This window comes from Salmo salar, chromosome 04 (genome assembly GCF_965601325.2).
Source record: "Salmo salar chromosome 04, fSalSal1, whole genome shotgun sequence".
NCBI lineage: Eukaryota > Metazoa > Chordata > Actinopteri > Salmoniformes > Salmonidae > Salmo > Salmo salar.
Window position 1 is genome coordinate 27546715 of NC_138294.1, and position 115173 is coordinate 27661887.

Here is a 115173-nt window from a genome sequence, read left to right on the forward strand (position 1 = left end):
TACAAACATTTAACCCAGTTACACTGCTAATATCAGAGACTAAAAAGTGTCATCCCACCTTACCTCTGTGATTGGTGTTTCAACTCTTCCCGGTTGTTTTTCGATTGTGTCTCTCCTTAGAACTGAGCTTGGTACAACTACAGGCTAAATCAAATATTTGACAACACACCTGTGTTGCATATCACACTGACAACCTCTGTAGCTACAGCCAAGGACCAAATACCATGCAGATATCCTAATCAGTGTGACAGAAACCACTCCTACCATCTGATTGATGTGGATTTATAGGTATTGATACTGTAGGCCTACTTGTTAAACACAGAGCTGGTTGGTGGTACTACATGCTAGCCAAAAATAATATAGTATGTTCTTGATATGCTCAAAGAAATATTAGTAATTTATCAAATAGTATACAAGGCTTACTAAAGAGACCAAAATGTGTATGCAAAGGTTAATGTAGTGTTATTTTCTATGGTAGAGTAGGTCAGGGCGTGACTGGGGGTGTTTTGTGTTTTTCTATATCTATGTTTAGTTCTAGTTTTCTATTTCTATGTTGTTGTTTTTTTGGGATGATCTCCAATTAGAGGCAGCTGGTCCTCGTTGTCTCTAATTGGAGATCATACTTAAGTAGGGTTTTTTTTCCACCTGTGTTTGTGGGTAGTTGTCTTCTGTTTAGTCTATGTACCTGACAGAACTGTGAGCTGATCGTTTTCGCTTTTGTTATTTTCTTTAGTGTTCTGTGTTAAAATGAATTTCATCATGAGCACTCAACACGCTGCGCTTTGGTCCCCTCTCTACGACAGCCGTTACAGATATGATCAATTTGATTCAATACAATTTCACCTTTGAGGAATACAACACAGAACCACTCATCCTCACCCACACACCTCAGTGCTCCCGTCTGTAAACTGATGCTGCCCATCCCCTCACTTGATGGACCACACCTGACATGCAAATGTAATCCATTGTTTATGACAACACTTTAGTATGATTGAAGAGAATATGGTGTGTTGTGTGGAACGTGTTATGGATGGATATGGCCCTGAGTTATTCCTGACCAGGTCAGAGCAAATGTGTCACTTATAATAATGATGCAGGTATTATTATCTATCAAGACTGACAAACGTGTGTACTCAGCTTCAGCCTTTATTGGAAATAAGAAAATGGATGAAAATCTACAAAGTAATTATTCAAATAATAGCTTTGTCATAAAAAAATACCAAAAAGAGATGTTAGTATTAATTATTAAAAAGTAATTATACCACAAGTTTATCTGAAAATCTAGCAAACAGTGTTTCCAAAGTAAAAACTGAAAATGCAATTTGTCCATGATGTACTAGAACTACATCCAAACAAATGAACACATTTCCTTTCTTAGATGCCTCAATTATATGAAATAGTAGACAATTATTTTTGGGAGTTTCCTGGTCAACATTTATAAACAGATTATAATCTAAGAGCAGTTTTAAAGGATTTGGAGATCTAGAATTAACAGTGATAGTGGTTATAAAGACCCACAGAGTTGGTCAACCTCCTCCTGCTTACAGAAATCATATGAAGTCAAAGAAAATATCTTGTCAATGCCATGCTTGACAGCAGTGACATCTAACAGAGCACTCACACCTGCAGCTACCTTGTTGCCAAAACCTCCCCTCAGCGGTTTATCTTCTGAACAGCATGTAAAACAACATGTTGGTTGTTAGCATATCCAGCGTAGTGTCAAAGCTAGTTAACGAGACTATCACTGCTCCAATTGGCTATCGTATGGTCATATTGATGATAAGTTGCATAAAGTTGGAAACTTTCTCAACTTTGGATGCCAACTCTCTAGTGGTCAAATGTTCAATTGCTGAATGTCTCCTTTTTTTAAATGACAGATTTCTGGTAGCTTGGTTGCTAGAAGTGGTGAGCAGTAAGAGTGCCCCATATAAGGAAGTCACGTCTTCCTCAGAGATCTCTGATACAGGGCAGTTTCCCAGCCCTGTGGAGGTAGAGGGGCTGCACAAACCCACAGATCACACTGATGGAGAAACAAATGGATAGAGACAAATAGAACACAACGCGATCGAGGACATTGTACAAAGACCTAATTACAATCATAGTGAGGTAGTTCCCCATAATAGACAGAAGAATAATCCTAATGATTTTAAAAGCCTTCATCTTCATGTTATTGTCCCCTCTCTCTCCCCTTCCCCCGGACCAGGACGTTTCAGAGCCCTGAGAACTGAGAGGCAGCAGAATGACATCACAAACATCTGGATGAGGTCCTGAACCAAGAAAGCGTAGTAGTATATTGATTTTGGAATCAGAAGCATACAGAACAAGCAGGACCCAAGCACCATCAACCACACAACACCCCAGCCTGTATCTCAGGGTTTTGGACTTCAGGTAGACCACAGGGTGGACCACTGCCAGGTAGCGCTCCACACAAACATGGGCCGGCCTGTGTTCAAGAAACCAATAAAACATGTAAGAATGTGTATATAGACAAGAATAAGACAGAAGACAGACAGAAGAGAATGTCAGACACAGTCAGGTTGAGAGAACTCTGAGGCCATAGTCCCTCCAGCTCCTGTCTCTATCAGCCAGAGGATGTAGACATTGGTGTGGAGATCCAGGATGAGTTTGATTGTGTAAGAAGTAGTGGAGATAGGTGTGAGTTGTGCATAGAGGACAGTTACTGAAGAGCTGTTTGTCTCTGAGATGTTGACCTCTTCTCCTTCTGGACGGATGTGTGAGCTTCAATATTCTAGGATTTGTTCTGTTGTAATGGCACATTAAAACATTAATCAATTAATCATGAATCAATCAAAGGAACATACTAGGTTAGGTTCAATTCCATTTCAACTCTGTCAAATCAGGTAATTAATTAATATCAGCACAAAAGGACATACCTACTCAATGTATTGTTTAACATATCTAATGAAATTATCGAATTGAACAAATCGTTAAAAAAAACATGAAATGAAATTAACAAAATTAACATTTGAAACTGCAAATTTCACATGTGAAACTGCAATTCACATGGGAGGTAAACACATGTTATTCTGCTCACAAGTGAAAATGCAGTGTTAACATGTGAACTCTAAATTAAATACATTTGAACATACGGTTTCAAATGTGAAATTTAAGATCAACATGTGAAAACAGTTATTTGACATGCAGTTTTTTTGTAAGGGCTGCGAACTAATATGACACCATTTATGTTACGTATATGTCCACAAGAGATTAGGTCAGGTCAAATGTTTAACTTATTTAAATGATGCGTCAATTATCATTTAACAAGACAGACAAACGCGTGTACTTTAACTTGAGCCTACATTGGAGAAGAGAAAACGGAGGAAAATTATACAGAGTAATAATTCCTCACACATCACAGTTTAGAACACAGTGAATAACATTAGTAGTATTAATTATGAAAAAGTCATTATACCACAAGATTTTCTGCAAATCAGTCAAACAGTCGGTTTTCCGAATGCAAAAACCCCCGAAAAAAACATCAGTTTGTCCATGATATACTAGAACTACATCAAACAAATGGGTATGTTTTCATTCTTAGAAGCCTCAATTATATGAAATAGTTGACAATTATTCTCTGGTCTTTCCACTGTTGGATAAACCCTGTAGGGTTCGCATTTACAAACAGTGAAACAAATATAATATCAGTTTTAAATAGATTTTGAGATCTACATTTAAAAGTGATCTACAAGAGATCCACACAGTTGCTCAGCCTCCTCCTGCTTACAGAAAACAACTCTGATGTCAATTCTAAGATTGTTTCTGCTCTACAAAAAGAAAAAGACCGGTTCAACATAAGCATGTATTGAATATGAAGATTCAAAAAAGAAAAGATAAATGTGGCTCTTATCATCCCATCCCACTGTTAAATACAGACGCAAAGATGTAATGTGAAAGACTAGCACAAAGATTGATCGGTATACTTCAGAGAAAGAGAATGAATCAAACCTAGGGCCAAAATTCTGGATTTCCTGGTTATTCCCTCCTGATTACAGGAATCTTCTGACCAGTATTTCTGAAGGACATTTTTGGTCAAGTTACCGGAAAATTGCAACCCTAATCAAAGCACATACATACTGTTTGCCAGCACATCTACCAACCTCTTTACAAGCTATCACCTAACAGTTGTAAACAAACAGGTTAAAATTGGCCCTCTGTATCAGATGAAACTGGGAGTATCAACTCTCCCTCAGAGACCTTTGATACAGGGAAGTTTCTCTGCTCTGTGGAGGTAGAGGAGTGGCTGCACAAACCCACTGACCACACCGACGAGGATAAAAATGTTTGGCATAAACAAACTGCCCCAAATCTAAGATTCCATTAAAAGGTATAACCACTACCCATGGGAGGTAGTTTGCAATTCATAGACACCATAATAATCAAAATTATTTTAAATGCCCTCATCTTCATGTTATTTGTCCCGTCTCTCTCCCCTTCCCCTGGCCCAGGCTGTTTCAGAGCCCTGTGAACTGAGAGGCGGCAGAATAACAAATGAAATTATGACCAGAATTTATAACAAAGACACATAATTTATGACATTTGGCTGCTTTTTAAGCATAAAGTAAAACAGAACCCAACACGACCAGCCAAACCAATCCGGAACACCCCTCCTTGTATCTCAGGGACCTGTACAGATAGACCACAGGGTTCACCACTGCGAGGTTGCACTCAAAACCTATTCAGCACTGGACCAGGCAGCGGCCGGGGAGAATAAAACCATCAAAGAATGCTGCTAGAGCTAGGAGAGGGGGAATAGGGAGGTGTATGTAGACAAAGACAAAGACAGCACACAGGCAGTAGAGGATCTCAGATGCAGCCAAGTTGAGAGCGAAGAATTCTGAGGCCATCGTTCCTCCGGCTCCAGTCAGTATCAGCCACAGGACGTAGCCATTGGTGGATAGACTCAGGATGAGGTTGACTGCATAGCAGTGTGAGGCAACAGTGAAATCAAGCTCCAGATAGCCAGAGAGGACAGAGGAATGATTGGAGGATTTTTTTTTTTACCAACTTCAGTTTGGAAGTACCTTCTTTAATGTTCCAATGATCACTGGAGAGAGATAGAGAGAGAACATGTGGAGAGAGAGAGGAGAGAGAGAGAGAGAGAGAGAGAGAGCAAGCGAGCGAGCGAGAGCAAGATGACGATAGCCACTACAATGTTAACTCTTCATATGAAAGGAACATCAGAAAAACATGATTCAGGATATCAGTCAATGTCCACATTTTCCGATGAAAATAACATTCATTGAATTGAAAGTAATTTAAATACAGTGCCTTGCAAAAGTATCCATCCCCCTTGGCATAATTTAAATAGATTTTTATTTGGATATCATGTAATAAACATACAAAATAGGCCAAATTTGTTAAGTAAAATGGAAAAAAATACCTTGTTTCATAAAATTCAACAAAAGAAAACGCCCGGAAAAGTGGTACGTGCATATGTATTCACCCCTTTGCTATGAAGCCCCTAAATAAGATCTGGTGCAAACAATTACCTTCAGAAGTCACATAATTAGTTAAATAAAGTCCACTTCTGTGCAATCTAAGTGTCAAATGATCTCAGTATATACACACTTGTTGTGAACGGCCCCAGAGTCCGCAACACCACTAAGCAAGCGGCACCATGAAGATCAAGGAGCTCTTCAAACAGATCAGGGACAAAGTTGTGGAGAAGTACAGATCAGGGTTGGGTTATAAGTAAATATCTGAAACTTTGAACATCCCACAGAGCAACATTAAATCCATTATTAAAAAAATGGAAAGAATATGGCACCACAACAAACCTGCCAAGAAAGGGCCGCCCACCAAAACTCACAGACCAGGCAAGGAGGTCATTAATCAGAAAGGCAACAAAGAGACTGTCACGTAGAGTAGGCCAGAAGGCTAAACTGAAAAGCCTAACCTCTATCAAATAAAAAGATGGCAGACCCGCAAAAGTACTTCTGTGCAAGGGTGCTTATTTACATAGTGAATCATGAAGAAAAACAACTGTACTGAGATCCAAAGAATACATTATGGGGACAGCTTAAAATCAATTCTGCCCCATCAACAGCTCAATCCAAAATGGTCCCCCCCTTGAACTGAAAGAGAGGCTCCTTTTGTAGGGGAAGCCCCCCAGAACATACCCAGCACTAATTAATTAAGCAATTACCTTCATCAAGCCTACATTTTACACTCAGCTAAACATAATGAATTATATACATTGCAACACGTTTCTCATGATACAATATACCAATATAACACATTTACAAAATCCCATCCCTATTGACATGGAGTCTTCCAATATGCCCATTCACATGAACAAGCCATTCGGGACAGGCACTACAAAGCCAGCCCGATTACCGTAGCTCTGGTCCTTATCCCAGCATACCCGGAAGCTACGGAGATGGAGAGAGAGGAACAGAACCGAACAAACAACGCACACATCCATAACATTGATAGTACAATAAAAGTTGCTTAAATTAAACATGAACGCTTGTCTGTATATTATTTATACCATAAACTGTTACTGACGGGAGGTAAGAATAAAGTGTGAAATTAATGTACTAAGAATGTGTGTCGACCCACATTGTTAACGTAGCTGATAACGGAGCAAGGAGGCATGATGAATGTGTGTGTGTTAGTGTACCAAACACTGCCCACGGCAAAGAGACCAAAGATAACCCTGAAGGAGCTGCAAAGCTCCACAGCGGAGATTGGAGTATCTGTCCATAGGACCACTTTAAGCCGTACACTCCACAGAGTTTGGCTTTACGGAAGAGTGGCCATGAAAAAGTAATTGCTTAATTAACCTCTTTGGCGCAGGCGTGCCGATAGCAACCCACCTCAACAACATCAAGTGAAAATGCAAAGCGCCAAATTCAAATTACAGAAATAGTCATAATAAGCATTCATGTAAATACAAGTGTTATACATCGGTTAAAAGATCAACTTCTTGTTAATCCAGCCTCTTTGTCAGATTTCAAAAAGGCTTTCCAGCGAAAGCATACCATGCGATTATCTGAGGACAGCACCCCGCATACAAACATTTTCCAACCAAGTAGAGGAGTCATGAAAGTCAAAAATAGCGATAGAATTAATCACTTACCTTTGAAGATCTTCTTCTGCTTGCAATCAGAAGGGTCCCAGTTACACAATAAATGGTTGTTTTGTTTGATAAAGTCCCTCTTTATATCCCAAAAACTCTGTTTTGTTGGCGCGTTTTGTTCAGTAATCCACTGGCTCAAAGGCGGTCAAAACATGCAGACGAATACATCCTAATAGTACCAGTAAAGTTAGTCAAAACATGTCAAACAATGTTTATAATTCATCTTCAGGTTGTCAATTATCTAAATAGTCGATAATATTTCTACCGGAGAATAGCGTATTCAATAGAAAGGAAAAAGAACGAAGGGCTTGCAAACCAGTACTGCGTGATTGTCCAGTCCCATGACAGAAAGGTCTCATTCTTCTTCATTTTTCAGAAAACAAGCCTGAAACAATGTCTAAAGACTGTTGATATCTAGTGGAAGCCATAAGAACTGCAATCTGGGTCCTAACCCATTAGATACTCAATAGGCATTCAATTGAAAACCGACCACATCAAAAAAATCCCACTTCCTGGATGGATTTTCCTCAGGTTTTCGCCTGCCATATCAGTTCTGTTATACTCACAGACATTATTTTAACAGTATTGGACACTTTAGAGTGTTTTCTACCAATTATATTCATATCCTAGCTTCTGGGCCTGAGTAGGCAGTTTACATTTGGCACCTCATTCATCCAAACTTCCAAATACTGCCCCCTATCCTAAAAAAGTGAAAGAAAACAATTTCCAAACACGTTTGGTGTTCGCCGAAAGGCATGTGGGAGACTCCCCAAACATATGGAAGAAGGTACTCTGGTCAGATGAGACTAAAATTTAGCTTTTTGGCCATCAAGGAAAACGTTCTGTCTGGCGCAAATCCAACATCTCACATCACCCCGAGAACACCATCCCCCCAGTGAAGCATGGTGGTGGCAGCATCATGATGTGGGGATGTTTTTCGGCGGCAGGGACTGGGAAACTGGTCACAATTTAAGGAATGATGGATGGCGCTAAATACAGGGAAATTCTTGAGGGAAACCTATTTCACTCTTCCAGAGATTTGAGACTGGGGCGGAGATTCACCTTCCAGCAGGACAATGACCCGAAGCATACTGCTAAAACTACACTCGAGTGGTTTAAGGGGAAACATTTAAATGTCTTGGAATGGCTTAGTCAAAGTCCAGAACTCAATTAAATTGAGAATCTGTGGTATGACTTAAAGATTGCTGTACACCAGCGGAACCGATCCAACTTGAAGGAGCTGGAGTAGTTTTGCCTTGAAGAATGGGCAAAAATCCCAGTGGCTAGATGTACCAAGCTTATAGAGACATACCCCAAGAAACTTGCAGCTGTAATTGCTGCAAAAGGTGGCTCTACAAAGTATTGACTTTGGGGGGTGAATACTTATGCACGCTCAAGTTTTCAGTTTTTTTTTGTTATTGGCCCTCCAATTGGCTATCGTATGGTCATATTGATGATAAGTTGCATAAAGTTGGAAACTTTCTCAACTTTGGATGCCAACTCTCTAGTGGTCAAATGTTCAATTGCTGAATGTCTCCTTTTTTTAAATGACAGATTTCTGGTAGCTTGGTTGCTAGAAGTGGTGAGCAGTAAGAGTGCCCCATATAAGGAAGTCACGTCTTCCTCAGAGATCTCTGATACAGGGCAGTTTCACAGCCCTGTGGAGGTAGAGGAGGGGCTGCACAAACCCACTCACCCCAGCAAAGATGAGAAACACAGTTAAAGACTTGTGTAATCTGGATCCCAAGAGCCTGTAAAGAGCTGCTACCAGCAACATTGGGAGGTAGTTTATCACTATAGCTATTAGAATGATAAAAATTATCTTAAATGCCTTCATCTTCATGTTGTTTGTCCCCTCCCTCTCCCCTTCCCCCGGCCCGGGTCGTTTCAGAGCCCAGAGAACTGAGAGGCAGCAGAATGACATCACAAATAAAATCACGATGTAAGCGCTCATGGTCAGTCTAAAGTAGGGAGCAAGAAAACCCATGAAAAATATGTCCAAACAGAACCAGATCACAACCAACCAGACTAAACCGGTGATTCCGACCCTGTATCTGAAGGGTCTGTACTTTAGGTAGACCACAGGGTGGACCACCGCCAGGTAGCGCTCCACACAGACACAGCACTGGAACAGGGGCCGAGCACCTATCAAGAAACCTGAGAAAAATTGCACAGCAGACCAAAGAGAAACATCTATGAAGTAGTAACTCACCAAAGATGTCACAGGCAGACAATCATTTCAGACACGGTCAGGTTGAGAGCAAAGAACTCTGAGGCCATTGTTCCTCCGGCTCCAGTCACTATCAGACTATGGACTGTGACGAGACACACACACACAAAGGCACACACTCACCCATACTCAAACTCTACACACATGTATATTTTAATGTTTTTGTATGGTGATATTGTACATTTTGTCGATATATAGTGGTGCATTGATGTTATGTGATGTACTGTTTTATTTGGTTTTTGCTTGTTTATTTTGGAATGTGCCTGTAAGTGCCAGACCCCAGGAAGAGTAGCTGCTGCCTTAGCAACAGCTAATGGGGATACATGATAAATACAACTGGTAAAAGGTGATTGTGATATGATTAAGGGGAAATAAAATACCTATTATGGTGTGGTTCCTTGTGTTTTTTTCACAAGCTACTGTACATACTGTATATACATGTTTGGTTTCAATTCAAATTTTAACATTTTAAAATAACCTGTATTGATGCAGTATCCCTGTCCCCTTTGGTGTGGTGTGGTTGTGCCTGTCACAGACACTGGACCTGATCCAATCTCTGCTCTAACCGAACCGTCTCTGTGTCGTGACGTGACTATCATTAATGACATCACAAAATAATAAACAATATAATAGGATTATTCTTTAGATCCCCACCGACCATTCTTAACATTTGGATGTCAGGAATAATGTTCCAATGTTTCCCTTTTATAGACATAAAAGTTTTGGCGGCAAAGAGTCTCTGGAACAAAGAGGTTTCAGTATTCCCATACTAGAGAGCCAGAGGGAGTGTTTCTGCAAACTATTAACCTGTTATGGCTAGGGGGCAGTATTTTCACGGCTGGATAAAAAACGTACCCGATTTAATCTGGTTACTACTCCTGCCCAGTAACTAGAATATGCATATAATTATTGGCTTTGGATAGAAAACACTCCAAAGTTTCTAAAACTGTTTGAATGGTGTTTGTGAGTATAACAGAACTCATATGGCAGGCAAAAACCTGAGAATATTTCATGCAGGAAGTGGCCTGTCTGACAAGGTGTCGTTCTTCTTGTCTCTGTTTATTGAAGAGTGAGGATCTTAGCTGTCCCGTGACACTTCCTACGGCTGCCATAGGTTCTCAGAAGGCGGTAAAAAGCTGAATCGTGGCTTTGCAGGCTCTGGCTGAAAAAAAGTAGCGCGTTTGGGTAGTGGCTGGTTACAGTACTGTGAGACTCAGGCTCGTGCCCGCGTCGACCGAAAGCTTTGTTTACTTTCCTCTGTTTAGCTAAATGGACATTCCCGGTCGGAATATTATCGCTTTTTTACGAGAAAAATGGCATAAAAATGGATTTTAAACAGCGGTTGACATGCTTCGAAGTACGGTAATGGAATATTTAGATTTTTTTTGTCACGAATTGCGCCATGCGCACGACCCTTATTTAGCCTTTCAGATAGTGTCTGGAACGCACGAACAAAACGCCGCAATTTGGATATAACGATGGATTATTTTGGACCAAACCAACATTTGTTATTGAAGTAGCAGTCCTGGGAGTGCATTCTGACGAAGACAACAAAAGGTAATCAAACTTTTATAATAGTAAATCTGATATTGGTGAGTGCTAAACTTGCCGGGTGTCTAAATAGCTAGCCCTGTGATGCCGGGCTATGTACTTAGAATATTGCAAAATGTGCTTTCACCAAAAAGCTATTTTAAAATCGGACATATCGAGTGCATAGAGGAGTTCTGTATCTATAATTCTTAAAATAATTGTTATGCTTTTTGTGAACGTTTATCTTGAGTAATTTAGTAAATTGTTAGCAAATTCCCCCTGCCTGCCTATGCTAGTTCTGAACGTCACATGCTAATGTAAAAAGCTGTTTTTTGATATAAATATGAACTTGATTGAACAAAACATGCATGTATTGTATAACATAATGTCCTAGGTGTGTCATCTGATGAAGATCATCAAAGGTTAGTGCTGCATTTAGCTGTCTTCTGGGTTTTTGTGACATTATATGCTAGCTTGAAAAATGGGTGTCTGATTATTTCTGGCTTGGTACTCTGCTGACATAATCTAATGTTTTGATTTCGCTGTAAAGCCTTTTTGAAATCGGACAGTGTGGTTAGATAAAGGAGAGTCTTGTCTTTAAAATGCTGTGAAATAGTCATATGTTTGAAAAATTGAAGTTTTTGTGTTTTTGAGGAATTTGTAATTCGCGCCACGCCTATCATTGGATATTGGAGCAGGTGTTCCGCTAGCGGAACGTCTAGATGTAAGAGGTCGTTCAGAACTAGCATACCCCCCGCAAACTTCCGGGGAATTTGCTAACAATTTACTAAATTCCTCTCGATAAACGTTCACAAAAAGCATAACAATTATTTTAAGAATTATATATACATAACTCCTCTATTCACTCGATATGTCCAATTTTAAAATAGCTTTTTGATGAAAGCACATTTTGCAATATTCTAAGTACATAGCCCAGGCATCACAGGGCTAGCTATTTAGACACCCGGCAAGTTTAGCACTCACCAATATCAGATTTACTATTATAAAAGTTTGATTACCTTTTGTTGTCTTCGTCAGAATGCACTCCCAGGACTGCTACTTCAATAACAAATGTTGGTTTGGTCCAAAATAATCCATCGTTATATCCGAATAGCGGCGTTTTGTTCGTGCGTCCCAGACACTCTCCGAATGGTAAAGAAGGGTCGTGCGCATGCCGCAATTCGTGATAAAAAAAATCTAAATATTCCATTACCGTACTTCGAAGCATGTCAACCGCTGTTTAAAATCCATTTTTATGCCATTTTTCTCGTAAAAAAGCGATAATATTCCAACCGGGAATGTCCATTTAGCTAAACAGAGGAATGAAAACAAACCTTTCGGTCGACGTGGGCACGAGCCTGAGTCTCACAGTACTGTAACCAGCCACTACCCAAACGCGCTACTTTGTTTCAGCCAGAGCCTGCAAAGCCACGATTCCGCTTTTTGCCGCCTTCTGAGAACCTATGGCAGCCGTAGGAAGTGTCACGGGACAGCTAAGATCCTCACTCTTCAATAAACAGAGACAAGAAGAACGACACCTTGTCAGACAGGCCACTTCCTGAATGAAACCTTCTCAGATTTTGGCCTGCCATATGAGTTCTGTTATACTCACAGACACCATTCAAACAGTTTTAGAAACTTTAGGGTGTTTTCTATCCAAAGCCAATAATTATATGCATATTCTAGTTACTGGGCAGGAGTAGTAACCAGATTAAATCGGGTACGTTTTTTATCCAGCCGTGAAAATACTGCCCCCTAGCCATAACAGGTTAAGGATCGGCTGTTAAGTCTTGTGGGAGAGAGGGGGGTCTGTCTATCTGTCAGCAATTGCCAAGCTGATCTGACACCTTTGATCCTCAGTAAGGAGAGAGTAATGACACCTGCCCCACCTGTGTGTTACATCACACTGATGATTTCATCAAGGTGCATCCAAAATGTTACCCCATTCTCTACATAGTGAACTTCTTTTGACCATAGTCCTTTATAGGGTGAGATTTCAAATGTAGACCAGAGCAAAGACAAGAGGGGCGTATGCCCCCCTGCTTGCCTGCACTCGAGTGAAATAGGCAGGCAGGGGGGCATAGACAGGCAGGCGGGCATTTATCTTTAACCCCTTATTTTTACCGGTGGACATTAAGACGAGTCTTGTGAGGTCTGAAGGCATGCCAGAGCAAACGATTTTCGGGATGTCTCATGGTCAGATAAAAACCACTCTAGCTCTGTCATACTTCCCCGCAGATGTGGATGTGTGATAATGGCAGATGGGGTGGATTGAGACACATCCAATGCAAAGAAAAAAAAGATATCTCTATCTTAAACAGAGATTATGGGGATTTTTCTATTATGCTAATTAGATTTCTGAGTTAGCACGGACATCAAACTCAGGGGGTTAATATTTGAAACTGCAAATTTCACATGTCAAACTGCAATTCACATGGGAGGTTAACACATGTTATTCTGCTCACAATTGAAAAGGTGGTGTTAACATGTGAACTCAGTTACTTCACATCTGAAAATATACATTTGGCATGTGGTTTTTTGTCAGAGCTGCAAGCTGGAACAATTAATACAATACCCTTTATGTTAAGTAGTATGTCCACGAGAGATTAGGTCAGGTCAAATGTTTAACTAATTTAAATGATACATCTATTATTATTTAACAAGACAGACAAACACGTGTACTTTAACTTGAGCCTTTATTAGAGAAGAGAAAATGGAGGAAAATTATACAGAGTAATAATTCCTCACACATCATTCTAGTTTAGAACACAGTGAATAACATTAGTAGTATTAATTATGAAAAAGTCATTATACCACAAGATTTTCTACAAATCAGTCAAACAGTCGGTTTTCCAAAGTAAAAACAAAAAAATGAAATTTGTCCGTGATATACTAGATCTACAATCAAAGAAACGGGTACATTGTCTTAGAAGCCTCAATTATGTGAAATAATAAAGATGTATTTTCTGATCTTTCCACTGTTGGATAACCCTGTTGGGTTAGCATTTACAAACAGTGAAACAAATATAATATCAGTTTTAAATTGATTTTGACATCTACATTTAAAAGTGATGGTGGTCTATAAGATTTACATAGTTGCTCAGCCTCCTCCTGCTTACAGAAAACTCTGACATCAGTTATAAAGTCTATGGACATTAGTCATTCCTAAGAGAGTCATATAACATCACAATCGGTTACTTAATCATTTCAAAATAACTGCATTTAAAGGTCAACAGGACTAACTTATTGATTAACTTGATTATTTTCATTATCTACTACTTATCTACTTTTTTTACATTATTCGTATGTTATCTATCACACAAGTATATCCTTTTCCACTTTCACAAGTTTTGATATTGAAAATGATGTATGACAGAAATCAAATTAAGTCAAACTAAATATCTTATCGATGCCATACTTCATAGCAGTGACATCTAGCAGGACACTCACACCATTCACTACCTTCAGCTACCTTGTTGACAAAACCTCCCCTCAGGGGTGTATCTTCTGAACTGCATGTAAAACAACATGTTGGTTGTTAGCCTATCCAGCACAGTGTCTAGCGAGACCCTCCCTCCTCTAATTGGCTATCAAGCGGTTGCATCACTTGCATGAAGTTAGAAACTTCCTTAACTTTGGTCATATCTCTCTAGTCGCCAACTGTTAAATTGCTGAATGTGTCCTCCCATTGGATATGACTGATTTCTAGTAGCTTAGTTACTGAAAGTAGTGAGTAGTATGATTACCCCGTAATAGGAAGTAATGTCTTCCTCAGACACCTCTGATACAGGGCAGTTTCCCAGTCCTGTGGAGGTAGAGGAGGGGCTGCATAAACCCAGTCACCACAGCAACGATGAGAGACACAATCAAAGCCTGATGTAATCTGGATCCCAAGTGCTCATAAAGAGCTGCTACCAGCAGCATTGGGAGGTAGTTCATCACTAAAGCTATTAGATTGATTAAAATGATCTTAAATGCCCTCATCTTCATGTTGTTTGTCACCTCCTTCTCACCTTCCCCCGGCCTGGGGCGTTTCAGAGCCCAGAGGACTGAGAGGCAGCAGAATGACATCACTAATAAAATCACGATGTAAGCGCTCATGGCCAGTCTAAAGTAGGGAGCAAACAAACTCATGAAAAATGTGGCCAAACAGAACCAGATCACAACCAACCAGACTAAACCAGTGATTCCGACCCTGTATCTGAGGGGTTTGTACTTCAGGTAGACCACAGGGTGGACCACCGCCAGGTAGCGCTCCACACAGACACAGCACTGGAACAGGGGCCGAGCACCTATCAAGAAACCTGAGAAAAATTGCACAGCAGACCAAAGAGAAACTTTTGGGAAGTAAAAATTAATCAAAGAAAGGACATCAAACAGGATGACAAACATTTCAGACATGGTCAGGTTGAGAGCGAAGAACTCTGAGGCCATCGTTCCTCCGGCTCCGGTCACTATCAGCCACAGGACGTAGACATTGGTGGGGAAACTCAGGATGAGGTTGATTGAATGGGACACAACGAATAAGGTCTCTTGTTGAGATGTAAGGCCGGTGTTGTTGACCACAGAGGAGAAATAAGAATCCCCCTCTTCAGAAGTGTTCATCTCCTCTCTGGAAGCTGCTTGTGTGGGTACAGATGGAGGAGTGAATGGTTGAGTCCTGGAATGGATCTCAAATGGCACCCTTTTCCCTACATAGTGCACTACTTTTGACCAGAGTCCTGTGCGCTATATAGGGAATAGGTGTGCCATTTGGGACACAACCCTGGTGTGGGAGAAGTGAGACACATTCAGATCAGAAACACACAAATGCATCAAGAGAAGATGATCATCAAGTTGTCACTTGAAACACCTCCTTTACTCCAACTATATTATCAAAGACACGACAGACAAATACATGTATATAATGTCATACTGTAGTCAACATCTGAATATTCCAATATTCAGATTTAAGGCTGAAATTACAATTTTGCATCTTCCTATCAATTTTGAGATTTGTTGGTATTTTGGTCCATTAATATTAGTATTTAAAAAAAGTAAATATACAAATGTCAAAATCTTGATAAAAATGTATATTTTCTTTAGTTTATCATACTACCTTCATCAAAATGTCATGAATTTTAACTCCTTTAAAATGGACATACATCCATAATTTCAAGCTCACTAAATTAAACTACACATAATCTAAAATGTAATCTGTGTAATACCCAAAAGTAATTATTTATCATGAGATGACCATCTATGACAAACAGAAAGTGTTTTTTATTTAAAATATATGAAGTATTCAATCAATTTCTGAATGTGCTATAGTGATGAAACCACTCTCGTCCCGAAAGGCATGTGCTTTGCCAGTGGCTGTAGGGTTCAGCCAGGAGTTGATGGACAGTCGGAAATCAAATTAAATGGAAGGTGGGACATCCCAGCTTCAAGTGGTTTCAGATTTCACATCTTATGTCACACAGGTGCAAAAATATACTACTTTGTCTCTGGGAGCAAGGGCTATCGCTCAATTTAAGCCATTTCGATCTACGGTGTCCACCAATTGATTTAGAAGCAAAAATGTCGATTGGAACCGGTACCAAACCATGCAGGTTCCCTAAACAGGGGAATTTACATGTAAGCAGGTTTAAAAGCCCATTTCATAGAGAATGTAACAAAATGGATGAACAATTTTAATTGAAAAAATTATAATATTTGTGTCTAGATTCAACCGGTAAAAGTTGATTGTGATATGATTAAGGGGAAATAAAATCCCTATTATGGAGTGGTGCCTGGCCTTAAAATAATACCTTTCTACATCTTATTGTTTTATTCACAAACATATATATTGGATATTAATTGGGGTTTGAATTCAAATTTTTACATTTAAAAATAAAAAACAAACATTTGTCTAACCTGTATAGATGCAGCGTCCCTGTCCTCTGAGATGTGATGTGGTTGTGCCTGTCACAGACGCTGGACCTTATCCAAATCGCTGCTCTACCCAAACTTTCCTGCCCCACCTGTGTGTTTCGTCACCTTTTTTATTTCAACCTGCATCCAAAATGACACCCTATTCCCTTTATAGTGCACTTCTTTTGACCAGAGCCCTTTATAGGGTACTATTTTGGATGCAGACCTGAGCATCAACAAGAGGAGAGTCTGCCCCCCTTCCTGCATTCGTGTGGAGTATATCATTTTTCCCTTGACCTGACATGCAAATAGCCTGTTTACTCTGACTGGACTCAAACCCATCTAAGAGACGTATGCAAAGACCGCTAATAGTTTTAAAACGTTTTCTGACTTAATGATTGTTTCCACTCTGCAAAAAGTAAAAGACATGAGTAATTCAACATAAGCATTTATTGAATATGAAGGATTCAAAAAAGAAAAAGAAAAACATGCCAAAAAAATCTGAATTTAAAACCATTGAAAAAATGTTGGTCTTATCATCCCATCTCTCTATTAAATTTAGACACAAAGATGCAATGTGAAGCACATGCAAGAAGATTGTCAAACCTACTCCATCTCCCCCGCTCTGGTGCTCGACGTCGCCAGTCTACTAACCAACGGCCCTAGCAACCATCATTACGCATCATTACACACTACATTATTTTCATTATTACTCTTCCTTTATTTAGCTCTCAGTAGCCAAACGGAAGCACAGCCGAGAGCTGCCCATTGACACGAGCCTACCAGACGAGCTAAATTACTTCTATGCTCGCTTCGAGGCCAGTACCACTGAAACATGCATGAGAGCATCAGCTGTTCCGGACGAGTGTGTGATCACGCTCTCCGCAGCCGATGTGAGTAAGACCTTTAAAGAGGTCAACATTCACAAGGCCGCAGGGCCAGACGGATTACCAGGACGTGTACTCCAGCATGCGCTGACCAACTGGAAAGCGTCTTCACTGACATTTTCAACCTCTCCCTGTCTGTCTGTAATACCAACATGTTTCAAGTAGACCACCATAGTCCCTGTGCCCAAGAACACTATGGTAACCTGCCTAAATGACCACCGACCCGTAGCACTCACGTATGTAGCCATGAAGTGCTTTGAAAGGCTGGTCATAGCTCACATCAACACCATAATCCCTGAAACCTTAGACCCACTCCAATTTGCATACCGCCGCAACAGATCCACAGATGATTCAATCTCTATTGCACTCCACACTGCCCTTTCCCACCTGGACAAAAGCAACACCAATGTGAGAATGCTACAGCTCAGCGTTCAACACCATAGCGCCCTCAAAGCTCATCACTAAGCTAAGGACCCTGGCACTAAACACCTTCCTCTGCAACTGGATCCTGGACTTCCTGACGGGCCACCCCTAGGTGGTAAGGGAAGACCCCCATGAAATGGACAAAATGGCTACTTATTGCCATCTGGCGAACCATATACAAAATTGCAAATACCACTCAATTGGGTGGCAGTTGGTCAAAAACATATTGCAAGTGGAACATGTCAAATGCCGGGTGCCAACACTTTCGGTGTTGATTTCAGCCTGTCAATTTGGTGATGGTTTATCACTGTTTAAACCTATTAGAAATGGACAATGTCAGCCATCAAGTCTTCCATCCATCAGTCAATAAGATATCCTACTGACACCAAAATGATACACACTGACACCAAACCCACTTTGTCCAACTCATTTAGAAGGCAACTATCACATATTTCAGAGCAGGCCAAATTCACAGCGCCTTCTGTTAAAACCATAAAAAAATGTATAACACGTAGTTACGTTCTAGCTGCGGGTCCAGTTCTGACATTATGTGTAGGCCGAGCTGAGGCGACCCCGAATCCCGAGATTTGGCTTGATAGGTAATTCGGAGCCCGAACAGAGACCTTAATTAGTGCTGAAAATTATATTTTTTTCCAGCGTTACTACGGGGTCCCTGAAGGAGCTATCGGACAGAAACGTGTAGGGTCCGTCTATGGGCAGAGGCGGTTTCAATGCACCAATGTCTTGTGACTATGGAACTTTTCTAAATGTCGTAATTTTCGTGCCATTAAAAATTAATTGAAGATAATGCAAATGTCCGAGGCTGTTTCTCGGCCTGAGAACCTTCTAGAGCCACATAACTCACAGTGCACTACTGATTTAAGCTCTAGAACAGGTTTATTTAGTATCAGAGCTCTAGGTCTGATGGTTCTTTGATGGTTTGAACGCCAACTATTGCAGGCTCTGTGTGTCTGTAAGCCCCACACTGTGTCACTCCATATTGGCTGTGTGTGTGTGTGTGTGTGTGTGTGTGTGTGTGTGTGTGTGTGAGTACAGAAAATCACAGAAATCACATAGAGCTCCGAAACCCACCTTAACGGATTTGACTTAACACACCTCAACTGGATCTATAACTTTTTTGAGAAAAAAAAACACATTTGTGAAAGCATAATTAAATGGACGTTGTACGATTTCTTGTAAACTACGATAGATAAATGGCTGGTTCTATTTTTCCTTACACTGTAGGTTTATGCACTTTGACGTGAAGCGGTCAAATTAGCGCTGTATTACCATTTTCAACCTTTAATCCCACAAAATGTGCATTAACTCAAAGAGCGTTGTGGCCTCAGCGCAATCTTGTTTCTGGGCTAAAAGTACATTTGGCCACCCCTGTGCTCACTGCGTTTCTTCTTTGAAGTCTATTCCATTTACAAGAAAAGACCATGTCCATTTGCCATATAGAGTCAGTCGCCATCTTGTGGAATATTCCGGTACAGCCAAAAAAGGAAAAATAATAATAATTATATCTCGGAAAGTGTCCTGGTAACTTTCTTTTTTGACTTCCCGGAAGACCAGGCCTTAGGGGGCGACCTGAGGCCGTTGTCCTATTTTAATAGCACATGCGAACATCTAGTAAGGGACCGTCCATTTGCCCTATGAAAATCCTCATTGATCATAAGGGAGCTGCCACATGCGTCCCTTATGTAGGTGTCACGTCCTGGCCAGTATAAGGGTTAATTGTTATTGTAGTTTGGTCAGGACGTGGCAGAGGGTATTTGTTTTATGTGGTTCGGGGTGGTGTTTTGGTAAAAGGGTGTTTGATTTAGTATTTCCGGGTTTTTGGTTTATGATCTATGTTTATGTAATTCTATGTTTAGTCTAGGTAGTCTGTTTCTATGTAGAGTTAATTGGGGTGGACTTCCAATTGAAGGCAGCTGTGTGGTGTTGCCTTTGATTGGAAGTCCTATATTAGTTGGGTGTGTTTGTCCGTTTAGTGTAGTTGGAGGTGTTTTCTCCATACTATGTATTTTATGAGAAGATGGATTGAATATTTTAGTAAACACGTTTTGGTTTACCTTCATCCCTGTGTCCTGCGCTTGACTCCTCCACTTCTCTAAGAAGATCCGTTACAGTAGGTAACAACACGCACACCCTCAAGTGTGCGTGCTACATCCCCTCCTGTACTCCCTGTTCACTCATGACTGCATGGCCAGGCACAACTCCAACACAATCATTAAGTTTGCCGATGACACAACAGTTGTAGGCCTGATCCCCGACAATGACAAGACAGCCTATAGGGAGGAGGTCAGAGACCTGACCGTGTGGTGCAAGGACAACAACCTCTCCCTCAACGTGATCAAGACAAAGGAGATGATTGTGGACTACAGGAAAAGGAGGCCCGCGCATGCCGCCATTCTCATCGACGGGGCTGTATTGGAGCAGGTTGAGAACTTCAAGTTCCTTGGCATCCACATCACCAACAAACTAACATGGTCCAAGTACACCAAGACAGTCGTGAAAAGGACAAAACCTATTCCCTCTCAGGAGACTGAAAAGATTTGGCATGGGTCCTCAGATCCTCAAAAGGTTCTACAGCTGCACCATCGAGAGCATCCTGACTGTTTGCATCACTGCCTGGTATGGCAACTGCTCAGCCTCCGACCGCAAGGCACTACAGAGGGTAGCGCGTATGGCCCAGTACATCACCGGGGCCAAGCTTCCTGCCATCCAGGACCTCTATACCAGGCGGTGTCAGAGGAAGACCCTAAAAATCGTCAAAGACTCCAGCCACCGTAGTCATAGACTGTTCTCACTGCTACCAAACGGCAAGCGGTACCGGAGCGCCAAGTCTAGGTCCAAGAGGCTTCTAAACAGCTTCTACCCCCAAGCCGTAAGACTCCTGAACAGCCAATCAAATCAAATTTAATTTGACACATGCGCCAAAATACAACATTTTACCTCAATTATCTCGACTAACCGGTGCACCCGGAAATTGACTCTGTACCGGTACATTCTGTATATAGCCTCGCTATTGTTATTCTACTGTTGCTCTTTAATTATTTGTTACTTTTATTTCTTACTTTTTTAAGGTATTTTTCTTAAAGCTGCATTGTTGGTTAAGGGTGTGTTAGTAAGCATTTCACTGTTGTATTCAGCGGATGTGACAAAATACATTTGATTTGATTAGTCACTAGGTAGTATTGTTTTTGATTCACGTTCTATACGCTTCTTATGTTTTGTTTATCGACATTTATCATTATTAAACTCACCTTCTGCACCTGTTTCCTTACTCCCGGCATATATACGCTACAGAATACTAACTATACATATGGAAGTAGCAGAAGATAAAACCATCTTCCAGATGGTCAACAAACAGGGTCATCTACTCCACCAACACCACGCCCAGCTGGCGCAACTGGGTACGGCCATGGAGGAGGTCCTCCGCATTCTCCACCGCCTCGACACGACCAGAGAAGATATTCGTACCATTATCAGATGGCCTCCTATCACGAGTTATCACAGTGAGCCAGTCCCCCAGCTTACCCAGCAGTTCGCCCAGGTCAGCAATGCCCGACTGTCCCTTACGGAGTATGATGGTACTGCATCGAAATGCTGTGGCTTCCTACTCCAATACTCCCTTTATTTCGCCCATCAGACGGGAGCCCCCACCACCGAGAGGTCCAAGGTTGAAACGGTCATGTACCTGCTGACCGCGCGGGAGTTGGAGTGGGCTACCGCTGTCTGGGAGAGAGGAGAGGTTCTGTTCAGGGTGGTCTTCGACCATCCTCCAGAGGGCAGAGAGGGAGGTGAGCAACTTCTCCAACTCCATCAGGGTGCCCAGACCACTGCATAGTACGCCCTCACCTTTCGGACTGTGGTAGCCTCCAGAGGATGGAATGAGCCGGCGCTCTGCACCCTATTCCGGAGAGGACTGCGCGAAGAGGTCCAGACGGAGTCGTCGTGTCGGGATTACGATCTTTCCTTGGTGCGCAACATTGCCCGCTACGTCAACTTCTGCTCCATATGTGCATGGTCTAGCAGGGAAAGTCCTTCCCCTTCCCGTGCCTCAGTGGCCTTGGTTCTATCTGTCCATAGATTTTGGAACTGATCTTACCCCATCTGATGGTAAAACCCTGCCTTTTTATCCCTCTCTCTGGTCTCCCTACCGCTCTCCAGGCACTGTTCCAGCAGGTTTTCCAGCAGTATGGACTTATGGAGGACATCGTATCCCACTGTGGCCCCAGTGCGTTCTGGGATATCAGCCCTGGCCACATTGGCCACATCAGCCCTGGCCCTGGCCACATTGACCCCGAGCCAGACCGAAGCCCCAGCAGTGGACGACTGATTCCGGCGCAGAGGAGGTTTGGAACGCTGCCCATATGATGCTTCAACGTACCGTCCACCGTCAGAAGGATCAGGCTGACCGCCACCATGTTCCATCCCGTGTTCCATCCTGGCGATGGCATCTGGCTCTCCACCAGGAATCTCCGTGCCACCTGCCCTGCAGAAAGTTGAGTCCCCAGTTTGTGGGGCACTTCAAGGTGTCACCACCTTCCGGAGACACCTGAAACCCCACCTCTTCAAGGAATACCTGGGATAGGATAAAGTAATCCTTCTAACCCCCCCTTTAAAAGATTTAGATGCACTATTGTAAAGTGGTTGTTCCACTGGATATTATAGGTGAATGCACCAATTTGTAAGTCGCTCTGGATAAGAGCGTCTGCTAAATGACTAAAATGTAAAATGTAAATGTAAGGTCCTCTGGAGGGTCAATGGGGTAACTTATCGTCTACAACTGCCCTTCAACTACCGGATCTCACCATCCTTTCATGTCTCCATCCTCAGGCCAGTGGTTCCTGGTCCCCTGGCGGATGCCGCGACACCCCTCTACCTCCCCTGAACATCGAGGGGATCCCCGCCTATGCAGTTAGGTCCCTACTCGATGACCAATGCTGTTGGGGTCGGCTCCAGTACCTGGTGGACTTGGAGGGGTAAGGTCCTGGTGGTGGACATCCCAGACCTAAACATCATCTGGGATTTCCATCTCTGCCGTCCGGACGGCTCTTCCCCCTCGGGGCCATCCTCCTTGCTGGCGTTGTCCTGTGGCTGGAGCCACGCGTCAAGGGGGGGGGTACTGCCACGCCTACTTCCTCTCCCTCTCTCCAGTGCTCGACGTCGCAGGTCTATTAACCACCGGCCCTGGCAACAATCATTATGTACACCTGCTCCTCATCATTACAGGACAGAAGAAAAAGGATATCAAAGTGAAACAGTTCTCTAAAGACACAAGAGACAATAATACAAGAAACAACACTTCTGTAGCTTGTCAACTATGTGTCTGTCTATCCCTGTTCTCTCCTCTCTGCACAGGCCATACAAACGCTTCACACCGCGTGGCAGCTGCCACTCTAACCTGGTGGTCCCAGCGCGCACGACCCACGTGGAGTTCCAGGTCTCCGGCAGCCTCTGGAACTGCCGGTCTGCAGCCAACAAGGCTGAGTTCATCTCAGCCTATGCTACCCTCCAGTCCCTAGACTTCCTGGCGCTGACGGAAACATGGATTACCACAGATAACACTGCTACTCCTACTGCTCTCTCTTCGTCTGCCCACGTGTTCTCGCATACCCCTAGAGCATCGAGCCAGCGGGGTGGTGGCACTGGAATCCTCATCTCTCCCAAGTAGACATTCTCTCTTTCTCCCCTGACCCATCTGTCTATCTCCTCATTTGAATTCCATGCTGTCACAGTTACCAGCCCTTTCAAGCTTAACATCCTTATCATTTATCGCCCTCCAGGTTCCCTTGGAGAGTTCATCAATGAGCTTGACGCCTTGATAAGTTCCTTTCCTGAGGATGGCTCACCTCTCACAGTTCTGGGTGACTTTAACCTCCCCACGTCTACCTTTGACTCATTCCTCTCTGCCTCGTTCTTTCCACTCCTCTCCTCTTTTGACCTCACCCTCTCACCTTCCCCCCTACTCACAAGGCAGGCAATACGCTTGACCTCATCTTTACTAGATGCTGTTCTTCCACTAATCTCATTGCAACTCCCCTCCAAATCTCCGACCACTACCTTGTATCCTTTTCCCTCTTGCTCTCATCCAACACTTCTCACTCTGCCCCTACTCGGATGGTATTGCGCCGTCCCAACCTTTGCTCTCTCTCTCCCGCTACTCTCTCCTCTTCCATCCTATCATCTCTTCCCTCTGCTCAAACCTTCTCCAACTTATCTCCTGACTCTGCCTCCTCAACCCTCCTCTCCTCCCTTTCTGCATCCTTTGATTTTCTCTGTCCCCTATCCTCCAGGCCGGCTCGGTCCTCCCCTCCTGCTCCATGGCTCGACGACTCACTACGAGCTCACAGAACAGGGCTCCGGGCAGCCGAGCGGAAATGGAGGAAAACTCGCCTCCCTGCGGACCTGGCATCCTTTCACTCCCTCCTCTCTACATTCTCCTCTTCTGTCTCTGCTGCTAAAGCCACTTTCTACCACTCTAAATTCCAAGCATCTGCCTCTAACCCTAGGAAGCTCTTTGCTACCTTCTCCTCCCTCCTGAATCCTCCTCCCCCTCCCCCCCCCTCCTCCCTCTCTGCGGATGACTTCGTCAACCATTTTGAAAAGAAGGTTGACGATATCCGATCCTCGTTTGCTAAGTCAAACAACACCGCTGGTCCTGCTCACACTGCCCTACCCTGTGCTTTGACCTCTTTCTCCCCTCTCTCTCCAGATGAAATCTCGCGTCTTGTGACGGCCGGCCGCCCAACAACCTGCCCACTTGACCCTATCCCCTCCTCTCTTCTCCAGACCATTTCCGGAGACCTTCTCCCCTTCCTCACCTCGCTCATCAACTCATCCTTGACCGCTGGCTACGTCCATTCCGTCTTCAAGAGAGCGAGAGTTGCACCCCTTCTGAAAAAACCTACACTGGATCCCTCCGATGTCAACAACTACAGACCAGTATCCCTTCTTTCTTTTCTCTCCAAAACTCTTGAACGTGCCGTCCTTGGCCAGCTCTCCTGCTATCTCTCTCAGAATGACCTTCTTGATCCTAATCAGTCAGGTTTCAAGACTGGGCATTTAACTGAGACTGCTCTTCTCTGTGTCACGGAGGCTCTCCGCACTGCTAAAGCTAACTCTCTCTCCTCTGCTCTCATCCTTCTAGACCTATCTGCTGCCTTTGATACTGTGAACCATCAGATCCTCCTCTCCACCCTCTCCGAGTTGGGCATCTCCGGCGCGGCCCACGCTTGGATTGCGTCCTACCTGACAGGTCGCTCCTACCAGGTGGCGTGGCGAGAATCTGTCTCCGCACCATGCACTCTCACCACTGGTGTCCCCCAGGGCTCTGTTCTAGGCCCCTCTCCTATTCTCGCTATACACCAAGTCACTTGGCTCTGTCATATCCTCACATGGTCTCTCCTATCATTGCTATGCAGACGACACACAATTAATCTTCTCCTTTCCCCCTTCTGATAACCAGGCGGCGAATCGCATCTCTGCATGTCTGTCAGACATATCAGTGTGGATGATGGATCACCACCTCAAGCTGAACCTCGGCAAGACGGAGCTGCTCTTCCTCCCGGGGAAGGACTGCCCGTTCCATGATCTCGCCATCAAGGTTGACAACTCCCTTGTGTCCTCCTCCCAGAGTGCTAAGAACCTTGGCGTGATCCTGGACAACACCCTGTCGTTCTCCACTAACATCAAGGCGGTGACCCGATCCTGTAGGTTCATGCTCTACAACATTCGCAGAGTACGACCCTGCCTCACACAGGAAGCGGCGCAGGTCCTAATCCAGGCACTTGTCATCTCCCGTCTGGATTACTGCAACTCGCTGTTGGCTGGGTTCCCTGCCTGTGCCATTACCTGTTAGGGCTAGGGGGCAGTATTTGCACGGCTGGATAAAAAAATGTACCCGATTTAATCTGGTTACTAATCCTACCCAGTAACTAGAATATGCATATACTTATTATATATGGATAGAAAACACTCTAAAGTTTCTAAAACTGTTTGAATGGTGTCTGTGAGTATAACAGAACTCATTTGGCAGGCAAAACCCTGAGACATTTTCTGACAGGAAGTGGATACCTGATGTGTTGTATTACCTTTAAACCTATGCCATTGAAAAACACAGGGGCTGAGGAATATTTTGGCACTTCCTATTGCTTCCACTAGATGTCACCAGCCTTTACAAAGTGTTTTGAGTCTTCTGGAGGGAGATCTGACCGAACAAGAGCCATGGAACGATGATGGCCCATTAGACACCTGGCGCGCGAGTTCATGTTGGGTACCCTCGTACCAATACGTTATAAAAGAGAATGCATTCGTCCACCTTGAATATTATTCATGTTCTGGTTAAAAAAGGCCCTAATGATTTATGCTATACAACGTTTGACATGTTTGAACGAACGTAAATATATTTTTTCCCCTCGTTCATGACGAGAAGTCCGGCTGGCTTAGATCATGTGCTAACAAGACGGAGATTTTTGGACATAAATGATGAGCTTTTTTGAACAAAACTACATTCGTTATGGACCTGTGATACCTGGAAGTGACATCTGATGAAGAGAATCAAAGGTAATGGATTATTTACATAGTATTTTCGATTTTAGATCTCCCCAACATGACGGCTATTCTGTATCGCAGCGCGTATTTTTCTGGGCGCAGTGCTCAGATTATTGCAAAGTGTGATTTCCCAGTAAGGTTATTTTTAAATCTTGCAAGTTGATTGCGTTCAAGAGATGTAAATCTATAATTCTTTAAATGACAATATAATATTTTACCAATGTTTTCTAATTTTAATTATTTAATTTGTGGTGCTGACTTGACTGCCGGTTATTGGAGGGAAACGATTTCCTCAACATCAATGCCATAGTAAAACGCTGTTTTTGGATATAAATATGAACTTGATAGAACTAAAAATGCATGCATTGTCTAACATAATGTCCTAGGACTGTCATCTGATGGAGATTGTAAAAGGTTAGTGCATCATTTTAGCTGGTTTTATGGTTTTGGTGACCCTGTCTTTGAATTGACAAAACATTACACACAACTCTTGTAAATGTACTGTCCTAACATACTCTAAATTTATGCTTTCGCCGTAAAACCTTTTTGAAATCGTAAAACGTGGTTAGATTAAGGAGATGTTTATCTTTCAAAGGGTGTAAAATAGTTGTATGTTTGAAAAATTAGAATTTTGACATTTATTTGGATTCAAATTTGCCGCTCTTGAAATGCACCTGCTGTTGATGGAGTGCACCACGGGTGGGACGCTTGCGTCCCACCTAGCCCATAGAGGTTAAACCCCTACAACTCATCCAGAACGCCGCAGCCCGTCTGGTGTTCAACCTTCCCAAGTTCTCTCACGTCACCCCGCTCCTCCGCTCTCTCCACTGGCTTCCAGTTGAAGCTCGCATCCGCTACAAGACCATGGTGATTGCCTACGGAGCTGTGAAGGGAACGGCACCTCCATACCTTCAGGCTCTGATCAGGCCCTACACCCAAACAAGGGCACTGCGTTCATCCACCTCTGGCCTGCTGGCCCCCCTACCTCTGAGGAAGCACAGTTCCCGCTCAGCCCAGTCAAAACTGTTCGCTGCTCTGGAACCCCAATGGTGGAACAAGCTCCCTCACGACGCCAGGACAGCGGAGTCAATCACCACCTTCCGGAGACACCTGAAACCCCACCTCTTTAAGGAATACCTAGCATAGGATAAAGTAATCCTTCTAACCCCCCCCCCCCCCCCCCCCCTTAAAAGATTTAGATGCACTATTGTAAAGTGGTTGTTCCACTGGATATCATAAGGTGAATGCACCAATTTGTAAGTCGCTCTGGATAAGAGCGTCTGCTAAATGACTTAAATGTAAATGTAAATGTAAATGTATTACACACACCTGGTCATCATTATCTCCTTGATTACTCCCCTTTATTTAGCCCTCAGTAGACAGCAGTCACTAAGTAGTATTGTTTTCTCTCACATTATGTACATTTTTCATGTTACGTCCTTCTGCATAGCTGTTGGCTGTAGCCTCCTCACATATTATAGTAGTGTTAGCAGCAACCCACCCTATGGACGGTAAGTCATTGGATCTGATTAATTAGATTCAATATAATTTCATCTTGGAGGAATACAACACAGAATCACTCACCCACACACACCTCAGTCGCTCCCGTCTGTAAACTGATGATGCCCATCACCTCAATTGATGGACCATCCTGACATGCAATTCTAATCCATTGGTTATGACAACACTTTAGTATGATTGAAGAGAATATGCCATGTTGTGTGGAACGTGTTATCGATGGATAGGGCCATGAGTTATTACTGACCAGGTCAGGCCAAATGTGTCACTTATTTAAATTATCTAACAAGACAGGCAAACGTGTGTACTCAGTTTTAGCCTTTATTGGAAAATAGAAAATGGAGGGAAAATCTACAGAGTAATTTTTCAAATAATAGCTTTGCCATAAACAATACCAAAAATAGATAGAATGGTAGTTTTAATAATGAAAAAGTAATTATACTACAAGTTTATCTGCAAATCTATCAGACAATATTTTTCCAATGTAAAAACTTTAAATTCTATATACCCATACTACAAGAACTACAGTCGTGGTAAAAAATATTAGCACCACTGCACTTTTTTTTAACTCACTATTTTATTTCACTGTTAATATTGCAGAACCTTTGTTTTTCATTCAGAACTTAATATATCCATCTAAATCAGAAAATAAACAGAAATGGCATTGGCATAATTATTGACACCCTAGACTTAATATTGCCTTTGGTCAAATTAACTGCAATCAAGCGCTTCCTATAGCCATCAATGAGCTTCCTGCACCTCTGTACTGGCAGTTTGGTCCACTCCTCCTGTGCAAACTGCTCCCGTTCTCCCAGATTTGAAGGGTGCCTTCTCCCAACTGTTGTTTTCAGATCTCTCCACAAGTTTTTAATGGGATTTATATCTGGACTCATTTCTGGCCACTTCAGAACAGTCCAGCATTTTGTCTTGAACCATTCCTTGATGCTTTTTGCAGTGTGTTTGTGGTCATTGTCCTGCTGGAAGACCCATGACTTTTGACTGAGACCAAGCTTTCTGAGACTAGGTCCGACATTGTGCCCCAAAATGCCTTGGTGTTCACCTGATTTCATGATGCCATGCAGACATTCAAGGTACCTAGTGCTAGAGTCAGCAAAGCAACCCCAAAACATCACTGATCCTCCTCCATGTTTGACTGTAGAGAAGGTGCTCTCATTATGTTTTCTGTAAACATAGAGATGATGTGCTTAACCAAAAAGCTCTAATTTGGTCTCATCTGTCCACAGGACAGTCTCCCAGAAGGTTTTTGGCATGTTCAGGTGTGTTTTGGCAAATGACAGTCGAGCTTGCTTATGTCTTTCTCTCAGCAGTGGGGTCCTCCTGGGGCTCCTACCATATAACCCCCTTTCATTAAGTTGGCGACGGACAGTGCGAGTTGAAACTGTCGTACCTTGTGTCTGAGGGTCAACTTGAATCTGTTTGGCAGTTGACCGAGGTGCTTTCTACACCATTCGGACAATCCTTCGCTGCAATCTTCCATCAAGTTTTCTCTTGTGGCCACGTGCATGGATGTTGGCAACAGTGGCATGGGCCTTAAACTTCTTGATAACATTATGTACGGTGGAAATAGGACCATCAAGGTCTCTGGAGATGGACTCATAGCCTTGAGATTGTCCATGCTTGGCTACAATCTGGTGATAATTCCTCAGATAATTCTTTATTTTCTCCATGTTCAGAATATTGTCTGGGCCATTTTAGGATTGCTTTGTGAAATAAGATAAGACTTAGTAAATTATTCATATTTTTTTTTTTTTTCAAATGCATACCCAAGACGTACATATCTGGATACAAAAATGTTTTTTAATTTCAACCGTTTTCTGCAAGGAATTATGCATTATTTGAAAAAAGTGTCACACCCTAATCTGCTTCACCTGTCTTGTGCTTGTCAACCCCCCCCCCCCCCTCCAGGTGTCGCCCATTTTCCCCATTATACCTGTGTTTTCTGTTTGTCTGTTGCCAGTTTGTCTCGTCAAGCCTACCAGCGGTTTTTCCCCATACTCCTGTTTGTTGTTAGTTCCTGTTTTCTAGTTCTCCCGGTTTTTGACCATTCTGCCTGCCCTCACCCTGCCTGCCGTTCTGTACCTTTTGTCACTACCTTGGATTACTGACCCCTGCCTGCCCTGACCCTGAGTCTGCCTACCATTCTGTACTTTACGGAATCTGCCCTGGATTACTGACTTCTGCCTGCCCTTGACCTGTCGTTTGCCTGCCACTTGTTTTGTAAATAAATGTTTGTTATTTCGAACTGTCTGCATCTGGTCTTATTCTGAGGTCTGATAGTAAGAACTGGTCATGACTGACCCAGCAGACTCGGACCAGCTCTGCAATGCCATCTCCTCCCAAGGAGCCACCATTGGGAGTCATGAGGAGTTACTTGGAGGTCTCATGGAAGGATTCCAGACCTTGGCAGAACGCCATGACCGTGCCTTGAATGCATTGCTGGAGAAATTCTGCGGATTATCTGTGATGCAGCCGGCCATGACAGTAACCTCCCAGTCCCTCAATAACACCGCTGTCACCAGGCGTCTCTCCTGGCCACCCCGGTTTCACGAGAACCCTGCTTACCTCCTCAGGAACGCTTCGCTGGAGGGACAGGAACCTGATGGCGTTTCTCTCCCAGTGTTCTCTCATCTTCAAGCTTCCCCTCGGACCGTTTCAAGATAGCGTATCTCATAACGCTATTGTCTGGGAGGGCTCTCGCCTGGGCTACAGCGGTGTGGGAACAACAATCTGCTGTGTGTTTCAGCTTGGAGGAGTTCATGGCTGAGGTAAAAAAAAAATATTCTCCGTTGTCTGGGAGAGAAGACACTCCAGCTTCGCCAAGACTCCCACAGCTATCTGTTTTATTGGCCTGCTGTAAGCGGCCTGTATAAAGCCAAAATGCGATCAGAGATCAGCACTAGATCAGCACCGCCTCCTCAAGATTCTGAGCCTGCTTGGCAGGGTTGGTCCTGCAAAGCCAAAGCCCCCTGATGGGAGAGCATAATATTCAAGGAAATTCTCAAAGCTGCTAATGAGAACCTTGATGATCTTGTACCTAGCCAGTGGGGATTCCGGTGGGGTGCCGCCACCCAGGCAGTGGCAGTGCTGGCAACACTAGCTGCAGTAACCCATGGGGAGGCGGTCACACTTGGACATTCAGAGAGGAGCCATATTATTATGGCCCTGGTGGCACAAAATCAAAGGTCTGACTGCACGGAGATGCTTGGGAATATGGTCACTACGGGGGACCATGTTGTGGGTGTTTCAGGGGAAGGGGGTATATCTGACCTCCATCATCTAGGAACGTGACAATGGTTAATCAAATCTGCCAATTTCTGCTCAATGTTTTGTTCAGTTTTGTATATGCATTCGTAAAGCAAGACCTTTCTTGAGTTGGGCTCTGGGATGGTGCAACTGTTGAGAATCAGAGTCTATGGTTGTTGTGGGGGAAAGGGGTTGAGTGTGAGTGTGTGGGTGGGTGTGTGTTTGTGTGTGTATCCCATCAACTGTTGCGAGGGAGTAAAAGATGTTAGGGACAATATAGGATGATTCACAATAATTGTTTGCTAATATAATAATTGCTTGCCATAATGTAATTTTGGTAATGGCGAGACTGGTGAGAGGTAAAAATTCTTTGCATAAACTGTCTACACTACTACAAATATCAATAGCTAATTTTGGAAAATAAGAAACAGGATTTTTGAAATATATATATATAATACAAATTCGAGGTGAGGGCGATGGAAATGCATTTGGCGGTTGATCTGCTTGTGTTCTGTTGGTGGCACTGTGTGCTCTTTTCAAAGGATGCGTCCCGGTCTCTCCGGGGCTATGGGATCATTGGTGTCAGGGGGTCGGGGGTGGTCTGCGGGGCATTGGGATGACAACCCAACTCAGGATGAGGAGGGGTTTAGCGGGTGGAATAGTGGGGACGAATTGGACGTTTACTTAGTAGCAATGCAAATATCATGGTACAGCTATATAGACACTCAAACATCATGTTACTTTTTAAAGGTACGTTTACAAACATAGATTTTAATAAATATAATTTAAACTTGTATCTCACTATGGTCAGTGGTGAAATAAGTATTGCCAGTTATAATTGTAATGGCTTAGCAGATAATAAGAAAAGACGATCAGTATTTACCTGGCTAAAAGAGAAGGAACATAATATCTATTGTTTACAGGAAACTCATTCAACAATTTTAGATGACGTTTCATTGAAAAAGGACTAGGGGGGGGGGTGAAATGTATTTCTCCCATGGGCAAAGAAATTCAAAAGGGGGGATGATATTAATTAACAGTAATTTTGATATAAATGTGCAAATAGTCCAAACAGATCATCAAGGTAGATGGATTATTTTAAATATGTTATTGGACAATAAACAGATATGGCTTATTAACCTATATTGTCCAAATAATGATGATCCACGCTTCTTTGAAAATATATATAAGAATTGATCATCTCTACAAGCAACACTAGACTCTATTATTATGGTGGGGGATTTTAATACGGTTTTAAATACCCCCTATGGACAGTAAAGGAAATCACACTACCAACTATCACCCTCAGGCACTTAAGGAAATCATGAATGTCATGGATATATTGGAATTAGTGGATATATGGAGGCTTAAATACCCTGACCTAGTGAGATATACATGGCGGAGGCTTAATCAAGCTAGTTGTCTTGATTACTTTCTTATGTCATTCTCTCTGGCACCAAAAGTTTAAAAAGTGTTGATAGGGGACAGAATGCGGTCGAATCATCACATAATTGGCATATATATTACTCTTACAGAATGTCCACATGGGCGAGGATATTGGAAATTTAATCAAAGCCTTCTGTCACAACTGTCGGAAGGATTAGACCAAAGCGCAGCGTTTTGAGTGCTCATCTTCTTTTATTAGAGTAACGTGAACACTTAAACAAAAAATACCAAAACGACACACGACAGTTCTGTAAGGTAACATAGACTATACGAAAAACAACCACCCACAACCCACAGGAAAAAAAACAGGCTGCCTAAGTATGGCTTCCAATCAGAGACAATGAAAGACACCTGCCTCTGATTGGAAACCATACTCGGCCACACATAGAAAATGAACATAGAAAATGAAAACTAGAACAAATCCACATGAAACCAACCAATCCCAAAACACACAAAAACAACACCCCCTGCCACGCCCTGACCATACTACAATGACAAATGACCCCTTTTACTGGTCAGGACGTGACACCTACTGGATGATAACTTGTTTATAACTTGGACAGAAGAATTTATAACTGACTTTTTCCGACATAACATAGGTACAGTAGATCCCCTTATTGTATGGGACACTTTTAATGTGCCTTTAGAGGCCATGCAATTCAGTACTCATCTATAAAACAAAAGCAATTTAGATCAAAAGAGTCCATATTACCAAAGGAAATTGAAGGACTAACAGTACAGTTAGATAGCAATAAAAACTGTACCATAGAGGCACAGAATAAGTTAGAGGGAAAACAAAAAGAAATGGAGGAACTTATTCAAGAAAGTTCCAGTGTAATATATTATAAAAAATAAAGCGAACTGGATGGAATATGGTGGAAATGCACAATTCTTTTCAATCTTCAACATAAAAATGCTACCAAAAATGTTTTATTGAAACTTACAAATGATGGAGTTTCGCATGATTCACAGAATTATATTTTGAAAGAGGAAGTAAAGTACTTTATGAATATGTTTTCGTTTCAGTCTCCTCCATCTCCAATAACCGAAGCTAATTTTATGGATTTTTTTCGTATTAACAATGTAAAATGAACATCTGTACAGAAAGACTCATGTGAAGGCCAAATTACAGAAGAGGAACTTCTTGATGAAATTAAAGCATTTAAGGCTGGGAAAACTCCAGGGCTAGGATGGCATACAAGTGGAAGTAAACCAAACTTTTATTGATATACTCAGAGGACAATTATTTGCATGTTTTAACCACTCCTATATAATGGTAGATTATCGGACACGCAACAAGAAGGTCTGATTTCATTATTACTGAAACAGGATCCAAGTGGTATATATAAATATCCAGTCCATTAAAAAAATTGGAGGCCTCTTACACTTCAGTGTTGTGAGTCGAAAATTCTAGCTAAATGCTTGGCACATAGAATTGAAAAGGTATTGTCAGATATTATTCATCCTAATCAGACAGGTTTTTTTACATGGACGATACATTGGAGATAATATAAGACAAGTACTGGAAACAATAGAATACTATGAAATATCGGGGAAACCAGGCCTGGTTTTCATAGCTGATTTTGAAAAGGCTTTTGATAGAGTATGACTGGAATTTATATATAAATGCCTAGAATATTTGAATTTAGGAGAATCTCTTATAAAATGGGTTAAAGTTATGTATAGTAACCCTGGGTGTAAAATAGTAAACAATGGCTACATCTCAGAAAGTTTTAAACTGTCAAGAGGAGTAAAATAAGGTTGTCCACTATTTGCATATCTATTTATTATTGCCATCGAAATGTTAGCTGTTAAAATGAGAATCAACAATAATATTAAGGGATTAGAAATCCATGGCATACAAAAAAATGTGTCATTGTACGCTGATGATTCATGTTTTCTTTTAAAACCACAATTAGAATCTCTCCACAGCCTCATAGAGGATCTAGATACTTTCGCTAACCTCTCCGGATTAAAACCAAATGATGATGTGTATTATATTATGTATTGGCTAAAAAAAAAATGAAACTTTTACTTTACCGTGTAGTTTACCAATATAATGGTCTGACGGGGATGTGGACATGCTCGGTATACAAATCCTGAAAGAGAGAAATTTTCTCACTCCAACACATTTCTATAGAACGTTAGCAAAAATAGATAAGATCTTGCTACCATGGAAATTTGTACTACTCCCTTCACAGAACAGTGCAAACTGGCTCTAACCAGAATAGAAAGAGGAGTGGGAAGCCCCGGTGCACCACTGAGTAAGAGGATCCCACCTTGCCTCCGAGGAACCCCAGAAGTCCCCGGCATCTACATCCACGGGATGGAGCCCGTTCTTACATACCCATTGCCTGAAGTCGGTGCAGCCTGCCCCGGGACGTCTTCCTGTGGGCTCGGAAGAAGCCTCGGACATCTCTGCCATTCCTGCGGATTTCCAAGACCTCCAGGAGGTTTTTGCCACTTCACATCAACACTATGACTGCGGGATTGACCTTCTCCCAGGCACTACACCACCTCAGGGACAGCTGTATTCACTGTTGGGCTGGAGACCAAGGCTATGGAGACGTACATTGAGGACTCCCTGGCTGCAGGGGGTATCCATCCTTCTGCCATCCAGAGTGCAGCTGCAACAATTCTTAAGATTTGCCCATTTCTATTGCAGTTTTATTCGGCTTACAGAACCTTGGCTTCCCCCTTGTCAGCACTCACCTCTCCCAAGGTCCCGTTCATGTGGTCCCCAGCTGCTGACCGGGCATTCCTGGACCTTAAGCACCACTTCACCACAGCTCCCATATTGATCCATCTGGACCCGTCCCATCAGTTCCTGGTGGAGGTAGATGCGTCGGGTCAGAGTGGGGACCATCCTGTCCCAGCATTCTGCCCTGAACCTTAAGCTGCATTCCTGTGCCTTCTCTCTTAACTCCACGGAGAGGAATTATGATGAGGGAGATCTCCTCACTGGTTATACCCACGTGGGTGATTGAAAGACGAACTGTGTTGTCGGTCGTCATGGTAATACTATGAAAGTTGAGATGCCAATCACAATCTAAGTTCAAAGAAGAAAAAGCCTGGAAGGAGGAGATGACTTGAAACGATTTGGTTGACCATTTTATGTGTGGATTAATTGTCAGAGTAGAGGACCGTGTACATTTCAGGTAAAATAACAACTCAATGTTTATATCCCAGGACAAATTAGCTAGCAACAGCAAGCTAGCTAAATAGGACAAATTAGCTAGCAAGTGCAAGCTAGCTACCTAATTGCCATAAATGTTTAACCTGTTAGGGCTAGGGGGCAGTATTGACACGGCCGGATAAAAAACGTACCCGATTTAATCTGGTTACTACTCCTGCCCAGTAACTAGAATATGCATATAATTATTGGCTTTGGATAGAAAACACCCTAAAGTTTCTAAAACTGTTTGAATGGTGTCTGTGATTATAACAGAACTCATATGGCAGGCAAAAACCTGAGAAGATTCTGAACAGGAAGTGGCCTGTCTGACAAGTTGTTGTTCATCTTGGCTCTTTTTATTGAAGACTGAGGATCTTTGCTGTAACGTGACACTTCCTACGGCTCCTATAGGCTCTCAGAGCCCGGGAAAAAGCTGAATGATATCGAGGCAGCCCCAGGCTGAAATACATTATCGAGTTTGGATAGTGGCTGGTCAGAGTACTCTGAGACTCAGGCTCGTGCACGAGATGTTTTTATTTTCTCTCTCTCTCTTTGTACGTATACACGCTTTCCCGGTCGGAATATTATCGCTTTTTTACGAGAAAAATGGCATAAAAATTGATTTTAAACAGCGGTTGACATGCTTCGAAGTACGGTAATGGAATATTTAGAATTTTTTTGTCACGAAATGCGCCATGCTCGTCACCCTTATTTACTCTTTCGGATAGTGTCTTGAACGCACAAACAAAACGCCACTTTTTGGATATAACAATGGATTATTTGGGACCAAACCAACATTTGTTATTGAAGTAGAAGTCCTGGGAGTGCATTCTGACGAAGAACAGCAAAGGTAATAACATTTTTCTTATAGTAAATCTGACTTTGGTGAGTGCTAAACTTGCTGGGTGTCTAAATAGCTAGCCCTGTGATGCCGGGCTATCTACTTAGAATATTGCAAAATGTGCTTTCACCGAAAAGCTATTTTAAAATCGGACATATCGAGTGCATAGAGGAGTTCTGTATCTATAATTCTTAAAATAATTGTTATGTTTTTTGTGAACGTTTATCGTGAGTAATTTAGTAAATTCACCGGATGTTTGCGGGGGGTATGCTAGTTCTGAACGTCACATGCTAATGTAAAAAGCTGGTTTTTGATATAAATATGAACTTGATTGAACAAAACATGCATGTATTGTATAACATAATGTCCTAGGGTTGTCATCTGATGAAGATCATCAAAGGTTAGTGCTGCATTTAGCTGTGGTTTGGGTTTTTTGTGACATTATATGCTAGCTTGAAAAATGGGTGTCTGATTATTACTGGCTGGGTACTCTGCTGACATAATCTAATGTTTTGCTTTCGTTGTAAAGCCTTTTTGAAATCGGACAGTGTGGTTAGATTAACGAGAGTCTTGTCTTTAAAATGGTGTAAAATAGTCATATGTTTGAGAAATTGAAGTAATAGCATTTCTAAGGTATTTGAATAACGCGCCACGGGATTCAACTGGCTGTTGAGTAGGTGGGACGATTTCGTCCCGCCGACCCTAGAGAGGTTAACCTGTTAGGGCTAGGGGGCAGTATTGACACGGCTGGATAAAAAACATACCCGATTTAATCTGGTTACCACTCCTACCCAGTAACTAGAATATGCATATACTTATTACATATGGATAGAAAACACCCTAAATTTTCTAAAACTGTTTTAATGGTGTCTGTGAGTATAACAGAACTCAAATGGCAGGTCAAAACCTGAGAGATTCCTTTACAGGAAGTGGCCTGTCTGACCATTTCTTGAACTTCTTTTCCATCTCTATCATTTACTAAGGATCTCTGCTCTAACGTGACACTTCCCACGTCGTCCATAGGCGCTCAGAGCCCGGGAAAAAACAGAATGTCGTCATTCCAGCCCCAGGCTGAAACACATTATCGCCTTTCTCAAGTGGCCGATCAAGGGACACTGGGCTTATGCTCGTGACCCCGACCGCCCCCGCCTTTGGGATTTTTTCCTCTGTTTGCCGAAAAGGAGATTCCCTGTCGGAATATTATCGCTTTTCTACGAGAAAAATGTCGTAAAAATTGATTTTAAACAGCGGTTGACATGCTTCGAAGTACGGTAATGGAATATTTAGAATTTTATTGTCACGAATTGCGCCATGCGCGCGACACTTCTTTACTATTTCGGATAGTGTCTGGAACGCACGAACAAAACGCCGCTATTCGGATATAACGATGGATTATTTTGGACCAAACCAACATTTGTTATTGAAGTAGCAGTCCTGGGTGTGCATTCTGACGAAGACAACAAAAGGTAATGAAACTTTTATAATAGCAAATATGATTATGGTGAGTGCTAAACTTGCCGGGTGTCTAAATAGCGAGCCCGTGATGCCTGGGCTATGTACTTAGAATATTGCAAAATGTGCTTTCACCAAAAAGCTATTTTAAAATCGGACATATCGAGTGCATAGAGGAGGTCTGTATCTATAATTCTTAAAATAATTGTTATGCTTTTTGTGAACGTTTATCGTGAGTAATTTAGTAAAATGTTAGAGAATTCCCCGGAAGTTTGCGGGGGGTATGCTAGTTCTGAACGTCACATGCTAATGTAAAAAGCTGGTTTTTGATATAAATATGAACTTGATTGAACAAAACATGCATGTATTGTATAACATAATGTCCTAGGGTTGTCATCTGATGAAGATCATCAAAGGTGAGTGCTGCATTTAGCTGTCTTCTGGGTTTTGGTGACATTATATGCTGGCTTGAAAAATGGGTGTCTGATTATTTCTGGCTTGGTACTCTGCTGACATAATCTAATGTTTTGCTTTCGTTGTAAAGCCTTTTTGAAATCGGACAGTGTGGTTAGATTAACGAGAGTCGTGTCTTTAAATGGCTGTAAAATAGTCATATGTTTGAGAAATTGAAGTAATAGGATTTTTAAGGTTTTGAAAATCGCGCCACAGGCTGGCAGTGGCTGTCAGGATGAACCAAGAAGCGAGCTGTAGTGAAGCTGTGTTTGAGATTCCGGAACACCCGGTCAGCAGATGGAGACCACGTGAGCGGAACCTTGGGAGAGGTGAATGCATACAGGGGTAAGCCAGGGTGCTGTAACCCCGGATAAAGCGGAGATAAAAGTTGGCGATTCCCAGGAAACGTTGCAGCTGACCCTGGACGTAGGCTGGGGCCAATCCACCACTGCTCTCACCTTCCTGGGATCCATCTGTACACTCCCTGCAGCGATGGTGTAACCCAGAAAGGGGATGGTGGAGCGATGGAGTTAGCACTTCTCTGCTTTTACAAAAAGCTGGTTCTCCAGGACGCGTTGGAGAACCTGTCAGACGTGGAGCACGTGTTCTTGGCCGGAGCGGGAGAAGACGAGGATGTCATCGAGGTAGACGAAGACAAACTGGTTCAACATGTCACGGAGACCATCATTAACCAGAGCCTGGAACACAGCAGGGGCGTTGGTAAGGCCAAATGACCGCTGGCCGTGTTGAAGGCAGTCTTCCACTCGTCCTCTTCCCGCATCTGCACCAGGTGGTAGGCGTTCCGTAGGTCCAGCTTGGAGAACACGGTGCCCCCCTGGAGCGTCTCGAAGGCCGAGGAGATGAGTGGTAGCGGGTAGTGGTTCTTCACTGTGATGTCGCTGAGACCCCGGTAGTCGATGCACGAGCTCAGGGTTTTGTCCTTCTTCTCAACAAAGAAGAACCCTTCACATCTAGAGAGTCCTCAATGTAGTTCTCCATAGCCTTGGTCTCCGGACCCGACAGAGGGTGGTGCCTGGGAGAAGGTCAATCCCGCAGTCATATGGTCGGTGCGGCGGAAGCGTAGTGGCCCATGCCTAACTGAACACCTCCCGAAGGTCCTGGTACTCCACAGGAATGTTGCAGAGGCCCGGGACAACTTCCGAGCCCCCAGGAAAATGTCCCAGGGCAGGCTGCGCTGACTTCAAGACAATGGGCGTGGCAGAACGGGATCCAGCCCATGATGGCACCAGCAGACCAGTCAATGAGGGGATTGTGTCGCTGGAGCCAGGAGAATCTCAATACACAGGAACCTGAGGAGACTTAATGAGCAGGAATTGAAACGTCTCGCTGTGGTTCCCTGACATGTAGGTTGATGGGGTGGTATTGTGGGTGACCCGGCCTATAGAGCGCCCGTCCAGCGCCCTAATGTCCATGGGAATGGAGAGGGACTGAGTGGGAATGTCCAGCACGGAAGCTAGGGTAGCGTCCTTAAGCTCTCATTGGCCCCAGAGTCGATGAGTACCCGGAGAGATTTCGACCGGTTCCTCCACAGCAAAATGGCATGATAAGGGGTGCGAGTAAGGGGAGAGGAAAAGATCTCCGTGTGGCCCACCAAAGTACTCGCTCCTACCGGTGAGCCTGGTCTTTTAGTGGACAGGTGTAGACGAAATGAACAGTACTCCCACTATACAGGCAACTCTTAGTGTGAAGCCTGTAAAGCCATTTAGCTGGAAACAGCCTAGCTCTGCTTAGTTGCATAGGCTTGGAAAGAGGTGAATCAGCAGTCTTCGGAGGAACTCGGGTAGCCTCGGGTTCTCTCCACAATGAAGCCGTCTGTGATTTCCAGGATGCCTCGGAGGCGAGGTGGAATTGACTCTCCTCTCCTTCCTTCGTTCCCGTAGTCGTCCATCGATCCGAATGGTCAAGGTGATGAGTGAGTCGAGATCCATCGGTAGTTCCGGGGTGCAAGCTCATCCTTTACTTCCTCCGATACTCCGTGCAGGAACATGTCGAACAGCACTTCCATGTTCCAGGCACTCTCAGCTGCCAACGTGCGGAAATCCACCGCATAGTCTGCCACACTGCAGGAGTCTTGCCGAAGTTGGAGTAACTTCCAGGTAGCCTCTCTCCCAGACAACCTCTCTTCCAGACTGAAGCATATGGCCGACTGTGGTTCCCATACGTTTATATTTTTAGTTTTTCCCCTCGCTCAACTTTTTTTCATTTAACTTTTTCACTCCGGAAGCTTTATCTGGACGTGGCAAGTCAGGGCCTCCACCAGCCAAAGCTAAGTAGTAACATTAACATGATGCCTTCTAATTGCAGTCGCTGTACTCATAATATACAGGAGAACGATCGCCTGTATCGCCTGCTTTTGTCACTTCTAGGTTAGATTACTGCAATGCTCTACTTTCCGGCTACCTGGATAAAGCACTAAATAAACTAATTTACACGCTGAAGCTATGTTGCGCTTGGTGACCTCTGACTGTTTCATCCTAACATCGTTGGTGCCGACGCGGATAACGATATCCCTATACTCGCTACACTCGCCAGTTTTAGCTTTAGCCAGCACCATCTTCAGATTAGCCTTAACGTCGGTAGCCCTGCCCCCTGGTAAACAGTGTATGATCGCTGGATGATTCGTTTTAAGTCTAATACTGCGGGTAATGGAGTCACCAATGACTAGGGTTTTCAATTTGTCAGAGCTAATGGTGGGAGGCTTCGGCATCTCAGACCCCGTAATGGGAGGAGTAGAGACCCGAGAAGGCTCGGCCTCTGACTCCGACTCGCTGCTTAATGGGGAGAACTGGTTGAAAGTTTCTGTCGGCTGAATGAGCGACACCGGTTGAGCATTCCTACAGCATTTCCTTCCAAAAGCCATGAGAAAGTTGTCCGGCTGCGGGGACTGTGCGAGCAGACTTATACTACTATCTGTACTTACTGGTGGCACAGACGCTGTTTCATCCTTTCCTACACTTAAATTACCCTTGCCTAATGATTACATCTGAAGCTGGGCTTGCAGCACAGCTATCCTCGCCGTAAGGCGATCGTTCTCCTGTATATTATGAGTACAGCGACTGCAATTAGAAGGCATCATGTTAATGTTACTACTTAGCTTTGGCTGGTGGAGGCCCTGACTTGCCACGTCCAGATAAAGCGTCCGGAGTGAAAAAGTTGAATGAAAAAAAGTTGAGCGAGGGAAAAACTAAAAATATAAACGTAATTAAAAAGTAATGGTGCCCATCTTAGATTAATTTAGATACGATTCATTCATTAATCAAACAAATCAGATCAATTTATCATTCCAATTAATCAGTAAATTATCTTGAATATTAATTAACTCAAAGTCACAACAAATGGCATGGTAAAACAGGAATCAAACAACCATGAATCAATCAAAAGAACATACTCGGTTGGATTCAATTCCATTTCAAATCAGGAAATGTATTCATATCAGCACAAAAGGACATGTTATCAAATTAACTCATCAATGTATTTTTTATTATTTTTTTCATTATCTGATTCAACAAAATCTTAAAAAAAATTGAATCATTTCCTACATGAAATAAGAAACAAACCTGAACAGACAGAGATCTCCTCTCATCTGGAAGGTGTAGAGTCAATGTTAGGTTGACAAGCTGAAGCCAGAGTGCAGACAACACACAGTCACACTCAGTCAGAGTCAGTCATTCATCCTGACCCACACACTTCAGTTGTTCCCATCTGTAAACTGATGCTGCCCATCACTTGATGGACCACACCTGACATTGGCCATTAGACACATGTATTTTACCCACTTCTCACACTCTCACGGCACACCTCTCAAATCAAATCAAATGTATTTGTCACATGCGCCGAATACAAAAGGTGTATATTTGTGTGTATAGGTGTATATTTACCATGAAATGCTTATTTACAAGCCTTTAATTTAACCAACAATGCAGCTAAGAAAATAAGATTTAAGAAAATATAAATACGAAATAAACTCAAGTAAAAAATAAAAGAGCAACAATAAAATAACAATAACGGGGCTATATACAGGGGGTACTGGTGCCGAGTCAATGTGCAGGGGTACAGTTCAGTCGAGGTAATTGAGGTAATATGTACATGTAGGTAGGGGTAAAGTGACTATGCATAGATAATAGATAATAAACAGCGAGTAGCAGCAGCGTAAAAAAAGGGGGGTGGGGGGGCAATGCAAATAGTCCGGGTAGCCATTTGATTAGCTGGATTGGGGGTAGAAGCTGTTCAGAATCCTTTTGGACCTGGACATGGCACTCCGCTACCACTTGCAGTGCGGTAGCAGAGAGAACAGTCTATGACTAGGGTGGCTGTAGTCTTTGGCAATTTTTTGGGCCTTCCTCTGACACCACCTGTTACAGAGGTCCTGGATGGCAGGAAGCTTGGCCAGAGTGATGTCCTGGACCATACACACTACTTATAGAGGCCGAGCAGTTGCCATACCAGGCGGTGATGCAACCAGTCAGGATGCTCTCGATGCTGCAGCTGTAGAATTTTTATATCGCCTGCTTAAAAAAAGTAGTGATTTATTTTTCTAATTAGTCCATTGTAATCGTTTTGAAATCAGAGCATCTGCGCCTGCAATTTAACATCATGAGCGGAACCTCTATCATTGTCTTGTTTTGCTACAGCACAGTGAACACATGATTGGTCTAGTTATGTAAGGGATCGATCGGATGCATGTTTTAAAGAAATGCCACTCAAGATTAGAGTGGATCTGAATAGAGAGACAGAACGTTCTCCACTGAGTTTACAAAACTGTAAAAAGAGCAGCACGGTAGTGTTGTTTTATGTACAATGTTGTCAACAAAATTAGGTTGCTTTCTCTCCTGTCCCTATTGCAGAATGCAGCCTTTTGACAGCCTGTACTAAAGTTGATTTAATCCACACTTCCATTAATCCCTTCATTTGGTGATGGGCATTTAGGCTGTGACAACAAAAAGGCAGGGTGACCTGATTTTGTAACTATGAACATAATTTTGTCAAACATTGTGAACCCAAAAGTAAGTTTGATTCCAGAGGTGGGCCAATAAACAGAAAAACAATTTGGTTAGGGACAGATTGAAATGTACTGTGCCTGGTCCAACTCAACCCTAAAGTTACAAATATTTTCACATGACCCTCCCCTTGTACATGACCCTCCCCTACCCTCCCTCCTCATAGAATTAACTCAAATAATGTTTACGACCACAAATAACAATAACTGTAGCGACCGTGCTTATAAACATGTATATGGTCTTCATCATGCTTTGTGGCACAGTCGATGCCACGCAGGGCTATGGGCCAGAAGGTTGAGGGTTTGCCGGCCATGACAGTCGAGCTCAATCTCCCTGCCCGTTTAATTACACTAGAATCAGAGCCTGTCACACCCTGATCTGTTTCACCTGTCTTGTGCTTGTCTCCACCCCCCACCAGGTGTCTCCCATTATCCCATGTATTTATACCTGCGTTTTCTGTTGCCAGCTCGTCTTGTCCCACCAGCGTGTTCCCTCTAGTTTTTGTTTTTCTAGTCTTCCCAGTTCTGACATTTCTGCCTGTCCTGACCCGGATCAGGCCTGCTGTCCTGTACCTGCCTGACTCCGATTTGGATTACGACCCTTTGCCTGCCTTGACTTACCTTTTGCCTGCCCCTTGTACTATAGTAAACTCTGAGATTCGTACTATCCGCCTCCTGTTTCTGCATCTGGGTCAAATCCTGAGTCATGATAGAGCCGGCTGCAGACAATGATCAGCCAGGGTCTACAGACAATCATGGACTACAAAGGGAAAACCAGCCACGTCGGGGAAATTGACACCTTTCTTCCGGACAAGCTAAACACCTTCTTTTCCCGCTTTGAGTATAACACAGTACCACCGACGCGACCCGCTACCAAGGAATGTGGGCTCTCCATCTCCATGGTTGAGTTAAACATTTAAGCGTGTTAACCCTCGCAAGGCTGCCGGCCCAGATGGCATCCCTAGCCACGTCCTCAGAGTATGCGCAGACCAGCTGCCTGGACTGTTTTACGGACATATTTGATCTCTCCCAGTCTGCTGTCCACACATGCTTCAAGATGTCCACCATTGTTCCTGTACCCAAGAAACCAAAGGTAACTGAACCGTAGCACTCTAGTCTGTCATCATGAAGTGATTTGAGGAACTAGTCAAGGATCATATCACCTCTACTTTACCCTAGTCACCCTAGACCCAGACAGACTAGACCCTAGATACCCTAGACCCACTTCAATTTGCTTACTGCCCCAATAGATCCACAGATGATGCCATCGCACTGAGAATGCTGTTCATTGACTATAGCTTCGCATTGAATGACATAGTATCCTCCAAGCTCATCATTAAGCTCAGGGTCCTGGGTCTGAATCCCGCCCGGTGCAACCGGGTCCTGGACTTCCTGGCGGGCTGCTCCCAGGTGGTGAAGGTAGGAAACAACCCCTCCACTTCGCTGATCCTCAACACAGGGGCCCAACAAGCATGCTCAGCCCCTTCCTGTACTCCCTGTTCACCTATGACTGCGTGGCCACGCACACCTCCAACTCAATCATGAAGTTTGCAGATGAAACAACAATAGTTGGCCTGATTACCAACAATGATGAGACAGCCTACAGGGAGGAAGTGAGGGCCCTGGGAGTGTAGTGCCAAGAAAATAATCTCTCTCTCAATGTCAACAAAACAAAGGAGATGATCGTGGACTTCAGGAACCAGCAGAGGGAGCACCCCCCTATCCACATCGACAGGACCGCAGTGGAGAAGGTGGAAAGCTTCAGGTTCCTCGGCGTACACATCACTGACAAACTGAAATGGTCCACCCACACAGACAATGTGGTGAAGGCGCAACAGCACCTCTAAAACCTCAGAAGACTGAAGAAATTTAGCTTGGCACCTAAATCCTGTATCACCGCCTGGCACGGAAACTGCACCGCCCGCAAACGCATGGCTCTCCAAACGGTGGTGCGATCTGCCCAACGCATCACCAGGGGCAAACTACCTGCCCTTCAGGACACCTACAGCACCCGATGTCACAGGAAGGCCAAAAAGGCAAGCTCAAAAAAATTGGACGATCATCTTCTCCAAGTTGGACCTTCGGAATGCCTACCATCTGATTCGGATATGGGAAGGAGATGAGTGGAAGTCTGCCTTTAACATGGCTAGCGGGCACTAAGAGTACCTGGTGATGCCGTTCGGACTGACCAATGCTCCCGCAGTGTTCCAGGCCCTGTTCAATGATGTGGTAAGAGACATGTTAAACCAACTTGTTTGTCTACCTTGATGACATCCTCATTTATTAGTCTCCTGGAGAACCAGCTTTTCATGAAGGTGGAGAAATGTGAGTTCCATCACTCCACCATTTCCTTCCTAGGACACGTCATTGCTGCAGGGAATATTCAGATGGACCCTGACATGGTGAGAGCAGTGGTGGATTGGCCTCAATCCACATCCAGAGTGCAGCTGCAACGTTTCCTGGGGTTTACCAATTTCTACCATTTTTTTGTCCAGGGTTACAGCACCCTTGCTTCCCCCCTCTCTGAACTCACCTCTTCCAAGGTTCCGTTCATATGGTCTCCAGCAGCTGACTGGGCGTTCTCAGACCTCAAGCAGTGATTCCCTACAGCCCCAATCTTAATCCATCCGGACCCGTCCCGTCAGTTTGTGGTGGAGGTCGACGCCTCGGATGTCAGAGTTGGGGTTGTCCTGTCCCAGCATTCTGCCCAGGACCAGGAGCTGTATCCCTGCACCTTCCTTTCCCATCATCTTAACCCCGCTGAGAGGAACTATGACGTTGGAAATTGAGAATTACTTGTTGTCAAAATGGCATTGGAGGAGTGGATGCACTGGTTAGAAGGGACGGAACAGCCATTCTTGGTGTGCCAATCAGGACCTGGAGATGACTATTCGCTGCCTTGTCTACACCAATCCCACCACCTGGAGCCAGCAACTTGAGTGGGTGGAATATGCCCGCACCACCCTTCCCAGTTCTGCTATGGGTCTCTTGCCTTTTAAGTGTTTCCTGGGATGTCAGCCCCTGTTCTTCCCAGCGCAAGAGGTCAGCATACCTTCTACCCAGATGTTCGTCCGTCGCTGTCACCGTACCTGAAAGAGAGCCCAGGCCGCTCTTCTCAAGACCATTTCTAGGTTTAAACAACAGGCGGACCGCCACCGGACCCCCTGCTCCCGCTACCGTCTTGGGCAGAGGGTATAGCTGTCCACTCGGGATCTGCTCCTCTGGGTGGAGTCCCGCAAACTTTTCCCACAGTTTTCAGACTTTTCCCCATCTCTAAGGTTCTTAGCCCCTCTGCTGTTTGCCTTCTGCTGCCACGCACTCCCCATGTATCTAGAATTAAACCTCTATATCACAGCCCTTTGTCTCCTGTTTCCTGACCTTTCTGCCTGACCTGACCCTGATCCTGCCCGCCGTTCTGTACCTGCCTGACTCTACCTGCCTGATGCCTGCCCCTTGAACTATAATGAACTCTGCGACTCGTACTATCTGCCTCCTGTGTCTGCATCTGGGTCTTAGCCTGAGTCCTGATATGGATACTCTTGGCATTCTCTCAACCAGATTCCTGAGGTAGTCACCTGGAATGCATTTCAATTAACTGGTGTGCCATGTTAAAGTTAAATAGTGGAATTTCTTTCCTTCTTAATGTGTTTGAGCCAATCAGTTGTGTTGTGACAAGTTAGGGGTGGTATAACGAAGATAGCCATATTTGGTAGAAGACTAAGTCCATATTATGGCAACAACAGCTCAAATAAGCAAAGAGAAACGACAGTCCATCATTACTTTAAGAATGTTTCAAGAACCTTGAAAGTTTTTAAGTGCAGTCGCAAAAACCATCAAGCGCTATGATGAGACTGGCTCTCATGAGGACCACCACAGGAAAGGAAGACCCAGAGTTACTGCTGCAGAGGATAAGTTCATTAGAGTTAACCGCCTCAGAAATTGCAGCCCAAATAAATGCTTCACAGAGTTCAAGTAACAGACACATCTCATCATCAACTATTCAGAGGAGACTACGTGAATCAGGCCTTCATGGTCAAATTGCTGCAAAGAAAACACCAATAAGAAGAAGAGACTTGCTTGGCCAAGAAACACGAGCAATGGACATTAGACCGGTGAAAATCTGTCCTATGTTCTGAATTTGAGATTTTTGGTTCCAACCCCCATGTCTTGTGAGACGCAGAGGTGAACAGATGATCTCCGCATATGTGGTTCCCACCGTGAAGCATGGAGGAGGAGGTGTGATCGTGCTTTGCTGGGGACAATGTCTGTGATTTATTTAGAATTCAAGACACACTTAACCAGCATGGCTACCATAGCATTATGCAGCGATACGCCTTCCCATCTGGTTTGCACTTAGTGGGACAATAATTTGTTTTTCAACAGGACAATGACCCAACACACCTCCAGGCTTGGTAAGGGTTATTTGACCGAGAAGGACAGTGATGGAGTGCTGCATCAGATGACCTAAACACAATTGAGATGGTTTGGAATAAGTTAGACTGTAGAGTGAAGGAAAAGCAGCCAACAAGTGCTCAGCATATGTGGGAACTCATTTTTGGTTACTACATGATTCCATATGTTATCTCATAGTTTTGATGTCTTCACTATTATTTTACAAAAACTAGGGGGTAAAAAAAATGCAATTTCAGACATGACCCCCCATCCCCAGTCAAAGTTGCTCCGAAGTAAAAAAATTAAATATAAATAATAATTAAAAAAAACATAGGATTTTTCACACAGGGTCCTTTCTTTCGCTGGGCTGGCCACTTGCGAACTTTTGGCCAAAATTAGAGTATACCCACTTCTCCAGGCAACACTACACCACTGCATAGGGCCGATGGAAAGACAGCAGTCACAGACAGCATGATGTTAAAGGATAAGCAGTCCATAAACTCTAACATAATAAGCCAGTAGGACCCAATCATAACAATACATAAACACAACCATTAAGCATTTCCCAATCAAAATGTTAAACAATTACTTCCCATTGCAAAAAAACATTTCATGTTTAGCACACATAGTAACCGGTGACCTAAAGTTTAAAGTGGAACTGATAGCGTTTTAACTACTTTGCAGATATGAAACAAACAATCATAATATCAGTCAAACATATCCAATTCCCAGTTTATGCTACAAAACCAACATTATAAGATGTTTTTAAAAAATAGGTTATATTTGACTCAGCGTTCCATGCCGTACACTAAGGCATTGTCAGAATAGATGGATGCAGTTCAATGCATGATTAATATAATTCACAAATACATGTCTTGGCAGTCCAAAGAATATTGCTAACAGGTTGTAAATCACAGCTGGCCTGGTACATTGTTTGCTGCCTCCATTCGGAAAGCACTGTTTCAGTTTCAATGATTCAATATTATGGACCAAAAAAAAATGGGAGGAATGTAACTAAGGCTGGGAATGTCAATACAATCAAACTAGCAAAGGCAATGATCACAAGTCATTCATAACGTGGCTAATAGGCGAGCATATCTATTTATGTAGCAAGCTAAAAACACGGAGCCTAACATTAGCTAGATAGCTGGCTAGCATTAGTTGTTGATCTTCTTGTTGTTGATGTGCATAACTGAGGGACAGAGAGCCTACCTTTTAATTGTTGTTTGATGAATAGGACTGTAAAGTTCCCAATTGTAGGAGGACTCCTGTGGTGTTTACATATTTGCAGAAATAATTTGTCAATTTTCAACAACAAAAAAAATTGCTCATCTGTATTAAAAATAAATATATATGAGTATTTTGTAACCCTGCTCTTCCCTTTGCCCCAAGAGTAATGGTTTTGGCCACTACAGTCTTGCGTCACTACACACTTCACTACTTTGATTGGTGCAGCAAAACCACAAGCGTCTATCCTATAATGAACAGCAACTTGTTGATCTATTTTGTTGTGCTGTTGTTACATTTGTATTGGTGTTTCATGTGTGATGCACTCAGGGTGTTGTTACATATCCTTCTTTGGACGTTGAACCTAAACAAGCACTCCCCCTCTAGGGCCGGAATTATGTCGAAATAGGGACAGGCAGCAATGCCTTCTGGTGGGCGCCTTTAAAGTATTTGTACAAATCCCTTATCTTTGTATGTTTGGAAAGAGAACTGAACTGAAAGTAGAATTGGGCAAATAAACTAACTCACTGGCATTTAATCAGTGTAGCCCAATTAATAAGAAAGTGTAAATCTGTCATGGATGCATTCATTGCAATTGACACTGACAACATATTTTTCAGAGGAGTATGCTTTAATAAAAGGAAAACCATTATTTTAACAGGTGATATACAGGGTATATCCACTTCAATTGACAAGAAATAGGAAAATAGTTTAAATTAAAATGTAAAATATCATTTTGCACTTTTACTTCGGAACAGTTGGGGCTAACGAGTGGCGCAGCGGTCTAAAGCACTGCATCTCAGTGCAAGAGTCCCCTGCAGTCCCTGGTTCGAATCCAGGCTGTATCACATCCAGCAGTGATTGGGAGTCCCATAGGGTAGCGCACAATTGGCCCAGCATCGTCCAGGTTTGGCCGTCATTGTAAATAACAATTTGTTCTTAACTGACCTGCCTGGTTACATAAATACACATTTTATTGAAATTGAAATATGGATGCGTTTTAAGAATTTAAGAATCAGAATTATCCAATTTGTTTTATTCTTCCTTCCTTTCCCAATTTTCACACTTCATTTTAGGGTTTTCTCGCCAAAGCTCCACTGAAAAACCTCCCAGCAGAGGTCTGTTACTCCATAATTACTCTTCTACATAAACTGCTGAGCAGAATAAGACGTTTATTTATTTTTATTTAACCTTTAGTTAACTAGGCAATTAAGTTAAGAAAAAAATCTTATTTACAATGACGGCCTTTGGAATTTCCTTACACAAACAGGGAAGAACCCATCTTTAAGCTATCACAGTTGACCAATTGGTGGCAGCATTGGGCTTGCAGTGTTTCACAATCTCAAAGCAGAGGTATACATGTACACTGAAAACAGTGATTTTATAGGTAGCGTATGCTGAAACTAGTGCATAAACTACACCAGGGGTAACCAACCCTGGTCCTGGAGTGCCGCAGCTACGTAATGTTTTTGATTTAACTGATCAAATACCTCAGTAACAGTCTTTGCGGTTGTGGTTCCTTTGCGCGCGATGAATACATTTAATTCAACCCCTGAAAACCCTCCCACTTGCTGGCCGACAGACTTGCACTGGGAGTTTTCATTCAATAGTGTTTTCACTACATTTATCTAAAGCCATGCCTTTACATTTGGTGTACCTTTTCATTTGAATTTTCTCGACAGACTTATTAGAATATATGGAGAGAACGCTTCAGAATATTAGGGATCAATGAAAGAAAGCCATGTAAATACAGGCATATTCGTCTCCTTTTCAGAACCAATTGATAGATTTAAAGGATACTCTGATCCGCATATTATTTAGGATTAGGAAAGTATTTATGAATAATAAAAAAAAAAACAGGTTTGGAGAGCCTTTATGCACTAAATGTAGCGGTTTGTTGGTAAAATCACTGGGGAAGCCAAGCCAGGAAAAAAAGCCATATTTCCAAAAGTATATGGACACCTGCTTGTCAAACATCTCATTCCAAATCATGGGCATTAATGTGGAGTTCCCCCTTTGCTGCTATAACAGTCTCCACTCTTTTGGGAAGGCTTTCCACCAGTGGTGTAAATTGCTTAAGTAAAAAATACTTTAAAGTACTACTTAAGTAGTTTTTTTGGAGTATCTGTACTTTACTATTTATATTTTTGACTACTTTTACTTTACTACATTCCTAAAGAAAATATTGTACTTTTTACTCCATACATTTTCCCTGACAACCAAAAGTACTCCTTATATTTTGAATCCATAGAAGAACAGGAAAATTGTCAAATTCATGCACTTATCAAGAAAACATGTCGTCATCCCTACTGCATCTGGCCTGGCGGACTCACTAAACACAAATGCATATTTTGTAAATAATGTCTGAGTGTTGGAGTTTGACCCTGGCCATTCATACATTTTAAAAACAAGAAAATGGTGCTGTCTGCTTTGCTCATGTATTTATTGTTTTACTTTTAATACTTAAGTTAAAGTATATTTGAGCAATTACATTTACTTTTGATACTTTTTTGATATTTTTCCCACCACTGGTGATTTGTAGATCAGTCAGTCGGCAGTCGCCTGCACTGTCGGCTGCAATGTCGAACAAGCCCTGCATGTAAAAAGTATTCCAAAAACGCCCCTTTTTTTCCCAAATGAAGGAAAGGGAGGAATCTGGTTTTCTTTTGCCCTTCCTTTTTCGGAAAATGTAACCAATCATTGTTCCTTATATGTTTTCAACTGGCCAATCACCACCATTTCACAAAAGAGGCGGGACTATTTCCAAGGATTCGTCCGCATTGACCTCGGCCACATCCTTCCTGCCCTTTAATTCGCAGTTTACACATTGGCAGACTGGAAATCCATCCAGCGAGTTTTCTTTTTTTTGTATATCTAAATTAGAAAATGGCGTTGCTAACACCTCTCCTTGCATTCCTCTACCACTTGCCGCAGGTGTACAAGTGGCTGCTAAAGCCATACTATGTCGCGTCTCTGTTCATGTCAGTCGCGTTTCTTTTGATCCGCAAGACGCCAGGCATCTGCGAACATCTTTCGACACAACGAGAGGATGGCAACCCCTGCGACTTTGACTGGGTCAGTATTGGATGGTGTAACACATGGGGATTGAAAAATAGAGAGAAAAATGGTAGGAATGATACACGTGATTAGGCCGGGATGAATTATTTGGTTAGATTGCCAACGAGCTAACGTTAGCTGTCCTATGCTAAATGTGATGACAGAGTGGGGGTTTAGTTAGCTACATGAATGGCCATTCTGAAATTCGGTGGGAGCCAGCCTGGGTTCGACACTGAAAGATGCTATAGACTGTGACCCGAAACTAAATCGGAAAGTAACAGGCAGGTGATGTGAGACAGAACCGTGCAAAGGGTGGGTGTATTGGGGAGTTTGCAGGTGCGTGCCCCCTCTGATACTAGGCTACCAGGACCTTGTTTTATCTAGGGCTGAAAGTGCCGCGACCACCATGAGTGCATGCACCAAAACCACCCCAAAAAGTAAACGGTGGCACGGGCAATACTGGAGTTAGTTGCACGCCTGCCCCGACCATGTAATGTAAAGCAGATAGATGAAATGTCTATAGACTGAAATGCCCTGCCCTGTATGTTTATTCTATTCTCATGTTCCACAGAGAGAAGTGGAGATTCTTATGTTCCTCAGTGCCATCGTCATGATGAAAAACAGAAGAGCTAGTAAGTATCAGCCCTGAACTAGAGCCCTGTTGTCATCAGAGATCTACCAAGCGTACACCTACTTTTATGACCCATTCTCATCTGTTTACTTACTTAAAAACAGACTGACACAGAGGCGCACACATATACGTACAGTTTGTTATACAAAAATCCTTGACCAATACAGCAGCTCACTACCACATCACTAATTCACTCATGTAAATATTTCATACAGAGCTAAAGTCAAAGGTTAATCATTACCAGAGTTGTAACCGCCTGTCGTTTTTGACATTATAAAACTGACCACCCCCCCATCAGTTGGTCATCACTAGTTGCCACACAGCATTTTAGAGTTTATTAGTCACATGCACAGGGTCACACATGTAATTGCAGGGTACAGCTGACTAGTGGTGGCTATTCAGCAGCCTGGTGGTCTGTGGGTAAATGCTATTGGCCAGTCTTCAGTTTTTGCCATGACGCTCCTGTACTGCCTACATGTTGGAAGCGGGGAGAACAGGCTGTGGCTTGGGTGGCTGAGGTCATGAACCCTTGCCTATTTCTACAATTGATCTTCCCAGCGGTCTAATGCACTGCATCTCAGTGCTAGAGGTGTCACTACAGACCCTGGTTCGATTCCAGGCTGTATCACAACCGGCCGTGATTGGGAGGGCGGCGCACAATTGGCCCAGCGTCGTTAGGGTTTTGCCGGGGTAGGCCGTCATTGTAGATAAGAAATTGTTATTAAACTGACTTGCCTAGTTAAATAAAATAAATACATAAAAATCTGATTTTAACCATACTGCCAACCATATGCCTATCCCTAACCTTAAATGAAGACAAAAAAAGGCATATTTTTGTTTTGATGAATGTTTATGATATAGCCAATTTTGAGTCTGTTGTATCTAGGGGAAACCACCGCAGTTTGAGCTAGGGGTCTCCTTCAGCAGGCAGACATGTTTGTTTCACATGACATTCAACATATGGTTACCATTTCAGTTAAACAATTGGTACCCACACACATTGCTAGCGAAGTTTCACTTTTGCATCCACAAGGCTAACATTTCAGACACTTAAACTTTGTCTGAGCCAAATCGTTTGGTGTAAAGCCAAACTTTTTTTTTTGTTCTTGGTTACTGCTGTATATTAGTGTTGTTGTTCTAAGTATTCATCCAATCTGCTATGGCAAATGTCTTGTCCACACAGCCCTATTTAAATGAATACTTTAGTGTTGTAAACAGACTGTTTTAATAGATCGTTCATAGGAAGAAATGATAAGGCTGTGTTGTCTGTTGACCTTGTGGTGTCATTGTGGTGTTTACATTATTGTAGCTCTGTTGTTGGTCGTTGGCACTCCCTTCGTCTTTCATCTGCCTGTCTCTCCCTCCTCCTTAAAGTGAACCCCTCACTTGTTAGGCCTCAACTATAAACTGTCCCTCTTTCTCAGGCTCAAACCGTTTTTACACTTTTCACTTTTTTTCCGTAGTTCTTTTTGTCACTCCTTTACCCGTCGTGTTACAAAACAGTTTGTTCCTGTCTTCTATTCACATCTGTTCTTTCTCTGTCACTCTAAATGTTATTGTTCTTTGTGTTTCCTCCCCAAGTTCACTATTGTCTTCAACCTGCAAAATTGTCCTTATTCTATGCAATAGTTTCTTTTTTTTAAAGCTAAAAAAAGGTTGTTTAATTGATTTAACCCTTTCTCTCCATTTCTCGTTGTCTCAGTAACGGTGGAACAGCATGTGGGGAACATCATTCTGTTCAGTAAGGTGGCCAACGTTATCCTCTTCTTCAGACTGGACATCCGCATGGGTCTGCTCTACCTCACCCTCTGCATTGGTCAGTACACACACTTGCACCACACAATGTGTGCATACATACACACTTTGTTCATACATGCATGGATGCACACAGACACGCACTCCTCTACTGTTGTGGTAATTAATTATACCGGTAAATGCCTAGTTAGATGACATGACCTATAACCAGATGGCCCCTCATTCGGCGCTCTGATTGGCTGATTGTGTGTTCCAGTGTTCCTGATGACCTGTAAGCCTCCTCTCTACATGGGCCCAGAGTACATCAAGTACTTCAGTGACAAGACCATAGACGTGAGTACCATAGATTACCTCTAAGGCTCTACAGTGACTGACAATATTGCCATGTTAGTTCGAAAACAACACAGATGTGTGTATCAAAAATTATACTTTCACAGGATCGCAGAAGGTGACACCAGTTAGATTGTTTTTGACATTTCAGTTGAAAGTATTTTTATCAGGTGATTTGAAAACTGATCCACGCAGAGGATAATTTTAAATCAAAATGAAATCAAATTTTATTTGTCACATACACATGGTTAGCAGATGTTAATGCGAGTGTAGCGAAATTCTTGTGCTTCTAGTTCCGACCATGCAGTAATATCTAACAAGTAATCTAACAATTTCCTAACAACTACCTTTTACACATACGTGTAAAAGAATGACTAAGAATATGTACATAAAAATATATGGATGAGCGATGGCCGAATGGCATAGGCAAGATGCAGTAGATGGTACAGAGTACAGTATATACATATGAGATGAGTAATGTAGGGAATGTAAACATTAAATAAAGTGGTATTGTTTAAAGTGGCTAGAGATGAGTCAGTATGTTGGCAGCAGCCACTCAATGTTAGTGATGGCTGTTTAACAGTCTGATGGCCTTGAGATAGAAGCTGTTTTTCAGTCTCTCGGTCCCCGCTTTGATGCATCTGTACTGACCTCGCCTTCTGGATGATAGCAGGGTGAACAGGCAGTGGCTCGGGTGGTTGTTGTCCTTGATGATCTTTTTGGCCTTCCTGTGACATCGGGTGGTGTAGGTGTCCAGGAGGGCAGGTAGTTTGCCCCTGGTGATGTGTTGTGCAGACCTCACTACCCTCTGGAGAGCTTTACGGTTATGGGCGGAGCAGTTGCCGTACTAGGCGGTGATACAGGATGCTCTCAATTGTGCATCTGTAAAAGTTTGAGTTTTTGGTGACAAGTCAAATTTCTTCAGCCTCCTGAGGTTGAAGAGGCGCTGCTGTGCCTTCTTCACTACGCTGTCTGTGTGGGTGGACCATTTCAGTTTGTCCGTGATGTGTATGCCGAGGAAGTTAAATCTTTCCACCTTCTCCACTACTGTCCCGTCGATGTGGATAGGGGGCTGCTCCCTCTACTGTTTCCTGAAGTCCACAATCATCTCCTTTGTTTTGTTGACGTTGAGTGTGAGGTTGTTTTCCTGACACCACACTCCGAGGGCCCTCACCTCCTCCCTGTAGGCCGTCTCGTCGTTGTTGGTAATCAAGCCTAGTGTCGTCTGCAAACTTGATGATTGAGTTGGAGGCGTGCATGACCACACAGGCATGGGTGAACAGGGAGTACAGGAGAGGGCTGAAAACGCACCCTTGTGGGGCCCCAGTGTTGAGGATCAGCAGGTTGGAGGTGTTTCCTACCCTCACCACCTGGGGGCGGCCCGTCAGGAAGTCCAGGACCCAGTTGCACAGGGCGGGGTCAAGACCCAAGGTCTCGAGCTTAATGACGAGTTTGGAGGGTATTATGGTTTTAAATGCTGAGCTGTAGTCGATGAACAGCATTCTCACATAGGTATTCCTCTTGTCCAGATGGGTTAGGGCAGTGCGATTGCGTCGTCTGTGGACCTATTGGGGCGGTAAGCAAATTGGAGTGGGTCTAGGGTGTCAGGTAGGGTGGAGGTGATATGGTCCTTGACTCGTCTCTCAAAGCACTTCATGATGACGGAAGTGAGTGCTATGGGGCGATAGTCATTTAGCTCAGTTACCTTAGCTTTCTTGGGAACAGGAAGAATGGTGGCCCTCTTGAAGCATGTGGAAACAGCAGACTGGGATAAGGATTGATTGATATGTCCATAACCACACCAGCCAGCTGGTCTGCGCATGCTCTGAGGACGCGGCTAGGGATGCCGTCTGGGCCGACAGCCTTGTGAGGGTTTTACTCACGTTGGCTGCAGTGAAGGAGAGCCCGCAGGTTTTGGTAGCGGGCTGTGTCGGTGGCACTGTATTGTCCTCAAAGCGAGCAAAAAAGTTGTTTAGTTTGTCTGGGAGTAAGACATCGTGGTCCGCGATGGGGTTGATTTTATTTAAGTAGTCCGTGATTGACTGTAGACCCTGCCGTATGCCTCTCGTGTCTGAGCCGTTGAATTGCGACTCTACTTTGTCTCTATACTGACGCTTAGCTTGTTTGATTGCCTTGCGGAGGGAATAGCTACACTGTTTGTATTCGGTCATGTTTCCGGTCGCTTTGCCCTGATTTAAAAGCAGTGGTTTGCGCTTTCAGTTTTGCGCGAATGCTGCCATAAATCCACGTTTTCTGGTTGGGGAAGGTTTTAATAGTCGCTGTGGGTACAACATCACCGATGTACTTGCTAATAAACTCACTCACCGAATCAGCGTATTTCGTCAGTGTTATTGTCCGACACTATGCGGAACATATCTCAGTCCACGTGATCGAAGCAATCTTGAAGCGTGGAATCCGATTGGTCAGCCCAGCGTTGAACAGACCTGAGCACGGGCGTTTCCTGTTTTAGTCTATAGGCTGGGAGCAACAAAATGGAGTCGTGATCAGATTTTCCGAAAGGAGGGCAGGGGAGGGCTTTGTACACGTCACGGAAGTTAGAATAACAATGATCCAAGGTTTTGCCAGCCCGGGTTGCGCATTCAATATGCTGATAAAATTTAGGGAGCCTTTAGTGAAACTGATGGCTGACTTGTGACCCGGTTGCAGGACGAGTTGGAGAGGGACAACAGGGTGACGTGGATCGTAGAGTTCTTCGCTAACTGGTCTACAGAGTGTCAGTCCTTTGCCGCCGTCTACGCAGACCTCTCCCTCAAGTAAGACGGCGACTAAACCCATAGCTTCAATCAACATCCTCCTGTATTGTGTTCCCTATTAGTATCACCTGTCAGTTTGTGGTGCGACTAAAGCGGTAATGCTATTGCTGTGAGTTTGTTGGGAAATTGATGTTTTCTCTCTCATGGTTACAGGTATAACTGTGCTGGGCTCAAGTTTGGGAAGGTGGACATCGGCCGGTATGGAGACGTGTCTAAGAAGTAGGTCCCTTTTCTCATTCTCTCTTTCCTCCTTTCTCTGCAGATTGGATTATATATAAGTGAAGTAGATTTCTGATTGGACGTCTGATTTTGAATCATTGTAATTGCTTCCCTTCCTCCATCGCTCTTCTCCAGGTACAAGGTGAGTACCTCTCCCCTCTCCAAGCAGCTGCCCTCACTGCTGCTGTTCCAGGGGGGCAAGGAGGTGATGAGACGCCCCCAGGTGGACAAGAAGTGTAGGGCCGTATCCTGGAGCTTCACTGAGGTGAGAGGAGTGGTTTCAAAGCAGAACATAGAAATGTGCACACACCAGGGTTTCCGTTAGCTGATAATAGCTGACTTTTAGCGTGTGTGTGAGAGAGAGAATTGGCACCAGCCCATTGACTGGGAGAGGGAAAAATCGTACTAAGTTAATTAGCATAATTTAGTGTACAGTATATTCTCTGTATTTTATCACACTCGTATAGGATACAGAGCCTTTGAGCGGAAAATCTGTCGGACACCGTGAGAGCTGCTGCTACAGCATCTCAAACAGAAAAGGCATACAGAGGCAACGGAAGGCATGCTCTTCAGCACGTCACACACCACTTTGCAATGAACTGGAGGCAGTATGCATTTTGAAAATATATACTTCATTGTTTGAAACCTGAACGCTTTAATACATATTGAGGCATGTCTTACCTTGCTTCAAAGTAGCCTAGCCAAAAATCAGACCAAACTCAGATCTGTGGAGGCAATTATTTTATATCGACTTTCTTTCATTGTCTGGTAGCCAAAGGCGAAATCCTAGTCATATTAGCAACCCGATGCTTGTTGTTGCATATTAGATTTCCCCTCTTTCTAAATTTCTAACTGATATTTTCATCTCCGTCACATGAAACGGCTCGCATGTGCGGTGCCCTTTCGACAATGGTATTTTCCCCGCTAATTGCGTTATGGAATGAACGTTTGTGCGTAGCCTACTGCCTTGTGTGCATTGCTGCACTTAAAATGTGAAGAAATAGTTTAGCAACATTTTATGTTAAACGTTCTGATCTGTTGCATCAGACTCATTGCTTTAACTTTATTTTTTATAAAGCCTAGTACTGGTTGTATGAATTTGGGATCTACCGTCCCACAACTGTCCCAGAGTCTGTTTGGAATAGGCTATTTCTTTCTCGACAAGCTGATTTAATAGAATAGGTGAACCTTTCTGCTACACTAGATTAGATTGACATATGCTAAGTGATTTTGCTGTTCGTTACTTGTCTTGGCTGAGGAAAAGTAAATGTGGACAGTCATTCTAACACCCTCAAAGTGCACATCAGAATTTGGTAAGAAGGACCTCACATTGTTGCATCCTTGACTTCTGTTAATATGAATCACCATCATCTAAATGTGATTTGTCATTCTGAGCACCGTGTGTGGACGCCCTAATCCGGTTCTGCACCCAATGCATATACTTCCAGTTAATTTGACAAATGTCCGGTAAATTGAAATGCTTGATGAGTATGGTGTTGTGTACTGACTGCACTAGAGAGCTGTATAATGTCCGGTAAATTGAAATGCTGCCGGTCAAATGTCCGGAAACCCTGGCACACACACACTCAATCTCACTCTCAACAGGAGAACATCATCCGGGAGTTCAACCTGAACGAGCTCTACCAGAAGTCCAAGAAACTCAATAAGTCCAAGGGAGACCAGAGCGACAAGATCAACGAATCACAGTTCCCGCCGTTGCCCGAAGAGGAGGAGCCTGAGGTCGACGCCAAGGAGGAGGAGACCAAGAAGGACAAATAGAATTGTCGTGGGTAGGGGCCTCAGAACGCTGTGACATCACAATGGGACTAGCTGGTGTTATGTTCTATCGAGGGAACAACCATGATTGTTACGAATCCTTTTTTATTTTGCTATGTACAACACGATTTGAGTTGCAAAATGTGATTAACTCAAATCTAAACTGTACAGTTAGATTTGTTCGTCTCCGTCGTACTTATGAGTTTCATCGATCTTTCCTCCAGCTCCCTGGAGAACCTCTATGCTCATCATTGGTTGTGTCCCAAATGGCATTTTATCACCTAATATAGTGCACTAGGGAAAAGGGTGTAACTTATGACTTAACAATTGAATGCATTGTATTTAGGCTTTAATATTGGCACACTACAATTATACACTCCGTTCATAGTGTTTCACTTGATTTAAAACTTGTCCCATTTGGGATATACCGTAAATTCCGGACTATAAGCCGCAACTTTTTTCCCACGCTTTGAACCTCGCGGCTTAAACAATGACGCGGCTAATATATGGATTTTTCCCGCTTTCAATTTTTTTCCTCAAAACAACACATTCTGTGACGTGCTCAGTTTTTTGGCGGCATGAAGCTTTCATTAGACCAATGAAATTGACCTTAACCCGTTCGGCAAACAACTTTTTTGTTTACTGTTTAGATTAAATCAAGCGCTCTCAAACTTCCCATCATTCTGATTACGGTAGTCATTTTGTCACCCTCATCATGGCAAAGACACGGAGAAATGCATATGATGCAGCTTTCAAGTTGAAGGCGATTGATCTGGCTGTTGGAAAAGGAAATAGAGCTGCTGCACGGGAGCTTGGTCTTAATGAGTCGATAAGACGTTGGAAACAGCAGCGTGAGGAATTGACTCAGTGCAAAAAGACAACTAAAGCTTACTGCTAATTTTTTTATTTGTTACAAGCCTATTTATTTTTATTACAAGCCGTGTTTCGTTAAAGCCTGTGGAAAGCTCATTTGTTTCAATGTACCGGTAGGCACCTGCGGCTTATTTATGTTCAAAATAATATATATTTTTTTAATTCAGTGGGTGCGGCTTATATTCAGGTGCGCTTAATAGTCCGGAAATTACGGTAGTGTGAATTTACACTCCGTCCAGTCCATGCTTGGTGAGACAAATTGCATGCACCAATTGAACTGAAGTGACATTGGCTTCGTCTGAAATGGCTTATTGGTTCAGACATGGCGTAAAATATTTGACCATCTACCTACCTCCAACTGGGTCCATGATGGTAGGGTGTGTGTATATATGAGCCACGGCCTCTGTCCCACAAGGTTGTCTTTGAGAGGAAACTTTCTTCCATAAGTGGTTGTCTGAATTCTGTTATCACCTAATAGTTTTCAGTTCAAGATGATGCTGAAGGGAAAGATGGAGAGTGAACAGAGCGTTTTGCTATTAACACTAATTCCATGTGAGAACTAGACCTGTTATTTTGTCATCTGCAAAATAGTCATAGAAATGGAGTTGTGGAAGATTGAGGTAGGCACTATCCCTCACTCCCCTCTGACAGAATAGGTGGAGTTACATTTTTACTTTCAAAAGCTCCCATTTCAGGACTGGCTTCTGTCTGAACACTGACTTATTAATTTAAACAAAATTAACACATTTCTACACCAGCGCCTCTAGGCGATGCAACAGAACATTTTACTACCCGTTTGACATTCCCTTGGTTACTGTAGAGTTCTGTTCAGAATATGTAGATTGATTCCGTGTATATTTGTTCCTGCCTATGCGTGAATAGTTGGTGTCTAACATGTTTTTTTTGTTTTTTATGAATAAAAATGTGTACATGAATACATTGAGTCTGGCAATGTTCCCGAACGCAGGAACATTGCCTTTACATTTCAAGTTGCGCTATACTATTATTAAATGAGGGGGTGTGGTATATGGCCAATACACCACAAATCAGAGTGCCCGGACACAGCCCTAAGCCATGGTATATTGGCCATAAACCCGAGATGCCTTATTGCTATTATAAACTGGTTACCAATGTCATTAGAGCAGTAAAAATGAATGTTTTGATATACCACTACTGTCAGCAAATCAGCATTCAGGGCTTGTCCCACCCAGTTTACAATCGCATATAAATGGGGATTTAAGCATTTGTGGCATAACGTTCAAAATAAAATACTGCATAGTTTCCTAAGAACGCGAAACGAGGCGGCCATCTGTCGGTGCCGGATGTTGAACCTACATTTTGGCACCGCCTTCTGGTAGTGACGGCATTTAAGAGTTATGGAGGCGAGACTTTGAGCCCCCCCATCAGTAGGAGTTTGCTCCCTACATATGAACTACTTACAGGCACCACTGACTGACGTAAACCCCACAATCATTCTCTGGCCCCTCTGTGGAAGAAATTGTTAAGTTGCATGAAAATCTACTGTAACTGGATCATCTTAACTTACCTTTTAATAGCCAATGTTGAATCCTTTGGTCCAATTTAAAGTTCTACTCTGAATGTGTAGTAAGTAGCCTGTGTTCTGCCCTTTCTCATGTGTTGCATTGGCAGACCTCAACTCCAAGCAAAACAGCAAACTGCCTTTGGTTTTAAATACTTTATTACCAATGCTCAAACACACACGCACATACACACATGCACACGCCCACACACACAGAGCTATACAGTACATCTTTATTTTATTTTTTTTCAAAACACCCCGGGCTCGTACTTGTCTAAACATCATCTGTAAGGGCATTGGCTGTTCCTGATGGCAGTCAAACATATTGGGCGACGTGCTTTTTTTGTTGTTGTCCTATCCCATTTCGTTTCGTTCTACGCTCCTGACTCGTCAAACAAACTGTCAGTCTAAAGCAATGCCCTGTAAATTGTCTTAAAATCTTGCAAAAAAAGAAAAGTACAAATTAAATATAAAAAGGATGTATGTTACTGACTTTCAACTGCTCATCATTGGTTTAAACCATTAACGAATAAAAGAGTAGGCTGATATGAATCTCTTGCGCTCTCTGGATTGGTCGTGCCAAAGCATGTGATCCTCGCTAGTTTCTCAATAGGTCAGCTAGAGGAAGGCAACCAGAGATGTCAGTATCCGGACCAATAAAACAAAAAACATTTATGTTATGGCATCCTATTCCCTGCTTTTGACCAGAGTCTTTTAGGCCCTGGTCAAAAGTAGTGCACTATATAGTGACAAGGGTACCATTTCAGACACACCCATTACAAAGCTCAGAAGTAAACAATCAGAAAGTACAGCAGGGTATTTCTGAAATATGCCCCAAGAGAAGTCGAGTGGTTACTGTGTATCAAAGGACTTTAAAAATGCTACATCGCCGCCTTTTATCAAATACATTGGTTCCCATTGGCTGAACCATATAATTGTCCAGCTCCTCTCTTTGGCTGAAGACTCAAAACTCAGCCTCAGATCGGCTGGTGCAGCCATCAATCCAAATGAGCCGCATTCCAGTGCTAGTCGGAACTAGGAAACTACATTTTCGACCTGCTAACTGGTTGAACGTGTTTAACTAAAACCAGTTAATAAGTCAGAAATGTCCAAGTTCCGACTAGCACTTGAACGCGGCAACAGTTTTTTTTCTGTTTGGTTATAATTCTGAAATTAACTCAAACCAGAAAAACCCTATCAGCCCGTTAAGATTTTTTTTTTTTTATCAACAGCTATATATAAATTCATATAAAATAACATTCTGAAATTAAATAAGTAAAATAAAAAAAACACCTTGATTATCAAGGCCATTACTCCAAAGTTAGTTTAGAAAAGGCTGCTCCATCTTTAAAGTACAGACCCGATGATTGTGTCACTGGTCGAGTTTCATCATTCCATTGGTCCTTAAGTGAAATCTCCACCCACCCGGGGAACCAGGCCAGGCAAAAAACGAACTCCACCAATGATCCTGCCGTCTACTACAGTTTAGCATCTCCATTTCTGATTGGTCGAAAGAGAATGGCAGCGTGGTCACTAGCCAATCACAGTGGTCCATAGTGGCCGGTGCATGCCGCAGTCACCATTAAATGCCACTGATTGGAGGAAATCACCATAAATTCCAAACCATATAATTCTGTACAGAGAATGAATCATTAGACATTTATGAATGAATGAAAGTACATTTCTTTTTTCCCCCCCTCTCTTTTAAATATGGGCTGTTTTTACAGGCAGCCCAATCCAGATGTATTTTGCCCATTCAGATCAGATCCTTTTACTTTCTCAGAGCTGATTGGTCAAAAAAAGATCAGAATTGAGCTGCCTGTGTATACGCAGCCATATTGATCTTTCTTGTTTTATCCAATAAAGGCAAACCCAGTCGTAACTGTCAATCATTCCCACAGAGTTCAATCTGCCCAGAAATTGGTGGATTGTCAAAGAGTCCCGCCTCTTATGATTGGCTCCCTGGGGCCCATAAGCCCACCATGTCATAATGGTGCATTGTGTTCTTGAATGTGATTGGTTAAACAACTTCCTCCCGATTAGTTCTGTAGTTCCTTGACTGGAGGTCTCTGAATGAGAGAGGAAGTCCGGAGTCCATCGCATTTGGAAGAAGAGCAAGAAAAGTCTGTCGTTTCACTCTTCCTCATCACCCAACTTTTAAAACGTCTGTTAATTAAAAGCTTTCCTCCCCTGAAGGGTCCGAGAGGCAGAAATATCATCAGTCAATCTCTGACCCCTCCTTCACCTCCAACCCCTGACGCCATTAGTCGGGGTGGCCGCCCATCAAACTCAGACTGAAATCTCATAGGTGGTCCCGCCGACGCCCGTCACTTTCTTCACCCCGCCCCCCGGCTTGTGGGCGGGGCTCTGGGTGTTTCCAGGGCTGGGATAGGCCTGTCCGGGGCGAGTGGACATGCTGATTGGGTGAGAGGGGGAGGAAGGGGTAGAGCCTGAGGAGGAAATGGAGGACCTGGGCTGCCCGTTTGTCCGGCTGAACAACTTCATCTGAATCTCGTCCCTGGATAGAGAGAACGAAAGAAGGATTAGTTAAGAAATTGGAGAGGAAGAGCGCACACTCAGTTTATATACTAAATGGCACCCTACCCCCTATATAGTGTACTACTTTTAACCAGGGCCCAAAAGAGCTCCTATTCACTTTAGGGAATAGTGTGCCTTTGTGGAAGCATTCATAATCAGTCAATAGGATATATCATGCAGGGGTGACCAAGGGCTGGTACATACAGATATCTTCTACTGTAATCCTATAGTCAAACAGAGGGACGTCATGCTGGATAATGGTAACACACGCAGAGGGCAACAGGATAAAACACATCCACAACTACATCGCTAACACAACCATGATCCATGGTGGACAAAATGCATTTTGAGATGAAATAAAACACTTTACTTTATAGGGAGATTAAAGTCCTCAATTGCTTTGTCATGACCATAATACATGATTATGAGATAAAATAAAGGAATGGCTGCATCCTAAATGGCCCTCTAGTCCCTAAATACTGTACACATTTGGACCAGAAACTGGTCAACAGTAGTCCACTATATAGGGAATGGCCATTACATAATGTATTGTGATGTCTCATAACAAAGACCTACACGTACAGTAACAACACCATCACATAGTGAAGGGAACCAGGACAGGGACAGAGAAAGACTGAATGGAACAACTACAGCAGCTGAAAACAGACAACGGGTACGTGCCAAATGGCAACCTATTCCCTATAGAGTGCGCTACTTTTCACCAGAGCCGTGGTCAACAGTAGGGCACTCTATAGGGAGCCATTCGGGGCTGAACCAACAGAAGCAGTGATGAGAAGAAGCACCGACTCTACAGACGAGTGGAAAACAGACAACGGGGGGGGAAAAAGAGAGGTAAAGGAACTCACAGGAGCCTGGGAGGAGGAGGAAGAAGAAGAGGAGGAAGAGAAGGAGGAGAAGGAGGAGGCAGCGGGCTGCAGTCAGTCGGTAAAGAGCAGAGCCGTTACTCACTTAGGTGCCTGGATCCCCCCTCCCGCCCCTCCCCCTCCGGCCGAGGCCGACGCCTTGCGCACCATCCGGTACTGCATCTCCGCCGCCGCCGCCGAAGAGTACGACAGAGACTTCCCCAGCGGCGGGGGGTGGGGGGAGCGCGGGGGGTGCGTGGAGGGGGCCAGGGGGGTGTCCGTGGACCGGGTGCGGTACGGGTAATGGTGGGGGGCGGCCGAGTCGGACAGGAGCGGGGGCCGGGAGAAGCGGGGGGGTCTGGAGCTGTGGCTGCTGTGGTGGTGGTGGTGGTGATGATGGTGGTGGTGTGGGTGGGGGGGCTGGGGGGCCGCGGAGGAGGGAGGGGGCTGAGAGTGGTGGGAGTGGGGATGCGATTCCTGGAGATAGTGGGCGCGGTGTGGGGAGGAGAGGAGGGCTACGGAGGAGGCGGAGGGCTGGTGGAGCTCTGCGTCTCTCTGCTGGCTGAGCTGGGCCGACAGGTAGGGGGAGGAGTACCCCAGGACGGAGGGTGGGGCCGGGTTAGGGTGGTGCCCGGGCGACATGTCGGGTGTGGCCGACTCAAAGTCGGGGCTCTCGGAGGGCGTGAGCAGGCTGTTGTACGATAGGCTGCCGTTGCGCGGAGGAGGCGTCTGATTGGCCAGGCTCTTGTAGCTCGTGGAGGTCGTCGCCTCGGAGACATGGGCCGCGTTGTGGGCGGAGCCAGAACGCACGCTGGAAGAATGGGAAGCACCTCCACCGGAAGATAAAACCGTTGGGTCTGAAAAGGAGGGGTAGGAACGTCCCCCTAGGGAGTAACCGGGGATACCGCCACCCCCTGACCCTGGTGCCCCCCCTCCTCCAGGTCTGTCTCCACCTCCTCCCAATCCTCCTCCCCCTCTCTCCCCTGGGGCCTCTCTCCCATCCAGGCTGGGTTCAGAGCGGAAGCCAGGCTGCTGGCTGGACTGGAGCAGAGAAGACGACTCCTTCAGACTGTCCCCTCGACTCATCTGGTGGGGGGAGAGAGAGGGTGGGGGAGAGAGGGAGGGAGAGAGAGAGAGAGAGAGAGAGAGAGAGAGAGAGAGAGAGAGAGAGAGAGGAAGAGAAAAAGAAGAGCCAGAGGTAGAGAAAGAAAGAGGGAGAGAAGATAAAGTCATGTTAACTCTATCCTGGAATGAGAATTCGATGTCCAAATGTACAGACACAGCACTAGACCACTACCAATAAAACCACAGTGGGAAGAACAAGGCGAGACATAGGGGAAGGGAACAACTCTTTCAGACCAGATGCATGGGCTTCACTATACACAAGGGGTCTGCTGCAGGGGGAAGAATATACAGGCCTACAACTTTTACAATGCCCACATGGCTTCTGTAACAGTATGTTATCTTTACAACACATAGGACAGAAGAGTCCCGCACCTTTAATAAAACATTTTAAACACACACACACAGTATATATAGCCAGATGGCTGTGGGATGGAGGGAACAAGTGTGCCCAGTGAAACAATAAGCTTGTGTGTCAAATGGCACCCTAGTCCGCATTTAGTGGACTACTTTTGGGCCCACGGGACTCTATAGGGAATAGGGTGCCATTTGGGACTCAGCGTAAGAGTTAATGAAATGGATGTGGTTGAGGCTAACAGATAACAGTTAGTTTTATAGAGCAAAACAACTATCTGCTCCTGACAGAGCTCTTCTAACACATGGGTCCGTGTCCCAAATGGCACCCTATTCCCTATATAGTGCACTGCTTTTGACCAGAGCCATATGGGGACCTGGTCAAAAGTAGTGCACTATATTAAGGCAGGGATAGGCAACTTTGATGGGGGAGGGGGCCCCAAGAAAATCTGAACTCATCACGGAGGGCTCGCGGGCCTGCGTATCCCCATTGCGAGCAAAACATTTTAGTAGCCCCCACCCCTCTTGAGTTGTAAAGGAGGCTGGTGGCACCTTAACTGGTGAGGACGGGCTCATGGTAATGACCTGAGCAGAATCAGTGGAACAGTATAAAATACATGGCTTCCATGTGTTCGATGCCATTCCATTTGCTCCGTTCCAGCCATTATTAGAAGCCTTCCTCCCCTCAGCAGCCTCCACTGAATTCTACTTATTTTGCCATGGGGGCAGAGAAAAGTTTTAGTCATTTTTAATATGATATCTGAGTAACAAAAAAGTCAATGGAGCCCCTCCGGTCGGTAATTCGACTATGATAACAAGTTTAGATACCTGGCCGCATTACTAACTTAGCAATGTAAAAAAAAAAAAAAAATGTGTTGGGCTAATTGACTGCCTCTCAGTGACTGGCTTAACAAGAGAAACTGCTGATGCACAACCGCATTTAGAAACTGCACCTTGTGCATTCTAAACTCAGCAAAAAAAACAAAACTGACCTTTTTCAGGACCCTGTCGTAAAAATCCAAATAACTTCACAGATCTTCATTGTAAAGGGTTTAAACACTGTTTCCCCATGATTGTTCAATGAACCATAAACAATTAATGAACATTCACCTGTGGAACGGTCGTTAAGACACTAACAGCTTACAGACGGTAGGCAATTAAGGTCACAGTTATGAAAACTTAGGAGACTAATGAGGCCGTTCTACTGACTCTGGAAAAACACCAAAAAGAAAGATAGCCAGGGTCCCTGCTCATCTGCGTGAACATGCCTTAGGCATGCTGCAAGGAGGCATGAGGACTGCAGATATGGCCAGGGCAATAAATTGCAATGTCCGTACTGTGAGATGCCTAAGACAGCGCTACAGGGAGACAAAACGGACAGCAGATCGTCCTCGCAGTGGCAGACCACGTGTAACAACACCTGCACAGGATTGGTACAGGATGGCAACAACTGCCCGAGTTACACCAGGAACGCACAATCCCTCCATCAGTGCTCAGACTGTCCGCAATAGGCTGAGAGAGGCTGTACTGAGGGCTTGTAGGCCTGCTGTAAGGCAGGTCCTCACCAGACATCCCTGGCAACAACATCGCCTATGGGCACAAACCCAACGTCGCTGGACCAGACAGGACTGGCAAAAAGTGCTCTTCACTGACGAGTCGCGGTTTTGTCTCACCAGAGGTGATGGTCGGATTTGCGTTTATCGTCGAAGGAATGAGCGTTACACCGGGGCCTGTACTCTGGAGCGGGATCGATTTGGAGGTGGAGGGTCCATCATGGTCTGGGGCGGTGTGTCACAGCATCATCAGACTCAGCTTGTTGTCATTGCAGGCAATCTCAACGCTGGGCGTTACAGGGAAGACATCCTCCTCCCTCATGTGGTACCCTTCCTGCAGGCTCATCTTGACATGACCCTCCAGCATTACAATGCCACCAGCCATACTGCTCGTTTTGTGCGTGATTTCCTGCAAGACAGGAATGTCAGTGTTCTGCCATGGCCAGCGAAGAGCCCGGATCTCAATCCCATTGAGCACGTCTGGAACCTGTTAGATCGGAGGGTGAGGGCTAGGGCCATTCCCCACAGAAATGTCCGGGAACTTGCAGGTGCCTTGGTGGAAGAGTGGTGTAACATCTCACAGCAAGAACTGGCAAATCTGATGCAGTCCATGAAGAGGAGACGCACTCTAGTACTTAATGCAGCTGGTGGCCACACCAGATACTGACTGTTGCTTTTGACCCCCCCTTTGTTCAGGGACACATTATTCAATTTCTGTTAGTCACATGTCTGTGTAACTTGTTCAGTTTATGTCTCAGTTGTTGAATATTATGTTCATAGAAATATTTACACATGTTAAGTTTGCTGAAAATAAACTCAGTTGACAGTGAGAGGACGTTTCTTTTTTTGCTGAGTTTACTATTCTAACTCTCAACAGTAAGTTGAGACCCAGACTGCGTTCCCCCAAAAAATATATACAAATATTTATTTTATTGATCCCTTCAAAAGGCCTGCGGCTGCCAGTTGCCCATTCCTGTTATAGGGGTTAGGGTGCCATTTGGGACACAAGCACGGTTTTAGTTGTATTGAGCCCAAAGATGGATCGTGCGGCCCTGCCTGTTCGACTGTGCACCTTGATGCCCTCTTGTGGAGAAAACCGTCAAACAGCAGCTGGGCCATTGACAGTCCACTGTGTGATTCCAGAATTGATTTAAGTGAATTATGATCAGATTGTGTGACATATAGGAAGCACACCGTACATGTAAAATAGGTCAAATAAAAATGTCATAATTTGTTAATTAACTTCCACAAAATCATTCTACAACAAGAAATTGCTAGGGGAGAATCTTTTATACAACACTGTGGGGAAAGTGTTCAGCTAAAAGATGACACACAAGGTTGGGTAACAAGATATAAGAACAGACACTCAAACTAAAGAAAATAAAGAAAAATAGTCCAACATTCACTTACTGATACTGTTCAACTGAAAGCCACTGAATAACCAATCAAAAGGCAGGAAAAGAAGCCACAAGTAAAAACAGAGATGCATTAACAAATCATAACAAATCAAACGATTACAGACAGACGGGCAAGCAGCCAACGAGATGTAAAATATAAATCAGAGAGAACAATGTGTGTGCTACCGAAGTAGTTTGATATGCATCATACCTCGCACAGCATTTTCACACTCTTTCACACAAGAGACACACAGTCTAACACAGTCACTTTATGCGCGAGCTAGTTGGTTGGCATTAAAGACAGTGTGTGTTTGTTTACCTGGTTGGCATAGGCATGGGTAAGGGCAGTGTGGTTCTTTCCTGGACTGCTATAGGTCGGCCTGTATTTATACATGGTGGGTGTGGGCGGGGCTTTGTTCAGAAGACTACTCTCTGTGGGGGGAGAGGGAGGGGAGAGGGACAAATAAATTAACTCAGGTACATAATTGTTATCATAGGTAAACTTTAATTTTCTTTTATCAGCTAAGTTGACTGATAACACCCTTATTCACAGCAGCAACCTGGGTCATGTTCATTAGGTACCAAACGGAAGGAAACAAACAAACAGGGAGGGACTACCTGGACATGTCCAACAGCAAACCGCTTGCTTACCGTTTTCCATTGCAAAAAAAAACGTTTTCCTACGGAGTGTAGTAATGAGTACAACTCTGGTGAACGTACCCTCTGTGTGTTGTCCCTGGTGGCCTCTGGACAGGGCGGGGTACCTGAGCTCCGGTTTGGGAGGAGGAGGGGGCTCCGCATCGCACGACTGACTCTCCATCATCTCCAGACTGCTCTTAGACTGGGGGAGGGAGGGAGGGAGGCAGAGAGGGAGGGAGGCAGAGAGGGAGGGAGGCAGAGAGGGAGGGAGGCAGAGAGGGAGAGAGGCAAACAGAGAAAATGAATGACATTTAATAGAATAAATGTCAGTCTATACAGCCCAGTGGCAGAGTGGAAACTGGAGAGCATTAACCACTCACAATGCTGAAAGCAAGAAGGAGCAATGAACATACAGATTGTGTGTGTGCGCGCGCGCACACATGTGTGTAAATGCGTCTGTCATGCACGCAAACGAGTGGGTACATGGGTCTTTGTCGCGTCATACCCGGTGGAGGTCTCCGTGGATACCGTTGTCGAGGACCTTGGCGGCCAGCTGGGTGTCAGTGAGCTGTGGCCGGAGGAACGGAGGCTGGACAACCATACCGTGAGGCTTCCTCTTCCTCCCCAGGTACCTGATGAAGACCAAATCAAATCGTGTTATTAAAGGACAAGGAGGAAGAGGAGGAGAGTGAGAAGAGGGTAGCTGATGGAGGGACAGGAGGGACTCATCTTTGTATCTGTGCCATTATGGCACCTGTGACAGCATCTCCATTTAAAAGTAGTTACTTTTCTTATTTTATGATTTGAAAAAAGCGTAAAGATAATATTGGTGATTTATCGCCACCTGCAGTGCTGGGGTCCTGAACCAACTTGTTATTGTGGCCACTAGATGGCAGTGTTCTATCTTAAACCCCATTTTCAACCAAAGGCAACCCAATTTGAAGAAAACAACGCTCTGGTCATTGGCTGATTGCTCCCAACCCATAGCAAATCCCAACCAGTTGACTACTTTAAAAAAGGCGGAAGCCCTGAATGGAAATGTCCAGGCTAAACACGGGTTGTACCCATCTGGAGTCCTCTATCCAGCTCTAAGAGGACCTAGTCTCGGTCATCAATCAAACCCCTAATAGCATGCAGGGATGACTGCAGCTCAAAACACTGTTTGAACTGATAGTAATGCAACCAGATCTACACTATTAGCATACTGTAAAACCATAGACAATGATGAGAGAGAGACCTGGGCGCTTGGGAGCTGCAGAGCACGTGAGAAACGTTCTTCCAACAGCCATTAGTGAAAGGGTTCACTCCTCCCCTAAACTTCCCCGTCACCTGGGAGGGAGAGAGAGAGAGAGAGAGAGAGAGAGAGAGAGTGAGAGAAGAGAGAGAGAGAGAGAGAGAAGAGAGAAGAGAGAGGAGAGAGAGAGAGAGAGAGAGAGAGAGAGAGAGATATGATAGAGAATGATAGAGAATGATAGAGAATGATAAAGAAATAAGAATAGTAGGTTATTCATTTCCCTCAAGGCATCCTCCATTCATCAATACAACGTATTTAAAGTGTAAACATCAAACATGGAGTGTCATATAAAACAGGGGGATAAATGGAGGGAGGGATGAGGGAGAGGCCGACAGAGGATTATTCTCTCTCCGTGATGAGATTATGACCTGTATGTTTTCATTCCGGGGAGGGATGGAGGGAGACAGGGACGGAGGGAGACCGGGACGGAGGGAGGGATAGCGATGTGGGGGGGGGGGGGGGGTCACATTTTCGAGGATTATCATGGGGCCGTTGTAGAGATGAAATGTTTTGGGCCTTTAAGAACGACGTCAACGCACACCGACGGTTTAGTTCTCAGACAACAACAACAAAGAGGTACGTGACAGAAAAAAACACGTCAGATAAGAGGGTGTGATTGTTTGGGATGGGCGGAGTGTTGGATCTGATGCTAACAAGGGGTCGACATAGCTCTTCAAGGAGAAGAATGGGCATGAATAAGGCAACGACGCCTTTTCCGTAAGCATGTCATTGCACTGTTTACGCCCGCTGTGTCCTGCGTACATGACCAATAAACTTTGATTTGATTTAATGTTGATCTCTGTCTCTGTTCTCAAGGGGTATGCAGTATTTCTTTGTGGTAAGCATCTCTCTCATTATTTATGTGATGATAGCTAATCTTTGCAATTGCAGGGCAAATTCTAGTCCAGGAGGCTGGGGAGCTCTGGGGAGCTCTGAGCTACCGGATCGCATAATACATTTTTTTATCTACTTGAAAATAAAGCATTGCATGCATATCGTCGCATTCTTGTGAAATTGTTAGATATATTACTGCACCGTTGGAGCTAGAAACACAAGCTTTTCGCTACACTCGCAATAACATCTGCTAAACACGTGTATGTGACCAATAAAATGTGATTTGATTTGCGCAGTGGCACAGAGCTTTAGAGTAGAGGCACTTACAGAAGGTACACACATTGGGAAACTTTTTTTTAGTAGCCTAGGGTCTGGGGGAAAATATGGCACAAACAGACTCTTAAGATCAATAAAAACGACCTGGTCTTGAATCCATCAATAGCTTAGAGGTCTAGGTGTGTGGAGACGCATATTGTAGGAGGAAATTATAGTCCTAAAAATGCCAGTTTCACTGACTCACCCGATGACGCGCAGCTCTCTCGCCGGCGACGGCCGATGCGTTGGTGCCAAAAGCCTACATCTCACTGGTTTTGCTTTGTAAAACAATATTTGGAAGTTGATCAAAACATTTTGTTCGCCTACAGCAGACAGATCAGAGTATTGTCTTTTCAGCAGGAACCATATGCTTTCCAACCTGTTTTGTCTGGCACGCCGTTCGCTGACCGATCTGGCACGCCGTTCGCTGACCGATTTGCCACGCGTTCCCGACTGTAGGCTTGTTATTGGGCTACACTCAATCCACAGCTAGGTAATTGTTTTAAAGAAGCTACTGATCCTCTGTGGCTAAATTCTAGGCCTTCTCATGGTGTAGTAGGCTATTCTGAATGATTTCCTTTATTTCTGACAGACAGCGGCGACGCTATAACTTTGGCAAATGTATTTCAATTTATGAAGGGTGCTGCAGCTCCTCCAGAACCCTTTGTGCTATGGTTCTATAAATAAATGATGAAGTGCGACTCTGGAGAGATGAGAGTTGCAGGCTCATGTCTGTCAGAGCAGAGAGATCTTTGAAAGTGAATCTCATTCTAGTTCTGTGAGAGTTACAAGCGTGCTACTCATACAGCCATGGCCACGCGTTGGTGAGGCAACTCGAATGAACTTTGACCGCTTTTATTCACATTTTTACATGGCAAAAAAGTGACATTTCTTTTTTGAGCCACAAGAGGTACCGGATCCGGCGAAATAGGTCGCGGACCGAAACAGTCCAAAACAGAGAGCTGGATTCTGTTTCCGGCAGGATCCGGCTCAAATTAAGCACTGGCTGCCAGCTTTTGTTCCAGCCTCTTGACCATTAGGACATTTCTGACAGAGGTAAAAGCACTTTGAAAACTACAGTTGAACCTATTAGTTGGTGGTTCATTCCTGGTGTGTGTGTGTTGTACCTGTTAGTTGGTGGTTCATTCCTGGCGTGTGTGTGTGTGTGTGTGTGTTGTACCTGTTAGTTGGTGGTTCATTCCTGGTGTGTGTGTGTGTTGTACCTGTTAGTTGGTGGTTCATTCCTGGTGTGTGTGTGTGTGTGTGTGTGTGTGTGTGTGTGTGTGTGTGTGTGTGTGTGTGTGTTGTACCTGTTCGTTGGTGGTTCGTCCCCGGGCCACCAGTACCATGTGGAAGCCAGTGAGACCAGCCACCGGGATGAAGAAGAGACCAGCCACACACATCACTGCCATACTGAGAGACCAGCGGTTAAGGAGAGAACAGAGACACCAACTAACACACTCTTAGGGCTGCGTCCCAAATGGCACCCTATTCCTTACATAGTGCACTAGGCTAACACTTCCCAAATGCGTTGAAAATTAAACACTCATAGAAGCACGCCGTCCGACAGATGGAAACACAGTAATCTACCACCCCAAAACACACACACACACACACACCTATACAGCCAACTACACCCTCACAACAAAACACACAAACACCCTACCCCTCCCAAAACACACACACTCACTAACCCCCCCCCAAAAAAAACCAGACTCCTGGCTTTCAGGACATTCCAACACCTATGTACAGGATACGTGACGGCAGAGTGGACCCTGTCCAGCTGCTGTGTGTGGTAGAGGATGTAGAGCAGGCCGAAGCCAAACACTCCCATGATGTGGACCGTCAGGGACAGCAGGAACAGGAAGAAGTAACGGTAGTTCCTCCGGCCGATACAGTTGTTCACCCACGGGCAGTGGTGGTCAAAGTCCTGGAGGGGGTGGAGAGAGAGAGGGGGGGGGGGGGGGGACAGGAGCAAAGGGCGAGTTAGAGCCGTTTGTACAAAGTTAAAGAGACTGTGGGAGATTTTGTGTTGGTGTATGTTTGTGTGTGACACTGACAGGAGAAGTGAGTCTTAACCGTTTGTGTCCAGTACGCGTGTTGGCACTTTTACTTGGATAGGACGAGCTCTTTACGCAAGAGCCCCGCCCCCCCCCCCCCCCCGCAAGGGTGGTCGCCTCTCTGGTCCCATAGGATAGTGGATGCTATTATATTGGCCTGTAATAACAAGGGGGGGGCTGAGGGCTCATTCCAACAGAGGTTTGTTCAAAGGCATCTCTCCAACCCTGTTCCTGGAGAACCACCCTCCTGTAGGTTAACTCCGACCCTGTTCCTGGAGAACCACCTTCCTGTAGGTTAACTCCGACCCTGTTCCTGGAGAACAACCTTCCTGTAGGTTAACTCCGACCCTGTTCCTGGAGAACCACCTTCCTGTAGGTTAACTCCGACCCTGCTCCTGGAGAACCACCTTCCTGTAGGTTAACTCCGACCCTGTTCCTGGAGAACAACCTTCCTGTAGGTTAACTCCGACCCTGCTCCTGGAGAACCACCTTCCTGTAGGTTAACTCCGACCCTGCTCCTGGAGAACCACCTTCGTGTAGGTTAACTCCAACCCTGTTCCTGGAGAACAACCCTCCTGTAGGTTAACTCCAACCCTGTTCCTGGAGAACAACCCTCCTGTAGGTTAACTCCAACCCTGTTCCTGGAGAACAACCTTCCTGTAGGTTAACTCCAACCCTGTTCCTGGAGAACAACCCTCCTGTAGGTTAACTCCAACCCTGTTCCTGGAGAACAACCTTCCTGTAGGTTAACTCCAACCCTGTTCCTGGAGACTTACCCTCCTGTAGTTTTTCAATCCAACCCCAGTTGTAAATAACCACGATTCAGCTTTTAACCAGCTAATTATTAGAATCAGGTGTGCTACATTAGGGTTGGAGTGAACACCTACAGGACGCTCTCTCTCCAGGAACAGGGTTGGAGTGAAAACCTACAGGACGCTCTCTCTCCAGGAACAGGGTTGGTGTGAAAACCTACAGGACGCTCTCTCTCCAGGAACAGGAACAGGGTTGGAGTGAAATCCTACAGGACGCTCTCTCTCCAGGAACAGGAACAGGGTTGGAGTGAAAACCTACAGGACGCTCTCTCTCCAGGAACAGGAACAGGGTTGGAGTGAAAACCTACAGGATGCTCTCTCTCCAGGAACAGGAACAGGGTTGGAGTGAAAACCTACAGGATGCTCTCTCTCCAGGAACAGGAACAGGGTTGGAGTGAAAACCTACAGGATGCTCTCTCTCCAGGAACAGGAACAGGGTTGGAGTGAAAACCTACAGGATGCTCTCTCTCCAGGAACAGGGTTGGAGAGAAAACCTACAGGATGCTCTCTCTCCAGGAACAGGAACAGGGTTGGAGAGCCCTGCTTTAGAGGGTGCGTGATGACAGTTGACCCTGTCCAGCTGTATGTTTATGTGAGACAGTGTGTGTGTGTGTGTGCGTACCTCCACACAGTTGTCACACACGGAGCAGTGTGAGCAGCGGGGCGGTCTGTAGAAGCGGCAGGTGGAACACCATTTCATCCTGACCTGGATGCCTCGGATCTCCACCGTCTTATAGAGCGGAGCGCGGAAATCATCCTCCTTGTCCTCATCCTCATCCGCTGGAGCAACCCACACACACACACTGTTAGTACACTAGCATGGACATCCCCCCTTACTAGAGCAGCATGAACACACACACACACACCCTTACTAGATCAGCATGAACACACACACACACACACACACCTCACTAGATTAGCATGAACACACACACACACACACACATATCCCCTTACTAGATCAGCATGAACACACACACATACACACACACACAAACCCTTACTAGATCAGCAAGACCACACACACACACACACACACACACACACACACACACCCCTCACTAGATTAGCATGAACACACACACACACATATCCCCTTACTAGATCAGCATGAACACACACACACATCCTTACTAGATCAGCATGAACACACACACACACACACACACCCCCTTACTAGATCAGCATGAACACACACACACACACACACACACCCCCTTACTAGATCAGCATGAACATCCCCTCTTACTAGATCAGCATGAACACACACACACACACACCCCCTTACTAGATCAGCATGAACACACACACACACACAAACCCTTACTAGATCAGCATGAACATCCCCTCTTACTAGATCAGCATGAACACACACACACTAGATCAGCATGAACATCCCCTCTTACTAGATCAGCATGAACACACACACACACACACACACCCCCCAATACTATACTACACTGCATTGGCAGTAGACAGTCAAACAGAGAGTTTGCAGAGAGCATGACCTGGAAGAGGCTGGTGTAGTTCTACATCTGTGCAACACACCTCTGGGGAAGATGCCCGGGTCCATGAAGGTGGCCATGCAGAAGTTGGCAAGGACGAACAGGAAGATGACACCGTTGTAGATCGGCACGGCAACCGAGAACTGCTCCGACAGCCATGGGCACCTGAAAGAGAGAGGGAGGGAGAAGAAGAGGGGGGGGGGGGGGGGGAGAAGTTAGATCAATTGTCTTTATTCATTACAAGAACCACAGCAATGCCCCCGTTGCCTCTGAACACCTCAATAAAGGAAGGAATATCACGGTAGCATTGTTGACAGTAAGCTCCATCTATGAATTTCAGAGGGATTACATTTGTCCTGTCCCATCTTTCAGCTTTACAGCAAACCAAGTGGCAGGGCTGCCATTTTGTTGTGGTTTTTTTTGTAAATGTTTTAATAAAGGAGTGGGCTTTTAAAACCGTGTTTTTGACAGGGAGGGCAGTGGCACTACAGGAGCAAAATTGTCAACAGTATCTGTTTAGGAACAGCTTTGTCTCATTGCCATGGGAATGGGGCGACCCATATGTCGCACGGACAACGGGCCAACACCCTGAAAGACAGAGAGAGAGAGAGAGAGAGAGTTCATGCTAGGTTTAGTAAAGACTGCATTTGTCTAGTGAATAAAGCACTTGCTGATTAAACCGAGTTGAGCAAATTCAGAGGCAGACGGATAGCAAAAAAAGAGTGAGAGGAAAGAGAGAGAGGATGAGATAGATATAGAAGGACAGGGACAGAGAGAGAAAAGAGAGAGAGGGACAGAGAGAGAGCGAGAGAAGGACAGCTCTTTATTAAGGGTGACAGATGCTGGCCTATTTTCCCTCTATTCCAGCATGGTGGTGGTGGTGGTGGTTGTTGTTGTCTGGAGTAGAGCTATGAACTGACAGGCCGCTCGAGACACACTGACAGGAGACGACCTCCACACACACACACACACCCAGACGTTGATCTGTCCTGTCTATCCTACTCTGCACTACTACTGTCACACACTCAAGTGTGTGTGTGTGTGTGTGTGTGTGTGTGTGTGTGTGTGTGTGTGTGTGTGAGAGCGCGCTGAGGAGCATGTTGAGTAGAGAGAGAGAGAGAAAGCACGCTGAGGAGCATGTTGAGTAGAGAGAGAGAGCACGCTGAGGAGCATGTTGAGTAGAGAGAGAGAGCTGAGGAGCATGTTGAGTAGAGAGAGAGAGCTGAGGAGCATGTTGAGTAGAGAGAGATAGCGCGCTGAGGAGCATGTTGAGTAGAGAGAGAGAGAGCGCTGAGGAGCATGTTGAGTAGAGAGAGAAAGCACGCTGAGGAGCATGTTGAGTAGAGAGAGAGAAAGCACACTGAGGAGCATGTTGAGTAGAGAGAGAGAGAGAAAGCACACTGAGGAGCATGTTGAGTAGAGAGAGGGCGCGCTGAGGAGCATGTTGAGTAGAGAGAGAGAGAACGCTGAGGAGCATGTTGAGTAGAGAGAGAGAGAGAGAGAAAGCACGCTGAGGAGCATGTTGAGTAGAGAGAGAGAAAGCACACTGAGGAGCATGTTGAGTAGAGAGAGAGAGAGAAAGCACACTGAGGAGCATGTTGAGTAGAGAGAGAGCGCGCTGAGGAGCATGTTGAGTAGAGAGAGAGAGAACGCTGAGGAGCATGTTGAGTAGAGAGAGAGAGAGCGCTGAGGAGCATGTTGAGTAGAGAGAGAGAGAGAGCGCGCTGAGGAGCATGTTGAGTAGAGAGAGAGAGCGCGCTGAGGAGCATGTTGAGTAGAGAGAGCGCGCTGAGGAGCATGTTGAGTAGAGAGAGAGAGCTGAGGAGCATGTTGAGTAGAGAGAGAGAGCGCGCTGAGGAGCATGTTGAGTAGAGAGAGAGAGCGCGCTGAGGAGCATGTTGAGTAGAGAGAGAGAGAGCGCGCTGAGGAGCATGTTGAGTAGAGAGAGAGAGCTGAGGAGCATGTTGAGTAGAGAGAGAGAGCTGAGGAGCATGTTGAGTAGAGAGAGAGCGCGCTGAGGAGCATGTTGAGTAGAGAGAGAGCGCGCTGAGGAGCATGTTGAGTAGAGAGAGAGAGAGCGCGCTGAGGAGCATGTTGAGTAGAGAGAGAGCTGAGGAGCATGTTGAGTAGAGAGAGAGAGCGCGCTGAGGAGCATGTTGCGTAGAGAGAGAGAGAGCGCGCTGAGGAGCATGTTGAGTAGAGAGAGAGAGAGCTGAGGAGCATGTTGAGTAGAGAGAGAGAGAGCTGAGGAGCATGTTGAGTAGAGAGAGAGCGCGCTGAGGAGCATGTTGAGTAGAGAGAGAGAGAGCGCGCTGAGGAGCATGTTGAGTAGAGAGAGAGCTGAGGAGCATGTTGAGTAGAGAGAGAGAGCGCGCTGAGGAGCATGTTGAGTAGAGAGAGAGAGAGCGCGCTGAGGAGCATGTTGAGTAGAGAGAGAGAGAGCTGAGGAGCATGTTGAGTAGAGAGAGAGAGCGCTGAGGAGCATGTTGAGTAGAGAGAGAGCGCGCTGAGGAGCATGTTGAGTAGAGAGAGAGAGAGAGCGCGCTGAGGAGCATGTTGAGTAGAGAGAGAGAGAGCGCGCTGAGGAGCATGTTGAGTAGAGAGAGAGAGAGCTGAGGAGCATGTTGAGTAGAGAGAGAGAGAGCTGAGGAGCATGTTGAGTAGAGAGAGAGCGCGCTGAGGAGCATGTTGAGTAGAGAGAGCGCGCTGAGGAGCATGTTGAGTAGAGAGAGCGCGCTGAGGAGCATGTTGAGTAGAGAGAGCGCTGAGGAGCATGTTGAGTAGAGAGAGCGCGCTGAGGAGCATGTTGAGTAGAGAGAGCGCGCTGAGGAGCATGTTGAGTAGAGAGAGCGCGCTGAGGAGCATGTTGAGTAGAGAGAGAGAGAGCGAGCTGAGGAGCATGTTGAGTAGAGAGAGAGAGAGCGAGCTGAGGAGCATGTTGAGTAGAGAGAGAGAGAAAGCACGCTGAGGAGCATGTTGAGTAGAGAGAGAGAGAAAGCACGCTGAGGAGCATGTTGAGTAGAGAGAGAGAAAGCACGTTGAGGAGCATGTTGAGTAGAGCGAGAGAGAGAGAGAGAGAAAGCACGCTGAGGAGCATGTTGAGTAGAGAGAGAGAGCTGAGGAGCATGTTGAGTAGAGAGAGAGAGAGAGCTGAGGAGCATGTTGAGTAGAGAGAGAGTGCGCTGAGGAGCATGTTGAGTAGAGAGAGAGTGCGCTGAGGAGCATGTTGAGTAGAGAGAGAGAGCGCGCTGAGGAGCATGTTGAGTAGAGAGAGAGAGAGAAAGCACACTGAGGAGCATGTTGAGTAGAGAGAGCGCGCTGAGCAGCATGTTGAGTAGAGAGCGCGCTGAGGAGCATGTTGAGTAGAGAGAGAGAGAGAGAGAGAGAAAGCACGCTGAGGAGCATGTTGAGTAGAGAGAGAGAGAGAGCTGAGGAGCATGTTGAGTAGAGAGAGAGCGCGCTGAGGAGCATGTTGAGTAGAGAGAGAGAGAGAGCGCGCTGAGGAGCATGTTGAGTAGAGAGAGAGAGAAAGCACACTGAGGAGCATGTTGAGTAGAGAGAGAGCGCGCTGAGGAGCATGTTGAGTAGAGAGAGAGAGAGCGCGCTGAGGAGCATGTTGAGTAGAGAGAGAGAGAGCGCGCTGAGGAGCATGTTGAGTAGAGAGAGAGCGCTGAGGAGCATGTTGAGTAGAGAGAGCGCGCTGAGGAGCATGTTGAGTAGAGAGAGCGCGCTGAGGAGCATGTTGAGTAGAGAGAGCGCGCTGAGGAGTATGTTGAGTAGAGAGAGCGCGCTGAGGAGCATGTTGAGTAGAGAGAGCGCGCTGAGGAGCATGTTGAGTAGAGAGAGCGCGCTGAGGAGCATGTTGAGTAGAGAGAGCGCGCTGAGGAGCATGTTGAGTAGAGAGAGCGCGCTGAGGAGCATGTTGAGTAGAGAGTGAGAGAGCGAGCTGAGGAGCATGTTGAGTAGAGAGAGAGAGCGCGCTGAGGAGCATGTTGAGTAGAGAGAGAGAGAGAGAGCGCGCTGAGGAGCATGTTGAGTAGAGAGAGAGCGCGCTGAGGAGCATGTTGAGTAGAGAGAGAGAGCGCTGAGGAGCATGTTGAGTAGAGAGAGAGAGAGAGAGAGCGCGCTGAGGAGCATGTTGAGTAGAGAGAGAGAGAGAGCGCGCTGAGGAGCATGTTGAGTAGAGAGAGAGAGAGCGCGCTGAGGAGCATGTTGAATAGAGAGAGAGAGAGCGAGCTGAGGAGCATGTTGAGTAGAGAGAGAGAGAGAAAGCACGCTGAGGAGCATGTTAAGTAGAGAGAGAGAGAGCGCTGAGGAGCATGTTGAGTAGAGAGAGAGAGAGAGAGAGAGAGAAAGCACGCTGAGGAGCATGTTGAGTAGAGAGAGAGAGCGCGCTGAGGAGCATGTTGAGTAGAGAGAGAGAGAGCGCTGAGGAGCATGTTGAGTAGAGAGAGAGAGAGCGCTGAGGAGCATGTTGAGTAGAGAGAGAGAGAGAGAAAGCACGCTGAGGAGCATGTTGAGTAGAGAGAGAGAGAAAGCACACTGAGGAGCATGTTGAGTAGAGAGAGAGAGAGAAAGCACACTGAGGAGCATGTTGAGTAGAGAGAGAGAGAGCGCGCTGAGGAGCATGTTGAGTAGAGAGAGAGAGCGCGCTGAGGAGCATGTTGAGTAGAGAGAGCGCGCTGAGGAGCATGTTGAGTAGAGAGAGCGCGCTGAGGAGCATGTTGAGTAGAGAGAGAGAGCTGAGGAGCATGTTGAGTAGAGAGAGAGCGCGCTGAGGAGCATGTTGAGTAGAGAGAGAGAGAGCGCGCTGAGGAGCATGTTGAGTAGAGAGAGAGAGCTGAGGAGCATGTTGAGTAGAGAGAGAGAGAGAGCTGAGGAGGATGTTGAGTAGAGAGAGAGAGAGAAAGCACACTGAGGAGCATGTTGAGTAGAGAGAGAGCGCGCTGAGGAGCATGTTGAGTAGAGAGAGAGAGAGCGCGCTGAGGAGCATGTTGAGTAGAGAGAGAGCGCGCTGAGGAGCATGTTGAGTAGAGAGAGAGCTGAGGAGCATGTTGAGTAGAGAGAGAGAGAGAGAGAGAGAAAGCACGCTGAGGAGCATGTTGAGTAGAGAGAGAGAGAGAGCTGAGGAGCATGTTGAGTAGAGAGAGAGAGCGCGCTGAGGAGCATGTTGAGTAGAGAGAGAGAGAAAGCACACTGAGGAGCATGTTGAGTAGAGAGAGAGAGAAAGCACACTGAGGAGCATGTTGAGTAGAGAGAGAGCGCGCTGAGGAGCATGTTGAGTAGAGAGAGAGAGAGAGCGCGCTGAGGAGCATGTTGAGTAGAGAGAGAGAGAGAGCGCGCTGAGGAGCATGTTGAGTAGAGAGAGAGAGAGAAAGCACACTGAGGAGCATGTTGAGTAGAGAGAGAGCGCGCTGAGGAGCATGTTGAGTAGAGAGAGAGAGAGCGCGCTGAGGAGCATGTTGAGTAGAGAGAGAGCGCTGAGGAGCATGTTGAGTAGAGAGAGAGCGCTGAGGAGCATGTTGAGTAGAGAGAGCGCGCTGAGGAGCATGTTGAGTAGAGAGAGCGCGCTGAGGAGCATGTTGAGTAGAGAGAGCGCGCTGAGGAGCATGTTGAGTAGAGAGAGCGCGCTGAGGAGCATGTTGAGTAGAGAGAGCGCGCTGAGGAGCATGTTGAGTAGAGAGAGCGCGCTGAGGAGCATGTTGAGTAGAGAGAGCGCGCTGAGGAGCATGTTGAGTAGAGAGAGCGCGCTGAGGAGCATGTTGAGTAGAGAGAGCGCGCTGAGGAGCATGTTGAGTAGAGAGAGCGCGCTGAGGAGCATGTTGAGTAGAGAGTGAGAGAGCGAGCTGAGGAGCATGTTGAGTAGAGAGAGAGAGCGCGCTGAGGAGCATGTTGAGTAGAGAGAGAGAGAGAGAGCGCGCTGAGGAGCATGTTGAGTAGAGAGAGAGCGCGCTGAGGAGCATGTTGAGTAGAGAGAGAGAGCGCTGAGGAGCATGTTGAGTAGAGAGAGAGAGAGAGAGCGCGCTGAGGAGCATGTTGAGTAGAGAGAGAGAGAGAGCGCGCTGAGGAGCATGTTGAGTAGAGAGAGAGAGAGCGCGCTGAGGAGCATGTTGAATAGAGAGAGAGAGAGCGAGCTGAGGAGCATGTTGAGTAGAGAGAGAGAGAGAAAGCACGCTGAGGAGCATGTTGAGTAGAGAGAGAGAGAGCGCTGAGGAGCATGTTGAGTAGAGAGAGAGAGAGAGAGAGAGAAAGCACGCTGAGGAGCATGTTGAGTAGAGAGAGAGAGCGCGCTGAGGAGCATGTTGAGTAGAGAGAGAGAGAGCGCTGAGGAGCATGTTGAGTAGAGAGAGAGAGAGCGCTGAGGAGCATGTTGAGTAGAGAGAGAGAGAGAGAGAAAGCACGCTGAGGAGCATGTTGAGTAGAGAGAGAGAGAAAGCACACTGAGGAGCATGTTGAGTAGAGAGAGAGAGAGAAAGCACACTGAGGAGCATGTTGAGTAGAGAGAGAGAGAGCGCGCTGAGGAGCATGTTGAGTAGAGAGAGAGAGAGCGCGCTGAGGAGCATGTTGAGTAGAGAGAGAGAGCGCGCTGAGGAGCATGTTGAGTAGAGAGAGCGCGCTGAGGAGCATGTTGAGTAGAGAGAGAGAGCTGAGGAGCATGTTGAGTAGAGAGAGAGCGCGCTGAGGAGCATGTTGAGTAGAGAGAGAGAGAGCGCGCTGAGGAGCATGTTGAGTAGAGAGAGAGAGCTGAGGAGCATGTTGAGTAGAGAGAGAGAGAGAGCTGAGGAGGATGTTGAGTAGAGAGAGAGAGAGAAAGCACACTGAGGAGCATGTTGAGTAGAGAGAGAGCGCGCTGAGGAGCATGTTGAGTAGAGAGAGAGAGAGCGCGCTGAGGAGCATGTTGAGTAGAGAGAGAGCGCGCTGAGGAGCATGTTGAGTAGAGAGAGAGCTGAGGAGCATGTTGAGTAGAGAGAGAGCGCGCTGAGGAGCATGTTGAGTAGAGAGAGAGCGCACTGAGGAGCATGTTGAGTAGAGAGAGAGAGAGCGCGCTGAGGAGCATGTTGAGTAGAGAGAGAGAGAGCTGAGGAGCATGTTGAGTAGAGAGAGAGAGCTGAGGAGCATGTTGAGTAGAGAAAGCAAACTGAGGAGCATGTTGAGTAGAGAGAGAGCGCGCTGAGGAGCATGTTGAGTAGAGAGCTGAGGAGCATGTTGAGTAGAGAGAGAGCGCGCTGAGGAGCATGTTGAGTAGAGAGAGAGAGAGCGCGCTGAGGAGCATGTTGAGTAGAGAGAGCGCGCTGAGGAGCATGTTGAGTAGAGAGAGCGCGCTGAGGAGCATGTTGAGTAGAGAGAGCGCGCTGAGGAGCATGTTGAGTAGAGAGAGCGCGCTGAGGAGCATGTTGAGTAGAGAGAGCGCGCTGAGGAGCATGTTGAGTAGAGAGAGCGCGCTGAGGAGCATGTTGAGTAGAGAGAGCGCGCTGAGGAGCATGTTGAGTAGAGAGTGTGCGCTGAGGAGCATGTTGAGTAGAGAGAGAGAGCGAGCTGAGGAGCATGTTGAGTAGAGAGAGAGAGCGAGCTGAGGAGCATGTTGAGTAGAGAGAGAGCGCGCTGAGGAGCATGTTGAGTAGAGAGAGAAAGCACGCCGAGGAGCATGTTGAGTAGAGAGAGAGAGAGAGAGAGAGAGAGAGAGAGAGAGAGAGAAAGCACGCTGAGGAGCATGTTGAGTAGAGAGAGAGCTGAGGAGCATGTTGAGTAGAGAGAGAGAGAGAGCTGAGGAGCATGTTGAGTAGAGAGAGAGCGCGCTGAGGAGCATGTTGAGTAGAGAGAGAGAGAGCGCTGAGGAGCATGTTGAGTAGAGAGAGAGAGCGCGCTGAGGAGCATGTTGAGTAGAGAGAGAGAGAGAAAGCACACTGAGGAGCATGTTGAGTAGAGAGCGCGCTGAGGAGCATGTTGAGTAGAGAGAGAGAGAGCGCGCTGAGGAGCATGTTGAGTAGAGAGCGCGCGCTGAGGAGCATGTTGAGTAGAGAGAGCGCGCTGAGGAGCATGTTGAGTAGAGAGAGCACGCTGAGGAGCATGTTGAGTAGAGAGAGAGAGAGCGAGCTGAGGAGCATGTTGAGTAGAGAGAGAGAGCGCGCTGAGGAGCATGTTGAGTAGAGAGAGAGAGAGAGCGCACTGAGGAGCATGTTGAGTAGAGAGAGAGCGCGCTGAGGAGCATGTTGAGTAGAGAGAGAGAGCGCTGAGGAGCATGTTGAGTAGAGAGAGAGAGAGAGAGAGCGCGCTGAGGAGCATGTTGAGTAGAGAGAGAGAGAGAGTGCGCTGAGGAGCATGTTGAGTAGAGAGAGAGAGAGCGCGCTGAGGAGCATGTTGAGTAGAGAGAGAGAGAGCGCGCTGAGGAGCATGTTGAGTAGAGAGAGAGAGAGAGAGAGCGAGCTGAGGAGCATGTTGAGTAGAGAGAGCGAGCGCGCTGAGGAGCATGTTGAGTAGAGAGAGAGAGCGCGCTGAGGAGCATGTTGAGTAGAGAGAGAGAGCGCGCTGAGGAGCATGTTGAGTAGAGAGAGAGAGAGAGCGCGCTGAGGAGCATGTTGAGTAGAGAGAGAGAGAGCGCGCTGAGGAGCATGTTGAGTAGAGAGAGAGAGCTGAGGAGCATGTTGAGTAGAGAGAGAGAGAGCGCGCTGAGGAGCATGTTGAGTAGAGAGAGCGCGCTGAGGAGCATGTTGAGTAGAGAGAGCGCGCTGAGGAGCATGTTGAGTAGAGAGAGCGCGCTGAGGAGCATGTTGAGTAGAGAGAGCGCGCTGAGGAGCATGTTGAGTAGAGAGAGCGCGCTGAGGAGCATGTTGAGTAGAGAAAGAGAGAGCGAGCTGAGGAGCATGTTGAGTAGAGAAAGAGAGAGCGAGCTGAGGAGCATGTTGAGTAGAGAGAGAGAGAGAAAGCACACTGAGGAGCATGTTGAGTAGAGAGAGAGAGCGCTGAGGAGCATGTTGAGTAGAGAGAGAGAGAGCGAGCTGAGGAGCATGTTGAGTAGAGAGAGAGAGAGAAAGCACGCTGAGGAGCATGTTGAGTAGAGAGAGAGAGCGCTGAGGAGCATGTTGAGTAGAGAGAAAGAGAGAGAGCGCGCTGAGGAGCATGTTGAGTAGAGAGAAAGAGAGAGAGCGCGCTGAGGAGCATGTTGAGTAGAGAGAGAGAGAGAGAGCGCGCTGAGGAGCATGTTGAGTAGAGAGAGAGAGAGCACGCTGAGGAGCATGTTGAGTAGAGAGAGAGAGCGAGCTGAGGAGCATGTTGAATAGAGAGAGAGAGCGAGCTGAGGAGCATGTTGAGTAGAGAGAGAGAGAGAGAGCTGAGGAGCATGTTGAGTAGAGAGAGAGAGCGAGCTGAGGAGCATGTTGAGTAGAGAGAGAGCGCGCTGAGGAGCATGTTGAGGAGAGAGAGAGAGAGAGAGAGTGCGCTGAGGAGCATGTTGAGTAGAGAGAGAGAGAGAGCGCGCTGAGGAGCATGTTGAGTAGAGAGAGAGAGAGAGAGCGCGCTGAGGAGCATGTTGAGTAGAGAGAGAGCGCGCTGAGGAGCATGTTGAGTAGAGAGAGAGCGAGCTGAGGAGCATGTTGAGTAGAGAGAGAGAGCGCGCTGAGGAGCATGTTGAATAGAGAGAGCGCGCTGAGGAGCATGTTGAATAGAGAGAGAGAGCGCGCTGAGGAGCATGTTGAGTAGAGAGAGAGAGCGCGCTGAGGAGCATGTTGAGTAGAGAGAGAGAGCGCGCTGAGGAGCATGTTGAGTAGAGAGAGAGAGCGCGCTGAGGAGCATATTGAATAGAGAGAGAGAGAGAGAGAGAGAGAGAGAGAGAGAGAGAGAGAGAGAGAGCTGAGGAGCATGTTGAGTAGAGAGAGAGAGAGGAGTGTGTGTCTTTACGTCTGACGTTGCTCTGCTCTGTCCCATTGCCAGGGGTTGACTGACTGTGCACTACTCAATAACTGTCACACTACAGGCCGTAGGGGACTGGTGTGTGAGGACTGATGTGCATGTGAGTGTCTTTCTAGAATGGCAGAGAACAAACCAAGTGAGGGTGTGTGTGGTGGTAGCAGTGTTTATGTAAAGGTGTGGGTGTGTTTGAGGAGATGGTCTTGTTTTTTTATTTATTTTATTTCACCTTTATTTAACCAGGTAGGCAAGTTGAGAACAAGTTCTCATTTACAATTGCGACTTGGCCAAGATAAAGCAGAGCAGTTCGACACATACAGCAACACAGAGTTACACGTGGAGTAAAACAAACATACAGTCAATAATACAGTAGAAAAATAAGTCTATATACAATGTGAGCAAATGAGGTGAGATAAGGGAGGTAAAGGCAAAAAAGGCCACGGTGGCAAAGTAAATACAATATAGCAAGTAAAACACTGGAATGGTAGATTTGTAGTGGAAGAAAGTGCAAAGTAGAAATAGAAATAATGGGGTGCAAAGGAGCAAAATAAATAAATACAGTAGGGGAAGAGGTAGTTGTTTAGGCAAAATTATAGATGGGCTATGTACAGGTGCAGTGATCTGTGAGCTGCTCTGACAGCTGGTGCTTAAAGCTAGTGAGGGAGATAAGTGTTTCCAGTTTCAGAGATTTGTGTAGTTCATTCCAGTCACTGGCAGCAGAGAACTGGAAGGAGAGACGGTCAAAGGAGGAATTGGCTTTGGGGGTGACCAGAGAGATATACCTGCTGGAGTGCGTGCTACAGGTGGGTGCTGCTATGGTGACCAGTGAGCTGAGATAAGGGGGGACTTTACCTAGCAGGGTCTTGTAGATGACCTGGAGCCAGTGGGTTTGGCAACGAGTATGAAGCGAGGGCCAGCCAACGAGAGCGTACAGGTCGCAGTGGTGGGTAGTATATGGGGCTTTGGTGACAAAATGGATGGCACTGTGATAGACTGCATCCAGTTTATTGAGTTGGGTATTGGAGGCTATTTTGTAAATGACATCGCCGAAGTCGAGGATTGGTAGGATGGTCAGTTTTACGAGGGTATGTTTGGCAGCATGAGTGAAGGATGCTTTGTTGCGAAATAGGAAGCCAATTCTAGATTTAACTTTGGATTGGAGATGTTTGATGTGAGTCTGGAAGGAGAGTTTACAGTCTGACCAGACACTTAGAATATGTGGACAACTACAAATACCAAAGTCAGAACCGTCCAGAGTAGTGATGCTGGACAGGCGGGCAGGTGCAGGCAGCGATCGGTTGAAGAGCATGCATTTAGTTTTACTTGTATTTAAGAGCAGTTGGAGGCCACGGAAGATGAGTTGTATGGCATTGAAGCTCGTCTGGAGGGTTGTTAACACAGTGTCCAAAGAAGGGCCAGAAGTATACAGAATGGTATCATCTGCGTAGAGGTGGATCAGAGACTCACCAGCAGCAAGAGCGATATCATTGATGTATACAGAGAAAAGAGTTGGCCCAAGAATTGAACCCTGTGGCACCCCCATAGAGACTGCCAGAGGCCTGGACAACAGGCCATCCGATTTGACACATTGAACTCTATCAGAGAAGTAGTTGGAGAACCAGGCAAGGCAATCATTTGAGAAATCATTTGTGTGTGTGTGTGTGTGTGTGTGTGTGTGTATGAGACTCATGTAGGACGTGTACACGCTGTGCGTTTGAGCGTCTGTGTATGACGTGTGTATGAGTGTGTGGTTTGGTCGTACTCACGTGAAGCAGAAGAAGAGCGTGGTGGATCCCACCAGGAAGGCCGTCGCCGCCGACACGGGCACATAGCGGGACGGGCGAAGTGGCCGGGACGGGGAGGCGGTGTGGGGGGGCGAGGGGAGGCCACCCGCACCCCCACTCTTACTGCTGCCCGGCATCACACAGGGGGAGAGGATTACTCAGGGAGGGGAGAGGGGAGGATTTGTCTGGGGTGTGTGGATGGAGGGATGGATTATAAAGAGGGAGGGAGAGATTAAGAGAAAGGGCACAGCGAGAGAGAGAGAGATTGATGGGGTTAGAGAGGGAGGTAGAGGAGTCCCCTTCTCAATCGGACCAGGACGAGAGAAGACCCACGTCTCTGCATGTTCACCGGAAAGAGGGAGATGAAGAGAAAGAAAGGGTAGATCGGCCCTCCCTAAACCGCGTGTTCATAAAATAACTCTGTCCCTTTGCTTAAAGTTGTGGGACGTATATTCAACTTGACCTTTGGCCTTGTCTGAGAGGAGGGGGTAAGATAAGACAGAGATAGAGGGAGGGATTTGATTGAGATGGACTCTGACAGCTAAAGACTTAAAGAGACTCCACTAGAAGGCCTTTTGTTTTGCTGTCCTCCGGACAACACACAGGCCAACATAAAAATAGACTGGAACATAAAGATAAACAGAGCCACTATTTAAAAGACGTGTTCTCATAAGATTGAGGCGTTGCCGCTCTATGCTTGACCTACTGGATTATATAGGAGGACGACGACAACACGTTCTGCTCAATTGTGGGTCAAGCTCAAGGCTGATACTTTTAAATTGCTTGGTTTCTCTTTAGTCTTTAACAATGGTTCCTTACAGTGGATTTGGGTAAATATCTTGACATTTTTAAAAGGAATATCAAGAAATGTGCGCGTGCGAGAGGTAAATAACTTAATTGAAGGCTTAGTGATTGTACGATACAAAAATAAAAAATGTGCAATAAAAAAAAAAAGAAAGCTGTGATATGGCTTGATTGTTCCGGTGTGGTTTAGAAAGATCTCGGACCCTCCCTTTTCTAAAGAAAAGAAGTAGGATGTCTCAGTAAAGCATAACGTATGTGATTTGGTGTAGCCGTTTTAAAAACGTACATTTCTTTATTCATTACAATCTTACTCTCATCTAGTCCTTAGACTCATAAATGGTTTTTTTTTTTTTTAAACTCAACTTTGAGGGGTCAAAATGTCAGTTAGGTTCAGAGGACGAGGCAGATCGCTTTGGTTGACCTGCTATACATTCCCTGTTCAACCAAAGCCTCTATCAATAATTTAATATTTCAACGACCTCTGGCTCAGTTCAATGACATTCAGACCCAATAACCTTCTCCCCTTCCAGACGAAGGTGACTGATTGCTTCGCTCTGTAGATTGTACGGTTCAGTCTGTAGCCTGTTCAGTCTGTACGCTACTCTGTCTGTGATACAGACCGACTGAGTGTGAATTTGGCTCTGACACAGATGTTTTGAAAAAGGGGGTGGGAGCGATCGAGAGGTAGAGATCGATTGCTAGGTTTTTGATTTGACGCGGGTCAAGGCGTAAAAAGATCGCAACTTAGCGGTTTATTTTCTGCCTCGATAAAAAGGTATCACTGTAGGTGGTCTAATGTGTAAACGGGTAATCAAAGGGGGGGAGAGTGAGAGAGAGAGAGAGAGAGAGAGAGAGAGGAGAGAAAAGGAGAGCAAAATGGTCTTTGATTGTGTCCAAGTGGGATTCTTGTCTCTGTGTATTTTGCTCCCTGGTTGGCTCAATCCTCAGATGAGATGGGAAATACAAAACAACATCAAAACAAGAGCGGAAAATCAGCAGAGGCTAATATCAGGCAGTCCTGTAGTTGCTCTCGAAGTCAGCTAGTTTCCTCACTAAATAAAAAATGGCTGTCCCTTCAGTCCAAACAGCATCTTCAAAACGCCAATGTGCTCGTAGACGGACGCTCAGACTTTGTTCTTCCTGGTCGGGGCATCCCTGAGCCAACGGGAGACAAGCGGGAAGTCTCAGAGGTCGATCCCACCTGCTACAGGTGTGGGTGGAAGAAGACGTGTACACAGGTCAAATTGTGTGTGTCCTTGTAACCTGGAGGAGTCCGTGAGGGGGCACATATCCAAAACACCCTGAAAGACCCTCCTGTAAAATGGTTAAAGGAAAAACAAACAAAAAAAAGGATTTAAAAAAAAAAAGGAGAAAAAAAAAAAAGCTATGTGAAGTTGAACCCAGAGAGGAAGGGCCTGAAGATTAGAAGCTGAATCTCCCTAGAGGAGGTTGATGAAGAGCTCCTCCCCAGTGTCTGTAGACACCCAAGGCCCAGCTGTGTTAGCTAGCCAAGGAGAGGAGGGCCGTCAGTTACATAAGCCGCCGTCTCACTGAGCGAGGCAGCCAGCCAGCCATTCCCATTCCCCCAGGGCCATTCCTCTACTTCCGTCCCCCAGCGGAGTGCACCGAGAGGGGGGGGGGCACACCCTCCCACTAAGACCCCTGGGAAGCAACTCTGGGTCTCGGAGGGCGTGTCTGAGTGACTGTGAGACGTTTATGTGACTCCCTAGGGCTACTTCTAGTGGAGTGTGTGTGATTCTGTGTGTGTAAAGGGGGAGGGTGGCAGTCAGGAGAGCAGTGTGATAATCTGTAATAAAAGTGTTTAGATCCAACAGGTTTTCCAACAGGCACGGTCTCTCTCTCCACCCCCGCTGTGGTGTCACTGGTGATCCTCCTCTCTTTAGTCAGATACGCCTGGCACACGGCCTCTGGATGTCTGGTGGGATACAGCTCCTATAGGGAGGGAGAGGAGGAGGAGAGAGACAGATGGGATAGAGGGAGAGAGAGGGGAGGGTGGGAATAAGAGGGGGGAAAGAGAGAGAGAGAGAGAGAGAGAGAGAGAGAGAGAGAGAGAGAGAGAGAGAGGAAAAGCATGGGAGAGAGACACACGTCTTTAGCTCCATCTTGAACCACAGCCAACTCTATGTATGGGACTTCATCGTAAACAAACAGCATTCAATGTCGAGCACCAACTAGTCTAGCAGAACGCATCGGTTGTTCACCTTGCTTCTGCTGTGGAAGTTATCTGCTGTTGTCACTGTGTGTGTGTGTGTGTGTGTGCGCGCGCGCGCACACACACACACACACACACACACACACGAGTACGTCAACCGGGAGTGTGTCTGTGGGCAATATATATATGTTATCTCGTCCAGCAATCATTCTGGTTCCTAAAAAACAAATCCATAAAAACAAGGTGTGTGATTCGGTCTGGCAGATATTCCCGTTAGCCCTCCAGGGATTCATCTGAAAGAGTGTGAGAACAAAAAAAAGATAAATAAAAAAAGTGTCCTGTCCCTCGTCTCCAAACGGTGTATGACAAGGTGTTGAGAGATGACGCTTTTCATAATTAGCCAACTCAAAATGGGAGTTGAGCCCTATAACCAGGGCCACATGTGCCATTCAGACAAAACCAATGTTAGAGGGCGTGAACCGTGAACGTACAAGTGAGACTGAGTGAATGTGAGTGACTGTGACCGTGTGTCGGGGCCTGCGAAGGACACCACGGTTGGCACAAAATGAGAGCGCGCTCTTTGGGACAGAGGGTACAACCTGAACTTGCACAATAACGACGCTCATTTTGCAGTTTTTCCCAGAAGGCCTACCTTTTCCCAGAAGGCCTACCTTTTCCCAGAAGACAGCGATAAGATGCAGCACCTGAGATCAAGCTCCATTCAGACTCGTGAATTTCACTCCTAAGTCCTTAGAGTGCAAACGTCAGCAAGTTATCATTATGATTCGTGAACAGAATTTGCATTTATAGTGGCTTAGTGCTTTTTCCTCAATCTCAAAAGTGCTTTAAAATTGTATTGGGTTGAATTGTCCGTTCCTCAAAACAATTAGGCGCTCCCCATCTCCCCTTCGACAGTTGAAGTAGTCAACTCAACACCGGTCCCTCTGTTACATCCTTCCCAGGGTCATATTCATCAGGCACCAAACAGAAGAAAAACAGACAAACAAGGGGAGGGACTAACTGAACTAGTCCATTAAAAACATTTCCAACGCACAACGCTTTTTAAAAACTTTTTTATCCAATGTGCCACCTCTTACGCCGGCCAGGTCTGTAATTAGGGCGATGTAGTTCTAAACGGGCTGACTAATAGGGGACATGCCTGTAGGTATCAGGCTCAGCTATGCAGAGACTGGAAGTGACAGTGACAGTCAGACCAGTGACCTGAATCATTCAAACACTAATACACATGTAGCACATCAGAGGCGTCTGCCTATAGACAGAGATTAGGAATCACTAGCCACTTCAGTAATATTTCCGGATTTAGCATCTCACATGTATAAACTGCACTCCACACCATTCTACGGTATCTTAGTCCCTTCAATTTTTTTGTAAATATTGCATCACCCACCTCATATGTACATACTGTACTCTATACCACGCCACTGTATCTTAGTCCAATGCCGCTTTGACAGATATGTATATATTCTTCTTCCATTCCTGACTTAGATTTCTGTGTATTTTGGGGTATATGTTGTGAAATTGTTAGCTATTACCTGTTAGATATTACTGCACTGTCGGAGCTAGAAACACAAGCATTTCGCTACACCCGCATTAACATCTGCTAAACACGTGTATGTGACCAATGACATTTGATTTGATTTGTAACATGATCTCCCATGTTCTTCTAAGTCTACGTCCCAACTGGCGACCCCGTTTGCTTTATACTGCACTACCTTTGACCTGGGCCCATACTATTTACAATCGGGCCCTGGTCGAAGGCAGTGTACTATAAAGGAACTAGGGTGTAATTTGGGACACAGGCCAAGTAAGCCTCTTCCGAGCCAGAACAGCGATAGGGCCTAGGCCTGTCTCCTGTTTCTGTAGTGAGAGGCAGCTTGGAGGTATAAGTACACCCCCTAGACAGGACGCTAGTCTGTCGCAAGGCCTCACCCCGATCCACCAACTTGGCCTAATCCTAAAATGTTCATTTTGGACTTTGAGTCTATCACCTATGACTAATCCCTCTCTCCCTCTGGAATCTACATCTCCAGCATAAGGAAGGGGGGAAAAGGAGGGAAAGACAGGATAGTAACAATAGAACAATCGCTGGTACAGTGAGTATTTGATCCCCTGCTGATTTTGTACATTTGCCCACTGACAAAGAAATGATCAGTCTATAATTTTAATGGTAGGTTTATTTGAACAGTGAGAGACAGAATAACAACAAAATAATCCAGAAAAACGCATGTCAAAAATGTTATAAATTGATTTGCATTTTAATGAGGGAAATAAGTATTTGACCCCTCTGCATAACATTACTTAGTACTTGGTGGCAAAAGCCTTGTTGGCAATCATAGAGGTCAGACGTTTGTTGTAGTTGGCCACCAGGTTTGCACACATCTCAGGAGGGATTTTGTCCCACTCCTCTTTGCAGATCTTCTCCAAGTCATTAAGGTTTCGAGGCTGACGTTTGGCAACTCAAACCTTCAGCTCCCTCCACAGATTTTCTATGGGATTAAGGTCTGGAGACTGGCTAGGCCACTCCAGGACCTTAATGTGCTTCTTCTTGAGCCACTCCTTTGCTGCCTTGGCCGTGTGTTTTGGGTCATTGTCATGCTGGAATACCCATCCACGACCCATTTTCAATGCCCTGGCTGAGGGAAGGAGGTTCTCACCCAAGATTTGACGGTACATGGCCCCGTCCATCGTCCCTTTGATGCGGTGAAGTTGTCCTGTCCCCTTAGCAGAAAAACACCCCCAAAGCATAATGTTTCCACCTCCGTGTTTGACGGTGGGGATGGTGTTCTTGGGGTCATAGGCAGCATTCCTCCTCCTCCAAACACGGTGAGTTGAGTTGATGCCAAAGAGCTCCATTTGGGTCTCATCTGACCACAACACTTTCACCCAGTTGTCCTCTGAATCATTCAGATGTTCATTGGCAAACTTCAGACGGGCATGTATATGTGCTTTCTTGAGCAGGGGGACCTTGCAGGCGCTGCAGGATTTCAGTCCTTCACGGCATAGTGTGTTACCAATTGTTTTCTTGGTGACTATGGTCCCAGCTGCCTTGAGATCATTGACAAGATCCTCCCGTGTAGTTCTGGGCTAATTCCTTACCGTTCTCATGATTATTGCAACTCCACGAGGTGAGATCTTGCATGGAGCCCCAGGCCGAGGGAGATTGACAGTTCTTTTGTGTTTCTTCCATTTGCGAATAATCGCACCAACTGTTGTTACCTTCTCATCAAGCTGCTTGGCGATGGTCTTGTAGCCCATTCCAGCCTTGTGTAGGTCTACGATCTTGTCCCTGACATCCTTGGAGAGCTCTTTGGTCTTGGCCATGGTGGAGCGTTTGGAATCTGATTGATTGATTGCTTCTTTGGACAGGTGTCTTTTATACAGGTGACAAGCTGCGGTTAGGAGCACTCCCTTTATTAAGAGTGTGCTCCTAATCTCAGCTCCTTACCTGTATAAAAGACACCTGGGAGCCAGAAATCTTTCTGATTGAGAGGGGGGGGGTCAAATACTTATTTCCCTCATTAAAATGCAAATCAATTTATAACATTTTTGACATGCGTTTTTCTGTATTTTTTTGGTTGTTATTCTGTCTCTCACTGTTCAAATAAACCTACCATTAAAATTATAGACTGATCATTTCTTTGTCAGCGGGCAAAATCAGCAGGGGATCAAATACTTTTTTCCCCTCACTGTATGTCTTACATATAAACTTCTCCTCTGCTTTGGGCTAAGTTCCAATCGAATGTGTGAAATATATAGACCTCTGCTCTGGGTTACGTCCCAATCGGATTCATTAACCTCCTAGTATCATCATCTCCTTTCCTTCATCATAATGGAGGTAGGTAGGCAGAGCAGGAGTTTTTCCCCGACCAGACCAAGGAAAACCCACGGTGCTAGCTAGTTATAGCCATATAAAATGAGGCCCAGTGTTTTTCCTAGTCAGTTCACATGGTCGGGAACACTTCTGGCTTTACATGTAAGAGAGAAGACTGGCATGTATCACTCAGGCCAATGGTTATCTGAGTGAAACAGATGCTATGTAAGAGTATTGGGACACAGCACGATACTGTTATAGACTTGTGTCCCAAATGGCATCCTATTCCCTAGAAAGTGCACTACCCTATGGGTCCTGGTCAAAAGCAGAGCCCTATGGGCCCTGGTCAAAAGTAGTGCACTGCGTAGGGAGCCATTTGGGACACAAAATAGATGGTTGGCCTGCAGCAGTAGAATCTTGCCAGGAAAAGGGTGTCTCTGCCTAGGCTATCATAGTACTGAGATCTAGATAGAGATTACACATATTGAGCAAAATGGGCGGACACACACACATTCACTCACTCTCGGTGTGTGTGTGTGTGTGTAACATGAGTGCGGATGATTGCCTAATCAGTGGAGTATGTCTTGCTGCCGTGGGGAGGAAACAGAAGCACAGACACACAATGACTCACCGCAGTGCTACGCCCTCCCTGCGACCACCTCATTTTTGGGGTTGTCGAGGAGCTATGCAATCAGAACCATTCACGTATGACCAACAGTACTTATCCGTCCCCTCCCCCTCTACAGACTAAAGGTATGTGATCATCTGATAACGACTAGTGGGTACCAGGTGCTGAGAGATGATTAGATACTCAAAGGTGACCACAGATGGACTTAAGATTACTATATAGTACCAGTCAAACATTTGGACACACCTTCTCATTCCAGGTTTTTTCTTTATTTTTTACATTGTAGAATAGTGAAAGAAAATCTAAACTATGAAATAACACATATGGAATCATGTAGTAACCCAAAAAAAGTGTTAAACAAATCTAAATATATTTGATATGTGAAATTCTTCGAAGTAGCCACCCGTTGCCTTGATGACACCTTTGCACACTCTTGGCATCCTCTCAACCAGCTTCGTGAGGTAGTCACCTGAATTGCATTTCAATTAACAGGTGTGCCTTGTTAAAAAAAGTTCATTTGTGGAATTTCTTCCTACTTAATGCATTTGAGCCAATCATGTGTTGACAAGGTAGGGGTAGTATTACTTTAAGACATGAAGGTCAGTCAATATGGAAAATTTCCGCAAATACCTATGATGAAACTGGTTGAGGACCGCAACAGGAAAGGAAGACCCAGAGTTACTTCTGCTGCAGAGGATAAGTTCATTAGAGTTAACTGCACCTCAGATTGCAGCCCAAATAAATGCTTCACAGAGTTCAAGTAACAGACACATCTCAACATCAACTGTACAGAGTAGACTGTGTAAATCAGGTCTTCGTGGTTGAATTGATGCAAATAAACCACTACTAAAGAACACCAATAAGAAGGAGAGACTTGTTTGGGCCAAGAAACACGAGCAATGGACATTAGACCGGTGGAAATCTGTCCTTTGGTCTGATGAGTCCAAATTTGAGATCATGGAGGTGGTGTGATGGTGCTTTGCTGGTGACACTGTCTGTGATGTATTTAGAATTCAAGGCACACTTAACCAGCATGGCTACCACAGCATTCTGCAGCGATACGCCATCCCATCTGGTTTGGGCTTAGTGGGACTATCATTTGTTTTTCAACAGGACAATGACCCAAAACACACCTCAAGGGCTATTTGACCAAGAAGGAGAGTGATGGGGTGCTGCATCAGATGACCTGGCCTCCACAATCACCCGACCTCAACACAATTGAGATAGTTTGGGATGTTGGACCGCAGAGTGAAGGAAATGCAGCCAACAAGTACTCAGCATACAGTATGTGGAAAGTCCTTCAAGACTGTTGGAAAAGCATTCATCATGAAGCTGGTTGAGAGAATGCCAAGAGTGTGCAAAGCTGTCATCAAGGCAAAGGGTGGCTACTTTGAAGAATCTCAAATATGTTTTGATTTATTGAACACTTTTTGGGGTTAGTACATGATTCCATGTGTAATTTAATAGTTTTGATGTCTTCACTATTATTCTACAATGTAGAAAATAGTACAAATAAAGAAAAACCCTTGAATGAGAAGGTGTCCAAATTTTTGTGACTGGTAGTATATATATACATATATACACTACCAGTCACAAAAATTTGGACACCTTCTCATACATACATACACACCTTGGCGTACACCTATCCATCTTTCTACCGTAATCGCGTTAAACCTGTCATCCTTACACTTCAAGGAAGGAAGGAAGGAAGGAAGGATGCATTTTACAAGTAGCATCCTCACTGGGCCTGTGTTCAAGTCTCTAGTCTCTCTCTCTCTGGTTTCCACTGTCCAGGAGAAGTCTTGACTTCTGGACCATAGACCTAGCTGTGGAGGACCAACAAACTAGCTGCTTGATCTGGGAATCTTTCCTCCAATTCGTCTTTCCTCACCTTTCTCAAATCACATTGGAGGGGAGAAGATCCAAGGTCCCTCCCCTCAGGCCTTCTCCGCCAATGCGTTTTGAGGAGGAGAGAGGACGCAAGACGAATTGGGGAAAGAGCCTGGGAGGGACTATCCCATGCGCTGAAGACAGACACAGATGACAGCTGAGGGGGAGCGAGAGAGAGCGAGCGAGCCTATTCTGACACGGTCAGATTCCACGAGGATTAGCTAATGATCATCACCACTTCCTCTTCTTTTCAGTAGGCTGCTGGGTAAAACAAGCTGATGCCTACCTCATAGGCTCACGTACATCACACTCAGCGGGGAACAACGTAACTGGATGCAACGGCGGTGTGTGGTCACCCAGTAAGGGGACATGCGTATGTGTGTGCGCACAACGGCTGTGCGTCTGTCTCTGGGCTACATGCCCCAATTGCTCAAAGGCATTGAACTCCCTCCCTCTCCCTCCTTCTGTACATTTTCAGCCGTCATTCCTTACCATTTACATGACCCCCCCCTCCCCTCCCCTCCATGGGGGTCAATAAAGTACATTCATTAATTCATTCAGAAAACACCACCGACACTCACACTACATCTGGCGCTTAAAACCATCTACACAACTGACAAACCAAAGTCCTTACAGTTCCTTCCTGCAACAGAATAGGCTTATGATCGGCAGTAGGGCTGTGATGGAATTTTGCATGATGGTAATTGGCCGGCCAAATGACCGCAGTCTCTATAAAACCGTTCCAACAGCAAATAATATAATACAATTAAAATGTCTATTCTTTTTGACACACATTTTCCCCTCTCCTCCTGACTGCATGCGCTGGTGTAGGTTATATTGCTGTGTGCTGCTGCGCCTTTCTACATGTACACATTTGCTACAACACCTCTTGCTTGTTTCAGCAAGGAGCAACAAAGATTCATCACGTTGTTAAGAGTCCATGTGACCGCAGGAAAAGGACAGTCGCACGAATACCCGGCCCGTCTCGTCTCCAGTCAGCTGTTCGTTTTTTTTTTTTTTTTTTTTTTTTTTAACGGTGAGACCAGCCTGCATCTACGACAACACATTCAGAAAGGTATTACTTCCCCTATCACTTCTTAGGTGTGAGTGAGATCACCACCCTGCCCAAAAGAACTTGGCTTCAATTGGTTTCCATGGAGATGCCTGCCCTCAGCTGACCCGGATGCTGTAGAAAGGGGGCCTTAACACAAAAGTGGACCGATGACAAACAAAACACTGAGGTTAGGTGGAAAGAATGAGTGTATAATGTGTATTGTATCCCACACAGACCTAATAAAGAAGGCAGTTGAGTACACTCATGAACATAAGTGTTTCCTCATCGGCCGCAGTAGCGCCCAGCCGGCCACGACCATTGGCACAGACTACTCTCTTTACTAGCTAGGTTTCCATCCAATTGGCAACCGATGTGAATATTCAAAAATCTGCATGAAAACAATATGCGCAATTTCCCCCACCAGCCGTAGTGCACATAAAAATGACTTTTGCGGTCAAATTCTCATGTACTGAAAAAAAAAGGACAAGTGAAATGGGTTTCCAATCACATTTTCAACTCTACTCATGGTTTTGTCACGTACGCTCTAGCCCATGTATTCCCAAACTGGGGTACGCGCAATGCCGTCGGGGGTACGCCAAATAAAAATGTGATACACATTGTTTGAAAATGTTTTTTTTTTTTTTAAATAGTCCATTTATATTTTCCAACGGGGCTATAGATTTGGGTGAGGTCCCCCCCCCCCCCTCGCCTGAATAGCCTCGTTTCACTGCCAAAAATAAAATTAAACCATCAAGTATTCCGCAAAATAACAACACAACGTCAAATACAGGTAGCCTAGTCAAACAATTGACATCCAAATCACATTAACCATTACTCTCTTGTGACAACATGACAATTTGAAAAATAAGCCACGGGAGTTTTTTTGTGCGAGAATAAAAACGACTTTCGAGTAGCAAGACATGTATAAAAGCAACAGATACCATTAATAAGAAGGGGCTAGAAGCGTCTTATATGGTGAGCTACCGAGTGGCTAGGACAGGAAAGCCCCATACTATTGTGGAGGACTTAATTCTTCCTGCTGCCACGGATATGGCTGGGACAATGCTGGGGGAAAAGGTTAAAAAAAACAATACAGACCATGCCTTCATCAAATAACACTGTTTCACGACGCATCAGTGACATGGCAGGAGATGTTTTGAAACAATTACTGCTTTGCATACAAGCCAGTGAATTATGTGTTACAGCTGGATGAGTCAACAGACGTGGCAGGCCTGGCACAGCTCCTGGTATAAGTCTGTTACGTTTATGGGGGGGGGTCAATTAAGGAAGACATCCTCTTCTGAAAACCAGGACAACATGAGGATATTTTTAAAGTGCTGGACAGCTTTGTGACATCAAATGGACTTTGTTGGTGAAGATGTGTTGGTATCTGTACTGATGGTGCAAAAGCCATGACAGGGAGACATAGTGGAGTGGTAACACGTGTGCAAGCAGTTGCTCCCGACGCCACTTGGGTACACTGCAGCATCCACCGAGAGGCTCTTGCTGCCAAGGGAATGCCTGACAGCTTGAAAGATGTTTTGGACACTACAGTGATAATGGTTAACTTTGTTAACCTGTTAGGGCTAGGGGGCAGTATTGACACGGCCGGATAAAAAACGTACCCGATTTAATCTGGTTACTACTCCTGCCCAGTAACTAGAATATGCATATAATTATTGGCTTTGGATAGAAAACACCCTAAAGTTTCTAAAACTGTTTGAATGGTGTCTGTGAGTATAACAGAACTCATATGGCAGGCAAAAACCTGAGAAGATTCCAAACAGGAAGCGCCCTCTCTGACAAGTTGTTGTTCATCTTGGCTCTTTTTATTGAAGACTGAGGATCTTTGCCGTAACGTAACATTTCCTACGGCTCCCATAGGCTCTCAGAACCTGGGAAAAAGCTGAATGATATCGAGGCAGCCTCTGGCTGAAACACATTATCGCGTTTGGATAGTGGCTGGTCAGAGTACTCTGAGACTCACGCTCGTGCACGAGGGCACGAGATGTATTTATTTTCTCTCTCTTTGTACGTATACAGGCTTTCCCGGTCGGAATAGTATCGCTTTTTTACGAGAAAAATTGCATAAAAATTGATTTTAAACAGCGGTTGACATGCTTCGAAGTACGGTAATGGAATATTTCGAATTTTTTTGTCACGAAATGCGCCATGCTCGCCACCCTTATCTACCCTTTCGGATAGTGTCTTGAACGCACGAACAAAACGCCGCTGTTTGGATATAACAATGGATTATTTGGGACCAAACCAACATTTGTTATTGAAGTAGCAGTCCTGGGAGTGCATTCTGACGAAGAACACCAAAGGTAATCAAACTTTTCTAATAGTAAATCGGAGTTTGGTGAAGGCTAAACTTGCTGGGTGTCTAAATAGCTAGCCCTGTGATGCCGGGCTATCTACTGAGAATATTGCAAAATGTGCTTTCACCGAAAAGCTATTTTAAAATCGGACATATCGAGTGCATAGAGGAGTTCTGTATATTTAATTCTTATAATAATTACGTTTATCGTGAGTAATTTAGTAAATTCACCGGCAGTGTTCGGTGGGAATGCTAGTCACATGCTAGTCACATGCTAATGTAAAAAGCTGGTTTTTGATATAAATATGAACTTGATTGAACAAAACATGCATGTATTGTATAACATAATGTCCTAGGGTTGTCATCTGATGAAGATCATCAAAGGTTAGTGCTGCATTTAGCTGTGGTTTGGGTTTATGTGACATTATATGCTAGCTTGAAAAATGGGTGTCTGATTATTTCTGGCTGGGTACTCTGCTGACATAATCTAATGTTTTGCTTTCGTTGTAAAGCCTTTTTGAAATCGGACAGTGTGGTTAGATTAACGAGAGTCTTGTCTTTAAAATGGTGTAAAATAGTCATATGTTTGAAAAATTGATGTTTTTGCATTTTTGAGGTATTTGAATAACGCGCCACGGGATTACACTGGCTGTTGAGTAGGTGGGACGCAAGCGTCCCACCTAGCCCATAGAGGTTAAAGCAAGGCCCCTGAACTCTTGTGTATTTTCTGCATTACGCAATCATATGGGCAGCGACCATGTAACGCTTTTACAACATACAGAAGTGCGCTGTTATCAAGGGGCAAAGTATTGACACATTTTTTTGAATTGAGAGACGAGCTTAAAGTTTTCTTTCCTGACCAGAATTTTCACGTGTGACTGCTTGCCTGATGACGAGTTTCTCACAAGACTGGCCTATCTGGGTGATGTTTTTTCCTCACCTGAATGATCTGAATCTAGGATTACAGGGACTCTCCACAACTATATTCAATGTGCGGGACAAAATTGAGGCTATGATTAAGAAGTTGGAGCTCTTCTCTGTCTGCATTAACAAGGACAACACACAGGTCTTTCCATCATTGTATGATTTTGTGTGTGCAAATGAACTCAAGCTTACGGACAATGTCAAACGTGATATAACGAAGCACCTGAGTGAGCTGGGTGCGCAATTACACAGGTACTTTCCTGAAATGGACAACACAAACAACTGGATTCGTTATCCCTTTCATGCCCTGCCTCCAGTCCACTTACCGATATCTGAACAAGAGAGCCTCATCGAAATTGCAACAAGGCAAGCAGTTCTGTGAAAATGTAATTTAATCAGAAGCCACTGCCAAATTTCTGTATTGGGCTGGGCGCAGTTTCCTGCCTTGGCAAATCGTGCTGTTAAGACTGATTCCCTTTGCAACCACGTACCTATGTGAGAGTGGATTCTCGGCCCTCACTAGCATGAAAACTAAATACAGGCACAGATTGTGTGTGGAAAATGATTTAAGACTGAGACTTTCTCCAGTACAACCCAACATTGCAGAGTTATGTACATCCTTTCAAGCGCACCCTTCTCATTAACCTGTGGTGAGTTATTCACAATTTTTGAGGAACAAATACGGTTCTATATGTAAGATGGTTAAATAAAGAGCAACATTATTGATTATTATTTGTGCCCTGATCCTATAAGAGCTCTTTGTCACTTCCCACGAGCCGGGTTGTGACAAAACCTCACACTCATTCTTATGTTTAATAAATGTATCGTATAGTGTGTGTGGCAGGCTTACAATGATGGCAACAAAAAAAAAACATTTGAGAGTGCGCTGACCCTGGTGCTAGAGCTGGAGGTTGAATGTTTGAAGGTGTACGGGACTACAAAAAGTTTGGGAACCACTGGTCTACACGATGAGGTTATTATGGACAAAATAGAGAGATTATTTATATTTTTCCAACGGCAGTGAAGCATCAATCATGTCAGCAGAATAAGAAAGCAAAAAACATTTGTTTGGAAAGGAGCATCAAGCTCATCACGTGCAACACCCTGTGCAATTCATAACTTATTTCATCTGTAACCTAATAAACTGCATTCTTTCCCGAGTCCTAGCAGGAGGATCAAACAAAATATCACCACGTGACTCCAAATTTACTTCCATATGATGGATATATGAATATTTCTGCATAAAAGGCATTTCCACTGCCATTTCGTACATAACTAATTTTACCTACACAAAAATAGATTTTGTTTTGTCAGCATTTGGAAAGTTTACCGACAAATTTCCTGTTCCCATCAGGCCTGTAGTGACATGTTTTATCCAACATGTACATCACTCGCATTAAAAGGTTGGATGAAAACCTGGTTACCGTAATACATTAAAATCACCACTACTAACAACTTCTCCTGGACCAGGGGGCAGCTGAGGAGTAGTGCATACATTTGCATTCAGATGGACTCTGCATGCGTATCATGATCGATGAGGTGGCAGAGAGGTCTCTCCCTGAGAGTGTATCATTCAGTCCCCATTCATCAGAATGGATATTCATCAGATGTGTCCCAATTTCCTTTTGTTCGATACATGAGCAGAGCTGTAGGGAAGTCACTAGCTTCTATATCCATAGTCATAAACCCCACCCATTCCTACAATTTATCTTCTTCAAATTATATTTTAAACCTAACCCCACTGCTAACATTATGCCTAACCCCGACTTTAAATCAAGACACATGTGTGTAGCCAATTTTGATGTTGTGGATGGGGAATCTGACTGCTAGTGGAAACCAAATACTCTTGAATAACTTCCTCTCATCATCTCCTTTTGTTTGATTCATGTACCTTCTATACTCACTCTCTGAATGATCTTTCCTTCCCTTACAGGGAGGATCTTACTGTGACCTCACAGCTCATTTGCATTTTATTCACCATCCACTCTTTATCCTGCAAACTTCACAAGTTTCATGGTGGACCCTGCCTGCAGAAACACACCATCTAAATAGCTGAAGCAGAGATGACAATCATGTGTTCAGTCCTCAACAGGATCACCTGTCAAGTGTTACCACACAAGCTATGCAGGCATGTACTGCTAGGGCTAGTCAACACCCCCACCCAAAACTACAGGTTAGTGTCTGGTCTGCCAAGGGATAGGCCTTAGTGCAGCATGTGATTTAACATTATGGGGTGGACATCATTCATGTAGTCTGACAAATGGTTGGATAATCTAAAAATGGGCAGGTAGGCTATATACAATTCTACCTTTATACTAAATCTGTAATACCGAAGCATCGTCAACCGATCGAAAAGGTTCGTTTGCGGTCACGTTCAGTGGAAAAAAAAGCGATTTGATTTGAACCCTTTCTCATTCTCTTTGACAAACCCCATTCCGCCTGTAATATTTTTTGGGTGTGTATCGCTGCGGTTCCACTCTGTCACTCTTCTGTATAGGCCTCAAAACGGATCCCCGAACTCACTGTCTTGTCTAGGTTGAGAAAAGATACCTTCAAAGCTGGGGTCGACGCAGCGGCACAGCCCGATGTGTTCTGACGGTCCGGCCTTGCTCGAATCGAGATGACACACTAAACCACACTCGTTTGAGGTTAGCGTAATAAATATTAGTTAGACTCATATCGAGCGAGGCATGGTTGGCTGTATGGACGTTGACTCCGATTCAACAACTTTGCACGGAAAATAATACAGACATTAACGTTACTGTCAGTACTGGCTAGGTGAGTGTCAGTTATGAGAACATTAACGAACTATGAATTGACTAACGTTACTAGTCTATGACTAACTAAAGCCCCCCCCGTAAAATGTAGCTAGCTTCAGTGGTACGGAATGGAGTAGATATTTTGCAAGCAGGTTAGCCATTTCTGGTGGCTAACTTCTAGCTAGTTAGCTTGGAAACTGTGCTAGCTTTGTGGTAACACCTGAGCGTTTGAGCTACATAGCCAGCTAACGTTGGATACCACCTTTAGCCAGCTAGTTACAGTAATACTAAGTTAGCTGCTCGGTTCCATTTTCACAACAGCATTTTGACAAACCTGGCTAACCATTTACCTGTAGCTATGTGGATTCACACCGGCTCCTTGAGTGAATAAATCCCAAAACGGTTGAATGTCCTCCGTTGATGGTTATCATCAATCTAATCTGTTTTAATCTCCATACGAAGGTTTGGTGTTGGGTCCTCTGTGTTAGCAATTTGGCTAGATAGCTACATTTTCCTTCTCCATTACGGTACAGTATACGCCTAAAAGATAAGTATCTAAAGCTGCTCGTTATCACTGGTCGATGGCTTCGGTGCATGTGTTTAGATAACGGCTAGACGTTTTTTTAATCGAAGACACGAACGATTGCACCAGGTAGATTGTACGGAGGTGCCCGAAGCCGATACATATTTTCAGGACCAACCAAGCGCAGATGTCCACGAACCTCTCTCCGTGAAGATATTGAAGTCCCGCCTCCTTCCTTGCTATTGGAAAGTTTATCTGTCAACCAAGAAGTGGAGTTCCTAGTGTACATTATGTGGTATGTGACCGATATACTACAGCTAGGGCTGTTCTTATGCACGACGCATCGCAGAGTGCCTGGACGCAGCCCTTAGCCGTGGTTTATTGGCCATACCATAAAACCCCCGAGGTGCCTTATTGCTATTTTAAACTGGTTACCAATGTAATTAGAGCAGTAAAAATAAATGTTTTGTCATGCCCGTGGTATACGGTCTGATATACCACGGCTATGTGCCAATCAGCATTGAGGGCTCGAACCACCCAGTTTATAACTGACCGTATACTATGGGCATGACAAAACATGTATTTTTACTGCTCTAATTACGTTGGTAACCAGTTTATAACAGCAATAAGGTACCTCAGGTGTTTGTGGTATATTGCCAATGTACCACGGCTAAGGGCTGTGTCCAGGCACTTGTGGCATATTGGCCACGGTTAAGGGCTGTATCCAGACACTGGTGGTATAAGGCCAATATACCACAGCTAAGGGCTGTCCTTAAGCACGACGCATCGCAGAGTGCCTGGACACAGCCCTTAGCTGTGGTTTATTGGCCATATACCACAAACCTCCGAGGTGCCTTATTGCTAGACCCTATACCGTGGGTATGACAAAACATGTATTTTTACTGCTCTAATTACGTTGGTAACTAGTTTATAATAGCAGTAAGGCACCTCAAGTGTTTGCGGTATATTGCCAATGTACCACGTCTAAGGGCTGTATCCAGGCACTAGTGACATATTGGCCAAATACCACACCTCCTAAAATGATTGCTTAATTAGACCATTTCATTGATCCTTAAATGAAATCTCCACACCCGGGACACCGGGCCATGCAAAACGAACTTGCCCACTCATCAGTAGAGATCAAGCTCAATACATCATGTCATGTGCTTTTACTTTGTTGATCATGATGGTCAATCAATGTCCATACAAGATATCCTCCCAAAATTAATAACCGTATTTTGACTCCCAACACACGAATACAATCGGGTGTTTATTGGGTAAGTGGTTTCAGCCTGGCTATTCCTACTCCATGATTGACAGGTAGGCCTTGACTGAAAGGGGGGTGTTTAAAAACCCTCTGACACACTGACATACTAAATACTGTGTGTGTGTGGTCCCGTAAACACACACACGCCAGGGGGATTAAAGCGACAGCAGGAGTTTTTGATAAGCCCACCATACCCCTCCTCTCCACACACATATCCTCACAAAGCTCACACATACATACATACATACATACATACATACATACATACATACATACATACATACATACATACATACATACATAGCTGACCAACATCTGCTGCAGCACCACCAGACATGATACAAATCTGAATCGCACTAATGAAATCACACACAATGCCATAGTGTTTCCCCTAGGATTTCGTATGCAGCGGTGGCAAGGTTAGTGTGGGGGGGTCCCTCTTTGCCTTAGAGACAAAATATTGCTGTTTTAAAGTAACTGCCCAGCGTTTCCAGATTTATATGAAATATGACCTATAATTACTTACAATAAGAGTGGAATAGTTTTCATTCCAAAAAATGGGAAGTAAGTTAAAAAGCATATTCTCTGTGTTGGAATGGTGTGGGCATACCCCAACAACAGAATGGTGTGGACTATACCGGTCATAAAAAATATTAAATCAAGTAGACTGCTGATTGGCTAGCTCATCCTCCTCTATAACACTGACTGGCAAGCTCATCCTCCTGAGGAGGATTACCAGGCCCCCAGTGTCCGGTCTGGAGCTTGAAGTCACGAGCTCCGCTGGTCAGCAACTGCGTACAACCTAGCGGTGCCACAGCCCTGGTTTTCCCTAGGAAGCCTATGTAATAATGATCGTCAGAACGGCCCAACATTTGTTTTAGACAGCTGTTTTGGGCTCTAATATGTGTTTATTCGATCACCATGATGAGTTCATTTAAAAGTTTGCTACAAACCAAGATAATTAGTTAAATAGTGATCCATTCTGACTACTACATTTGTCGTCAAACAGGACCACAAGCTGACACAGACCAATCACGGATGGGCAGGCTATGAGGAGGCTCGCACCCTCATTGCACTTGGTATTCACGTGGTATCCACGTGGTATCCGGTATTGACGCCGGTGTCATCTAGCAGCATTGGGTTGACTGTCTCAGGCAGGATGAAAACGACTACATCAGCTATGATCCTTTGCTAGTTACGGACACTTTCACCATGATCCTTAGTGATTTTTTTGGTGCCATTCAGCAATATGGCACGCTTCAAATTAAAATACTTCCAGCTTCATGAGCCATCGGGAGTTTTCCAGAGGAATATGTGGATGATGTCAGCACTGTCACTATCTACTAGTTTTAATGTCAAGGGGTATTACATCATACTCTATGAAGAAATAGAAAACTTTTTTTTAAAGTTTGATGTGAGTTTTTTTAAGTCATTTTTCTCAAATGTATGCTTTGGCCACAAAAACAAGTATATGTCACGGTTGTCGTAGGGTAAAGTGGACCAAGACGCAGCGGGGAAATGTGCACTCATCTTTTTATTAAATGGAATAAGAAGGTGAACCAAAACGTACACAAAAAAACCACAACGACTAATAACAGGCCGGTAAGGCACAAAGCTATACACTGCACAATCTCCCACAAAAAAACCCATGAAAACAAACTCCTAATTATAGGACCTTCAATCAGAAGCAACGATAACCAGCTGCTTCCAATTGAAGGTCCAACCCCAATAAACTAAACATAGAAATAGACTAGACAGAACATAGAAATACACTAACATAGAACAGTGCCCAAAAAACCCCGGAATACATTAATCAAACACCCCTCTACATAGACACACACACCCCGAACCACATAAACCAAATACCCCCTGCTAAGTCCTGACCAAACTACAATAACAAATAACCCCTATACTGGGCAGGATGTGACAATAGGACTAGTCAACAACATTATTGCGGTATGAGTTAACAGAATATATATAACTTTTAAAAGTGCGATTTTAACTTTACAGTTACATTCAAACCTAATTTCCTGCAATTCTATACATTTTGTCATGGGGCTGAGAGAAAAGAATTGCAGTTTTAATGCTGATTTCCTGCAATTCTATACATTTTGCAATGGCTTATGTGATGTTCTTATGCTATCTGAGTGACTCACACTTTAGCAAAATCAATGTGGACCCTATCATTTACATTTAAGTCATTTAGCAGACGCTCTTATCCAGAGCGACTTACAAATTGGTGCATTCACCTTATGATATCCAGTGGAACAACCACTTTACAATAGTGCATCTAAATCTTTTAGGGGGGGGGGGGGGGGTTAGAAGGATTACTTTATCCTATCCTAGGTATTCCTTAAAGAGGTGGGGTTTCAGGTGTCTCCGGAAGGTGGTGATTGACTCCGCTGTCCTGGCGTCGTGAGGGAGCTTGTTCCACCATTGGGGTGCCAGAGCAGCGAACAGTTTTGACTGGGCTGAGCGGGAACTGTGCTTCCTCAGAGGTAGGGGGGCCAGCAGGCCAGAGGTGGATGAACGCAGTGCCCTTGTTTGGGTGTAGGGCCTGATCAGAGCCTGAAGGTATGGAGGTGCCGTTCCCTTCACAGCTCCGTAGGCAATCACCATGGTATGACATCATCATATTGACATCATGGGAAAATCAAAAGAAATAAGCCAAGACCTCAGAAAAAGATTTGCAGACCTCCACAAGTCTGGTTCATCCTTGGGAGCAATTTCCAAACACCTGAAGGTACCACGTTCATCTGTACAAACAATAGTACGCAAGTATAAACACCATGGGACCACACAGCCGTCATACCGCTCAGGAAGGAGACGCGTTCTGTCTCCTAGAGATTAACGTACTTTGGTGCGAAAAGTGCAAATCAATCCCAGAACAGCAGCAAAGGACCTTGTGAAGATGCTGGAGGAAACAGGTAGAAAATTATCTATATCCACAATAAAACAAGTCCTATATCGACATAACCTGAAAGGCCGCTCAGCAAGGAAGAAGCCACTGCTCCAAAACCGCCATAAAAAAGCCAGACTACGGTTTGCAACTGCACATGGGGCCAAAGATCATACTTTTTGGAGAAATGTTCTCTGGTCTGATGAAACAAAAATAGAACTGTTTGACCATAATGACCAACCTTATGTTTGGAGGAAAAAGGGGAGGCTTGCAACCCAAAGAACACCATCCTAACCATGAAGCACGGGGGTGGCAGCATCATGTTGTGGGGGTGCTTTGCTGCAGGAGGGACTGGTGCACTTCACAAAATAGATGGCATCATGAGGTAGGAAAATGATGTGGATATATTGAAGCAACATCTCAAGACATCAGTCAGGAAGTTAAAGCTTGGTAACAAATGGGTCTTCCAAATGGACAATGACCCCAAGCATACTTCCAAAGTTGTGGCAAAATGGCCTAAGAACAACAAAGTCAAGGTATTGGAGTGACCATCACAAAGCCCTGACCTCAATCCTATAGAACATTTGTGGGCAGAACTGAAAAAGCATGTGCGAGCAAGGAGGCCTACAAAACTGACTCAGTTACACCAGCTCTGTCAGGAGGAATGGGCCAAAATTCACCCAACTTATTGTGGGAAGCTTGTGGAAGGCTACCTGAAACATTTGACCCAAGTTAAACAATTTAAAGGCAATGCTACCAAATAATTGAGTGTATGTAAACTTCTGACCCATTGGGAATGTGATGAAAGAAACAAAAGCTGAAATAAATCATTCTCTCTACTATTATTCTGACATTTCACATTCTTAAAATAAAGTGGTGATCCTAACTGACTTAAGACAGGGAATTCTTACTAGGATTAAATGTCAGAAATTGTGAAAAACCGAGTTTAAATGTATTTGGCTAAGGTGTATGTAAACTTCCAACTTCAACTGTATGTAGCTCCCTTATCTTTTCTACGTCATTTATTTCTGATATTAGTAATTTAAGTTGACACACTTTTTACTATCCCCAAAATTATATATGTAGAAAAAATACTGCTAATTGAATATAGGGGAAACACTAGGATAGGTGGCTGACATGGGGGTGACAAGTGATTTCTAATGGTGTGCATTAGTGTGAGACAAGGAGAGAGGGAGTGTGTGTGTGTGTGAGAGAGCAGAGGGGTAGAGAGAGAGAGAGTGTGTGTACCGTAAACTCTTTGGTAGTTGGCACAGAGAGAAAATATAAAAGAGGGGAGAAACCGATAACAAAATGGATCTCCAGGATGAACATGCCAAAGCAATGCTTCCACGTGCCGGCGACGGAAAGCGATAAACGTGTGTGTTAGTACACTAATGAATACACTCACACACAGACACACACGAGTAGGGCATACAAAGTAAAAATATAATGTGTGTTCACCAATTGCTCCAATACATAACTTTATATTACAAGATAAACAATATGCATAAAGAAGACATGCATGTAAAAACGTTACAATTTATGGTTATCTTTTCCACTTTTGAAGAAATACAGACCCGTGGTTTGGATCAAGGTGTCAGTGCATGTGCCTGCTAGAGCGTTGGATTCCCGTTTCAGAGATGTTTGGCTGCAATCTTGTGGTAAAAAACAGAATCGTGCCATGATAGCTACAGAAGACTTTCTGTTACAATGTAATAGCACTGTTATGTAATTGTATCACTGTGCAGTTTCAGGGAACTAATCAAGTTAATGTTGTCTCAGCTTTATTGAAAGATACTTGACTGTATGGGGACGCCAAAGGGAATTCTGGATAGCCTTCATAAAGTAACCTATGTTCATGATTTTATTTGATTGATGTTGTCATTATCCTTAGAGATGATTATAAACAGTTCATAGACAGCTTTTCGGATTATTCACTACAAACAATGGCTGACATAACAACCATCAGGGGCAGAGGTACATTTTATGAGTATGTTAGGAGTATGTTAGCCCAATAATGGACTAAGGGAGCCTAACGTTAGTCCTTATAGTCCAAGGACCTTGCATGTTCTGTTTAGAGGTGAATTGGCTCTGGAAGCCAAAAAAGCCAAATGCAGTACGGTGTAGAAACATAAAGCCCTCTACTTTCATATCACATCAAAATCATTTCACAAATGCAAAATATACACTTACTGTACACTTTTTGAAACCGTGTTTTAACACAGTTGCAGCCGACAGTATTTTTCAGTGCTATGTTTGTGGCCTCTGTCTTCTGCTATGGTGAGCTTTCGATTTGTCACTCGTGTCGCAAAATCGCAGAGTTCAGCTTTCCCCAACTTTAGTCCCGCCCTGTTCAGCTCCCTTGCCCATGCTCGCATGGGTCTGTGGCCCATTCCACTTCTCTCACTTTCCTTCCATTGAAAGTGAATTGCTTCCGATGTTTCACAGAGCTATGCCGCTTCCTAGTGCAAATGTCCCACTCTGGGCCTCGACCCGTTTGAATACATTAGGCTATTGAATTAGTATTTCATATAAAATACATTAGTGTGTTTTCAAGTACAGCCTGTCACACTGACTGGATACACCCCCCCAGGTGTCGAAAGCATTCAACAGTTATGCAGGCGCATGTTGACTCAAATGTTTCCCACAGTCGTGTCAAGTTAGCTGGATGTCCTTTGGGGAGTGGACCATTGATACACACGGGAAACTGTTGAGAATGAAAAACCCAGCAGCATTGCAGTTCTTGATACACTCAAACCAGTGCCCCAGGCACCTACAGTGCCCCAGGCACCTACTACCATACACCGTTCAAAGGCACTTAAATCTTTTGTCTTGCCTATTCACCCTCTGAATGGCACACATACACAATCCATGTCTCAATTGTCTCCAGGCTTAAAAATAATTATTTAACTTGTCTCCTCCCCTTCATCTACACTAATTGAAGTGTATTTAACAAGTGACAGGATCATAGCTTTCACCTGGATTCACCTGGTCAGTGTATGTCATGGAAAGAGCAGGTGTTCATAATATTTTGTACATTTGTACACTCAGTGTCTGCATCCCAAATGGCACCCTATTCCCTATATAGTGCACTACTTTTGACCAGAGCGCTATGGGAATAGGGCCATTTGGGACGCACAATAGTGTTTAGGCCTACCTCTTTAGGCCTACCTGTATAAAAGTCACTGTAGTTAGAGTAGGCTCCCAAAAGGCACCCTATTCCCTATATAGTGCACTACTTTTGCCATTTTACTATGTAAAGTGATTTGAGCATCTGGAAAAGCACAATACAACCGGTCAGTTATTCTCTCTCAGAATAACTTTACAGTGTACAGTTTATGAGAATAAACATACCAATAAGAATCCTAAATTCATCCAAAATTATTTTATTTTTGGATTGATCATGTCTTGATTAAAGTCGTATGTGTATGTGCGTGTGTGTACATCATAGGAGGATGGCGGCTGGAGCTATAGGAGGACGGGCTCATTGTACACTGGAATGGTGAGGTTTTGTGAAGGTCAGAACTGTGTATGTGTTCTTGCATACCTGTGTGTGTGTGTTATACCGACCCTGTCCTCTCTCTATAGGTGTAGTTTCCAATAAGGGACAGTTCCCCCAGCCTCGAGGCAGCAGCCTGGCCCCTTGTGTGGCTATGCCCAGGACCTGGTGTCCATGCTCAGAGTCATGGGAGGGCCCAACGCTGGGGGGGATGTGGGATGATAACAGGAGCTAAACAGCTGCCACAACAACAACAGAGAAAGCTACAGAACCAACAGGTACAGCTACACAGCACTACTGTATATAACCATACAACAGGAACAACTCTCCAAGCAGGAACAACTACACAACAGAAAGGAACAACTACACAACACTATCATATAGAATAGAAAGTACTTTTTTTATTACATTTTTTAGTATTCAGATGACAGTTGCGAAATGCGTATTAAAGTTCACTAAAACGTCAGCTAAACTGCGACTTTACATCAAGAGTAAGTCTTACTTGCTGGTTTCCCGGACACAAACTACTGTGTGGGCTTAATCTGGGCAGGAAACAGACCCACAATCTCATAAATGTAGTTGACTCTTATCTGGTGTTCTCCAAATTCACCACTAGGGGAAGGTATTACTCAAATTACATTTTACATTTACATTTTAGTCATTCAGCAGATGCTCTTATCCAGAGCGACTTACAGTAGTGAATGCATACATTTCATTTCATACATTTTTTTTTTCTGTGCTCAAAAGCATTATTATGGCTAGTATTTACATTTATCATAAATATGCATAATATTTATTCACACCTATAGTATCCCTGTTTTTACAAGTCTCCAAGATGCATTAAGATATCCTAATGCTATTTGTTTGTGTATGTAGGGCAGACAACTGACTACTTGTATTCCACATTTTTGTTGCAATATTGGGTTACATGAGTTTATGTGGCCCATTCCCCCCCAGGAAGGCATTTTCTGCACTTTTTGAGTTCAGGGGCTATCTCACAGTGTCTATCAATTTAACAACTTGCAGTACAATATTTTTATACAACCATCCATTTCATAAATGAGAGACATTATAGATGTGAAAAACGTGGTTGTGACTTGTTTTTGGGAATGTAAACATTTTGTGGGCCTTGCCACTAGCCTACAGGTCATTGCAAAATATGATATGCTGTTCTAGATCTGTGAATAAGAGATTGATAAATTGAGCTAGTAGATGGAGTGTTAGTTTGTATTCTAGTTGGTGACAAAGCATCCTTCACTCAT

At 44.7% G+C, this 115173-nt stretch overlaps 2 protein-coding genes across 3 annotated transcripts; one reads left to right on the forward strand and one right to left on the reverse strand.

Moving 5' to 3' along the window:
• Positions 1–52176: 52176 nt before the first annotated feature.
• LOC106602574 (thioredoxin-related transmembrane protein 2-B) lies at positions 52177–61761 on the forward strand. The gene is made up of 8 exons (XM_014195273.3): positions 52177–52486; positions 53040–53100; positions 54802–54915; positions 55111–55187; positions 57852–57958; positions 58112–58177; positions 58313–58442; positions 59783–61761. Exons 1-8 carry the CDS (start codon positions 52298–52300, stop codon positions 59954–59956), a joined length of 918 nt encoding a protein of 305 aa, XP_014050748.3. The 5' UTR covers positions 52177–52297; the 3' UTR covers positions 59957–61761.
• Positions 61762–62507: 746 nt separating this feature from the next.
• LOC106602527 (palmitoyltransferase ZDHHC5-A) lies at positions 62508–91779 on the reverse strand. 2 transcript variants are annotated; one of them, XM_045716651.2, is made up of 11 exons: positions 89322–91779; positions 77696–77817; positions 76770–76927; positions 75033–75205; positions 74586–74688; positions 72070–72161; positions 71338–71464; positions 70914–71034; positions 70513–70625; positions 65874–66853; positions 62508–64884 (listed from the first exon to the last, which is right to left on the reverse strand). In XM_045716651.2, exons 1-11 carry the CDS (start codon positions 89474–89476, stop codon positions 64656–64658), a joined length of 2373 nt encoding a protein of 790 aa, XP_045572607.1. In that variant the 5' UTR covers positions 89477–91779; the 3' UTR covers positions 62508–64655. The 2 variants fall into 2 exon arrangements, 1 of the variants encoding a protein (XP_045572607.1); XR_006769566.2 differs by having other exon boundaries at positions 64748–64884; positions 65771–66853.
• Positions 91780–115173: the final 23394 nt, after the last annotated feature.

Bases quoted from the DNA above. Each gene is read 5' to 3' on its own strand.
- LOC106602527 (XM_045716651.2), bottom strand. From the start codon at position 89,476: ATGCCGGGCAGCAGTAAGAGTGGGGGTGCGGGTGGCCTCCCCTCGCCC. The intron at 74,689-75,032 runs GTATCCTGTACA...CTGGTCTCTCAG, and splicing joins AGGGTCCACTCTGCCGTCAC to TATGGCAGTGATGTGTGTGG. The intron at 64,885-65,873 runs GTGAGTAACGGC...CTCTCTATCCAG, and splicing joins GGGGGGATCCAGGCACCTAA to GGACGAGATTCAGATGAAGT.
- LOC106602574 (XM_014195273.3), top strand. From the start codon at position 52,298: ATGGCGTTGCTAACACCTCTCCTTGCATTCCTCTACCACTTGCCGCAG. The intron at 53,101-54,801 runs GTAAGTATCAGC...TCGTTGTCTCAG, and splicing joins GATGAAAAACAGAAGAGCTA to TAACGGTGGAACAGCATGTG. The intron at 57,959-58,111 runs GTAAGACGGCGA...TCATGGTTACAG, and splicing joins TACGCAGACCTCTCCCTCAA to GTATAACTGTGCTGGGCTCA.